This window comes from Eupeodes corollae, chromosome 1, assembly GCF_945859685.1.
Source record: "Eupeodes corollae chromosome 1, idEupCoro1.1, whole genome shotgun sequence".
Classification (NCBI taxonomy): Eukaryota; Metazoa; Arthropoda; class Insecta; order Diptera; family Syrphidae; genus Eupeodes; species Eupeodes corollae.
The window spans coordinates 115,350,849-115,486,349 of NC_079147.1; the positions used below are offsets into that span (position 1 = coordinate 115,350,849).

A 135,501-nucleotide genomic window follows, 5' to 3' on the forward strand; every position below is an offset into this window, starting at 1 on the left:
TGATCATTACAATAAAGTACATTTTCGAATGGAAGTTTAATTGCTTTTTTCATATACTTAATTGGTTTTATTAATATCTTTTTGCAAATATCAGTTCCTGTTGTAGGAATTGTTATAATATAAAGTAAAATTGACTTATTCGAGGCGATTCTTATGTCTGAGAATTCTAATGCCTCTTCTAAATTTATGAATGGAATTTTATTATTTTCGAATCGTTCTTTTACAATTTTTATTTCTGTGTTAGAAAGGATGAAAGAGTTTACAATTTTGTTTTTGGCCCAAAGTAGGGCGTATTCTATATTAAGTAATTCTTCTTTTATGATATCTAATTTATATTTTACATCTAAGATAAGTTCATTTTTTGGAATTTGGTTTATTTTAGCAATTTCTATTAAATTATTTGTTATGTTGCTTATTTCATTTACTCTTTTGGCCAAGGCATTGTTTATTATAATTTGTTTCTCATTGTTCTTTAGAATTTTGTGGGTATGGGCTTTAAGGATTTGGAAGTCGTCGTGGTCTGGGCTTCCGGCGAGCCATTTCCATGCGCTTCCGATAAAGTTAAGGGATCTGGGATTTCTGGTTTTTGGCTTGAGGGTAACGAGGATTTTGGAAATTTGGGATATCTGATGGGATATATATGGGAGATTTGTATCGGTTTCGTCAATGTGACGTTTGATGTCGGTTTGGATGTTGTTTAATAATTCCTGATACATGTTTAAATCTATAACATGTATAATCTTAAATGTACCAATTTGGATTTTTGCCGTGCCCATGTGGGTTGTAATGATTTTTGCATTGGAGTAGTCCAATATTTGAACTTCTCCGAATCCTTGTAGGATGGGAAATCTGTAAGAGGTTAATTTCTTATGTTATTTTTATGTATTATTTTTCCTGATTTTGTAAGAATTGTAGTTGATCTATTTTCTTTGACAGTTTCTTTCTTAAACCTAGGGGAAAGTTTAGTTCCTAACCTTCTATTGATTTTGACGTAAATAGTTTCACCAGGTGAATATTCCTTTACTTCTTGTCTGGATTTGTTATGATTTTCCAAGTCTTTATGCTGTTTAATTCTTAATTTCTCAATATTTTCCTGTCTAGCTGCTTCATATTGATCTGGATTTGTGCTGACGATTCTGCCGAAGAAGGTTTCTATTGGCCTTTTATTTGTTACTGAGTGAATAGAGTAATTGTATTCATATACTGCGCAGTCTAGAAGTTGGTCGAATGTCATGCGGTGGCGTGTAGCCTTTAAGCATCTCATAATTTCTGATAGTGTCGAGTGGAATCTTTCCACTTGACCGTTAACTGAACTGCTATATGGGGGGGTTGTAAAAATTTCGATTCCCAATTGATCTTTCAACATGAAGTAAATTGTTGCTGAGTGAAACGATTTTTCGTTATCAAAGATTACTTGTTTTGGAACGCCGAAGGAAAATATGAGCTTCCTCAATGGTTCCATTACATCATGAATTGCTCTAGACTTTATGATTTGTGTTTGCGCATATTTTGAAAATTTGTCTATTCCGGTAAGGATTAGTTTTGAGTCTGTTGAGTAGATGTCGAAATGGACTATTTGACCGGGAAACTGTGGGATTGGGGTTTCTTGAATTTTGGGTTTATTCGGATGGCGTTCGTATTTCTGTTCCTTGCAAATCCTACATTGTTTAATTATCTCAGAAATACGAGCGTTCATTTTTGGGAAGTAAAATTTATATAAAAGCTGGATTTTATTTTCTTTGCAGCTCCTGTGAGCTCTGTTGTGTTCTTTCAGAATTTCTTCACATTGATCGGTAAGGTTTGTGAGATCGGTGACCTTGGTTTGGGTGAACCGTATTCTGAAAGACTGATAATGGAGTGGGTAAAATTCTTGAACTTTTCCCATAATAGATTCTTGGGTATAAAGTCCGTTGATAACACTTGGGTTTAGGACCTTTTTAAGTATTGAGATTAATTGGTCCGTCGAGTAACTTGGTTGAGTGAAAATATGCCGATGGTAGGTTGGAAACGGAATCTTGAATTCATATTTTGTATTTTCGCCGATAAGAAGTAGGATTTGGTTTTTGAAAACGTTGATAGGACTTTCCACGCTTGGAATAAGATTGTGAGCTGAGCTTTGATCACTGTGTTGGGAGGCGGTTAGAGAGTTAATTTGAGAAGCTTGTGGAACGCGGGAAAGTGCGTCAGCAACGACGTTGCTTTTACCTGGCTTGTATTTAATTTCGTAATCGTACTCCTCGAGAATGGATTTCCAACGCTTCATCTTCGCGTTATTATTTTTGTTGCTCATTGCATATGTGAGGGGCTGGTGATCTGTAAATATTTTAACGTGGGCTGTCCCATATAAATAATTCCTAAAGCTGTTGAGTGCCCAGATTATGGCGAGCATCTCTTTTTCGTTTACCGCGAAGTGTTCTTCTGACTTGCTTAAGGCTCGTGAGATGAACATGACGGGTCTCTCGTTTTGAGAAAGCACTGCACCGATTGCATATTCCGATGCATCAGTCGTGAGTTCAAAACTTTTTTTGAAATCGGGATAAGCGAGGAGTAAGTCTTTGGATATAAGGGATTTCTTGAGCTTGTTGAAAGCTTCCATTGCTTCAGTTGATAAGGAAATTGGGGTCTTGTTTGACTTATTCTTAGAAATACGACCTTCTTCACCACGAAGCATTGTTGTTAATGGCTTCGCCAATTTCGCATAGTCTCTTACAAACCGTCTGTAGTATCCAGACAGTCCTAAAAATGACCTTAGCTCTTTAAGTGTTTTGGGAATGGGAAAGTCTACTATAGCTTGAACTTTATTTGGATTTGTTGTTAAACCGTTGTGCGATACAATAAAGCCTAAAAACTCTACTTCTTTTTTAAAGAAGTGGCATTTATCAATTTGTATCTTCATGTTTGCTTCACAAAGGGTTTGTAGGATTTTGTCTACATGCAACGCGTGTTCTTGTTCATTTTCGCTAAATATAATTATGTCGTCGATGTAGACATAACATATTTTGCCGATATATTTGTGTAATATATCGTCAACTGCACGTTGAAATATCGATGGGGCATTTTTCAGCCCAAAAGGGAGTCTAGTAAACTCATATTTTCCTCCATTTATGGAGAATGCGGTTTTCTCCCTGTCAGAAGGTTTGAGAGGGATTTGGTGAAACCCGCTTTTTAAATCCAAAACGGAAAAATATTTACTTTTTCCTAGCTGGGCAAGAACCTCGTTGATCTCTGGGATCGGATATCTATCAGAGATGGTTACGGAATTTAATTTCCTATAATCTATCACAAGCCTGAATTGTTTTTCTCCCGAAGAATTTGACTTCTTTGGGACGATCCACACAGGGGAATTGTATGGAGAGCGTGATGGTACAACAATATTATTGTCAAGAAGCTCTTTGACTTGTTTTGTGACTTCATCTCTGAGTGAGGCCGGGTAGGGATAGAATTTTGAATACACCGGAGTATCTGTATTCGTTCGGATTTCACCTATAACTGCTGTTGAGTAGGTAAGTTTTTCATTTGGTTGGGACAGTAAGGATGGAAATTTTCGGACTATATTTTCTATGGACTCTACTTGAGATTTCGTCATATGATCTGTATTTATATTGATTGCGTTTACGGAATGGGATTCTAATTGTTTAATCCTTACTTTTACCTTATCCATGATTGTCATGAGATTTATTTTTGTATAAATGACGGCATTCAAATCCTTAAGCGTATCATTGCCTAATATGCCATGGAACGATTTCAAAGTAGGAAGAAGGAAAAATTTTAATTTTTTATCTGTTTGGCCGAAGAGATTCAGAAAGGTATGATGTGTCACTCGCACATCTCCAGCAATGGATTTTGCTAAAAATTCTTTTTCATTTGGGATAGGTGATCTTATTAAATTGCTTTGTATATAGTTTTTACTGGATCCTGTATCAATGAGAAAATTAAAAATATGCCCATTCTTCGTTTTACAGGAAAAATATGGTAGCGAAGAGGGCTTTAATCTAAAAAATTTATGTCGCTAAATTCCATATCATTTGACTCTTCATAATTTTGCGATAAAACATATTGAGTTAAATCCGGATCGTGTTTTATTTCTTCTAAATTATTTGTATCGTAGAAAGCGTATACATCATTTGGTGAAATATAGTTACTTGGTTGTAAAACAGGGTCACTAACGATCTCATCGTTAGGGCAGGGGCTGGTTGAAGGCTCTGGGTTGTTAATGTCTATGTGAAAGTTCCTTTGTATTTTGTGTGGAACTTGGTTCTGGAAAGATGTATTTTGCTGTCTTTTTCCCGCATATTTAGGAGGTTGCGGTCGATTTTGGTAATTCACATGAGCGGATCCTATTGTCGATGTTTCCATCGGTTCAGGCTTGGGTTGTGGCTTAGGTGCCATAGGACGGGGTGGCGGGTGATTATACTGATGGTAATTTTGATTAGGACGAGGTGGGGTGGGATATAAATTTTGTTGTGGTAAGTGAGCAATTTCAGGATAAAAATTTTGTTTCACTGGTAGTTGACGGATTTGAGGTCTCATTAGTGGTATATTCCTCTGTGGTTGCTGAGGTACAGGATGTTGCCACGCCTTGTTTTGAAATGTATTATGTATCTGATTTGCATGAGTTGCTCGGAATGTTTGATTCTCGAGTTTAAGGCATAAATTTAATGCCTGTGGCAAGTCCGTTGGCTCACGGATGCCCAACAGTCTTGGTAAATCGCCGTTTAGGCCACGCACAAAGGTATCTAGAGCTTTATCTCTATACGTACGTGTAAGTAGGGAAAGCGATTCTGGACCTACGTCCATGCAGGATATTTTATTGAGTATGAGGGATAGGTGATTGTAAACTATTTGGTAAAATTGTTGGGTTGTTTTATTCCCTTGTACAAGTGAAGTCATCTGGTACTCGAGAGTAGCGAGGTCTCTCTGATCTGCGTAATGCAGAGCTAGACATTTACAGATTGCTTTCCAATCTAAAGGTGTATTGTAGGCTTCCAACACAGCGTCGGCATTTCCTGTTATTTTGTTTCGGATAACATTAAGGAGGCCGTAATATTTAGGTGAACCTGCTGTAGGTTCATATATCGTGAGAATGCGTTCAACGCTCTTACGCCATGAACTAAACTCACCCTCTTTGCCTGAGAATTCTCTCAGACTTCGAACGATATCCGGTATTTTATCGAGTTCGGATAAGTTGTTTCGATATTCAGGATTAATGGCTTGGTCCCTTACAATTTGTTCGGAATCTCCTCTAAGGACGTTCCTTACAATATTTGTTACGACGGCAGTGAGGTCAGCTGCTGTCACTATAGGTCGCTGGTTAATTACAGGGGGAGGTGGTTGTTGGTTAATTTGTTGAGGTTGTTGATTTATTTGAGGAGCTTGGACTAGGGGTGGGTTTTCAAGTATTGGGGGTCTTGCGAGGTTATTATTATTAGCCATTATGATAGATTTTTGTGTTAAAAAATTTTTCTTATTCAATACAGGGAAATTTGATTTTTTGTATTGTTTTGATTAACTTGAATTCTATTACTAATCTATTAGATTTGATTTAATTTTTCTTTCTTAAATTTAATTTTTGCAATTTTACTATATTTTTTTTCAATCTAGTATCGTTTTAATTTTCTATTTAATTTTCTTTTTATGTTCTTACACTATTATACTAATTATTAATTAATATTTTTTTTCTTAAAATACGTACAAAACTGCAACAAATAACTGCTTTAGCATGTTGCTTTCCTGGAACGGCTGACGGAATCTCGTCTCCTGTTTGCTGGTGCAGCTACTTAGGGGCCCTTAATTTTTTTCCAGGGGAGTTTTAACTTCTTCGATACAGTCACTTTAAGCTCAGATGTGATTTTTGAGCTTGATCACGACACTTTTTATTTAAAAGTTTGAGTACGAAGCTTTTTTATTTGAGCTTGAGCACAACACTTTTTATTTATGGCCGGTTACGAAACTATTTTTTATGCTCGAGTACGACACTTTTTTTCTTTTTTCCTTTTATGCTCGGACACGACACTTTTTTTCTTTTTTCCTTTTATGCTCGGACACGACACTTTTTTTCTTTTATGCTCGGGTACGACACGTTTTTTTTTCTTTTATGCTCGGGTACGACACGTTTCTTTTCTTATGCTCGGGTACTTTTATTTATGCTCGGGTACTTTATGCTCGGGCACTTTTTATTTATGCGCGGGTACTTTATGCTCGGGCACTTTTTATTTATGCGCGGGTACTTTATGCTCGGGCGCTTTTTATTTATGCGCGGGTACTTTATGCTCGGGTACTTTTATTTATGCTTGGGTACTTTATGCTCGGGCGCCAGTTATGTTATTTCTCGCTTTAGAAATAAAAAAAAACACAATTTCAATTTCTAGTGCGACGTGTCGCGTTTATTGATCAAAGAAGACTCAACTTAAAATTATCTTACACTGATATTTATAATGATATAATGTCTTCCTAAGCATACCCATTCAAGTTGTCGGTGTGGAACTTGTATTTCCATATTCCTGGAAATATAATGCTGGTGGAAATTGTATTTTCATATTTCTGGAAATATAATGCTGAACAGAACGACGACCGTGGGAGTGCAAGTCAGCATTAAGCAAGTGCAGCTTATGGGAACATTTATTGTTTGGCCTTGATTTCGTTTGTTGGCCTGGGCATGTGGTGTTATTGGATATTTCAATATTCGTTGTGTTAACATATAGCAACACTTTGGTCCCTCGAGAGAGGACTTTACCACTCAATTGCTTTCTTAGTCCAAAGAAACAGCGGTTAGCAAGAGTTATTCTGCGTTTGATCTCAGCGCTGGTGTTGTTTTCTGCGTTTACAGCGGAGCCTAGGTAGACGAAATCCTTGACTACCTCAAAGTTACGTCTGGCGATTGTGACGTTTTAACTAAAACGTCGGTGTTGTATATCCTTTCTAGACGACAGCATGTACTTTGTTTTGCCCTCATTAACCGTTAAACCCATTTTCGCCACCTCACACAAGCCCCATTGACATCACGCTGAGTTCTTCCGATTATGTCAATGTCATCGGCATATGTTAGTATTTGGACAGACTTTTGAAAGATAGTGCTTCTTTTGTTGCCGTGTGAGCTCTGCACTATTCTTTCGAGCACGATGTTAAAGAAATCGCATGACAGCGCATCACCTTGTCTAAAACCTTTTTTGACATCAAAAGGTTCTGTTAAGTTGTTTTCAACCTTTATGGAGCAGCGTGAATTCTACATGGTCATCCTGCACAAACGGACGAGTTTGGCAGGGATGCCAAAACTAGACATGGCTCTATACAGCTCGTCCCTGTAGATATTGTCATATGCGGCCTTGAAATCGATAAAAAGATGGTGGGTGTCGATTTGGTGTTCTTGTGTTTTTTCCAGGATCTGCCGTAATGTGAATATTTGATCAACTGTGGACTTTCCTGGTCTAAAACCATACTGATAAGGACCTATCAGGTTGTTGACGATGGGCTTTAGACGTTCATATATTACGGCAGAGAAGATTTTATAGGCGATGTTAAAAGGAATTATTCCTGCAGTTTAGAGGATCTCCTTTTTTTAGGATCGGGCAAATAATACTGAGGTTCCATTCATCGGGCATGCTTTTTTCCGACCATATCTTACAGATAAGTTGGTGCATGCTCCTAACCAACTTATCTGCAGCTGCTTTAAGGAGCTCGGCATTCAAGCCATCCGCTCCAGCGGCTTTATAAGACTTCAACTTAGATATGGCAATCTTTACTTCATCTAAATCGGGAGGACGGGATTGTCGGCTTTCGTCGTTTATATTGAATGGATCATCCTGCCTGACAGCGGAATTCAGTTCTTTGTCGCCGTTATACAGTCTGCAGAAGTGGTCCTTCCATATCCTCAGCATTGAATGCGGTTCCACTATGATGTTTCCACTTTCGTCTTTGCAGCCTTCGGTTCTAGATTTATGTACCTGTGAATTTCGTTTCACCTGTTCATAAAACTTTCGAACCTCATTCCTGTTTTTATACCTCTCAACATATTCGACCGCACGCTTCTCATGCCCTCTCTTTTTTCTTCTGAGAAGTCGTCGTTCCTCTCGCCTCTTCTGCTTATAGAGCTCACGAGCAGCTCTCGTCCTTTTATGCAGCGCCGCTTTGCGTGAATGTTGTTTGGCTGCATTTGCCTGCCGGCATTCCTCATCAAACCAGGGGTTCCTTGTTGGTGGCTGTTTGAAACCCAGCACATCAGAGGCGGCTTCTCTGATTGCATCTTGGCAATGTTGCCACTGGTTTTCGATATATTGTATTGGTGGCAGAGAACTTCAAGAGAGGTTACTTGTAACTCGGTCGGAAAAGGATTTGGCGATCTCTGGCAATTGTAGCCGTTCGACGTTGTATCTTTTCCCAGCACCTCCCTGTTTTGCTTTGGGTCTGGAAATCCGAAGTGCTACCTTGGCTACAACGAGGTAGTGGTCCGAGTCGATGTTAGCTCCTCGGAAAGTTCGTACATCCATAATGCTGGAAGCTTGTCTGGCGTCGATCGCAATATGGTCAATCTGGTTGACGGTAGATTTATCTGGAGAAGTCCAAGTTAATTTGTGGATGTTGAGGTGTGGAAAACGTGTACTGGCTACCATGACGTTTCGCCCCGCAGTAAAATCTATGAGCCTGAATCCATTGTCGGAAGTGTTTTCGTGCAGGCTGTTGTTCCCGATTATTTCACCAAAGATGTCTTCCCTTCCTAGCTTGGCATTAAAATCGGCCAGGACTATTTTAATATCGTAGCTAGGGCAATGCTAATATGTATTGTCTAAGAACTCGAAGAACATATCTTTGGTGTTGTCGTCTTTCTCTTCTGTGGGGTCGTGCCCGCATATGAGGCTAATGTTGCCAAATTTAGCCTTGATGCGTATGGTCATGAGGCGCTTATTGATGCACCTATAGCTAAAGACTTCTTGCCTAAGTCTGGCTCCAATAACGAATCCGCATCCAAATAAACGCTGTTGGTTTTCGTGGTAGCAGTCACCATAGTAAATATCGCAGTTTTTCATCCTCTTTTTGCCCGGCCCATCCCATCGTATTTCCTGGATGGCGGTGATATCTGTTCTAGGGCCTCCGCTAATTCTTTGGCCGCACGTGGTCTGTTAAGGGACCTAACATTCCTTGTGCATATCCGAAGTTCGTAGTCCTTTATTCGTTTACGTTGGTTGTCAACAGTAAATCCGTCCGTATCCCAGGCTTGTTGGTGCTTCGCAGCTATGAAAGCTTTTACGTGGCCAGGAAGTCACCCCGACGCACAACCTCCAACCTGGAGGGCCAGATCCTAAGTATAACTCCAAGGATGGGGAGCCTGATAAAACCGCTCCGTACGGGCCTGGGCTCCGAATAAGTCGAAGAAGCCCTATAAGGTGTTCACTTAGTAGTTCAACCTTACCGGAACTGTAGACGCCACCGTTGATTCCATCTCGGGAATTCCTCCGCTGCCATCTGGATAAGGAGAGGTGTCTTAGTGGAAACACCTCTCCCCACCTCTCTCGTTTGCTGGCCCCAACAACTTTCCACTGGGGTTGGAACCCAATCTCCAGTTGAGGTACTAGGCACCCAATGTTCACCACGTGGAGGTGAGAGTAAGAGTTGATAGACAGAGGTTGGTTTTAAGAATAACCTGTGGACGCTCGTGTCCTCTTGAATGCACATGTCTACCATTTGAACATCGAATAGACAGTTTTTTTACAGAAAAAAAAATACTAAAACTTCTTATTTTTTTCACAAATTTGAGATATTGTCTTTAAATTAATTTGTAATTTAAAAAAAAAATATTGTTTTACATTGAGTAAAATTTTGGGAAAAATCGAAGTAAAGTTTTTTATAAAAAATATAAACCTAAAAAAATTCGTAAAAATTGATCTTTTTAAGTTTAAAAATAGCTCTATATGTGTTACTGTCGCTTCTAAATATTTTGTTTTCTGTCTTAAGTCCACCTAAAAGAAGGGGAGGTTAATAGACCACCCCTCCTGTATGATTTTCTTCTTGTCTTATTTTAAATCTACCTGCCAACTTATACCAATCACACACTATATTTAAGACAACACGTTTCAAATTCCCGCTTGAATCAAAATAACTAGAAATTTGGGCCCACTGTACGCCGCAGACGACGTGTTACCTCGAAATAGGTCCTGGTCTGATGAGAAAAAAGAATCATTTATACTTAGTGCACAAATTATTTTGCACTTAAGCACGAAAGTTTTACCATTTAATGCAAAGGAAATCACGAATTCATTTTGGTTATTTTGACTTTGGTTAAATTTAATTTTATTTGCCTTTTAGTGACAGAGTCAATTGGGTAGAACAACTCACTTAAATGGCAAACACAGCGCAATGGCCTAAGTATAAGCTTAAGCTGGCCTTCGTTTGTTTATTATCTACTGTAGTATATATTTAAATTATATACATACACACAATTAGTCTTAAATCCCTATTCATGAATTTCTTCAAATTTTCTGTTGACTCAACGAAGCCAAAGCTGAAACCGTTGACACATTTTAGTTCAGGGCAAAGCAGCAGCATCGCAAACCCGAAATCTATGTGTCTATACCTATGCGAATTTGAGATCCAAATCACGTAGTTCTAGGTCTTTGCTGTCCTCATTATCCTAGAGTACTCATCTAAATATATATGTATATTCGTGCGTGTACATGAGGCTGCAAATCAACCCAACCCCACAATCCTAATCCCCATACCGACAGAGGACAGGAATGTCGCGAAGCTTTGCTATCCTATATACATAAGTCTAAGTCTTTGTCGACATAGCTCGTAGTCAGCGTTGTCATCTTCGTTTTCGATGGTCGTGTTTTTCTGAAATGTGTTCATTACACCCTCGACATCATCTTTTTGGCATTATAATTTCATGAAACTTGGTTGGCATGGCAGCAGAACTTTTAATATCTAATTTAAGTGATCCCAGTGGATTCGTAAAATTGTTCATCATCATCTGGTTTTCTCAAGCCTATTCCATTAAGGTTTTTCCGGGTTTGGAACACGAAGCATGGGTGACTCTTGGGGTGACAACGAAGACGCCTTCGACAAGCGCATATCTCCAACATACAACTGACTGGAACTGATGTGGTTTGTTGCCTCAATTAGGCAAAACTTTTGAATAAACTTTTGGTTTAAGTAGGTAAATAATAATTTACTAGTTTAGTTATGTATTGAATCAGGTTCTGTTCTTGTTCGATGTTAGGTATCCTTGTTTTCGTTTTTGTTATGTTATGTATTTCATTTTATTTAGCTATCTTGAATTATTTAACTTTGGAATATAATGTTAGTACATGTAGTATCTACCTAGTTTATTGCAATGTGACATCGGTATAGCACGTGCGAAATGTTAATATAAGACAATTTTGTATATTTACACTTAAGCTTATATTAAGAATTTGAAAAGTCTTTAATTAAAGGCAAATAGGAAAAATGGTATACATATGTGTTTTGCCAAAAACTGAAACAGGAAAACCCTAAATGTTTGTATGGCTGTACTATAAGGTATTTTATGTAATGTAGGTTGCAGTTATTCGGCATATTCACAAAATATATATTTATATCTTCCAATTGAGCCTTAAAAATCATTAATCTTAGTTATGTATGTTGTTAACGTAAGATATTGTTCTTAGAAAGATCTAATCTGTATTTCCTTATAAAAAAAAAAAAAACAAATTTTCATGAAATGCTACTAAAATTGGAAAAATCAATTGTTGACTAAAGCTCTCGTTAACCAAACTAGATTTTAAAATCAAACGCAAAAAATTGTTGGTAATTTTTAGTTAATCTTTAAGAAAAAATCAACTGACAACATTTTTTAAAAAACACGAATACCTACAAAAACGACAAAAAACTGATACGAAATGGTTTTGGACCAAAGTATTTGGAGAACATAGAAAGGTATTGACTTCAAATTATTTATCTTACACATTTATCTCTTTTTTATTTAAATTTTTAGTCAAATCAAATTAGTACATTTTATAAAAAACTTTAAAAACTATTTATACCAATATGTTCGAGAATCGCTTAAGGCGAGTTCATGAAATAATATAATAAAAATCAGTTCGATATTTCATGTCCCTAGGACATGAATTACAAATAGTACTTATACCTTCGATTTTAAAACTTTAGTAGCTTAAAAAGAATATGGGCACCTACTTTCCAAGCTTTAGGATAGTGTTAGTTATTAATTTTGTGGGATGAAATACCAAACTACTCAAAGATCGTATGATTTTTGTTTGCCCTATTTTAAATTCGTTCCATGTTATGTATCACTGTATTAAGTAAGGAGAATTTATTTATTCTTCCATCAATTGTCACCAAGGGATTAATACCATACCAGAAAAATACATAAGACTTCGAAAACACATTCAACTCCAATCGAAGCCTTGCAAGCTGGTTGTGGTTGCAGCTTACTTTAAAAATTTAAATCTTAGTTTAGTCTACCTAAATAAATGGCACTACAACCCATTATACACGAAAAGTTTTTTTTTTCAAATATTTGTAAAAAAAATACTAAAAACGGACTTTTTTTGACTATTTTTCATCTTGCCATAGTTATTAATATCACGATTAAAGGCACTTTGAAGTATGTAGGAAAAAGGTGGAGCTATAACCCGTGGATCGTGACTTGGAATGTCATTGGACTTAAGAAAACAAGGTTAAGGACAAGATTTTCTTTTATTTATTTCCCATAGGAAGTTATTGTAATGGGTCCGATTTGTGAAATTGAAAATTTTGACATTTCTCGACCATTCAAGGTCACTAGAGTCGGAATGAAAGATTTTTAGAAAGATGTTTGTGCGTTCGTGTGTACGTACGTTCGTCGTCCGTACATCCATACGTCCGATCGTTCGCGACGTTTTTTTCGTCGTCCATAGCTCAAGAACCAGAAGAGATATCGAGTTCAAACACATTTGTTATACAGATCATAAGAAAGATGCAGGCTCTCAAGAGCGTGGGTGGTATTTTTACCAAATCAGTTTAAAAAAAGTTGAACAGCAAACTTTTTAACACGCTTCCTTATGACATCGACTAGGGTTCGGAATATTTGGAGGGACTCACTGCAATAGAACGTTTGTTAGGCTGATGGTAAAAAGAGTGAAAAATCGATTGGAAACAAGAGAAAATTCCTCTGGTTAAAAAGAAAATTAAGCACCGTGCTGAACCGTCTACTGAAATTTCAATTCTCTATACATGATTGAATATCGACTTATCAGTTTCGAAAAAAAAACAGAAAAATGAACAGAAGTTAATGAAAGTTTCAAAATCTGTTCAACGTTTAAAATAACTAGCTTGCATGTTACAAACATGTTTTTTGCCATATCCCATTACAAGCGCAGATCATGAACAAATACAATGGTCGACAAGGTTTTCTTCCTGGCAATGAAATTGCTCTTTGGATTTAAATGGCTTAAATTCAAATGCGAGTTCATAATAATTGTATTAGGTACGTAATGTTTTTAAGATATTACTTTATAAAATAAAAAAAATAAGAGGCTGAGATGCGACCCACACTAATAACTTCCCATCCCGTCTGTCTATTGGTCTTGCTTAAAAGTCTTCTAGATTTTCATGTTGGCTTAAAAAAGTTGTTAGTTGAATTATTCTTACAAATTTAAAAATTACCAACAATACGAGTATTTTCCATATAAAGAAATAGTTTAGTTTGAAAATCTAGCTTTGTTAATTAGATTTTTAGTCGAAACATTTTTTTTACCAATTTTAGTAGCATTTCTCAAATTTTAACTAATTGGATGAATTAAATTAAAATTGAGAGATATGAAGAACCGAGCATCAATTTTTACCAAATTTGCGTATTTTTTTGTACATTTTATTTTTTTATAAAAAAACGGACTGTTGAATTTTTATTTAAAAAAAAAACAACTAAATATCATATTTTCTGTGAAATAAAAAGAGTTGAAGACAATATTTTTAATTTTTTAAAGCTTTTTAAATCGTAAATAAAATTTGTATCAAGTTTTATTATAGTTTTTTCGTAAGTTTTTATTTTTTGTCAAAAAATAGATTTTCCTCAAAATTTTACGAGTGTTGAAAACAATATTTTTTAAAAGATGAAAGTAGTTTAATTCGAATATCTCAAGATATTTGAGTCTAAAATCAATTTTACCAACTTTTATTAATTTTTTTTTGTTTAGGTTTTTATGTTTTGTAAGAAAAATGTCAATTCGATTTTTTTCAAAATTTTTCCAAATGTTGAAAACAATATTTTTTGTAAGTTAAAATTAGCTAAAAGCCATAATCTCAAAGTTTTAAAAAGATATTCGAGTCGAAACCAATTTGTACCAACTTTTGTTTTTTTTTTAAGTTTTTATTTTTTGTAAAAAAACTGTCAATTCGATTTTTCTCAGCATTTTTCGAAATGTTGAAAACAATATTTCTTATAAGTGAAAATAAGTTAAAAGCCATAATCACAAATTTTTGAAAGTTATTTGAGTCGAAATTCAATTTTAACCAACTTTGAGCAATATTTTTATTTTTTATAAAAAAAAAAAAACTGTTAATTCTACTTTTCGCAAAATTTCACCAGATGTTAAAAACTTTATTTTTCGTAACACAAAATTGAGATAAAATGATGTTGTGCTCGTAAAATGTTTGAGGTGAAATTTGTTGTTTCATTTTTTTTATTTATAAAAAAACCGTTAATAGTTTTTTTTTTTCAAAAATATACTTGTTTGGTATCACGTCACAATATATTATATAAAATTTAATTCAAGTCTCTAGCATTTTTAGTACGTAAGATATTTAGGGTTAACCAAAATGTTCACCTTTTCTTTAAATTTAAGAGCCCTTTCTTCATCTTTCTGCTTTTTATCTGTAGAACAAAATTTATTTGAAGTCGATATCTCTTCTGGTTCTTGAGCTATGGACAACGAAACAAACGTCGCGAAACACTCATGCACAGACATCTTTCTAAAAATCTTTTATTTCGACTCTAGGGACCTTGAAACGTCGACAAATGCCAAATTTTCAATTTGACAAATCGTACTCATTACAATAACTTCCTATGGGAAGTTAAAAACACACGTAAAGAAGGCTTTTTGAGGATTTCTAAATTTATGAAATAATGTTTTTTCAGTAAAATCCGTGATGGTTTTTCAAATCTTTAAACCTTTTTTTCAATCTTCTGTTAAATGATTATATAATTTCATATTAAATTTAAAAAAAAAAATCTTTATAAGTTGAAAGATTTCACTATCTTACAAAAACCAAAAAACGCTTACCCATTTATTGTAAAAGGGTTTTCAACAGAAAATAGTAAAACGACAAACAAACATCAAAACTATGAATTTATCAAATTGAAGGTTTTCTCAAAACTTCATAGAGAGCCAAGCAAAGACTCAAAACTAATTAAAATTTCCAGAATCTTGTCAAAAGATACTAAAATGCTTTAAATTGTATCGATGTAGAAGAAAGAAATTGATACTTAGCAAAATCATCACAAAATTTATTGTGAAGACATATTTTGAGTTTTATACCTTAGCTTTAAAAAACCCGTTTTTGGTTGTATTTAGCATATTTAAAGGAAGCAGAATTTAAAAACCTTATGTGATAGAAAAATATAAAGGCAAGAATAGATTTTAGGAAATCTTAATTATTTAAAAAAAAGTATTGTTTTGTTTGTGGGAGGGAAAAAAAACGTAATTCTGTCGACCAGTGATATTAATGAGTACACCAAGATAATTACTATCAAGCTTATAAGTTTTAAGGTAAAAACAACATGCCACATTTTCGTTACAAGATGGATAAAATATACAACATGTATATAATAAAAAAACAAGGTATTCTTAAAAACTTAAAAAGATATCCTTACTCGAATGTTAAAAAAAATGGACTCATACGCCATCCACAACAACAAGGGTTATTTTCTGAATGTTTACCAAAACTCTAATGAGCTCTGAACTATAAACGTGCACTCAAAATATAAAAAAAACATACACAAAGGTTTAAATGAATTCCTCAGGTAAGTAAACCACTCTATAACCACATCGAAACACCATCATCGCTTGGCCACAAATCCGACCATACAACATCTATGGGCAATCTGCAAGGAAACTATTCAAGGTTCCTACAAACCACTACTCAAAACATACCGACTGGGCTTCAACATTATATACATACAACGTTTACGTTTTGTTTCTTTTTTGCTGTGTAAAATGAAGGCGAATTTAACAGTAAAAAAAAAAAGAAGTGAAAAGCAGAGGAGAAGAGAAAATTCTCCTGAAATACACAATGATGCGATTACGGTGCAACGCTCATGTGGGCAAGAGGGTAAGGTCCTTTAGAACTGTTGTGCGGTGTTGAATAGAAGATGGCGGTGGTTCGCTTCCCGACGAACGATGGCGATGTATGTAGGTATAGAAGGGTAGGTATAGTTGGTGTGTCAAATACTGAAAACACTTTGTTACTTTACTATTCAAAATGATTCCTGGGGCTTATAGTGTGTGTAACCGCGGTCCTGTGGTAATGCGGAGTCTGCAGGTCCCTGAAACCAGTATTCGTCTTCGTCTCCCCTTTTCTAAGTTTGCATCTATACTTTGATGCAAATTTTATGGAAATTGTTTTAGTTGAATAGAAAGAGTGTGCATTAGAGAGCACTTTTACAGAACCCAACTATCCTCGCAGATTCCTTTTACAATTCAGGACTTGGTCCAGTGTTGTTGCATCGATATCGTTTGTGTGTGTGTATGTGTGTAAATATCAGATATTGGGATTTGGGAAGCTAGAAAGGAACGAGGCGTTGGCGTACGTACATACAAATCTCCATAACAACCCACTCCTGGGTCTCATCACCTAGCATCGCATCGGTCGTAATTTGCCCAAGGACATACTACACTGAACCAGACGTGATTTAAAGTATTGAACAAAAAATATACTAAGAACCTAGATTGAAGAACACGAAGGTAAAAATGTTTTTTGTGGGTTTTATTACCTATAAGGATTTAGAAGCATATATAGGTTAGGTAGGTACTCATAGACAATGTACATATATCTTAACGTTGATAAATTGGTTATAGCTCAGTAACCAAATTAAGTTCACGTTTTCGTGCACAAATTACATGTAAATTTTATGATTTCTTGTAATTCCAGATTTTTAATTTTTTTATTCTATCACAGATTTTGTATTTCATTAAAGCTTTGGCTTTGTATTGAACTGGTTTAAAATGTAAATTGGCAAAATGAATTCAGAATTTCGATTTATCTTTTGAGACTTGTAAGTATCAGTTATTTTTTTTTAAATGTTACATTTTTAAAGTTGGGTGTTTAACAGCGAACTTCGATGACAAATGAAAGTTCAAATGTTAAGAGTTTTGAACTTTTTGATTTTATATTGTTTGCATTTTATTGTTTGAATATTATGCTCAGAGGCTAATCCTTTGTTGGTAATACGTTAACTTCAAGTTATTTTTAGGTACATAACAACGATTTAAATCAAAAATTTTACTATTTTTTTTATATTTGAAGCTTAGTTTTAAGAAAAAAGGCTTTGACTTTAGTTTAACACATATTTATTTTCTTTTGTTTATTTGCTTAATTTACAAAAGTATATCCTTGCACCATAATTTTGTTAGAGTGATATCCACGTTAAAATTTACAATTTTAAAATCGTATTTAAACAAACTCCATTTATGCATGCGAATATATCTTATGAATTGAATTAGATAAAAGTCTTAGATGAAGTAGTTCTATCTCAAAATCGTTGCTGTTAGGAAATCCTTTATATATAAAATGAAACAAACTTCACATTATCCAACTGATATGATGGTTATATTAAAAGCATTTATGTATTTCCAGGTCCAAAACATAAAGTTTAAAAACATTCAAACAGCGTTGGTATTTATATTCAGGTTGCTTACTTTTATAAAGGTGATCGCATTTGCATGTAATGCAGCCACAGAATTCTAAAGCAGCGATTAAACTATATATACAGCATATATACACTGCAGACGCCCCATCGTCCTTTCTGAACTTCCACTGAATTTTAATTTCCTTAGGATTAAACCCAAAGGCATAGCAAAAATCCAAGACAATCACCAGCAAAGAACACAAAGTGGGACAAGAATGGCAGAGGCAACAAAGTTTAAAATTGGAAAAAGTTTTCTCTTTTCGACGCTTGAATGAAACTTAAATGCATTTCGCTCGCTTAAGTGTATACTATGGATATAAATTTAAATAAACGCGCGCGCTAGATATTTAAATATAATCTATTCTTTTATTATATTTTTGGTGACCATCTGCTTTGTCTAAAATTCAAACATTTTACAAAAAGAGACTTCTTATGCTTCTTGTTAATTAGAAATCTTAATTATTTGACGCGAATAAGATATTCCTCGAAAATTCGATGATTTAAATCTAATATCTTGTTGAAACCCCCATTTCTGTCAAGCGTATTTTAATTCGCTGCTAGATTGTCTGATGCTGTAATAGTGTTGATATGGCACAGTGTGAACACTAGATAAGCGAGAGAGAGTTCGAAAGGAGAAGTTGGTGCACATCGGTTTTGAATGACTAGAAAAGACAGATTGTAGTAAGGTATTCCACATTCGCCTAGTACGGTTAAAGAACTAATCTCTGTTTCTGACAGCAGAAGTTGGACTCGAGGGTATGGTGATGAGCATTCCTAGAAGCGCAAGTATTAGGCTTAAACTGTTTAAGGGAATGAAAGCAGCTGACTATTTCACTAGAGTATAAATCGTTAAAATAACCGTAAAAGAGAATGAGACAAGAAATTTTGTGACGATGTTCTGGCGACGTAAATGATCCTATGATGGTATTATCACCAATCAATCTAAATGCTCTACGTCCAACTGTCCAAGAGGCTTAAGTAAGTTGCAGGAGCAATAGCCCAGGTATGGGAGTTATACTCAAGCTTTTTACGTATATAAGTCTTGTAGATAACAGCCAGATCAGAGGAGGAAATAAACATCTTGCGCCATTTTTGGCGACATCGCGTATATGATCGTTCCACAAGAGGTGGTTGGTGGTACACATACCGAGAATATCGAGATGTTCAGTCTCTTTGATGCAAGTGCCATCCATAGTAGATGGCAAGGGGGTATATCTCGCTTTAACGATACAAGACAACATTGGGCTTTCGAAGCATTAAATTCCACTCAATTTTGTATTCCCCATTAAACAAAATTGTTTACGTCGGAATTTAATAAGCTTATCATATATATGAAAAGCTAAGAATCGAATCGTCAGGGAAAAAATGTATTGAATTAGAAGTTGTTGACATGAGATCATTAATAAAAATGGGAAAGAGTTTGGAGATAGAACAGATCCCTGTGGCATACCAGTATTTATGTTTTGGTTTTCATACTCTAACCCATCCAATACTATTTGTATCTGAAAGGAAATAAGTAATTTAATTACTAATCCAATGAAAAAGGGATCAATAAAAATCCAAAAGACGATAAGAGACCCTGATGCCAAACCCTATCAAATGCTTTTAAAAAATTAAGTGCAGTAATCTTAATTTCTCCAAAACAATGTAGGGATTTGCTCAACTGTTCGGTGAGTTGAACCATAAAATCAAAAGTAGACGTAAAGCAGCTAAAGCCGCATTTCTTGAGCTGATAATTAATCAGCGTTCCCATTTCCTTGAAAAGAAGGCTTGTGATTGCTATTGGATGTAAAGTAAATGTAAAGTAAGAATGATGGAAAAGCTTACGCAATGGTTTTACCAGCGTTGAAGAACAATTCTTCAGCACAATAGGAAGAATACTATCTGGGCTAGTGAATTTTTGTATGTCAATGTCTTTAAGTACTCTTTCAACTGCATGAGATCTAAAGAAGATTCGTCAAAAAAATCATTTACGCGGTCAATGACAATCTGTGGCAGTGTCGAATCAAACTGTGCTCCAAGCAAAATGGCTTTATCAATTGAATTTACATAGAGAGTGTCATTGGTGTACAAGCGTTTGAACGTTAATAATTATTGATACCGTACCAGTTGGTACTCTCTAAGGAGCTCTTTCTTTTTCTGGAGGGTTTTGACACGAGAATTTTGTAGACATAACACAATGGTCAAATGTGCCTAGATTAGATAGAACACTTATAGTGTACTAATCAGGGTCAGACGTAAAAAGCAAGTTAAAAGTGTTTTCTGCTCGACTTTCCACATCCGAGTGGGTTCGTTGACCAACTGAGTTAGGTAGTCCAACTCAGCCAAGACGTAGTACCAAATTATTATAACCTCGGAAAAAATTCAATAAGTGAAGATGTATGTTTATCATGAATGGTGATAATGTTAAAACTAAGCGGTGATAACGCAATATACACGTCTATAAACTATGTTAAATAGTATTTTTTTATTCAGCGCAAACATGCGTCTTTTTATTCTATTTAGAAATCTGTTGCATTTAGCAATTTTTGCATGAAGTAGTAACAAGCATCCACATATTTAATTTTATAAACTTTTATATTTACGACAAAATTTTTAAAGTATAAAATATGGACTTAAAAGCAACAGAAAACTGCATTGAAAAACCTTGCTTTTACAACTTTGTTTTAACAGAAATAAGGTGGAAATTCAACTTTTCCTATATTTGCAGTTGTACAAGTATGACTTTACAAAATAGGATGTGTATGGTCACCTTTAGGAATTGCATATACTAGAATAATAATAATTATACTACGCACAGCACCATCTCTCCTACTTTCATATTTTCTTCGCTATACGACATTTTTATAACCCCTTCTCCATACACTAGCATTCTACTATAGTCCCTTCATTGAATGATCTCTTTTTTTTTAATTTTGCGGAAACGAATGACAACGGAAAAAGGCGCCCAAGGACAACGTTAGCGGTTTCCGAAACAAAAATAAATAAATAAGAAATATAAAAAGGCTTTACAAGAAAAAATAAACAAAAATACTTAGAGACTCCCATGGCAGAAGTTGGACATAAAGTGTCCGCCAGAGGCAGGTGGTTGAAGGTTCTTCGGCATTCTTTATAGTTTTGCTGACTTTTTTAACGTTGTGCAGCGAACAAAAACAAATATCAAGTCGGAAGATGGTATTAAGGACGAATTTTTTTCTTCTGCTGTTCGCTTGTTTTTCTGAGAGGTTTTTGTTTTTCACTATTTGGCATAAGTCAAGAAAGAAATTAAGACATTTGGGCTCTGAATAAAAAATAAAAAATAAGTCTTGAAAACTGCACCCAAAGAAAAATTGTTTAAGTAGGCAATAAATTTCCGTGAGAGAAGTTTTTTCTTCAATGAGCTGCTGCAAATAGCCAGAAGTTCTTTTATTCTGTCGAGGGTGGAGTGAGGAATTTAATAAATGCATTCATTAGGTGTTTGCCTAATGCACTTTGAAAGAAACGGAATAATGAAAGAAAGTTTGGTATTATGATCAGTGATGATTACTTTTTAAAGTTTCACTTCCAGCTGAGATTTACTTAATAATTGTATTTTTGAATTTTGCATGCCAATAGTTTGATATCTAATAAAATGATACATGCATGGCTTTTATTATTAATTTATTAAAAATAAATAAATTGGGTGGCGCAACAGTCCGTTTGAGAACTCGGGCCTAGGGACTGATAACTCTCAACCATTCCTGTGTGCGAGTACTGTTGTCAAGGAAGGAAGGGACCTACAGTTTTAAGCCGAATCCGAACGGCAAATTTGAGAAAGCACTTTTTAATGACAAGAATTACTCTCGGAGAATTTATCAAATTCTCGCAAGAAGCAGTACCCGTTAGGTTTTTGCACCAGATTAATTATACAAACGTTATTTGATTCGGTAACATTAGCCTTATATTCAAACACGTCCCACATTAAAGTATGACAACACGAGCTCTTAAACAAAGCATATGAGGAGTGTCCTAGCTACGACATTAAAATTGTCCTGGGCGATTTGAATGCCAAGCTGGGAAGTAAAAACATCTTTGGTGGAATAACTGGGAAAACAGTCGGTACGACAACACTTCGGATAACGGATTCAAGCTCATCTATTTTGTTCCGGGCGAAACGTCATCTTATCCAGTACGCGTTTTATACACCTCAACATCCACAAAGGAACATCTTATTACGGATGTTCGAACTTTCGGAGGATCTTACATCGACTCAGACCACTACTTCATAGTAGTTAGCAGAACTTCGGGTTTCTAAACCCAAGGCAAAACAGGGAGATGCTGGGAGAAAATACAACTTCGAACGGCTGCAATCGCAAGAGATGCCAAATAAAAAAAATAACCTCCGAGTAAAAAATAACCTCTTTCGAAGCTTTTGCTACAACACGAGAACAGTGGCAACATTGCCAAGACGTAATGCTCGTGAGCAGAAGAAGAAAGAGGATAACCGCCTTATCAGAAGGATAAAGTAACATGTGAAGGGTGCGGTAGAAGATGTTGAGAGGTTCAAAAGCAGACATTAAGTTCGAAAGTTTTATGAGCAGGTGAAACAAAATTCACATGTGCATATACCTCAAACGGAGGGCTGCATTGACGAAAGTGGAAACATCATAGTAGAACCGCAGTCAATGCTAAGGATATAGAAGAACCGATTCCGCAGACTTCATTTGGAGGCGATGAACCGAAATTCGCTGTCAGGCAAAATGATTTATTCAATATAGACGACGCAAGCAAACAATCCCGTCTTCCCGATTTAGGCGAAGTAAAGATCTAAGCTGAAGTCTAACAAAGTTGCTGCAGCAGATGGTTTTAGATCAGGAAAGTCTACAGTCGATCACATTACGGCAGATCCTGGTATAGAGCCATTTCTAGTTTTGGTATCCCTGGCAAACTAGTCCATTTGTATATCATGACCATGGAGAATTCGCGATGCTCCATAAAAGTTGGAAACAATTTTACAGAACCTTTCAATGTAAAAAAAGGCTTATGCGTAGTCATGTAATTTCTTTCACATCTTCCTTGAAAGAATAGTACAGAGTTCCCAAGTCAACACTACAGGCACTATCTTACAAAAGTCTGTTAAAATATTGGCATACTCAGCGTGTTGTCTACGGGGCTTTTCTGAGTATTGAGGCAGAGGCGAGATAAATTGGTTTAATGGTTAATGCAGGCAAAACAAAGTCTCGGTCTCTGTCAAAACGTCACCATCACCTAGGCTCCGAACAAAGAAAACAACACCAGCGAAGAAAGCACCTTGGGTAGTTTCGAGAGAAAAATTCTTCGCTTGATCTACGGTTCCGTATGTATAAAAAGTGAGTGAAGGTAATCGGCCTAGTTCACACAGGACTGTAGCGCAACCTTAAGTAAGTAAGAAGGTAATCGCAGACTTCGATAGAGCGTGCTTTGTTGGTTCCTTGTTTAGTGTTATAGTATAAGATAGTTAAATAAAAAATAAATTAAGTGGCGCAACAGTCCGTAGAGAATCAGGGCCTTGTGACTTACAACTCTTTTTACTTTAACTTACTTTTTTTTCTATTTCTTTTCGTGCCACCATGCCTATTCTACTTAAAACTGAACCCTAAAACTATAATACGAGTATGTAAGCCGGCCAAGGATTAAAACCCCATCCCGACTACCCACTATCAAGTGCCGATTGAAGCCACCAAAACTGGTTCTCCTGCTTCACCCTATCAGTTGGGTCCCGTTCGGACACAGTCCTACTGAACCGAAGGAGCTCTGCTCCGCTTTGTGCCATGATGTCCCGATTGTATACAGGAGTCGCCTATCCACGGTTCGTCGTCTGACGTGGTAGATTAGCGAAATTGCCAATCTATCCTGTATCTGACCGCATCTATCTAAAAAGAGGAATGCCTCAGCTCAGGTGGAATGAAGCCGCTCGAGCGTGCACTTTCAAAATACTCGTCGATCGGATAGAACTCCCCGAAAAATAAATTGTTGGTCTAGAGTCAAGCCGACTGCTAATAAACAGCCATTTCGTCAAAGCGAAGGCTCCTCTAGCTCTGGTCAGAGCACCATTTATATGTCTGTAGAAATATATATACTGATCTAACGAGATACCGAGGTACTTCACTACACTTTTGCTCGCTAATGGCTGCCGGTGAAGATCAACGATGGCCATCTTGCCCCAATTCTTGCACGTATCCCTCGTGGCCCTAGGCAACGTAGTCCGGATCAGAATTGTCTCCGACTCCTGGCCATTTATTTTCAGTTTCCAGTCGTCGCAATGTCGCTGAATTTTGTCGAATACACGCTGCAAGAGAATTCTTATAAACTCAACCTTTCGGGCCATTCTGTACGCAATAAGATCGTTGGCGTACGCAGTTGCTTTTGTAAGACTACCTATCAGATCGCTGGTGTAGATGCTGAAGAGAATCGGCGAATTCACCGCTCCCTGTTAAAGACCATTTTTAGTTAAGAATGAGTTGTTGAAAACAAACTTTCTACCGGTAAGCATATCATAAAGTATATACAACAATGGCTTGCAAATGCCAAGCCTGCTCAGTTTTAGGTAAAGACTCTCTAACCATACGGTGTCAAAGGCCTTTTCCAAAAAACCAGAACAGCTACTGTGCATTGTTGTTTTGCTTTATTCCATTGGATATCAGAAACGAGTTAAGACTCAGCATGAATTGTGTCATGACCCGCCTTGAACCCGAACTGTTTATCCGAAATTATTTTGTTGTCCGCAGCCCACTTAGTAAGAGCCCTATTAATTATTTTTTCGAAAACTTTGCTGATGCTCGAAAGAAGACTTATCGACCGAAGATTTGACGGGTTACAGTCCAACGCACTAACCATCATGCCACAGGTACTTCTAAGTATAAGATAGTTATTACATATTTTAGTACGCTCCCATATTATATATTATATTTGATAATATGAACATATAAAGCACATTTATAATGTATATGCTTACAATAATATTAGCCTACAGCAACTTTCTTGGCTGTCAGTCAATCAGCAATTTCAAACTATCTCTGAATAGAACGAAAAGTTCAAGTATCTTATTTCATTCCATTATTACTTCTAATTGTTTGAAACAATTAGTTATACAAATGAGAAAATAAAAGGTTAAAAACCAAATGCAAACAAATAAATTTGTTCCACATTAACCGTAACATTCTTCTCACACGGAAAAATTAAATCAAAAAAAAACATTACAACATACATTTTTCCCAAAAGTTTACGATCCATTCTCGCACCACTCCCTCTTCCTTTGCTTTCGCATGATAGTATATAATATATAAGGATAAGATGACCAAGAACACAAGAAAATTCCATTAAAACTTTTACATACAACCTAAAAATAACTTTTGTTCCTTGCAAAGTTCTTATAACCAAATAGAATATTTCTTAAAGTTCATGCAATATCCTTCTACTAACCAGCTGATTTCTTTTTCTACTAGTATACTCACTATTTTTGGACAACATTGTCAGCAACATTGAAAGAGCTCGGTTACTTTTCTTCACAACGTGATAGTTCTTCATAATATCCTGCTCATATATCCACCACGCATTGTAAGTCACACATAGTTCTTTAAAAATTTGTATGCGCTCCATCAACTTTCACTGAAAACTCAGCACAACCAGCACCAAAGTGAAGCTATAGAAGCCTAAGTGATGCAAGGTTATGGCATTGTACCTTATATTAGCCTAGACCTTAAGTAGGTATTTAACTACTATTAGAGGACTACCTACTACCTTAGACAAAGAAACTGTATCTTCATCGTCGTAAACATACTGAGACACGTAATGGGGACACGAAATGAACTATGAGCTTAAGTTTATGTCTATACCTCAGCATCAAAACGATTTATATTTACGAAGTAGAAGATTTTTTTAGGATTCTTGACCTTTAAGCTAAAACATGGTGGTCATTTTATTGACCTAATGCTATTATTTCACAGAAAGATTAATAGTAAGCGACATAAAGTCATGACCTGTAAATATCCTGGTCTGTCCGGCTCATGCATATTAAAAAAGTGAACATTTTTATTTGAAGGAATAGAAAAATTATTTGATTGCCTTAAAATGTCTTCCAATAAGAAATACAAAATTAATTATAAACAAAGTCTAACCACGACACATACATTAGATCTTAGGTTATAAAAATACTACTTACACTAACAAAATACATTTAAGAAGTAACATAGCTAAAAAAACATTGGTTTGAACCTCTGTCTTCAGTTTCGCACTTCAAGTTGGTTGAGATCCTCTCTCTCTGCGTGCGCCACCTGAGTAGCTGCCTTCCTCTACTGCGCTGTTCCTCGGAATTGAATTCGAAGACCTACAGGCTCTACATGACCCAGCCATCTAAGTTGGACATTATTTCTTTTAAATAGGTCATTCTCGTTGTGCAGCCCGTACAGTTTCAATTCTCCATCTTTCGATAGGGGACCAAAAATCACCCAAGGAATTTTTCTCTTGAAGAAATCTAAGATGTTCTGAACTTTTTTTTGAGAGAGTCCAGGCCTCAGCGTCAGCACCATAAATGTGAACCGGGATGATGAGTGTCTTATAAATACATATATAGTGATTTTAGATCAATATCATCAGCGTATCCGACCTTGACGAAGTGAAGATAGCTATATCTAAACTTAAGTCAAACAAAGCTGCTGGAGCTGACGGCATCACCGCCGAACTATTCAAAGCAGCAGGCGATGACTTGGTAGGGAGCATACACCAACTCATCTGCAAAATTTGGTCGGAAGAAAGCATGCCCGATGAGTGGAATCTCAGCATAGTGTGCCCGATACATAAAAAAGGAGACCCTCTAAACTGCGCCAACTACAGAGGCATCAGTCTCCTTAACATTGCGTATAAGATCCTCTCTGCCGTATTATGTGAACGTCTGAAGCCATTTGTCAACTACCTGATTGGTCCTTATCAGTGTGGCTTCAGACCAGGAAAGTCCACTATCGACCAAATATTCACACTACGGCAGATCTTGGAAAAAACCCAGGAGCTTCAAATCGATACCCACCATCTCTTTATCGATTTTAAAGCCGCGTATGACAGCATCTATAGGGAAGAGCTCTACCGAGCAATGTCTAGTTTTGGCATCCCTGTCAAACTTATCCGTTTGTGCAGAATGACGATGGAGAATGCACGCTGCTCTATCAAGGTCGGAAAAGATCTTACCGATGCATTTGATGTCAAAAAAGGTTTTAGACAAGGCGATGCACTGTCATGCGACTTCTTCAACATCGTTCTGGAAAGAATTGTGCAAAACTCAACCGTCAACACTAGAGGCACAATCTTCCAAAGATCCATCCAATTACTCGGATACGCAGATGATATTGACATAATTGGAAGATCAAAGCGTGATGTCAGTGGAGCGTTTTTGAGCATTGCGACGGAAGCGAAGAAGATGGGTTTAGTGGTCAATGAGGGCAAGACCAAGTATATGCTGTCATCAAAAAAGGACACTGAACGACGACGTCTTGGACAAAACGTCACCATGGACAGCTATAACTTTGAGGTAGTTAAGGACTTTGTCTACCTAGGCACCGCTATAAACACAGACAACGACACCAGCGCTGAAATCAAACGAAGAATAACTCTTGCAAATCGCTGCTTCTTTGGACTTAGAAGGCAATTGAGAAGTAAAGTCCTCTCTCGAGCATGTAAAATCACCATCTATAAGACACTCATCATCCCGGTTCTCATTTATAGCGCTGAGGCCTGGACCCTGTCAAAGAAAGATGAGAGCGTCTTAGGATGCTTCGAGAGAAAAATTCTTCGGGCGATTTTTGGTCCCGTACGCATAGACGGAGAATGGAGGAGAAGATATAACGACGAGCTGTACGGGCTGTACAGCGACACTGACCTAGTTAGCAGAATCAAAGTCCAACGGCTTAGATGGCTAGGTCATGTAGAGCGGATGGACATCAACGCTCCAGCCCGGAAGGTCTTCGAATCCAATCCCGAGGGACGGCGCAGTAGAGGAAGACCGCGACTCAGGTGGCGCACCCAGGTGGGAGAGGACCTCAACCAACTTGGCGTGCGAAACTGGAGACAGCTAGCTAGGGACCGAGCTGGCTGGAGACGCTTGTTGGTTGAGGCCCAGGTCCGCCCCGGACTGTAGCGCCACCTTAAGTAAGTAAGTAAGTAAGTATCATCAGCGTATCCGAGTAATTGGATGGACCTTTGAAAGATTGTGCCTCTACATCGTTGTCGGTTGAGGTTTGCACAATTCTTCCCAGAACGATGTTGAAGAAGTCACATGACAGGAGTGCATCGCTTTTTCTTAAATTTTGTTTACATCAAATACATCGGTGAAATCTTTTATAACCTCGATAAAACAGGGTGCATTCTCCATCGTCAAAATAATACAAAAATTAAAAAAACATGATACAAATATTTATATGGCGCAGATTTTACTTTTACTGTAAGGAAAAGTGTTTCTTGAGTAGATTTTTAAGATTCTAAATGTCCTCAATTTTTGTTTATTTTAAATCTGTGTTGTCATATACCAAGAATTGTCATTCGGACGATTAACATGTTTAGCGAGATTGTAAGGTGTGTTAAGATGAGGTTTTTCGTATGTGAGAGAAAATGTACGAAGGCTGAAGTTCAGAAAGTAGGAAACAGCAAAAATAACGTTCAATAGGAGATCAGATTATCAAATGAAATACCACGCATACATGTTTTGAAAAGGGGACAATATGGTAATTTATGCATCTAGTACTATCCCACATTAAGTTCTTACTTTTTAGATTTAGTTTTAGCATTACACTTGTTTAAGGTGATGTTGTGTTGGCCACAAATTCTTTGGAGTCTCGAAATAATCTACTCTAGCACCATCTTGTTTAATTTTTGGGAACTGAGAAGGGTCAATGGTGCCGTTGAAATAATAATACACTTAGGTTTTGGAAGAGTTCAGAAAAAGTCAGTTACTCTTTGCGAAATTTGAATTATTATGTGAGTCATTGTGATATATATTATATTATGGGAAATTGGATTGAGAATCGGGCTCTGTGTAATGTCCCTTGTTGTAAGGAGAAAGTTTGATAGATTAGATTGCCAATTAACATCTTGTTTCCTACCTTGAATATAAGTGTTGAACAGTTGAACTTCAGAATTTGAAAATTTGTACAACCTTGATAATTTTCCACAATTATTCGAATGGTCAATTGTGTCAAAGGCCTTTAAAAAGTTCATAAGCTACAGGAGAGTCTGTTAATTATAGCTTTAGCGAAAATGTGTGTTATCTCTAAGATCGGACCTTTGACTATTAAGAAAGTAGGGAAATATTCTTAAATCATTAGTACCTGAACTTTTCTCAGCTAAGTTTTTTCCTCATCCACTGATTAGTACGTTTAAAGAATGTGTAACATTCGGTACAAGTATTCTATAATTGCCGGCCGCCCAGAGATGGATTCAGTTTACCAGAAAGCACTGTTGTTTCAAGTCTCGGTTCGATAATTTTCGGAGCAAACCAAGATTTGTAATAATTCTTTCTTGTACTTTTACGCACAGAAACGTTTGCATTAAGAAAAGATAAAGTTGGAATGTTAATGAATTCGATTTGATCAGAAGGATAAGGTAAAAACTAAATGTGGTATCAATATTTAAAACAAAAAATTTGTATCTAGGACATTGTATTAAATATTTTTGAAGTCTCTATGTTCAAAACTCATATCTTTAAGAAAACATTATTTATCAATGTACGTATTTTTGTCCATACGAAACTTTTAAGGTTTTAAATCTTAATCATAATCTTCAGAATCGAAACTATTAACAAAACTAATAGGAATGAGACTCATTTGACGATGGATAACATTTACAATCTGGCATCAATCGTTCATCCGAAGTTGGCACAAAAAAATAAGGTGTATGCATTTTTTGTCGATCTGAAAGCTGCATTTGATAAATTCTCAAGAAAATTGCTTATCTACTAACTACACACAATAGGAGTTTCGACAAAAATTTGTAAACTCGATAGAAGACATTATACTCTTACACACAATAAGCTGTTTGGGCGTGAGAAGTATAACCGATTAATATACATAGGTATACTCAAAACTATCATGCAAATACAAAAAACCATGCACAATTAAAAATAAGTTATCATGAACAAAATTAAAAGACACGTCTTGTCTTGGAGAAATCTTTATTACAAGTGATCTTTTCTTATTCAAAAATGTACAGTTCTTTCAAAGAGAGTACATAACATATTGATACGTACTTATTATATACAACATAAATCATTCGATTTTATAGTAGCAGTAATATATAAAGGATTTATATGAGAACGTTGTGTACATAAATAATATAAATTGTGTACTAAAAATTAGAAATGTGTACAGGGTGATCGGTTTTCATTATTCCTAGATTATCTCTTACAGAAGAGATCTCCGAATATTTTGAAACACTTTTTCGAGTCAAATAGGGAAACTTAAAATCTTATTTGAAAATGTTAACTTTTAGATTGATTTGATCCAAAATGCAATGATCTATTGCGGTTGTTAAAATCAGAGGGTCAACAAGAAAACCTACAAAGGGTATTAAGTTGGAAATAAAATAATAGGAGTGAGACGAGACGATGCTTACAATTTTTACGATTTTAAAGAGCCCGATACTAGACTAGCAAAAGTCTAGTCGGGGTTCGTCTCGAAGTCATCACTTATTTCAATGAATCGTTCACTAACCATACATATTAATACAAATTTATAATTTTTTTTTACAATTACCTACCTACATATGTGAGTATAAAGTATGACCATACTTTATAAATAATTTTATTATGACAAAATTTAGGCTTGAAAAGCACTTGAAACAAGTTTTAAAAATTCAATTACATATTTTGTTTTACACTTTGGGTTTAATTTATATTATTTAAAAATATACATACATATGGGCATATATAAACATCACATTACACGTACATATGTATATGTAGGTACATAAGCCAATATTGATATTGATGACTATCATCAATATTCATCCACCGAACATCCTGATTCTGATTTCTAATGCTTTCAATAATGTCTTTCGTTTAAAAAAAAATATTTTCAACAAAAGCCTTAGCACAAGAAAGCAAATAAATCAACTTAAAAAGAAATAAAAATAACAAATATACATATACATACATATATACAAAACCTTTCAAAGAAACTCAAGCCGAAAAAGGCAGATGGCAGAGCAAAAATAATAACAATAATATTCTTTTTATCACGAAAGAGTATTGTATTGTGTTTTAAATGTCACCGCAAATGGCATCATAGATCAAAAGATACACAAACCGCCTTCACAAAATGCTAGCGTCCCGTAGAAATCCATGTCTGCTGCCACCGCGCCGCGCCGCCGCCGCCGCCGGCCGCACCAAATGAGTTCAGTCCCATCGTCGTCGTCGTCGCTCGTTCGCTTTATGTGATATCATTCCCAGCTTCCTTTTCCACGTTTCCTTCCACATTATAGAGTATCCTTTTTTCGTCCAGTGCGCCATATTATTGTTATTATTATTATAATTTTTCTCTTATTACACAAAGAAAAAATGTTTTCAAAAACAAACGCAAAAAGGGGTAAGATTATGATTTGAGACAAAAAATATGATAAAATTGCCGGCAAAGATATTTTAAGAGGGTGACTTCATGAGAGCTTTCATAAGTTTGTTCCATAATCATCAGACCAGCAAAAATATTCCAGTTACCACTTTGCTATTTTATAATATATCCCAACAGCTTTCCGGGTTAAATGATTCAGTTTAAATTTAAAGCATTCTAAAGGCTCATATATGAATACGAGTATATTCAAATGCAAGCAGTTATAGGAAATGAATAACGATCTTAGAGACACTCGCATGTACCTATTTTTCAATATTCTCTATCGTAAATTAATTCGGAATTATGTCCAAAACTAATATCATTCCAAAATTGAAGAGTTTTGAATCGGGACTACAAATACCGAATCGACCGTCTGATGCTAAGCGTAAAAAATCCGATCACTGCGAACTCAAGGCTTCAATTTCTGCCACTATGAAGTAATTAAAACAAGTAAAAATGACATTTGTACAAGAAATGATTTTAAAAATTCATAACATTTACTTGTCTTGTAGTTTTATAAGGTATAAGTGAGTAAGGTCATGACCTGTATACTCAGAATGGTACGGCATACCATATGTGTATAGTTTTAAGTACTTATTTTTGATCTTTGGGAACTCCAAATCCTTTTAATTTTAAATATTTGTAACGGCGAAATATGTACCTTTTCACCGGTAGTAAAAGTTTCCGGGCATTCCATAAGGGGATGGTGGGTCTCATTTTTTTCAAGTTTCTGCTCAAACAGATCCCTTTCCTGCAATAATATGGTTCCTTTCGTTGTTCCAAACAGTTTGTGCGTGCGTGGGTCCTATTGGTGCGCTTTCCGTCTTCTCGGTCTTAATTCGGTACCGCACATTCATCATTATACCACGGATTATTTTTGTCTAGGTGGTTGGTAGCCTACTGCTACTTCCTTAATAATGTTAAGATAATGGTTCCACTTGTTATTGTATGGAAAAGAGTTCCCTAGTAAATTGCAAACTATACTATCTAAGGCTTGGAATAAAAAAAAAACATATCGTTAATTTAAACGCGTATATGTATGTATCTAATCTAAAATCAATTTACAGCGCAGATTGAAAGCTTATCAATTTTCCACGAATTTATCAGAAACTCATGACAGTATTCAAAAAGTATGACAATGACAACAACGAATTTTAAAGTGCTTAACTGATCCTAAAATGACAAGTATTTTGCAAAAATTAGTTTAAAAAGGAAAATCTATAAAATCGGATTTAAAAGTTGGATATTATAAACTAAATCGGAAAAGTTGATTCGTTTTTTCTTACATTTCTGTAAAGAAACGCAATTTTTAATTACATTCAGGTAACAATCACAGCTACTTCTTCTTGGTTGGCTGTGTTTATTTAAAAAAAAAAAATGTTGATCAAAAAAGAGCACATAACGGAAAAATTGGCCGATTGCACCTCTACAATTCAACTACATTTAAAACTTATGGAAAGAACAACATTTTATATTTGAAATTGAAATTGGAAGCTTAAAACCATTGATCTACTAGATATGGACGTCTAGTAGCCAGCTTCGTTGACGTCATCTATTCCTGAAATTAATCTTGATTGTTCACATACCCGTGCATTTATCCAGAAAAGGGCCTTATAGCTGAAGATGATTATTCGATGAAAATAAAAGAAAGTTTATTTTCATCGAATTTTGTGCAGCAAACACACTACGCGAACTTGACTGATTCGAATTCTTCTGCAACAATGGCAATGTTTTCGGTAGATCTTTTTGATTCAGTAGACTCAAATTAATCGGAAGGCCCGCTGTTTTATCCATAAAATATAGAATGCTGTCTTAACAGAACATACATACATAACATAAGTAATAGGTACTATTTTTCGTCAAACCTTGTCATATTATTTGCCAGTCTAACGTTCCTTACACACAATGTGATAATATGGCTGGGTTGCGACCCACACTGATAACTTTCAATTTCGTCTGTCGATTTTTCTTGCTTAAAAGTCTGTAGGTTTTCGTGTTAGCTTAAAAAAGTTGTCAGTTGAATTATTCTTGAAAATTTTAAAATTACAAACAATATTTTTCATGTAAAGTAATAGTTTAGTTTGAAAATCTTTACAAATTGGATGAATGAAATTAATTTGAGAGATATCAAGAACCGAACATCAATGTTCACCAAATTTGCGTATTTTTTTGTAGATTTTATTTTTTTATGGAAAAACAGACTGTTGGATTTTTATAAAAAAAAACTAGTGAATATCGAAAAAAATATTACCTATATATTACAAAGTTTAAAGATAATATATTTAATTTTTGAAAAGCTATTTGAGTCGAAAGTAAATTTTTACCAAGTTTGAGTATTGTTTTTTAGGCTTTTATTTTTTGTAAAAATAATGTCAATTAGATTTTTTTTCAAAATTTTACTGAATATTTTTTAAAAGATAAAAGTAGTTTAAAGCCAATAGTTTAAAGTTTTGAAAAGATATTTGAGTCAAGAATTTATTTTTACGAACTTTTAGTAATGTTTGTTTAAGGCTTTTATTTTTTGTAAAAAAAAACTGTCAATTAGATTTTTCTTAAAATTTGTCCGAATGCTGAAAACAGTATTTCTTTCTTAGAAGCCATATTCTCAAATGTTTGAAAAGAGATTTGAGTCGAAATACAATTTTTACCAACTTTTGTTAATTTTTTTTTAGGTTTTTAGTTTTTTGTAAAAAAAAACTATTAATTCGATTTTTCTCAAAATTTGTCCGTATGTTGAAAACAATATTTCTTATAAGATAGAATAAGTTTAAAGCCAAAATATATAGTTTTTGAAAAGATATATGAGTCAATATTCATTCATGCATCAATTTTTTAAAAATTTGTTTAAGAAAAAGTCATTTTGTCAAAATTGCCCCAGGTCATAGGGGACCTTTGACTTTACGCGGGCAACATTTGACAATTGCAGTTTTATCTCATAGTCGTATGCATAAAAAGGATTAGCGGGTCTATTTCGCCCAGTGTTTGAATGAGAAGAAAAGTCAAAAATTGTTTTAACGATTTATTTTAACAATATAAAAACATAAATTAATAATTCATTTTCTCATATTTTTGGGCTTACGTAGCGGAAGTTCAGAATTTCGTTTTAAAAATCCGTAAAGCCAATCGTCTCCTGCTTTTTTTGAAATTTTCCAAGTTGGTGGACAGCTAATATTGCTAGACTTAATAATTTCATACCCAAATTTCTTGAAAGCATCGCCGTATGCCTGAAAAGAGCATTTTTTCACATATTCTACCAGTTCTTTTTCTAGCAGCTTTGTAAGGGTTTTGCGCGGCGTATATTTCGATTGAAAAGTAAAACCTTCGTCGGGGCTACTATCATTAACAAATGTTAAATGTACCCCTACTATTAGCCAAATGTGCCCCCTTTGCAAAGTCAAAGGTGCCCAAAACATTTGTAATGTTTTTTTACACGGTTAAAAATCTGGGGGTGTTTTTTAATACCGCCTCAGTATTACAGCTGTATACAATACTCAAAAAATTAGTTTTCAATATTTTCAATTTATTAAATTTTTTCTATAATAATTCTGTATTAAATTTGAGTATTTCTTTTATTAAAATGCTCATTTTAATACTAGCCTTCTTATCTTTAATTTCAAAATATTTAAATTTAATTCCAATATTCTACAATCTAACCCGATCTTTATTAAAACCTTAATTCAACCTAGAACTTATTACAAATAAACTATAGTTGACTTAAAATATAATACCTACTCTGATTGCATTTTAATAATAAGGCATATTTTATTCAAATATTATTACTTTTTTTTACTATAATTTAATGTTAAACAAACGGCATAAGTATATCATTAGTTTCAAAATTTAATGATTAAATTTGATTAATTTGAAACAGAATTACTTTTAAGTATTTAAAAATTTTTCAGTATTATGTTTCAATATTTCGATATTACATTTTTGGACATAATAAAATCATACATACGAATTACTTTTCAATCCGTGAGTACTACATTTTAACTTTAATGTATTACTATAACTCGCTGAGCGCGTTAGTCTCCTATATACTTATGTATATTGCTTACATTTCCATGTATTGCATTTAAATATTCAAGTATTGTTTTTAAACCTTTTAATACTTAGTTCTACCCCTGTAGTATTGCTTTCAAATATTGTCGGATTACTTCTTAACCCATGAGCATTAAATTTTAATTTTTTGGTATTACTTTTCAAACCAAAAGATATTATTTTATCGCCCTGTTGCTGTTAGTTTGTTTGCGTGCGTCACCGTCGTCGGCAGTCATGGAATTTATGTTAGACAATTTACTCGGAGTGATAATAAAATTTAAAAATTTGGAAAATAATACCATAAAATACAAACAAATTAAAAACCTGAGTAGTAAAAGTGACTCAGTAATATGTAATGAGGATATTATTCTTTCAAGTAAGTAATATTAATTAATTGTAAGTGATTCATTATTAAAGTGCGATTTTTTCACGATTATTAGTTTTGGAAGGCGAGGATATTGAAGCGGACTTTGTTTTGAGAGATCGGGACGACGACGAGATTCCACTTAACATTCTAAGTGAAATAGTGAGGCAGTATTCGAATTGTGCCTGCTTTTGTGTAAAGATTTGTCCCGTTATCCAAAAGGTGTTTGATTCTGTCGGAGACTTGAGAAAGCAGGACGCAGCTGGAGGCAGCAGTGTTGTTATATACAAGGAAGTAAGTTACTTTTTTTGATAAAAAATATGAGTGTTCTTCACATCCTTAATTCAAAGGGCTTGGAATCCTATATAAGAGCGAGCCAATCGGCATTTATATTAGAAGAATACTCCCGTAGCAACAGCCTCAAGGATTCTTCTCGAAGGACGTTAGTCACATTAGGAACCGAATACTTACGGTCAATGTGTGGAAATTATCCTTCCAAAGAGGCGAAACTTGCTTGTGCAAAAGCAATCATTGCAATCTTTCCGTGCTACAGAATTGAAGATAGCAAAATTGGAGGCTGTGTAAGTACATCTTTTTTATGTGTACATTTATGTATTAAAAATTTTCAAAATTGAAAACAATGCTTGCTTCTTATGCTTAAAATATAAAAAACAAAGTTTTGAAAATCTAGTTAATATGTTCACTGTCATTAAGACAAACGATAAAATTTGCTTAAAGTATGATGATATTGTTTTTAAGAAACCATTCGAGTGTTACGAAATAAATAACAAAATGTTCATATTGCAACCTTATTTTTATTAATGCCTTTATGTATTTTTTTTTCTATAATTTTAAAAATGTTTTTAAAATAGTTTAAGTCTTCATAAAAAATAAAATGTTTCTTCTAATCTCAAAATATAACAACATGGTTTTTTATTCATAAAAGTTTTATTTTAAAGCAGGTGAATGGGTTAAGAATACCTATGATAAAGCTCAGTAAGTAATTTTGCTTTCATTAAAACACTTTGAATTTGCATTGTTAAAACTAATATTAAAAAAGTGTCTTCTCATTCTACTCAAAAATTAATAAATGTTATGTTATGAATGTAATGCTTTTGTATTACATTTAATAACTTTTTATACTAAAAACGAATTTATTTTTGTGTTAAAATCCAATACAATTAACATTATATAATAATCTTTCAATATTTAAAACTAATTTAATTTTTGGTTAAAATTAAACATCATTTGTATTAAAATTTAATTTTTTTAAATTCAAAACAAATCTTATTTTGTGTTGAAATGTAATACAATTTAAATTATATTATATCCGTCCAATATTATAAATTAATCAAAATCTGCATTAAAATTTAATACATTCGGTGTTGATTTAAATTATTTTTATATTCAAATCAAATATATATTAAAATTAAAATGCAATAGTTTGTATTATATTCTAATATTTTTGGATTTATAACAAATAAAATAAATATTGAATTTCAGGAGAAAATATTAGATTTTAATACAAAATGTATTTACTTCTAATACAAGTTTATAAGAATCATAGACACAATTTTAATAAAAAAGATTTGTTTTCAATACTTTTGGCTTCGAAGTTAATCTTAATATATGTTAAAATTTAATACTATGGACATAGTATGTAATGAGAAAAATTATTTAATTTCAATAAAACATTTATTAATTTTTCAATTTTAATATATGAAACATATTTAATTCTAATTTTTTTTTAGCGTTGTCATATATACAACCCTAAAAATATTAAAATTAACGCCAGAATTTTCAACCGTGTATATAAATGTTTTGATTTAACAAAATTGGCTTTAACAATGCTATCGTAATATTATTTCACAATAACAAAAACTTTTTTATTTTGTTCACAAATCTCTTGCAAACCTGTAGTCAAAAATTACTTCAAAAATCCCGAAATCACAAAAACACGTGTTACCTTAAGACGAGTTGAAGCAAAACTGCTGAAGTTCATAACATTTCTTTATATTAATTGAGGTTTCCTTCACCATCACAACTTTTCTTCTTAAAGGATGTGTTCACACAGAAAATCACAAAGCCAAATGTGCCCCGGCGTCAAATGTGCTCCAGTTTACCCTAACGTGTTTTGTATGTTTTTATTTAAAAAAAAAATGTCAATTTGATTTTTCTCTAAATTTTACCAGATGTTAAAAACGTTATTGTTCGTTGCACAAAATTGTTTTTGGAGATACAATCATTTTGTAAAAAAAAACCGTTAATTGGAATTGTTAGATTTTTATAAAAAAAATTACTGGAACCTCTGTCTTAAATTTTTGAAAAGATATTTAAGCCGAAATTTTTACGAACTTTTATTAACTTTTACGGTTTTTATTTTTTGTAAAAAAAAAACTTCTTTTGATTTTTCTCAAAATTTTACTAAATGTTGAAAACAATATTTTTCATAAGATAAAATTAGTTTAAAGTTTTGAAAAGATGTTTAGATCGAAGATCAAATTTTACCAACTTTTTTTAATTTGTATTTAGGTTTTTAATTGTTTGTAAAAAAAAACTGTCAATTCGATTTTTTTCAGAATTTTACTGAATATTGACAAAAAAATTTTTTAATAGATAATTTTCTTGAAAGCCCTTTCTGCATCTTTCTGCACTCGTACACACGCACGCAAAATCTTTTATTTCCACTCTAGGGACCTTGAAACGTCGAGAGATGTAAACATTTTCAATTCGACAAATTGGACCCATTACAATATCTTCCTATATGAAGTTAATAATGTTTCTAAAGCGATGTACATACATATGAAAAGGGGAGATGCTGCCAACCTCCCAACTCCATCCGCTTGGGCTGGGCACATTATAGGATTTGGGGCAAGTGTTGAGGTGAGTCGCAAACCACATTGTTGAAAGAGCAATAAATGAATTTGGCTTTATCTCACTTTCTTTGAATGTTATAAGACCAACTGTTAAAAATTATCCTTATTACAAATTACAAAAGTGAAATAATTGTTAAAATTGGGCTTTATTTTTATGGCGCCAACAATATTCAAACCGTATTACGATGTTTCTGGTAATTTATAAGTTTTCGAGCTCAATTCGTTAAACATATACATATATAATATTTAAACTTTAAAAGTTACTATAAATCTTACATATCCCTACATTAATTTTTTCTTTCCTGGTTTTCTACCCCCCAAATTCAAGCAGTTCTTTATATGTCAAGATATCCTACTCTAGAGTTATATGTAAGCATAGATACCAAGCATTTGTGTTTAGTATGCTTTCGTCAACTGCAAATTAAAACAGAAGTCAACAGGGACTTAAATTAAATCTGATGTCAAAGTCTCTTTGGAGTGATTAAAGAAGATTATATATAGCCGTATGTGGTTCGATTTTTTGAATGTACATAATATGCATAGAGAAATTCCAATGAGGATGTGGGTATAAGGATAACTTGTGCGTCCTCTTTCGCTGATGACAGAGACGGTGCGGAATTTCAATTCGAAGCCGTGTGGAGAATGGTTCACCTGTTGCTCCCTCACTGTTTGGCTTTCGTGAGAGGAAAGGAAAAACATTTCACTCGTTGAGATGCTGTTGCTGACTTCTGCTGCTAAATTTGCATGTTATTACGTAGTTTTGTGAACCTAAAAGGATGGGGTAATGCCAGCTCCTTCCGACATAATGGCATCGCACACTATGAAGATATGACTACGTAGAAGAGGACAACGCGAACGTGTAATTATTCAAAAATTAAAATTAAATTACTTTTTGTTCAGATATTACTGAAGTGGCATTTATTAAAAATTCACCAGTGTTATTGCTATCGAAACAAACGTGCTTGTATTTAAAACAATACAAACAAAAAACAATATTATTTTATATAAAATCCTTGCACGATACGGAAAGGGATCGTCATATCGTTCACATTTAATTATATTAACAAACAATCAAGACATAGCCATCTATATCTATATCCATACAACTTAAAGTTTCAACAGCATAATGTGACTGCTTCTCGACTGAGTGTTTAATCTGAGGCGTGACGACGCGACAATCTGTAACGGTTACACATTTGCCTAGTTTAGATTTTCTAATGCGGTTTTCCATGCAAGTAAATTCAGATTTTCTTTTAAAATTGATTTTTTCGTAGCGCATGGAACAAGACTGGATATTTTTATTTGTGTATTATTCTTTAACGTGCTAACAAAGTGCAGTTGTTCTGTCACATTCCTAGCTAAACATTTTTTTAAAATTGTTTAAGTATTGTCAAAAAAAAGGGTAAATCTTCCGAAAAATCCCATCTATATATATTTCAATTTGTTTTGCCCGATGGAATGCAAAAAAAAGGAGAAATTGACAGATCTGGATCAAGAATAAATTGATTTATTTTACCCATGGAGAACCCCAAAAGATTTCTAAGAATTTTTTCTGACGGTTCTGTCTATTTTTTCTATCCTTTTTCAAAAAATTAAATATTCGTGAATATATGCAAGTTTATATTGTTAACAATCGTTAATTACTATTGCCGTTGCTAAATATCAAGATTGTTAAGATTTGTAACAACATGACGTCATCACTGAGCTTATTGTTGAAGTTTCAAATAGTTACGATTTGTAACAATGCACAGCTCAGATCGAAAGCTGATTGAAAGCGTTAGATTTTCAAAACGACACTTTTTGGGTTGTAATACCCGTGGCGTGATAGTTAGGGCGTAGATCTAATTTTCGGGGCATTATATCCGAACAACCAATATTTTTAAAGTGCATTCTTGACCGGATTCATTTCAAGAGGAGAGAGAGGTTGAAAGGAGGTGTCGGTGGACATTGGATTAGAATTTCCGAATATTGCAATGGCTGGGAACAACAGAGTGTGGTAAGGCATTCTACATTCGCGTAGTACGGCTAAAGAACGAATCTCTGCACTTGACAGTACGACTGAAGTTGGGCTCGAGGGTATACTGATGAGCGTTCCTAGAAGCGCGAGTATTACGGTTGAATTGTTTAAGGGGTAGGAATGCAGCTGGCTATTTCACTTGAGTATAAACCGTGAAAATAACGGTAAAAAAGCGTGATACAAGAAACTTTACGACGATGCGAAACAATGTATTGGATTAAAAGTTGCAGACAGGAGATCATTAATAAAAATGATAAAGAGTATTGGAGATAGAACAGAGCCCTGTCGCACACCAGCATTTATTTTATGGTTTTCAGACTTAAACCCATCCAATACTACTTGTATTGAACGATCCGAAAGGTAATGACTAATCCAATAAGGCAGGGATTCGTGAAAACAGAAAGCACACATTTTCGATAAGAAGGCCTGATGCATCAAATGCTTTTGAAATATCAAGTGCAATAATCTTACATTCTCCGAAACAATGTAAAGATTTGCTCCACTGTTCAGTGAGATGAACCATGAGATCAGCAGTGGACCTATTGTTGCGAAAGCCGTACTGCCGGTCATTAAGAAGGTTAAGATCTTTGAGGTATTTCTTGAGCTGATAATGTATCAGCGTTTTCATGACCTTGGAAAGAAAGGACGTAAGTGCAAGCGGTCGGTAATTAGAGGGTGATAAGGATTCTCCTTTTTTGGGAATAGTCTGGAAAAATGCTATTTGCCATATGCTCGGGACGATACCTGAGTAGGACAGATGAAAAAGCTTACGGAGTGGTTTTGCCTGCGTTGAAGAACACCTCTTCAGAACAATAGCGGGGATACCATCCGGACCAGCAGATTTATGTATGTTGCGATGTTTTAGGAACCTCGCCACAGTACGAGTGCCAAAAAAGATTGGCCCCATAGAATCATTAACGCGTTCAATGACAGGCGGAGTCATAACACTCTCTGCCAGTGTTGAATTAGCGGTTGGATTAGCTTTCTCAAGGGAGCTAACAAATAGAGTTTCATTAACAAGAAGCGTGGGAACCGAAGTTAAAGGAGAAATTCTTTATGGTTTTTACGAATGACCAACAATTTGTACTGCCTTTGAGACATTGCAGGCTTTCCAGGCTTGCTTGAACTTATTCCGGTTTTCCTCAGTTGGGTTGTCTTTAAAACAACAGAAACTTACATTCTTGACCCTTATAACTTCTTTACAGCTTGCATCGAACCATGGGGTTTCCTTAAGTTTGATGCTTTTAACCCTATTCGGGTTAAAAAATCTGATTCCCAACAGAATCAAACTTGTGATCATATCTGCGCTGGCATCAACGTCACTATCGAGGAAGCATAGCGACCAGTTAAAGATCCTGATATTATTGAGACCGTCCCAGTTGACTTTCTCGAATTGCCAAACGGTTCTCTTAGGAGCTCTATCTTTTACTGAAAGCTTATGACACGAGAAATTTTCTGATATGACAGAATGGTCAGATACGCCTAGAGGAGATAGAGCACTAAATTGCACTAACCAGGGTAAGAGGTAAGAAACAAGTCAAGAAGTTTTCTGCTCGACCTACAACGTCTGTTATTCGCGTGGGCTCGTTCACCAGCTGATTTAAGTGGTTCAACTAGGCAAAAAGCCCAGCACACACTCCTTCGGATGTTGTCTGGCCCGAATGTTGTAGCCATTAAGAATTGTTTACATTGAAATCGCCCGTAACAACGATTTCCGTGCAAGGATAGTAAGAAACAATTCCTTGGATGGAATTAGACAAAGCATCAAATTCACGAGAAGTTGATACTCTGTCAAATTAGGGCAATCGATAAAGGAAGCAATAGTGAATGATTTGCTTATATATGAAAAATTTAAACCAAATAAAATTAAAGAAAAAATTGATGCAAAGACCGAAATCCTCAACTACTCGGGTTTCACTTTGTGCCAATACATCTGGCCTGTTTAAACCAGCATGGGAGTACGCCAAAAGAAAGCTCGCTCTTAACCCACGAATATTAAAATAGTCTACCCTGAAATTTACAGCCATTACAAATTTAAAAAAATATCGAAAACCAAAAAAAGAAAAAGACCTTAAAAAATATCACTGGCTTGAACCACAGAACCGCCCCTGTTAATGCAAAATAGTAAAATTTTGTTTGTCATCCGTTGTGGGTCTGATACAGGACAGATGGGCATAGTTTGTGTGATCGTTATCCTGTTAAGTTACAATGTAGAACAAATCACAACTTATTACAGTTTCAGAGTAAAATGATTAAAAACGTTTTGAGTTCTAATTTCATTTTAGTTATTGTAATAAACTGTGACTTTTGAGGATTAACTTATAACCCATGTGTAATAGACCATTTGTTGATATTACAAAGGTCCTCATTCAGATAAAGTCCAAGTTTCTCTGTATAATTAACTTGCTGAACCAAGTGCAGTCTAACATCGTTAGCATAAAGATGCAAGGTTAAATGTTTGAAAACATACGGTAAGTCATTAATAAACAGACACAAAAAAAGTCTTAATGCAAGAAGTTTGAAAAAGTTTTATTAGTGACAACCCTCTGGCGTATAGGTCTCATAAAAATGGCTTTCAAGTAACTTTGCTGTAGAGTTTCCAAAACCAAACATATTCAGTTCCAGAATAAAATTTGTTGGTTTACTTTGTCAAATTCAAAAGCCTTCGTGAAAATGAGAAGACAAAGGAACTTAACATATCTTTTACAATAATCCTGTCAATTCTAGGAACAACAATTGTTATCTATACAATATATGTACCCACGTTTTTCGTTAGTTCCTCCCTTTGTTTTTCGTCCTTTTCAAAAAAAAATACTAAAGACTGGAATCATGATAAATTTTAATAAAGCAATTATTTGACCCTAATTATATTTAAATATTTTTTTCTCCAATCATTTGACTGCAATCATTAGAGACTTCATGCATTCTTAGCATTTACTTGAAGTATTTGCATTCTTTTCCATTTTTAAGTAAAATTTAATTACACGCTTAGGAAATTTTGATTTTAATCGATTCGTCTTTGATATCGAAAATCAGTGTCTGCCACCGAAAATTGGTGCGCCAAGTGTATGAGCCACTTAAAAATATTTTGCTCTCCATAAATATGTTGATATTTTGTTAGAATCATTGGTTGTGCTTTGTGCATAAAATTTTTGAGTACTCCTCTCTGAAGCCAAGTAAAGTCAGCCTATATAAGACACTCATCATTCCGGTTCTCATTCTCAAATATTATGTATATGGCGCTGAGGCTTGGACCTTGAAGAACGTTTTAGGATACATTGGGGGAAAAAATCACATTTTTGTTGTGACAGCTTTTTAGACATCAATTTGACTATTACCTTACTTGGGTCAAATTCGATCATTTTAATTGTCATTTATCAACAATCACCATATCCGATTCCAGCCAAGGATTTTTGTTCTGCTATTGCTGACGAAAGTATGGATGTCAGTGGGATCGAACAATTCTCAATATGTGCCCGTTATGTTGATACAGATTTTTTATGATTTATACCAGGTGAAGACGTATAACTGGAAAAGGGCTTACAAGTACGTTGCTGACTTCAATGAAGGATGTGGGCCTGAATCTAGCTAATATGAGAGGGCAAGGTAATTGTCAATAAATTGATTATAACTGTTTCTTAAAGGCCCGTAAAGCTAGAAACACCACAATCGAATCTAGAAATTCTAATGATGGGGTGATTTAGGGCTTTTTTTGTGCTAATTTAGTGTTCTAATCTCGACTGGGTTCAAATATCCCTTCCCTCTCAAACTTGTGGTGTTGACGTCAAGCTGGAAACACCAAATCTTTGGGTTCATAGTTTCAAAAAACTTATGATGATTGAATTTAGGGCTCTTTTTGGACTCCTAAGTTAGCGAAACTCCAAATTACTATCTCCACCACTTATCCCCTAAAATGAGTCGCAAAGTTGAAGTGTTTGGAGACTTTTTAAACCAAACAAAATTTTAAAAACTAATGATGGGGTCATTAAGTGCTATTTTTGGGCTCCTTAGTTGGCGGAACTCCAAATTGTTTTTTTTAAGTCCATATCTCCAAACTTAAGTCGTAAGGCTTAAACTTTTGAAGACTTTCTCAGCCAAACACAATTTTCAAAATCTAATGATAGGGTAATTTAGGGCTCTTTTTGTGCTAATTTAGTGCTCTTATCCCGAGTTGGTTCAAAAATCCCTTTTCATCATTATAATTTCGAAATTCGATTGTTTTTTTTCCAGCTTTGCGGACCTGTTTCTATATATATATATATATATATTTATATATGTATAACATGATCTTTTTTTTAACATTTGCTATGATGTGGCGCGTGCAATGAGTGGAAGATTCAATGGCTGTGCTGCCAATGTCAGAGAATTATATCTACAAGCGATTTACACCATTGTGCTAACCATAATAACACACGTTTGTAATACATATTCCACCAATACGAAATTGCATTGCAACCATCAAAGAGGTTGTTAATTTGTTAGAATTTCAAACAAAGCAGCAGACTAAATACACGCTTTTAAAATTTTGCGAAACGCGTAGATTTGAGCATTTAGACTCCCTTAGTTTGTTTTATGACGTTTACGAGCAAATTGAAAAGTGACGGAGTCAAACCTCACATTTTATTAACAGCAATACAAAATGCTCAGTGTATTGTTTCGTTAACAGTGATATAGCTAATTTTTAGCCTTTTTAAGAATCTTAGTGAGTTTCTCCAAAAAATTGTTGAAATGCGACATAATTCCGAAAGAGGATTTGGTAGGATATTTACAGAAGCTAAAACGAGACAATTATGCGGGTGGTCCCGAAGAAAAATTTCGTCGGTCTTTCTATGTTATTTGTTTGAACCATTTGTTAGTTCAGTTAAAATATCGGTTCCTCGACCATCGTGAATTAGTTGCGAAAATTCAAAATTTTTCCAGAAAAATGTTACAAACTCGATGAAGAAAACATGAAAAGAACTGTTGAAGTATTTGCTCATGAATGGCCAGATGATATAAGAGGATTTTTGGATGATTTTCTAGCTGAAATGAGAATGTGTCGCAGGTAAAAATTGTATTCTTATTTCTTAAAAATTCTTTATAGTTGTCAATGTTAAATATACTATTGTTGCAGACATTGCTTGAGTAAGTCAAATGAAAAACTTTATAGCTACGGTAGACGGTCATTCTCGTGTCTGTGACTAAAGACTTATCTGCGAAGCAAAACCTGCGAGGAGCGGCTGAACGGGTTCATGTTACTTAAAATCTTTAAACAAATAGACATCGATTATAAGGATGTAATAAACATTATGGCAAAAGTACCAACGCGCTTGGATTTCACTTTATAAATATTCTACATAGCTATCTAACCAAAACTGTGTAATTATAAGTATTAGAATTTATATAAAATAGTGCCAAAAACGAAAAAAAATAACTTGAAATTTAAAATAACAAAAACAATATCTATACTATATTTTAATTTTTACTTTGCAGGAGTTTGAAACCATTTCTTTTGTGTTGATTATTGCTTTCGAAGTACAAAAATTAATATTTGAATATAATGTTTTAGGAACTTACAAATTATTGCAAAGATAATTGCACTTTTTTTCTTCCTACGGGCATCAGCTACCTTCCGCATCGATCACAAAATAACAATCGAAAACAAACAAATGTAAAAACGTTTCGATCTCAATCGACATTCCAGTATAAAATATTACATTATTATATCGCCGGCTGAATTGAAGCGTCGAAAAATAATCCATAAATATTTAATTAATTATAGACAGCATTTTTTGGGTTTTTAATTAATGTTTGTATTTAAATTTTATTTTAAAAATGATTTAGAAAAAAATAAATAATAAATAAGTGATCTGGAAAGTGTTACTTCTATTTATACTTTTCCAGCTGATTGCACTTTTATCCATGGATATGGGGCACATAAGCAGGAAAAATGCCCGGAAGATCTTTTTTTGGAATAAAGTATTATGTTTTAGTTTACATAAATCTTCCTAAAAAATGTCTTGCTTCAAAACATAGCATCATGTAGTCAATTAATAAGCTCAGTTTATACGTCCATAATATGTATGTACATACACTGCCAATCACTAGGATGAGGCCACATATTTTTCAACCGATTTTCGGTCCGATACCTGTTGGAATTTGTTTAACCCGGAAAATCTTACTACATGAGAGTAGGTACATATTTTCTTAAAACAAAGTGAAACAATTATAGGGTTAATTAGAAAAGACCGTTGGAATTTCCCTACATTAATGAATGAGCTACTGATATTTCGTTGTAGAAGTTCAGATAAGCAATTTTTTTTTAAAATTTGGGTTACAATATTTAAGAACGTTTTACAAATAACTATTTTTATTAAATTTCAACTACAAATGGGTTCCGGAAAGACTTTAACAGTAGCAGAAAGAGGACAAATCGATGCTTTCAAGGAAATGGGACTCTCAAGCCGAAAAATAGCAAGGAAGCTGAACAGAAGTAAGACAGTTGTAAACAACTACATATCTTGCTGATCCTCAAAACTATGGAAAAAACCAAAAAGTACGCACAGACCAAGCAACAACATCCCGAGAAAAGCGGTTAATTTTACGTATTGCTTCAAATTCTACTCAATCAGCTACTAAAATAAGGTCCAAAAGCGGAGTATCAGCCAGTATTTCAACAGTCCGAATTATAATAAGAAAAGATGGTACTATCCAGAGAAGAAAATTCAAAAAGAAACCTGTTCTAAAGCAAGTACACAAGGAGCTGCGAATGAACTTTGCAACAGAACATGTCTCTTGGAGCAGTCAATGGAAACGCGTCGTCTTTTCGGATGAAAAAAGTTTAGCCTTGACGGCCCCGATGGTTACAACTTTTATTTCCATGATTTAAGAAAAGAGGAACTAATTTTGGGAAGACATCATAGCCGTACTTCTGGTGTTATGGTGTGGGGAGCTATCACCTACTATGGCAAAATCGAATTGGAGTTTCTCTCTCTAACAATGAACGGAAACAGCTACAAATACTTGTTGGAACGCTCATTTCCGAAATTGAAAAATATTTTTGGACCTCTGCCTTGGATTTTCCAACAAGACAATGCCCCATCCACACTTCCAGGGTTGTCAAAAGCTGGATTTTATCAGAAAACGTAGAGCTTTTGCCATGGCCACCCTATTTACCGGACTTGAACATAATCGAAAACTTATGGGCATGGCTATCTCGAAAAGTTTATGAAGGCGGTAGACAATTTGAAGACAAGGACTCCTTAATTGAAGCTATCCGTGATGCCTGGGACGAGATTTCACTTGACTATTTAAAAAAACTTTATGATTCCATTCCAAACCGTCTAATAGAGGTCATATCGAAAAATGGGGGGCATACTCATTATTAATTGAGAAAAACTTAATAAATAAATGTTTGAAAACCAAAAACTGTAAACATTTCTTTCATTTTTTTGATATTTTATAAGATTTTTTATGTGGCCTCATCCAACTGACGCACTTTTTCATACTGTTTTTAAGTAGCTCTTTAATTAATGTAGGGAAATTCCAACTGTTTTTTCTATTTAACCCCTTAATTTTATTACTTTTTTTAAAGAAAATATCTACCTACTCAAATGTAGTAAATTTTTATTGGTACGAAATTTCCAGCAGGTATAAAGAACGAAAATCGGTTGAAAAATATGTGGCCTCATCCTAGTGATTGGCAGTGTATGTACATATATTTGATGAAATTCCCACTTTTAAATTATTTAATACTTTAAATACTTAGCGTTAGTTAAAATTAATTCATTTCATCAAAGTTAATGTTTATATTATGTTCATACAAAAATCTAAGCTTACCCTTTGGTGTACCTTGTAAACATTACCTGTACATCATCTGCTAAAAAAATAGATGAACACAAAAATTTAAAAAACTTCGTCAACTTTGCTGCTGAGATGTGCTTAGTTCATAACATCACCTTATCAAAGAAAAAAACATGATTGTTGTTGTGTTAAGTTTGGTCCGCCTGCATTCACAAAAATATTTGCAAAATCTTTCATAGTTTTAAAATTCTGCATGCAAGGATCTTAAGCGTTTTTTATTCATAGATAACTTTAATTGCGAAAGCTACGAGGCACGTGGACGGATTAATGATAACCAGAAATACATTTGTTTTAATTTTTGTTTTCAAGCAGCAGACGTTGATGCTCAAAAATTGTATAAATAAACAAAAACAAGATAAATGTGTCAAAACGGTAGCAATAAGACATCTAAAAGCAGTCGTCAATAAATTCGAGTAGCGTTTTACAAATATAGTAAAACAAAATTGCAACATCCATATTAAAAAACTCGGCTCTTTGGTCGTTTTATGTTATCCTTTTTTTAAAATAATGATAAAGAAATATTATTACAGCAATTACCAACCAGGTTTACATATATGTATATGTATAATGTTTCCAATTTTTGTGTTATACCAAAATTGTTGTACCCTAAGAATCAGTAGGACAACAGCGGTCAATCAATTTTGTATTTAAGATAGTTTAAGTCTCCAAAAATAGCGTTACCAATTTCAATGTTTTTATTCGAATCAAATAATCAATTTCAGTTTCATATTCGTACATAACCTATGTATGGAATTATAAGATTATATTTTTCCTGCAGGTAAAAAACACAAATAATCTATTTGTATTTTAAAAACGAAAAAAAAATCTTAACATAAATGATATTTAGCAAATAAATTATTTCACCACTACAATACTTATAATAATATTAAACTTAATTTAATACCAAATTGCATTTTGTTCATTGTTTAAGGCTCAACTGATGCGGTTTCTTAGATAAAATTTAACCAACTGAATGCAGACTTCTGCATCTTCTGCACTGTCATGTCCGGCTTCTATTAACACAAAACAAAATAAAAAATTAAAGCAATTGTATTTAATTTCATAAGTACAAACAATACCATCTTCTTGAATGATCCGCTTAAGATTCTCAATGCATAAAGTTTTCAGTGCTCTTTTCTTAGGTGGACCCATTTTGTGCGGGTACAAAACTGAAGTATCGACAACAACACTATGGATTAACTTTAGTGCTTTTAGATCACTTTCCAGACTATGGCCAATTAGAACCGTTTTTGAATGAAACATCGATAAAAGAATACCTTGAACATCCCGCAAGGTTCGTGTTTCGTTTGCCATCATATTTTCTGTTATACCTGAATATCTAAACGAAAAAAAAATAAGTTAATAAGGTTTTGTTAGGTTATGAAGGAACAAATCACTCGTTGCTCACATTGTATTGTAGTCTACAATTTTATTGTCGGGTTTAACTAAGGCATCATAGACGGTTCGAGCATTAATATCAACCACAGTCACACGAGTAAGTTCAATTCCATGAGTTGTATAACACATTTCACAATCTAAAGCGTAGATATCTTTCTTAGTGGACACAAAGTCTTCGCCTTTGTCTATTGTGGTCACGTAACCCTTGAGACTATCTACATTTATTTCTTCTGAAACATGGTAGTTAGCGTAAGAGCAACCTGGTGTACCAGCTGGTTGTTGGCAGCATCTGTGTTGATTATCAGCAAAACCTATAACACGAATATTGTATCTTAGAATTTTTGTATGTACATATAATATTTATGATTATAAACTTACCTCTTCTATAGCCTGTACTTTTTGGGTGGTAATTACACTCATCTACAGCTGGTGAATCATACATTGACAAATCAAATACTTTGGAGCAGCGCCGACAGTATCTTTCATTCTCATTATGACGACGAATCTGTGTTCTTGTATTTGAGATTATTGCTGAACCATTTAGTAAACCAGGTCTGGGATAACCATTTGATACAAGCTGTTCCTCTGTGAGTCGAAGCTCATAGATCATATCGTAAGCCTTATCCCCTTTTAATAAATTAGAACAGTATTTTAGTATAATAAAAAGTGGAATCCATAGGCAATTTTATTTGTCAAATTATTAAACATGCAAAATAAATAAAAATGCCATTGGTTTCTACAATATAGCAAGACATTTATGATCATAAGTAAAAAATATATTACCTGGTAATCTATCAAAGGGTTCTCCACTTAGTGACGATTCCTTTCTACTAATAAAAATAAAAACAACATTGTATTAAAATTAAAACTATTTACCATTAAGAGGTTTCTATTTCAAATTTAAGAACATAAAATCGTTTATGTGCTTCTTGTTTTATTACATTTTTATATTTAATTTCTACTTCAATTTTGCTACTACTACTACTATCCTGTGATAATCTTGTAGGTTAAAAAATATTTTACAATTTTACCCTTTACAGTGTAAACGGTGTTATAACGATCAATCAAAAGCAGTTAAAATAAAATCATAGTATTAAAATAAATAAATTCTATAGCAGTAGCTACACATCCTTACTTCAGAATGTAGAATCAAAAAATAATCTTAGGGATGAAAATATGGACTTCCCGTGAGCCAATCTTAAGATTCCTTAAAAGCTACTATATTGATCCTAAGGAACTTTGGCGTGGTCTAGTCTTTGTTTGTCTCACTAGACTCTTGTAAAAGAATTCATCCATCTCCATTGAAAAGGGTATTTGTTATTAAATTTACCAAACCCTTACCACTTCTTTATGTACAACTTAACAACAGTTTTCACATTTGTTATTTGCGTTATATGACACTTCCCAGTGAGACTTTCATTCAAACCATCACTAAAGGGTGGTGATGGATGTTAACGTTTGACCCTTAGAACGATAGTTTTAGTTTTATATGATGGTGTCGCATAAATTGTATTCATTCGAAAAAAGAATTTATTAATGTTAATTTTTTGCGTGCCACAGTAAGGGCCCCTTTACTCTTTTGATGATAACTTTTTGGAGTCAATGATCTCCCGTTTATGCAAAACTGCTTGCAATATTCATTTTTCAAGTAGGTCTATAAGGCAAAACTTTTTAGTTCACTGCATTCACAAATATTTGAAGCTCGAGTAATCATTTTTGTACCGTCTTTTTTCATGGAAAAGTATGATTTCTCTGTTTTGTGTGTGATGGATTTAAAAATGATGTTGTTATTTAAAAAATGTTAATCATTTTTGATTTATGGTTATAACCTAAGATTTTCAAGAGTTTTAGAGCCAATTTTTTTAATCCTGTAATAAAATTTTAAATAGTCTACGCGGTCATGTCCGATATGCAAAAGAACACAAAAGAACTTCAATGAAGATGAATCGATTGAGAACGAACATAATTACGAATATGGAATCTCTCCACTGCACGCTAGAATCATAAGCATGGAGTTTATGTTGAAGCTTGCGTAAACTTTTCGATAAGAAGGAGGCGGAAAAAGAAAGAAAACAAGAGATCCAAAGGTGTTTTCGCGATGAGCTTGGCCTTGGATGTGGATAAACCAAAGCAAGGTTTTGGAAACACTAATGACGGAAACACTTCAAGAAGATTTTTTGAACAGTCAGATGCAACCGCTCGAATAACTGGAGTCAATGGAGAAGAAGAAGTTTCTTTAAGAACTGGACATCTTCCAACAAAGTTTAAGACTTTTGATATATCACCAAAGTACATTATGTACTCTTTAAAACTAAAAAAAAAAAAATTTCCCACTGTTTCATTCGAATTAGTCCTTTTTTTTACTCTTCTGTTTATTCACTCAGATTACTTAAAAAATTGATTTTGAAGATTGCATATTAAAATACCGCTATGTTTATCACCTTTGCTAAAATTTCTTATTTTAACACCAATTTCTTAAACACACTGTGAACTGTTTTTTTTTTAAAGTCACACTTTTTATAACCTTGGAAATTTCCTTCAAGATAAAAAAATGTAAGCAATATCTTTATTCGTTTAGGAGATAGATTTTTGCAACCAAAAAAGTCAACATGGGCCACTGTGGGGCGTCGATAGCCCTTTATGTCTAGACACTCCCTAATTAACATTGAAATGGATCTGGTAAATATTTCAAATTCTGTGGACATTATCTTTTTCTTCCGAACAGATTTTAGTGGTTCGTTCAGGTACTGCTTTGTTAAGCGTACAAATGTTGGCAACGCGGAGACAACTACTTTATGGGTTTCTTCTCTAGAAAGTATGGGGAACTGGAGGAGAACCCAATTCCTGAACAATATTGCGCTTTTCAGTGGTTTTTAAAACGAGATAATTTCGCGTGAACTCATTAGATTGGCAATTATTGCGCACCATTTAATATCAAATGAATGTTTTGACCAATAAGGTCTTGAAATTTTGTAACTGAACTTATGGCACGATTACGTACATGGAATCATGCCGAGTTAAGAGTTATATCTCAAAGGATTTTACTACATTTTATACGGCAAAGTCACAGTGACAGCTTTAGAAATAGAAGATAGGATTTAAAAAGAGAAGTTACGCAAAAAAAATGAACCTCATTACTTGATAGTGTGGCTGTATCTAAATTTGCATTTATGAAGCTGTCATTTTTTTCTACCTCTTAGGAATTGTTCTAGCAAAAAAAATGAGTTTTAATAATGTTAAGCATGAATACTTACATTTTCTTCGCAACGCTCCATGAAGTACTTTTAGCCAACTTTCCAGCTAAAATAACTTCATGGGATACAACTTTATTATTGTCCGGTGCTTTGTTTCCCGCTTCTGAAATGGTACAAATATAAAACTATACTTCTATTCTTTTTAATCTTCAAAAAGCTATAATGTACCTATTGACTCTTTTCTTAATTTATTTATTGTTAACATAGCGCTATTTTTGTATATAACTGGAGTACTACACTTTTTGAAGACTGCAAGTTCTTCTGACTGGGCCTAAAGCAGAACAAAATCATAACAAATACAAAATGCCAAACATTGACTTCTTTAAACTTACGCGATCCCAGGCATCAGCTGTATTTGGATATATTGCAGAACAGTGTTTTACCATAATCTCATAGTATTGCATTCTTATATTGTAGGAAATTTTAGTCGATGAAGCTTCAAGTACTGGTGGTTTTGGTGGAACAACCTTAATAGGAAAAAAAAACAGTTTTTCCAGTTTACAAGTTCATAGCAGGTTGGCTATCGTTTTATGCCAAACTTACTTTGGTTGCATTTGTAGAAATATGTGCAACGCGACCGGTTGCTTTTGGTGCCGTTTGAGATGGCGTGAATGCACGCATTCGTTCAGCTTTTAGTTCTTCAACTTTTTTCCTAGCTCTTTCGAGCGCTAGAATGTTGGCAACTGGTGCTATTGTACGACCTGTGTATTATAAAATGGTATGTAGAAAATTTGTTTATTTTATTAAAGTTAAAGCATATCTCTTACCTGTGGGTTTTGATGGTTGTAGGTAACTTTTTGGTATTATCGGTGTCAATTCTTTTTCTTGAATTTTGCGTAAAGCTTCATTTGCCTCGCGTACTTTTTCTTCGGCTTCTTTAATAGCGGCAGCTTTTTCTTCTTGCATTTTCCTAACTTGCTCTTGACGGTTGTAGACGGACTGTAAAACAATTTCAATAATGAAAAAGTGTAAGAGTGGCTAAAATGACAGTTTTTAATTTTACTTTAAACAATAAACAACAGGGAAAAAAGCTACATACATTTGTTTCCTATAAAATGTTATTTGCGTCAAAAAAATATATGTATGTTTTCAGTTCAGTAAATCAAAAATTATCAAATTGGGGGTTTCCCCTTCTATCTATCCAGGCCTCATTGATAAAATAAAAGCTACAGTAGATCCCACGACTAATCGGACAATTAAATATACATTTTCGAATTAAATTTTCTCCAAGAAAATGTAAATAGAGTGAAGAAATGTATAACCATTTTATATGACATTAAAACATCAAAAGGAACTCTTCAATTTAACACCTCACACATAATGGGACACTAAATTCTTATTACTTAGTTGAGTATCATTTCGATTTAATGGCTTCTTCAAAGCGTAATTGTTCTTGAAAGTCTTTTTTAAGGTCTTCAATGTTTCTAAAGTTCTTTTGAACAAGATAGATAGATAATTCGATTTATTAACATTTGTTAGTACAGTAAAATAGTTAAGGCTTGGCTATGACGTCTGCCGATTGACTTCTGTTTAAAAAATTAACCATGTTTATCTAATTGAAGTTTTTTTTTGTTTGAATTTGCATTTAGAATATATGTATGTACGTTAATAAATTACTGTTTAAAAATGATTACTTTATAATTTGATTGCGGTAAGACACTGCACATCGAAAATAATTGATTTACGTTTCCTTCACAGTTGAGCAGGGCAACTATTTCTTCAAGTGACTTTGCATTGCTGGAATTGGACAATTTCCGATGAAATGGATAACATCTTCTCTATGTACCGAGGATGTAGCTTCATTAATAGCGTCGGCTCTCAGTTTTTCATATAAATTTCCAATGAGATTCCGGAGGTCTACAGTAGGCAGCATGGTCTTCTACTATCTTATACCACAGATTTTTCTTCTCAATTGTTTTCAATGCTAGAATTTTTTTGAGTCTTTCATCGGGCATATTAAAAACTTTTTTGACATACCTAATCAATATGACATTTAATAGTTTTGATGAATAGCGGTGGTAATCCTGTCTCAATTGAGATTACATAGCCACTGCAACAAAGACTTTATATTTAACACTATGTGATATTGACTGGTTTGAGAAGCATTTCTTCCATGTTGCAGATATTGCACTTTTAGATTTAATCAGCTTGAATTGATGGTTATGGTAAATCGTAGATATTTGTAGGCTTTAACAATCTTGATTTGTTTTCTGTCATAGTGCTATTTCTTATTCCTATATCATCACCTTGGATTTGCTCAAATTAACTTTCAGATTCCATAACCGGCAAAACACATCTAGTCGGTTAATCATCAACTGCATGGTTTCGGGCGAGTAAGCAAACAATCATCTAAAAAAAGCAAGGCTTTGATGAGTGTCCCGATATTTCAATTCTACCAGGAAGAAAATCAATCAGGTCCTCTATGAACAAGACGAGGTCCAAATTCATCCCAAATACATATACACGATTGTATTCAGGTCAGGTTACTTTATCTGTGTTTTAAGTACCGAAGGGCAGTTATAAATATAATAACTGCGACCTTCCAGCACAAAATATGCCCTTTGGGTAGATGTCGTGGTAAAAGTTGAAATTGTTTTTTATTCCGAGCTCACTGGCACTAGACCACCAATGTTGTTTTAAAACATTGATACATTAGATACATTTTGCCTTCCACAAAATTATAGTTCCAAACACCAGAACTTGCAACACATCCTGATACCATGACCGACCCACCGCCATGCTTAACAGTATTTCGATTATGCTGATGAGAAGATTCTTCATTTACTTTCCGACTTACTTACAATCTTCCATCTTAACCCTTAAAGTTAACTTTTCTTTCATCCGTGAAAAAAACCTTATTTATAATATTGTCATATGTCTAAGGGTTAGTCGGCAATTCAAAAATATGTAATTCCACCTTATTCGAAGAAGACGTATCATCTGCTCATTAACAAACTTAGGTCTTTCATTTATTTATTTTTTAACTCATGTACAGCTTTTTATACGGCCATTTCGGTCATTACTTTGATGGTGATGCTTTTTCTTATGATTGTTTTGTTTTATTCACTTTTTTACTCCCGGTGTATTTCAAACAATCTTTAGAGATTAAAAAGATAAGAAGGGTTGATTAATCTAAAAAGAAGCTTCTCTCCAGCTTTCATACTTTTAATTTTCTGCCCACATTATGATTCATATTTTTTTTTAAATGGAATTTAAAATTAAGACTATGGAATGACTAAGTTGCGAAACTTTTGCTATTTCTCAGACTGATTTACCTTCATGTCAAAAGAAAAAAAAAACAATTTTCGAATTTGCAAAGATGTTTGTTTGCTTTTTGGTGTCGTGACGTGAAGCAGAAAACTACTTTAAACGTAAGTAAAAGTCTTCCGTAATACAACGTTAATAATAACATTGTCATTTGACTTGAAAAGTACCTTTACAGAGAAACTACAGCGCAAAAACATTGAGTGCCCGATTAGTCGAGGGAACCACTGTATCTTTTTCGTTTTTCAATGTTTTATGTGCCTGTTTACACGAGCGCAAAAAAGAATTAATTCACGAAAGAGAAAGGATAATTTTTAGAAAGAAGGAAAGGGATGGAAAAAATGCCAAGTTTCGTCTTTTTCTCAATTTCAGATAAGAGTTTTGCGCATTGTATATATACAGAGGTAGTCAAAAGTATTTACACAACAAGCTTTTTTGTGCACATTCAATTGAAAAAGGTTTTTCTTGTTGTTGTTGTTTTTGCAGTCCAACAAAATGCTATTTTCTTTTAAGCCTTGTATATTCCTTGGCGACCGAAGTCTATTTCGTAAGGATACCGGTACATTGGACAGAAAACAAAGCAAATGAACTGATGATTAGCGGTAATCAAAAGTATTTACACACATTTTTATTGCGTCAAAAGTATTTACACAAACTTTAAATTAATTATTATGCTCCAGATTAATGATAATTCTTAAATTTTGAAGTTTAGCTTAACATATTATTTTTAGATATGAAATTAATAATTGGTTATCTTACTTTGGCATCAATAACTGCCTGCTATCTAGCTGGAATTGATCCAACCAAATTGCTCGCAAATTCAACTGTTAATTTGGACCAAATTTCGGTTATTTCAGCAATTAAGTCATTGCGTTTTCGGTTTTTATCAATTGTCCTCTGACGTTTGACGAAAGCCTAAACATTTTCAATAATGTTTAGAAGAACAACTTGATTGACTGTCTTGTAGTCAACCATGCTTTATGACATGGAGAATTGTCGTGTTGTAAAATCCAGTCGATAGTTGGGAAAAGCCTATTGCCGGATACAAAGGCATGGTCATTTAAGATTGTTGTATACCCAGACTGCTTAAGAGAAAACTCAATTCGTACCAAATCTCCGAAACAGTAGTAAGATAAACATGCCCAAAACATCATCGTGCCACCTCCCAATCTGTTCAGCGGCTGAACTGCATCTTCCCTCTTTTCACGTTGTAAATGCATAAAGTGTATACTAAACGAGCCCTGGAATTGAAATGCAGCCTCATTCGTCCACAAAACATTATACCAAAACTGTGGAGGCTTTTGGATGTACTCCAAGGAAATTGAGAGGTGTTTCGCTTTGTTGTTTTCAGAAATATCGATCACTTTGCCCAGAACGTCCGGCGCAGTGTAGCATCACTGGCTTTTTTCCAATAAGCTGATTCGATGCTACTACAACCTTAACGGGACTTACTGTGGGATTTTATATGATTGGGCCTATCAGTTTTCTGCATTCTCTTTGAGTCATGACCGGTTTTCTCCCAGTTCTCTTTCAATTGTCCAAGCAATTGTTCGTCTCCTTCTTTTTAACTAAATTATAATCAGTTTTTCTAGGAATTTTATAAATTTTAACTTAACTCCAAAGCCTAAATCCCACATTTAAACTTGGTAACGATCTCCGATCGAGTTTCAATGGATAATTCCTTTCTTTTCAGTATTTTATTTATAAAATTTTAAACTTTAAAGCACATTTAGTTTGTTATGAAGGAAGTTCGACTGGTCTGACTCAAACTAAATGGAAAAATAAATGCTAATTTGCATTGTGTAAATACTTTTGACGCAATAAAAATGTGTATAAATACTTTTGACTACCGCTAATCATCACTTCATTTGCTTTGTTTTCTGCTCCATATACCGTTATCCTTACCAAATAGACTTTGGTCGCTAAGACATACATAAGGCTTAAAACAACATAGCATTTTGTTGCACTGCAACAACAACAATAAGAAAAAGCTTTTCCAATTGAATGTGCACTAAAAAAGTTTGTTGTGTAAATACTTTTGACTACCTCTGCATTTACTTTATAAATATATATACTTTTATTTTATAAAGTGCCTGGTTACACGAGTGCAAAAAAGAATTACTTTTGTGGATACACGCAGAAAAAAATTAATTGTTTTGCGTTAAAAATCATGTTTCTCCACAATTTTTTTTCCTTTTGTCAGACTTTTCATGTTTCAATTTCTTGAATTTCTTGCATACCGACTTAATTTTGTTTCTTGTGTGTTTTCAAAAAAGTAATTAATTTTTGCACTCGTGTATCCAGGCACTGTCGTCATTGATTTAGAAAAAAAAAACTTTCAAAAGATTAAGGACCAACAAGTATTGTGTTTTTCATTCTTGATTAGGTCAGAAAAATTAACATAACCATACCTATCTTCTTAAATCAAATCAAATCACGAGTTTCAATTAAGTATTCCGAATTCTTGATGTGCGGCTGATGAAGAAGCAGCCCTTCTCTTAAAAGTATATGCGAAATGAGCTCAGGAATAGACTAATGGCCTTTTTTGCAAGTATTGGTATGATAACCGAATTGTTCCACGGTTAAAAGTTACTGAATATTTTGAGAAAAAAATTACTTTAAAAAGTATCAATAAGTCAACAAAAAACATGAACCTATTCGGTGGTTTTAGTTTCTTCTAGAGAAGTTCTAGACCAAAGATCCTACTGTATAATATTAAAACTTACCTTCATTGCATTTTGCATGTGACTTGGCTTTCTAGGTGCAACCTGGATCAACGGCTTCATATTCATAGAGTTCTCACGTGCTACCCTCTTCTTTTGCTGAAGCAATCCTGGATATTTTTCCTCATCTTCTTCATCTAGAGAAACTTTTCGTTTCGATGGTATTGGTGGTTCTGGCGATCCAGACTTGTGCATAGAAGCGAATTGTTGCTCTACCTGATCATAGATCATCTCGCATTCCTTTCGGATGTCTTCTTCGGAAGTGGGAAAAAGTTGTTCAAGATTTTCCAATCCCAAATCATCAAAGTGATCATTAATAGGTGTTGCAGAAGATGCTGAAGATTGTTCGATAGCAGGTGCTTCTGTTAGTTTTGTAAGAGTATCTTTTGGTTTGGAAGTGGATGAATGGTGTTTTTTCGATGTTGAAGTCGATAATGAAGATGAATGATGATTACTTATTTTTTTACTTCGATCCTTTTCAGTGGAGGGAGTGGTGGAAGAAGAGGATTTATGCTTATGGTGTGATGATGACGATGACGAATGTCGGTGTCCATTTGATGTTGACGATGGTTTCTTTGTGTGCTCTTTTTTTTCGCTGGTCTTTTTGTCTTTCTCTGTGGTTTTGTCTTTGGCCGAACGAATCTCATCGTGTTCTTTCTTATCATGTTCCTTTTTGTTCTTTTCTGGCTTATCTTTGCTGCAACGGCGCTCTTTGGATGAGGATGATGAGGTGTGTTTTTTACTACTTTCCCGCTCCTTGCTACTTTTTTTGTGTTTGTGGCGAGATGATGAGGAAGAAGTCCCATTTTCACGATGTGATCGATCATTATTTACTTTAGGAACTTCTTTCACTACAATTTGTTCGTCACTCTTATCTTCTTCTTCTTCTTTTTCAATTTTAATCTTAACCTCGTCTTCAGGTTCGACTTTAATATTAATAGCTTCAACGGGTTCAGTTTTAATAACCACTAAATTAGTTTCATCAGCTTGCTTTGGCGATTCCTTCGCTTCAACATTTAATTTATCTTCTTTTGCATCTGGAATCGCATCCTCATCTAATTGGTCATCAATAATCCCCGAGAGCTCTTCCAGCTCTTCATCGCAATCATTCAAATCAATATTAGCAATATCTGCTGCTGTGGTCTGCAGCGATTCGGAAGGAACATAAACTGGGGCGTTACTTTCGATTATGACCTTACTCGCGGAAGAGGACTTCTTTTTAACATTGATTCCCGGTTCGTTTGGAGTATATTCTAATTTTTTTTTCTTCTGTGCAGGCTCAGTAAGCGTCAGAAGTTTGGGTTGCTTAGAAGAAGCTGTGTACTCAGGTGGCTTTGTTGAATCTGTTGTTGGATCGTCTATAGGAGTAATTATGCAAAATTACAATTCTTATGAAATAAATTCTGTTTTATCTTTGTTGTTTCTTACCTTTGCGAACATGTTTAAAGTGACAGTAAGGTCGTAAACATGAGACGCCTTCGCCGCCGTGATAGAATGGACAAATTATGGTTTTGAAAAGACCTGTTGACGGCAGCATTTTATTTAACTCTATTGCAAATAATTGATAAACTATTTTAATAAGTATTTTATCTAACAAGGCATTTAATATTTTTGTATCAAGTTATTTTTGCAATAAAAAAAAAACTAAAAATCCTGCGGGAAAACAAGGCCCTCCATTCTTAATATATTTCTTTTAAGTTGCTGATTGCTGAAATAACATGTCAAAATATATAAATAAGGAAAGGCACTGCCAGAAGCAACATCCTTGGGTTTGTTTAGATGTCTGAGACATATAAACAGTTAAAGTTAATGGGGAATATTCATAGTTATATTTTAAACCCGAGTCTATTTGAACTTGAGTATAAATTTAACATCACCTTTTATATTAGTCGCCTTTTATAAGAAAACTTTTACTTATTGTGGTAAGGATACCGTACAGAAGCAAACATTACATTTGGTGAATGTACCGAGTGACAAATCTAAGCGCTGGCACTGTTTAGACTTTGAAACACGCAGATATTAGAACAAAAATTGAAAAAGTAAAATCAAAAAGTTAAAGCTAAGTTTCCGAAATCTAGACCAATGAAATCGAGATCTCAATTGTAAACCGAATAAATTGTGATTTTATTTTGTTCTTTTAGTAAAATGTATTTAAAATGTTAGTGTGTTTTTCTTTGGTTGTGTTGATGTTACATTACAGATAGATAGAGATGAACGTTTCTTTGCGAAAGGCAGTTTTAAAAAATCAGCCGAAAAAAGGTAATGAAATTTTTTTGTATCGAAATGTCATAGGGAAGATATTTTTAGTATGAAGAAATTGGGAATGAAGTCCGTTTCAAAAATCTAAAGTAAAGCCTCATTGTATATTGTAAATTACTTTTGTTTTTAAGCTATTTGTCTTTCTTGTCCCTCTTGTCGACTTCAAATAAGACTGACTTAGTTTAGTTGAATTCTAATTACTTGAGAATCACAACTTTTTCAACGTCGAAAAAAATTAAATCGATATTTATAAAAGGCAATTCTAGAACTCGAAATTTCATTTTGAATTGATTTTAATTTCAGTTCGTAGTGTCAATTGTAAATTTATATATATCTGCATCTATACTCATGAAGCAGAATGGAGCGGGATAGATGAATGCCAAAAAACGAAAGTGTGAAATATTGAGATGATGCATTTCATCTCATATCTGCATTATTGCACTAAACAAAAACTGCACTTGTGGTCTATATTTTTAATCCCATTTTTTTTGCATGCTTCAAAGTGCAAAAAAGTGTATTCCCCATCTCATTGTCACAACTGCCAAAGAAATCGCGGTTTTTTTATGGGGGTTGCATCTAGTAGCTACGACAAGAATTGGTATTACTGTTTTTTTACTTAGCTCTTGTATACAAAACTTCTAACGCCGTCTTGAGGCCACAAACAGCTCCAAGATGATACTACAGAACAAAGCTTTCAGTAACTTTTAGTGAACCGCAAATCAATTGAATAGGGCACATAGCTTAAAGTAGCATATATATTTAACAACTGCACTCTGCAAAAATTATGGGGTGGCTTTCCATTACCGCAGTACGAATTTCCTTCTGATTTTTGAAAGTTAGGTGGGGGTCTCAATAGAACATGTTTTAAATACTAAGGCGAGCAAACACCTTTAAGTCATAAAAAAAATATTTTCTTTTTCGGGCTCAAACCTACTTTTTGTATTTCGTTTCTTGAGCCTAAAACAAGTATGTTATGTGAAGAAGCAAACTTTGAAAATTAATTCAAAATAGAAATAAATGTTTCCTCGCTCTAAAATTGCTTTAGTTATTATATATTTGCACATAACTATCACATAAAAAAACGCGATTCGAAATTCGAGCTGTGGTAATGGAAAGTTGAGCCGATTTATTTTATTTTTTCGATTTATACAAATATTGTATATCATAAATATTTGTCGCTTGAGAAAAAACTTAATTTGAGCCTCTCGTAATATTTTAGTTTTTTCAAAACGTTAATTGATGTTCAAAAATGTAAACAGACCTATTTATTTTGTATTTGAACTATATACACAGTGACAAAGATAATTCTTCTTGGCATCACTGCAAACAACCGCTGTAATGTTTGGCTGTCATTATCTGAAATCTGACGTTTTGATATTGATATTCATTTTTAAGCTGATTAAAAAGTTTGTTAAAAAATTAAAAATTATTATCAAAATCAAACAAATATCCATAATAAAATGACCACTGTCCAAGATCGTTTAAATTCCAATCGTCTAGTTCTCGACAAATGGTCGAAACGCGAACAACTTTGCCTAGCGTCTGCAGTGTCTTTCAGTGGCGATCAAAATTGGATGACCGTCAGCCGTTCGCTCAAACTTTTATGTGGAGCCAGTCATCCACCTGACTGGTTTTCACAAAAACATTGTGCTGTAAAATACGGCGAGTTGTTGGAAAATGTTGAAACACCCAAGCGTAAAAAACGCACAACATCAGATAATGCCGCAGCTCCAAGTGTTGCCGAAACCCCCACTGACTCAATATTGCGGCGTCTTACGGAGGAGCGTATCCAAGAATTGAAATCCGAAATTAGGGAACAACAAGAAACATACGCAAAATTATACACAGATGTAGTTCATCTGCAAACAGGGAACTCTAACGAGGAGCAAATTCGAGCTATGTGGATGGAAATAGAGCGTGAACAAGAGCAGGAACGAAAGGCAAGGGCTCGCAAGCAAATGTGTGGACATGATGCTCAAAGAAATTGGCCTCCTGGTCAGCAATTTCAACTTCAACAACAACAACAACAGCTGAACACGCCAATGAAGCAAGAGCAAGATATGGACATCGACGAAACATGCAAACCTCAAGGAACATCACCCCTGCTTTCGTCGCTTTTGAAGTCAAGTTCACCGGCTCCAACAGTTGCAACAACTGCACCCACCAGTACGGTGAGAGTAAGTGCTCCCACAATCACTAATCTCCTGACAGGAAATGTCAGTACGACTGTTACTACCACATCCTCACTATCGCATTCTCCTGGTTTTCAAAGTTCTCCACATTCCAAGCCCCTCACTGGTCCCGCACCAGGAAACCAAACTCCTAGCCAAGCCGCACTAAGTCCTTCTCAATCAGCTCCTACTCTATCTATGCTTCTGGAAAAGAATAAACCACACCCTAAGGAATTTCCTCAACAAAACAAAACTGCTGTGGCTAATTTATTTGATGAAATAAAGTCATCCCCTGTCGATGCATCGCCCGATGTTAACAGCGAAACAGAAAAACCTCTGGAGGAAGATGAAACAATGGCAGATGGAACATTTACGCCCACCAAAGAGGAAGAACAACAATTAATGGAGGTCTTCAAAAATCTAATGCCTGATAATATCGATGAATTGGCCGACATACTCACCAACAACCATGGAATCTTAAACCCAGCTATTCTTGAAGAGGAATCTATCCTTGAGGGAGTAGAGTCATTAATGGACGAAGCTCAAGAAGTGGATGATCAGCTAGATGTAAAAGCAGAAGAAGGCGATCTAATAGAAGTCCCGGAATACCAACAGAACGAGAAAAGCGATAACCCTAAAGAAAGAATAAATATTCAAGATGTAAAAGATTTTAAAGAGGAAGTAACTCTCATTGAATCTGATCTTCATATATCTAAACCCAATGAAGACGCCAAAGAAGATATTCCAGCGACAAAGGAAAATGAGGGAAAATCAGATGCTTTGGACAAAATTGAAACCATATCGAGCGATGATTCGAGTGATAATGTTCCCCTTTCAATACGCACCACTTCTAAAGAAGAAAACAAAACGTCTCCAATTGTTTCAGAAAATAGAGACGATGTATTAGCAGGACCCAAGCAAGATATTCCCGCCGACGTAGCTTTAGTGGTAATTGATGAAGAAGAAAGCCAACCGGAGTCAGAAGTTATCCCAGTAAAGAGCCAGGAAGAACAGAAACAGGATAGTGTAGTTCCAGATCCACGTGGCGATGACGAAGATGTGGAAAACAACAAAATCGATCAATCACAGAGTGTGGATAACAGAAAAGGCTCACTTAGTGATAGTTCAGATGTTATCATCATTCCAACAGATGACGAGTCTAACGAAGGCAAAGCGGACGTTAAGCCCATTCAAAATAACGATAGCTCTGGTATTCAAGGTAAATTATTCTATTACTCTTATAAAGTTATTCTTGTGTGGCTACACACTTTAAAGGAAGCTATGTTAAATGTTGTCCTATCACGAATTTTAACTTAATCAGAAACTTTTACGAATCCTGAAAATACTATAGCTTCTTCCAAATAAACGACGGAATTCGTGATTGGGCTGAATATTCTATTTATATTAACAAGAAATTAACCTTTTTTTGCTTACAGTGGACAAAGGAAAAGTGATGCAGTCAATTCCTCAAACCAACGACGAAATTGAGACCTCTCAAGAAGCGATAACGTCTATTTGTCTACCAGACACAGACGATGAGGCAACCAATTTCGAAACGCCATCAACAGCTTTTAAAGATGACAAGTCGAATAATTCAAAACAACAGATACAACCCAAGAAACTCGAACCCCAAGTTGAAAACCGAATTGAAGAAGAAGCGAAGCCAGCCCTGACAGCAGTGCGTAAACTTCGAGATCGTGATCGTTCAGAGAGTCCATTGGTTGAAGACGATACCAGCGACAATTCCACGACACAGCGGCTACGACGAAGATACTCCTCAACCCCAGTAATTGACAGTGTTCCTAATTCACCGGTCTCCGGTGATGATCGAGAATTCAAAGTATGGAAAAAATCCCTGATGACGGTCTATAATAATTTACTAACCAACAAAAACGCGACAATATTCCTGCGTCCCATCACAGACGAGCAGAATCCTTTGTTCAAACAGGTTTGTCGGCGTCCAATGGACCTTCAAATCATCAAACGTCACATAGAAAATGGAACGATTAAAAATGTTACCGATTTTCAAAGGGATGTATTTCTGATGTGTCACAATGTTATCATTGCTTTTAAAAAGAACTCAACTTACGCCAGCATGGCTAAAGATCTTATGGCAGACTTTGTTCAGATCAAAGATCAGATTATTGATGCAAAGCTAGAAAAAATGTTTTCTTCGTCGACATCTTCGTCTTCACCATATACCCCGGGTGTAAAAGTTCGCGGAAGTTCGAGGAAGAGTCAAAGACTACCCTAAAGCAAAACTACATGATTTTAGTTGTAACTGTTATCTTTGACCATCTAACAAAATAGATTTAAGAGTCGAAAGAATACTTTCGTCAGAATTAAATGTTAAATAAGGTTTAGAAATATATTATAATAAGTTTAACATTTTCGTCGTTGATCACTTTTTGTCTATAATTTTAGCATTTTTCATTTTCAGCCACTATCATGTGATAGGGAACGTAGTCCAGGAGCAGATAATGAAGACACTAAATTTATTCACGCTTGCTTAGCTATGTGGAAGATGTCGACAGCTCCAAGCGAGCTGTACTAGAAGCGGTTACAGCTATAATTGAATAAGCGACACGCGTAAATATATGCTATCAACAAGCAAAGTCTCATCTGTCCATCGCCTTGGACAAAACGTCACTCTTGGTAGCAGTAATTCCGAGCTAGTCAAGGAGTTCACCTACCTCGGAAGAAATATAATTCCATGAACGACACCTTATCCAACGAAGAATTACCCCAGCAAATTGCTGCTTTTCCGTTTTGATCAAACAAATTTGTTAAAAAGTCCTTTCTTGAACGTCAAAGTGCACGCTGTACAAAACTCAAATTTTACCCGCTCTTACCTTTGGCGCCGAGTGCTAGACGATAAGTTAAAAAGGATTATTGATACTGGGCACTTACGGGAGAAAAAACCTTTAGTGGATATTTGATTCAATATCCGATTTACAATCACGTTAAATACATTAGTGTTTAATAACTTCTTTTAAAATTTAAGTTATGGAATTCCGAGTACAAGGTATGTAGATAATTTATGTGTATTTTTTAGTATGAAATAAGTCAGGTTTTTATGTGAAAACCGTTACTCAATTGAGGTGTAATATGATTTTTGTGTTTTTTTAATCACTTTCTAAAGTGCATAACTTCTGTGCCCCCTAATTGCCCTAACAAAAGTTACATATTTATGTAGGTTATATTATCACCTTTCAAGAAATATCAGTCATTTTTTGGAAAAATATGCTAAAGGTAAAACAATCGAACTTTAATTGGGCTAAGAAATGTGTTTTTATTAACTTTTAGAATCCACAAGTCTTTACACGGCTTGATGTATGTAACATTTGGCGTGAGGTGAGGAAGGGTGAAGATGCGTCTAAGCATAAAGAAACTATAAAGATGTTTTTAGAAGTCTATAACTTAGAAATTTGTGATGATCTAGTTAGAAAGATTAATGTTCTATGCATAGTGATATGTTCATAACATTGTATGTCCCCCTTCAACTTTTTACACAGTTAAATCCTGTAGACCTGTGCGTTTTCAACTTAAAAAGGAAACTGAAGAATTGAGCAGAGAAGAACAAAAATACATTCAAGATCAAATCGAGAAATTGTCGAGTACTATTGTTACTGCTTTTGATCGTAACATATTGGTAAAACATGACCTTAAACTAACAATGGTGGATGGAAAGGTATTTAATGCCTTGACGCATACCTCATCACAATAGATCTGCTACATTTGTGCAGCCAAACCGTCTGCCATGAACGATATTGAAAATTCCTTGAAAAGAAACATAAATATCGAAAGTTTGGACTTTGGTATATCACCAATACATGCGTGGATACGTTTTTTTAATGTTTTATCCATTTAGCGTATAGGCTCGAATTCAAAAAATGGCGAACTGGCAAAGTTGAAAAATCTCTTTATGAAAGAAAGAAACAACGCATTTAGAAAGAGTTCAGGGAAAAAACTGGTCTCATTATTGACAAGCCTAAGCAAGGTGGGGGTACCCGAACGATGGAAATACGGCCCGGAGAATTTTTGCAAACCCTTGCCTTTCCTCGGAGATAATTGGAGTGAAACAATCGTTAATAGAGAGATACGCAGTTATTCTAAAAACTTTGACCTGTTGCTTTGCCATAAACGCAAGTACTTTTGAAAAGTATACTATAGAAACAGCTAAGGAAATTGTTATTGAATATCCATGGTATCATATGCCAGCTTCTGTACATAAGGTACTTATTCATGGGGGACAAATTGTCCAACACGCAATTCAATTTTGCCCAGAGGGCAGTTAACTGAAGAAGCTGCTGAGGCTAAAAATAAAGAGGTGAAAACGTTTAGGGAAAAAAATACGCGGAAAATTTCAAGAGTTGCCACCAACACTGAATTGATAAATAGATTGTCCCTTTCTTCCGACCCACTTCTTTCAAAAGCTCGTGTTCTTGAAAAAACTGAAAAATCAAGTTTACCCAAAGACGTTTTAGACTTATTGTACTAATTACTTTAATACAAATATTTAAAAAGCAAAAATAACAACTTTATTTATATATATTCAGTGTTATTTGTCACTAAATATGTGCTTATTAATTTTGACCGCTCTTCCCATATAACCGAAACCACTTTGCGACGTTTTTTGGGTCGAATAGAGGCGGTTAAAACTATGTGAGAATAAAATGCAATTTTTTGAAGAACAAAAATTGTAGGTATATATTTGTATAAAAAACAAAAGTAAAGCGTTGATAAAAAGTAACTCCCGAGACCACAGTTTACAAAAATTTATTTCAGGATGCTTCCTGTTCTTTTACACTTCCGTCTTTCATTCCGAAATATGCTTTCTTAGCCATCTTTACAAAAAGTCCTGTCTCAACAACTCCTGGAATTTGGAGAAGTTCCCGGTTTACCGAATCCCAATCGTACTTAGTGTCATCATCAAACTGCCAGTCTAAAACGAAGTTAGCATTGTCAGTGACACAAGGGCCGGCTTTAGCCACTGCCATTCGCAAATTTAAGCAACCACCAAAACTTGATTCAATTCGATTTTTAATAGGGACATATGCCATTGGAATAACTTCAATTGGAATTCCTTTTCTGTACTGTTCACCTAGTTTTGTGGAATTTTTTGTATAATCAGCGATTATTATCAGTTTATCAGCACAAGATGCAACAACCTTCTCTTGCAGCATACAACCACCACCGCCTTTAATGAGTACCATATCTGAATCAACTTCGTCGGCTCCATCAATAGCACAATCCAAATGTGGATTTCTATCTAAATCGCCCAGGACTAATCCATTCTCAACAATTAGTTGACGTGCCTGGAAACTTGTTGGAATACAAACCACGTGGAGACCTTCGTTTTTTACCCTTTGAGATAGTCGCTCAACAGCGAAAACTACCGTGCTTCCACTTCCTATTCCGATGGCGGTGTTGGAATTCACCCATTCATCCACTGCTTTGAAGGCTGCTATTTTCTTAGCTTCGTTGAGAGACATTTTAGTTGAATACGATTTCGAAAAAGAACGAGTAAAAACAATTATCCACTGAAAGTATTACAGGCATAAATGTTAGCTAATATACCCAAACATATTAATTAAAAAAAAAAAACAAATTTAGCTTACCTTTTGAGCTTGTTGGTACATAAATATAAATTATAAAAGCAAGTTAAAGTTAAACTTGGAGGAGTTAACGTTTATTTTATATTTTGTACATAAAAATAGAAAGAAATAAACTTCAACCGAAACGTCAAACGCGGTAGTGACATCAGCGTTGCCACATTATTACAAATATATATGGCCAGTTTATAATTCTAATGCTAGCAATACCCGGCAGAGCAAAACATCCAAATGAAAATGATCCAATCCAAAATCGACCGTGTGTGGAAATTATGGCTCGGTTTGGCTCTGTCGATACATTTGGATTTTCAGAAAATCAAAAATCAACGAGCCAAGGTTTGACCCTGTTTTTTGTTTGTGGCAATCAACAAACCAAGTGGTTGTACCTTTTTTTAAGTAGATAATTATTCAGATACACATACAGTGCAGCTCACTTGAATCATTGTATATATATTTGTATATACATAAATATATATATTTTTATTTAAATAAAAGAAAAAGGTGGTGTCAAAGCAAGTGTATCTACATTTAAGCGTTTTATTTTTAATGCAACACACTTAAAAAGATTAAAGCTTAAGAAAAAAGCTTTACCCGTCCCTTAAATAGCAACGCCTCAGTTTCTGTCGGGCTAACATGACATGGAGTAAGGAATGGTATCGTGTTGTTTTCTCTGACGAAAAGAAATTTAATTTAGAGAGGTCTGATGATGAATTTAACTTTTACTTCTATGATTTGCGGGAAGAGGAACATCAATTGAATCGTTTACACAGCCGAGTGGGTGGTGTTATAGTTTGGGGAGCCATTACTTAATATGGAACTTTGGAGTTGCAGTTTCTGACTCCTCGTATGAATGCGCAATCATACATTAAAGTTCTCGAGAAGGTTTTTCCTTCGATTACGGAATTGTTTGGTGACTTTTCATGGAAATTGCAGCAGGATAACGCACCTATCCACTATGCTAGAGTGGTAAAACAATTTCTATAGCGCCAAAATGTCTCATTGTTAGATTGGCCACCATACAATGGCGGATACAGGGGGGGGGGGGTGTCGTAGGGGTCATGACCCCCCCTGGGAGATAATTTGTTTGCTTTTTCCTATAGGAATTCCCTTCAATTCAACACCAATCGTATTGCGTTAATGGATATGAGCCCCTTTTATCTTTGTTATTAAAAGTAATACTTTTAACTGGGGATTGGACCAAGAACATAATATGAATGGGAAATTCAGCCTGTTCCAAAAACGCAGCACAAATTCATCAACTTTTGCCCAACTGACGATCCAGGGGAGATCATATGAGCCATAAAGCTTATAAAGTTAAGTTGTATAAATAAAGATTTCCTCTATAGATTTATTAGTATTTTGACGACATTCACCTAAAAGTGGTTTGCTGTCAAAAACAACTAAAATTTTTGCTTTCACTCAATTTAGAATTTGAAAAAACTTTAGTAATGCTTTGAATTATTTTCATGAAAATTGTTTCTAAGAAAAAGAGCAAATATTAAGGTTCTTAAGAAGAAACCTTGAATAAGAGATCATCAATTTTTTATTAAGTTGCCTTTAAATTCCTTAAACTAGCCTTCAATTTTATTACAACATTTTTTTGACATACATAAAAAGTGAACATTTAAGTGATTTTTACTTGTGACATACAGGAACTAAATGGTATGTTTTGCATTATTAAACAATTTCGAACAAGAGCTATTATTCAAATTTGAAAAAAGTGGGTACCCCGATTCCGTCCGTCTGTCTGTCTTTCCTGGCTCCTACACTCGAAACAATTATGTTGATTTAAATTAAGGTTTTCAGCCGATTAGCGTAAGGCTTTTTTTTTCATTTTATTAATACGAAAAAAAAACAGCAGTTCCCATACATTTTTGTTGGTTAAAACATGTGATTTTTCTAAAACTTTCTTTAAATTTTGTGTAATTGGCTTCTTTCTACAAGAAAAACATATTGCTCAAAAACCTTTATTTTGTTTTTAAGTTTTCTCAAGAACTAATGGGCCGATTTCAATAATCTTCTCTTTCTGTGCAAGCTCTTTTTTATGATCAAATGATCAAATTGATGATGATTTTTTATGATCAAAAATGTAAAAAATATTAATTTTGTGTGACAAAATTTAAGTGTAAAATATACATGTATTTATAAGCTCTTTATTTAGTGCTGACCAAAAATATTTTTAAGACAAAATTAAAAATTTAAAATGATTTTCGAAAAAAATAAGTTAATCTAAATTTTTTGAAAAATAAAATGGCATTTAATTTTTGAGAAAAACTTATTTTGCAGGTACATTTCTAAATCTTAAAATATAGGAAATATTTTTAAACAGACTTTTTGGAAGAAATTAGCAAGCTCTTGCGACCCAGTCGTGTATTTTATTTATTTCAAAATTGGTTTTCTGTTGAATACAAAAGATCTTAAAAGATTTAAAAAAATTAAATAACTCAACTTTTGAAGTGAATTTGCTTTGGAACTAATATTTAAATACAAATTTCAATAGTATAAATGTCCCAAAAACTGCAAAAGTGACACTAATGGCTAATTGAAAACATAATAAACGGGTCATATCTATTGATATACAAGCTTTAAATCTGTTGATATTGGAAGTGAAAAGAGATTCTGAAACGTGTAATTTGTGAGTGACGCACAAACGTTTCTTCCAAACATTTTTCTCTCTAAAATTGTCAAGTTTTGTTGAATACTTTAAGATCAAAATACGAGTAAGCAGACTGATAGCGATAGTAATAATAGACTCCTGAAAATAGAGTTCGAAAAAACTTTGTCAAAAAAGCCTGACATTTCTTCATATCAGATCCTCTCTCATTTTCTGGATTTTTTGAATTTTTTAGCGTTCTTAGCACAAATAGAAATGGATACAAGAAACGAATATTTTATTTTTGGAAAAAAGCAACGTTTCAAAACAATTTCTTACATTTTTGCGTGAAATGCAGCAAAAACCTTCTAAACTATTGTGTTTTAACTCTTAAATATGGCATATTTAGAAAACTTTTGGATTCTGGGAATGCTTTCATATGTAGGGACTGGGAGTCAGGCAAAGTAGGTAGTTAGACCATACTTTGCTGGGAAACAGTGTTTTAAAATAATTTGATAACTAAAATTATCATTTTAGCAATTGAAATGTGTTAAAGTTGGGTTAATAATTAGCCTCCTTTACAAAACATTAAAAACATTTTTAAGCGGAGAGTAAAAACTCATCTAAGTGTGTGAAAATAACCCCTGTAAATATACGTTCTACTTTTTCCCTTTTTTTACAGAACTTAATAAACTTGATTCATTTGTATTACTTCTTTTTAAGACATTGGGCTTCAAACTCGAATTAAAGCGAGGGGTGCTATTCAAGTGAGCTTATAAATATATATATTTGTTTTTGCTCAAATGGAAAAATATAAAAAGTAATCAATCGGTCAATGTGGATGTGGCTCGGTTGTGTATACCGGGCAAATTTGGACAGTGTCTAATTGGAGCGAGTCTAAAAGGCTCTGAGGTAATCGGATCGGTCGTGCACACAATTCACAATTCACAATTCTTTAGCTTTGCATTTATTTTCATTCTTTGTGGATTATGCGATAGAAAATTCTAAAGAAATGAGAAATTTTGTCTTAGAATACTAAAACCTCTGAGATCTTAGAAAAATAAAAACTGGCCGATGGTGGTTTCATTATTTTAGTTTTATAGTTAAGCTTACTTCTACAATGCACATTGGTTTCGTTCAGTTTCATGTTGGAAAAGGGATAGTTCAATTCTTAGATACCTTATTAAACGAGTTGGATATAACAAACAATTAGATTTCAAAGTCCAATTTACTTTAAATAAAACATTCAACGGATAATTTGAATAGTTCAACGGATTTTTACCAAGAAAGATACAAATTTGAAACCAATGTTCAGTTTAGATCAAATTCAACCATATGTTAAATCAGCTGTTCAGTCAGATAGCCACATATACCAGACATTTTTGTATTTCTTTTTTGATAGCTCAGCTGTTTTGGACCAGTTGTTATTTCACACGTTAAACACTAACAAAAAGGTTTTCAGATAGCAGGTCTATTGGAGATTGAACGCAACTATTAAGAAATGCTATCTTATTTATTTCTATAGCTTTATAAAAGCTTACATACTTAATTAACAGAGCAAAAATAAATCAATCTGATATTTTAAATAATTAAACAAATAAATTCAGAACAAAAATGTATTGAATCAACAATTGTTATCTTAATGCATGTCTTTTATTAAAGTTAAACATAGCATTAAAGAAAAGAGAGTAAAGTTTTAATTTGTTTAAAGTTAAGAAATGCGAGCATCAATAGATATCCTTACTGTGTAAAGAATAGAGTTCCTTAGGCATACGGGGCTATGTTGTATCTTAGATACAATGTATGATAAATTTGTTATTTTTCTGTTAAAAGTAGGAAACTGAAGTCAAGAATTCAGGAATTATGTGTCTGCTTAGTTCTGAATAAAAAGAAGTTTTGTATATTGTATAAAATGTACAAACAGCATGTTGTATAGATTCAAGATGCAGCCAAAGACGTGTCATATTTATTAATGCCATATATTTATAAATTTTATTTTATTATCTAAATGGCAATTACAATACATTTAATAACCAAATGCAAAAATGGGCATAGTTATAGTTTTCGCCAACACAATTAGAATTCTTAAAGGAGAAGGTTATTGGATTTCATTAAAGTACCGAAGGGTTCCTTAACTTTTTCAAAAAACCTGGAGTGGAATCGGCTAAGCTGATAAGTGATTGTCACATTTTTAATACTTACTTAATTAAGGTGGCGCTACAGTCCTGTGTGAACTAGGGCCTCACCCAACAAACTTCTCCATCTAGCTCGGTCCCTAGCTAGATGTCTCCAGTTTCACGCTCCTAGTTGGGTGAGCTCACTTCCCACTTGTGCGCGCCTCCTGATCCGCGGTCTTCCTTTACTGCACTGTCCTGTGGGTTTGGATTTGAAGACTTTCCGAACCGTGGCATTGGTTTCCATGCGCTCTACGTGACCCAGCCATCTTAGTCGTTGGACTTTTACCCTTCTGGCTAAGTCTCCGTCGCTGTAAAGCTCGTACAGCTCGTTGTTCCATCTTCTCCTCCACTCCACTTCGATGCATACGGGACCGTAGATCACACGATCACACGAGGTGTACCTAGACGGCAGTGCAGGAATTCCCGAGATGGAATGAACGGTGGCGTCTACAGTCCAGTAAGGTTGAACTACTTACGACTTATTCGGAGCCCAGGCATATAAGGAGCGGTTTATCCTGCTCCACGTCCTTGGAGTTATACTAAGGATCTGGCCCTCCAGGTTGGGAATTGTGCCGTCATCGGGGTGACTTCCTGGCCACGTAAAAACATCATAGTTGCAAAGCACCACATTTTTAATAGCAAGATTAATTATCACTGAGCTTTCCTTCTGTGAAAGTTTGAAAGTACATATAAATACAAATTATACAATAAAAGAATAACGTTTTTGACATCTTGTAAAATTTTGAGAAAAAACGAAGTAAATGTTTTTTACAAACAATATAAACCTTTTCAACAGTACTAAAAGTTGGTAAAATTTGATTTTTGACTCTAATATCTTTAAAAAAATTAAGGATATTGGCCAAGAGTTTTTAGTAATTTTTAGTAATTTCCCAAGCTTAAAAGATGATTTACATAATTTTAATAGATTTTAAAATCTTACAACAATTTGCTAAAGCTTAAATCAGGGAATGCCTATTTTACCTTTTGACAATTTGCTAAATCCATATTATATTTGTAAATTTTTTCGTATAAGAGCAGTGGATGTAATTTTCCATTCTACAGTTGGGAATTCCTATTAGTAGTTCCGTTTAAGCGTATTTGCCTTGTCATTAACTATCACTTTTTAGCTAAATATTTAGCGAATTGCTAACTAATAAATTGTTAAACGCCATTGACCTTAAACTATTTGTAAACTATAAAAAAATTATCAGTTACGCAATTTTTTTTAAAACTCCTTTTTGTATCTTTTGATGTTAAAAAGTTTATTTGATGTTGATATCGATTTTTCTGTCTAAATCAGGTGGAAATATATCAAAAACATAATTCCGCATGAGTAATTTGTTCTTAAAACGAAGTAAATCCCACCAAGAAAACAATAACGACTTTCTTTATTTTTTCAAAAATAACTTTTTTTAGGAACATCGGTTCAAGGTGATTCTGGTCTCATTTTATTCAAATAAAAATTACTATGTGTAATCTACAGTGGATTTCTGTTTATATAAACAAGTGTTCATTTCCATACTTTCGTGTACAACTTAGTTTATTACGAAAACATAAAGACTTTTCTAACTTTAGGTATGTATACATCCCTGATTGGATAAGAAAAACATATTCAGAAAGTTTGTGAAACTCGGTTTTAATTGGCATTATAAATTATACTCATCTTTAATATAAGTTATTATATTCATTTTTGTACCCCTTACGGAAAAAGACTTTTCTGGAATTAATTGGCTGTATAGGTCTCTCGTTTTGAAGCAAAAGTTCGCTCATATCATCATGAAGGCCCCAAAATTGTTCAAGCTAAAACATAGCAATATATGCGATTTTATAGTACGTATACATAAATAATTATTAAAACTTAATTATAAAAACTCACGTGTTTATATTGAATTGGTCGAACATCTGGGAAAACATACCAAATAACTGCTTCAGGACAAGGTGGAGTAGTCAATGAACCTGTACCAAAAACAACCAGTTTTCAGTTACCCAGAGCCAAAACCCATAGCGAATCCTTACCATTATACATAAAGAAATCCTCAGTGTTTAAATGAACCAAAAAGTTCTCCATTGTCATAAGTTCAAGATTGATGTGAGATTCGAATTCTGACAAATGTGGTAATGATTCGAAAAAACCATCCAGATAAGTTGTTCCAATAGTACCATCCTTAAATAAAATTTCATATCTCTTTAAAAAAAAGCCATGCTAGATAGTCTATTCTCTCTCTCAATACCTGAACTCCTTGAAAAAGAACAGCTAAAACCACAATTCCCAATGGATCTGACCTTGCTTCTTCTAATGTGTTATAGGGAATTTTTTTGTGAACAACATGCAATTCTAGATCATATCTATTGCCGTCAATTGAATGTTCAGATCCTGGCTGTCCAGGTGAGCCCCAGTGAAAATGTAAGCCTTTCAATTTGTACACAGCGTCAAGTCCCCCACCGTATACATAAGGGGCATTATAAGTGTGCATATGCGGAATATCGATTTGAACTAAAGTAAAAATGGAAAAGATAATATTATTTAAATAAATAAAGTGTTTACAAAATTTTAGAGCTTAAATACATTTTTTCTGGCAAATTAAAAAAAAAAGTGAAAAACTGGTTGGCCCAAATATCTCAGGAGTTAATAATTCTAATGATTTCAATAAAATTGCATTAGCATGAACTTGAAAAAAAATCAACAAACATTTTTTTATAATATATTTAAACTAGAAATGATATTAACTCTAAACTAATTGTATTCTTCGGAAAATATCGTTCTTTGACTATTTCTTTTACAAAAAATAAATGAAGTGTGAACGCTTTATGTAAATTTTTTATATTTACCAGTGTGGCCATTGTTCACAGCTTTTACGTGAGCACCCATAGGAACATCATAGTTAATGAATCCAAGAGGAGGGAGATCGATTTGCCAAGCCTATTTCATACATGTAGAAGAAATTTCAAAAATTAGTTATTTTATATATTTTGAAATAAACCTGGAAATAAATTGTTTTCATGTTTTGGTAAAGCTACAAATTAATTTTTTTGAGACATTAGCCTTTAGGATTAGTTGTTAATAATTGTATTAAACTCAAAAATAAATGTTGGATGTAAGCTCCATATGCAATATGTTTGTAAAATAAAAAGGGCTGATATGGAAGTCAAATTTGGTATACAAGTTGTTAGCTAAGCGCAGCATTCTTGTAAAAGCTTCAAAAAGGCCATAATTTGTATGGTGATAAATAGGGGGGAAGAGAGGGACCTTTCTGACGTTCCTTGAATTAGTATAAATAGGAATCTATTCTAGAAGAAATAGCGACTCTATAGTACCTGCCAAAAACTGGCGTAGAAAAATGAATATCAGCAAATTTGTGTTTTTGGAAGGTTTGCAGATTAATAAGATTTGAAAGCGATCTTCATAAAGCGGTATGAATTGAAATCGAAGAAAACTGCGTTGTACAGATTCAATTCTTTGAGAGTAATTGTTTCGACTAGACTAGCGTATTCAAGCAGATGTCTAACAAAGGTGCTGTATAGAGATTTAGTGACTTAGGGATTTGAGAATTTTTTAGAGCAGCGTTTGATGGAGCCAAAGGATGAGTTGGCCTTGTTAATAATATAATCAAAATAGGCTCGAAGATTTAAATAGTGTTGAAAAATACTCCAAGGTCGCAAATAGAACAGACAGAATGAATGGTAACATCGTGCAGACTGTAAGTTCGGTAGAGGGATGATACAATCGCTTACTAGTAAATGTTATGAATTAACATTTAGCTACATTGAGTTCTAAGAAATTTTTGGAACACCATGTCTGAAATGAGCCAAGATCATTTGGAAGTAAGACAGAATCAGATGGAGTAGAAATAACCTATTTTATTTTCATGTCATCAACAGTTTAATTACCAATGACATTAATAACGTCGTTGATAGTTAAAACAAATAACAAAGGACCAAGGTGGCTCCCTTGAGGGATTCCTGAGTTTGCATAAATGAGATCGAAGATTGAGAAAGCTCTTTACCGATGGTTCTCAAGTTACGATCTGAGCCATGAATTAAAAAAGGGTGGGAAATCAAGTGCTTTAATTTTAAGATAAATAATTTGGTGACTGATTTTATCAAAGTCTGTAATGATAACGTCCACTTTATGTTCTTTCTCTAATTTGATAAGAGTTTTTGACCGGAATTCAATAAAATTGCTTACAGTGGATCTGCCTTTTAAGAAGCCATGTTGTTGGGAAGAAATAATAGGTCTACAACGACAATAAGGAGAATCGTACAGAATGCTTTCGAAAAGCTTGGCTCGGGCCTGTAGTTCATTACAAAATGTCTTGCTTCTTTTTTATGAAGGGTACAAATAATTAAATCTTTATAAAGATTTGGGAAGATTGCTTGAGAAATGGAAGAACGAAACAGTACTGAAAGAGGTTTACATATAGGGAAGTAGCACACTTTTCGAATAATATTGCATTGCAAACCATCCGGACCAGGAGAGAAATTATTTTGGAGTAGACTTAATTATTAATATGGGAAAGGGACGTGCATGACGAACCTTTTAAGTAATCAAAATAATATAGCCGGGTTCTTCAAGGTGATTGTTGTACGATTGACTGAAGAATGAAGCAACGTTTTTTGAACGTTTTTTCCTTGGTTAAATAAATAAATTACAGTCATGAAGTACCAGGGCCTAGTGACTTAAAATTCTCAACCCTTCCTGTGTGCGAGTAATGTTGTCAGAGATGGAAGGGACCTACAGTTTATATGCCGAATCCAAACAGCTAAATTGAGAAAGCACTTTTTCATGACAAGAATTTCTCTTGGAGGATTTGTCAATTCCTCGCAAGAGGAAGTACCCATAGAAAAGTTAGGTGGCACAGGCAGGGATTGAATCCAAGACCCCTTGCATGATAGTCCAACGCACTAACCATCACGCTACGGGTACTAGCTGAATTAACATTTAGCTACATTAAGTTCTAAGAAATTTTTGGAACACCATGTCTGAAATGAGCCAAGATCATTTGGAAGTAAGACAGAATCAGATGGAGTAGAAATAACCTATTTTATTTTCATGTCATCAACAGTTTAATTACCAATGACATTAATAACGTCGTTGATAGTTAAAACAAATAACAAAGGACCAAGGTGGCTCCCTTGAGGGATTCCTGAGTTTGCATAAATGAGATCGAAGATTGAGAAAGCTCTTTACCGATGGTTCTCAAGTTACGATCTGAGCCATGAATTAAAAAAGGGTGGGAAATCAAGTGCTTTAATTTTAAGATAAATAATTTGGTGACTGATTTTATCAAAGTCTGTAATGATAACGTCCACTTTATGTTCTTTCTCTAATTTGATAAGAGTTTTTGACCGGAATTCAATAAAATTGCTTACAGTGGATCTGCCTTTTAAGAAGCCATGTTGTTGGGAAGAAATAATAGGTCTACAACGACAATAAGGAGAATCGTACAGAATGCTTTCGAAAAGCTTGGCTCGGGCCTGTAGTTCATTACAAAATGTCTTGCTTCTTTTTTATGAAGGGTACAAATAATTAAATCTTTATAAAGATTTGGGAAGATTGCTTGAGAAATGGAAGAACGAAACAGTACTGAAAGAGGTTTACATATAGGGAAGTAGCACACTTTTCGAATAATATTGCATTGCAAACCATCCGGACCAGGAGAGAAATTATTTTGGAGTAGACTTAATTATTAATATGGGAAAGGGACGTGCATGACGAACCTTTTAAGTAATCAAAATAATATAGCCGGGTTCTTCAAGGTGATTGTTGTACGATTGACTGAAGAATGAAGCAAAAAGGTTTGTAATAGTTTTAGGGTCGATAGATGTATCAATTGATCGACCAAACTGCATTTGAACGTTTTTTCCTTGGTTAAATAAATAAATTACAGTCATGAAGTACCAGGGCCTAGTGACTTAAAATTCTCAACCCTTCCTGTGTGCGAGTAATGTTGTCAGAGATGGAAGGGACCTACAGTTTATATGCCGAATCCAAACAGCTAAATTGAGAAAGCACTTTTTCATGACAAGAATTTCTCTTGGAGGATTTGTCAATTCCTCGCAAGAGGAAGTACCCATAGAAAAGTTAGGTGGCACAGGCAGGGATTGAATCCAAGACCCCTTGCATGATAGTCCAACGCACTAACCATCACGCTACGGGTACTAGCGTGATGTTTAATAAGGATAATATACAAAATTTCGTGCACTTTCATTTTGTTTCGGTACACAATTGTGTGTTATACCATAGCCCAAATATTTAATTGGTTTTTGCCAGCCAAAAGTTTAATAATTCGGATATTTATTTATTTGTCAAATGTATACCTCAGAATATTTAATTGCTATTGGTGATTGCTTTTCTCCACTGCACTCTGGATACATCTTCTTCCAGTCACTAGGGATTTTGTAGTTAAAATGATCACCTGAAACAAAGAAAATATAAATAGGTAAATGAATTGAAAATTTTTTTTTAACAACTCTTTAAAAGATCTTATACAAATAAGATGGAATTTACGACTATTTTCAATTAATTGATTTGTTTTTTTGAAGTTGAAACTTATTATTATTGGTGAATAGCTATCAATGGACGAGTATTCATATATTGTCTAAACTTACCCACGGCTTTGCCTGTGTCTAAAAAGAAAATCAAAATGTAACATAGAGACATTCCAGGGGCAAGTGTACTTAAGATGATACATTTTTCAAAATCAAAAGCAATAAAGAGGAACTAAAAGTAACGTTGTTTTATAGTGTTAAAGTGATCAATGTTAAATATATTTCAAAAAATCGTTTTAGTCAAATTTAATATTTTATAAAGTTAACTTATTAATTTTATATCGTTTTGTACATTATATTAAATGAAAGAAAGAACCGATTCTCGGCAAACGATACCCGCAATAACCCAACATATAGATGTCAATGGGAAAAGTAGGGCTTTTCTAGATTTACCCACGCTATACTTTTAAGTGCTTGAAGTTAACCCCGATTTTTTATTTTTGGATGTTTTTCCGGTTTCTTCCGCACTGTTCCCAAGTTTTTTTTTTTTGAAAAATATGCAGTTTTCGTGACAGCAATTACCCTTGCATTATTTGTCAATTCCTCGATAGAGGAAAAAACTTTTAGGTGACACAGGCAGGGATTGAATCCAAGACCTATTGCATGAAAGTCCTACGCAATAACCGTCATGCCTCGGGTTCTACATAATAGCTAGAAACATTTTCTAAAAACAAAACCCATTGCCAATTCAATTTATACATATAAGGAGTATATAAAGTACTATTATGTTAGGGTTATTGTTTAAATGTATCTGATATTCACAATTCTGTAGTCTTTGCTAAACACACGTGTATATAACATGTTTACCTGTTATTTGAATACAAAAAAAACTAAATTGAAAAGGAATTAAGTAAAGCAAGTTTCCCATTTTCGTTTTCCTTTTTCTAACGCTATTATTGACACACAAACTATTTAAACTGATATTGTTTTCTATAAACCGCGTAAACATTTAAATTATTTGAAATACTAAACAAAATAAAAAAATGAACTATTCACAATAAGCTTAAAGGTTGAACTAATTTTTAAAGCTATTGCATAATTTGAAAGTCGGTTTGCCAAACTTGATTTGATCATTAAGTTAGCTTTGGAGTTTACGCCAAATTCAATTGCTCTCTTTACCTATAGCACACTTGCATCGGGATACAGAACAACACGCAACATAGTACATATAACGTGGAATGCAGTAATATAATGCACTTAAATATAATTTTATTTTTAAAAGGAACATTACTTCTGATAAAGCTATGCATTAATAGGGAATGTTTTCCAAAATTGCCTAAAAGTTATATTACGATTGGCAAAATTTTGTCTTATTACCCGTGTTTTGTTGGAAATAGTATATTAGGAATTTACACGAATAACAAAAACAATATCAATAGAATGAATACTAGCGATAAAAGTTAGAGTAGAATCTTACAAGGGAATGGTTTTTGACATTTATACGAGTCTCGAATGGATCTTATGTTATTATGTTCTCAAATGTAAGTACGATTAATATTGCATTTGTATCTCGATGGCTGTGTTCGTTGAGTAGTTGTGCATTTTAAATCATGTGTTTTTTCATTGGGGAACAAAATCAATCTATTAGTGTTGATATTATTTAGTTTTGTTAGTGAAAATTGACTAACTGGACTTATTTTGCAAGAAAAAACAATAGAAAAGATAATTAGGTTTTTCTATGTTCCCAACAAAGGTTTACCTTAGCTTAGATTAAATAAATCTTCATGGTGTTTCCAACGCACAAGAAGATTCAAAAATGATTAAGTTTGACAGCACTTTCTAAAATGCAAATGTTGTTTCGATGTTCAGTACCACTTAATAATATGCTACCTACTCGATGTGCAGTTTTTTTTTTAATTTGATTAAATCAAAACTATATGCAAATAAACAGACCATAGCGCATTATCTGTGCACCCAACCCCTTCGCATAGGTTTTTCGAGGCGAATCAAGCTCATTTCAACTCGATTCAGGTATATAAGGAATTAAGGCTCAACACCACATGTTAATGTAGTAGTCTACGAACAAACCCCCTATTTGGAGTAGTTCTTAAATGAACTTCTTTTTATAGAATCTCAATTTCCAGATGTTTGCTTAACATTTCTTTTTAAATTGTCCATGTTATTAGTTTTAGTTAGTTTTTTATGCTAAGTTAATTTTAACTTTTAATTTTTACAAAACTTTCTTCTATTTGTGTGTTTTTTTAATATTATTCTGACAGATCTTCTTTTTCTTCTTTAAATAGTACTTTTTTAAATAAAAATGACTCGAATCTAGCATTAGTTTTAACAAAATCATTTTTAAGTTGAACTAATGTATATCGTTAAATAGAAGATTAAAAAAAAAGTAGTAATTCTCATTACAAATAACAAATATATTGCATAAGAGAATCATATATAAAGTTTTTTTTAAAAAATTCTGCTGATTGGTGATATTGATGCCATGAAATAAAGCCAAGTAAAATAAGACCAACTTTTAAAAATCGACCTTATATTAACGCAGCATCTTGAATTAAATTTTAGCATAGTGTCATAGAGATCACTTAGTATCTTTTTTAATTTACTGTACCGCTAACCATCAAAATATAGGGTATAATTTGATTTGCACAAACAAATCATGATTTGCTTTTGTTTTTACTTTCATGAAAACACATTCTCCAGTGACAACAGGAAAGACACAACAGGTTTAAGTTTGGAAATAATGTATCTTTTAAGCCAACAATCAATAACAACGATTGAATTATGCGAACTTGCTACATTACTTCGTTCAATGATTAAAAAGGGCAAAACAAGGAGTTTTTTCCCAGCCGTGTTATTTTTGCTAGATCATGTCATTTAATAGCCTTATACTTTTTTTGCGCTACATCAAAGATAAGGTCTATACCAAACCAATGTATATAATTCGTGAAGTTATCATTAAGCCGCAAATGTTAGGTCATGAAATATATTCTTAAAAGAATATCGTATTTAGCATTGTAAATACCTTACCTATCTTTAATAATGGGCAGATCTTCTAGGAGTATTGACACCAGTCCCCCAACAAGTGCGTGGAGAAGTAATGCGATACATCTTCCAAATAAAAACAAAGCAGCTGGACTTGATATGGTATTCCCGCAGAATTCCTAAAAGCAGACCATGAGGCAGCTTCCCGCATTTTGCTTAAACTCGTGCAAAAAAGAGTGAAACTTACCCAAGGGACTGCAAGGATGTAGTTATTGTAAAGTTACCAAAAAAAGAAAACCTCAAAAACTGTAATAACTGGCGCGGTATCACAGTTCTGTCCGTTTTTCCGAAGTTAATGGCAACTATTATTCTCGAGAGGATTAAATCTACCCTCAATAGGCACCAAGCGGGGTTTCGTAGTGGCCGATCGTGCGTCGACCACATCAACACCTTGCGAATCATACTCGAACAATCATCTGAGTACCAATCACCGCTGTACCTAATGTTTGTAGATTTTTAAAAGAAGGCGTTTGATCGGGTTAACCGTGAATGCATCTGAAGATCACTTATTGCGCGAGGAATCCCTGAGAAAATCGTCGCTGTTATCAAAGAATCGTACAACAACGCAAAGTGTTTTGTGTTGCACAATGGACAGCTTTCCGACTACTTCGATGTGCGTCACGGAGTGAGACAAGGAGATGTCTTGTCACAAATTCTGTTTTTGCTGGCGATTGACGGTGTGATGACTGCCACGGTGGGTACAAATGAAAGACACGGTATCCAATGGAGTCTGTTTCGCAAGCTTAGCCACATAGATTATGCTGATGATAAATGTGTCATGGCAATCAGTGCTGTTACATGCTACTGAAACATGGAAATGGTCTGCCAACATCTCGAGCAGATTACAAGCTTTCGTTAACCGTTGTCCACTCCATTCTGAAGACCCGGGGGCCGCAAACCATATCTAACGTTGAGCTATGGAATAGGACCGGACAGAAAAACTTAAAACTGAAATGGCGCTGGATAGGCCATATACTGAGGAAACCTGACGACAATATAGCAAAACAATCCGTCCAATGGAATCACCAGGGAAATAGACGGGTTGGAAGACCAAAGTTTTAAAGGAGGCTCGGTCTCAAGGTATTCAATCGTGGTCACAGCTGAGGTCAGTTGCGGTGAATCGGGATAGGTGAAAGGATCTTGTTGCTGCCCTTTGCTCCAGGAGGAGTTAAAGCGCTGCTGTTTACTTGCAGCCGGACAACATATATCTTTTGTAATAAAAAAAACATTCATTAATTTCATTTAATCTTATTAGTTGGTTTTGTTATTATTAAACATTTTAAAAGATTAAACAAAAAAAATCCCACTTTACGTACGTTTATAGGTTATTTCTAATCTGTCATGTGCTCGAAAATACACATAGTCCAGAAATAATAGAAACTCATTTAAAAAAAAGTTGGAAAACATTATGTTTTTACATAATTTTTAATTACATTACATTAAAACTAGAAAGATACTCATTTTTTTAAATTCATTTTAAGCAATTCATTCTTAAAACTATCTTAAAGCTAGACAAAAATTCATAAAACTAGCCTAATCTAGCCGTACGGACATTCTAAATAAACTACAATAATTAATATCGGCCCTAAGAATACACAATTATATATGTATATATATGCATACAGGTATGTACGTACGAACATAAAAAAAATTAAGGAGAAAAAGTTTCAGGTCGACCGGTCTAAATCATTTCACATCATTTCGACATGGGTTTTCATACTACATTATTGACACCACAGAAGAGAGCTATGTTTTAATTGTTATTTATGCTTTATACATGCATGCCGCGATTAATTATTTAATATAATATCATTAACAATAAGCTTAATTTAAAATTGAAATATTTGTGATAACTTCCAGGGTGATATTTATGTCTTCAACTATTACTATTATTTTTCGAAGACTAATAAACAATGAAGTAATGTGCACACACTTTTCATACTTAATAACATGTTTTACGCTTTAAACCACTCCTGGAGAAAAAACATTTACTAACTTCAGCCATAACCAAAAGTAGCTCTGGTGAAAATATATGTATGCTTTTGATAACTTAAAGATTAATGAAATTGCAACGAATAATTTCATTCTGTATTTAGCCTTGTCTTTGAACTTGAGGTATACGGCTATGAGATACTAACTTTTAGATAAAGTTGACTCTCTAGTGCGTGTTTTCCCATTTGAGACATTACATTATGTAAGTAAAGGAAATAATAACAAATTATGTAAATTCTACGACTTCATTACTTTGTTTCAAAAAAAGACATACGTACATACATACGTAAGCTCATCTTGTTAAATAACAGACATGGGAGTTATAGTAAATCTTATAAAAAGAATACATTACATTATTTGTTTTGAGATTCGTGCTAGCACCTGCGATGTTATCTTAACGATATAAATGTAATTTGTATGAAAAAGTTTAAGTGAATTAGAACTAGGGCTTAGTGACGTATACGACTCTCAACCATTTCTGTGTGCGGGTAATGTTGTCAGGAATGGAGGGGAACTACAGTTTTAAGCCGAATCCAACCGGTAAACTAGAGAACGCACTTTTTATGACAAGAATTACTCTTGGAGGTTTTGCCAATTCATCGCAAGAGGCAGTACCCGTGAAAAAAAACTTTAGATGGCATAGGCAGGGATTAAACTCAAGACCTCTGGCATGACAGTCCTATGCACTAACCATCACCCCACAGGTACTACATTATTGGTAATTAAGTAGTGCAATTAATAAGTGCTTAATTTTATGCAATTTGATTACGTACAAATTTTTAATAAATATGGTATAAATAGTTTCAGGTATGTCAATTTAAAAAAAAAAAAAAATAAAGTATAGGGTAAAATGTATGCATTATAAAATTGTTTTAATAAATGTAGGGCTTATTCTATAGAGGAAATTTAGGTTTACAAACAATTCCTCATTGAAATGTTTGTTTGTAAATATAATTTAACATGTTGTGTACATTGCTTCAAAATCCTTGAAGCGGAAAAAATCCTCTGTCCGGTCCAGATAGTTTTAAATGATAAAAAAAAAATAAAGTAACATCCTAAGCTAGCGTCATTAAGATTTTCACTTTTTCTCAATCTTTTTTGACAATCTACACATAAAAAGTACTTCTAATAGCAACTACTTGAATGAGTTGGAACTTTGTGCACCAGTCACCCAATAAGCAACTTTTAAATGGAATTAATCGAATTATGGTAAAAAAAACGAAAAAAATGTTTGTTTTTCCAGGTTTTGGTTTTAATTATAACAAGTTTGAAATTTATGTTCAAATCTTATTAACTTCCTACAGGAAGTATGTCTGTACGTTGTGGAAGCTTTTTTCGTCGTGGGTGGTATTTTTGCCATAGCAAAAAAAGGTGAACATTTTGGCTAACCCAAAATATCTCATGAACCTATAACGATAAAGACTTGAATTGAATTTTATTTTATATGTTGTAACGTGATACAAAACAAGTATATTTTTGAAAAAAAAAATAATTGTCATCTCGAATATTTTACGAACAGAAAATGATTTTATCTCCAAAATAAATGTATGTAACGAAGAATACCGTTTTCAACATATCTAAAAATTTGAGAATAATCGAATTGACAGCTTTAAAAAAAAAAACCTAAAAAAATTACTAAAATTTGGTAAAAATTGATTTTTGACTCAAATATCTTTACATTATTAAAAATAATGCATGTCAACATTCAGTAAGACAAAATTCAAAAAATAAAAACCTAAAAAAAGCAATAAAAAATTTACTTTCAACTTTTTCAACTTTTCAAAAATTAAAAATATTGGCTTACTAATGTTATCTCACAGAAAATATTGCAGTAGGCTTTAAGTAAGTTTTTTATAAAAATCCAGCAGTCAGTTTTTCCATGTAAAAATTCAAATCTACAAAAAATAGTACGCAAATACTACTAGTATTGGTAAAAATTGGTTTTTGACTAAAAATCTCGTTAACAACAAAAGATTTTGAAATCAAACTATTTTATCATATGCAATATATTATCGTTAGTTTTTAAATATTTTAGAATAATTTTATTGACAACTTTTTTAACAAAACACGAAAACTTCCAAACCTTTTAAGCAGACGGGATGTGAAGTTATCAGTGGGTAGCATCCCAGCTTCTTCTTTTTTTTTAAATATATTGACTAGCACTAGCATAGTTTAACCAGATAACACAATAGATAAAAAAAACGTAGTCTTTGTAATTAACTTTAAATCAGTAATAAAGTCGTAACATTAAAATTGTTATATTACTTCCTTAACTTATGTAATGTCTTAAACGAGAAAAACACGCACAAGAGAGCAAGTTTATGCTAAGGTACGCAAAGTTTGGATTGTTAAACTTGTCTGTCCTCCTATGTATTCCGCGAATAGAAAAGTAATTCAAAAGCCCCATAACCATTGTATAAAGTTACTGCGAGTTCAAAGGCAAATCTGTATAAGAAAATGTTATCTGTTGGTGGTGACTTGTTTTTGTATATAGGGGGACTCTAATGAATGACTAGATTTGTGCACTTTCATTCATCTTCAATCTTAGTATTTTTTTCCCCACAGCTACTTTTTGCTTACGCTAAAGTATAGTAATTGGTGTATCTCGCGTCCGAGGTGGTCAAGTTAGTTTAAAAAGTTCGAACGAGGTAGACGGTGGTGTTGTTAGTCTAAGAAATGTGTGCGTATTCATCATTTTTAGGAAGTTTTTTATTACTTGGTGTTTTAAAATATCAAACGCACAATAGTTTGAATAGTACGATACACAAAACGTATGTTTTAACTGATCTTATTTTCATAAATGTCTTTTAATTTTTTAGTTGAAAAAAGCATAACAACCTTACAACAAATTTATAAAAAATCCTCTCCTTCGCTTGTGGTGAAAAACGGAAACAGTGAAACAACATTTTTGAATGCATTGAGTATAAAGGACATAAATAACGCACTTAAAGTTGTCACAAATGATTCAATTCAACTTAATAAAGTGATACCGAAACTGTTTAATGTTAATGATACAAATCCAGTTTATGTCTTCAGTCTACCACAAGAAACAAAATATAATTTTCTCACTATGCACAGGGATGGGTTTAACGATCCTATATTTCCAAATTTAACAACTTCCTATGTTCAATTGATGAGAAATAAAGAAAAAATAAGTGAATACCTAAATTCCAACAATAGAAACCACCTTAATGATAATGATATTTTGGATGAGAGCATAAATTCGAATTTAGTGAAAGAAGATGAATCAACCTTGGCTCTAAACTTACAAACTGAGCGAAGTTTTATTGATTTTTTAAACAACGTCAATAAGAAAGATAATGAAGCATCTAATGATTGGAGTTTGCTGGGACTGCATGGATGGCAAGGAAGTCTTTCAAGGAATAGTGATGAGAAACTGTCTTATTTAAAGGAGTAAGTTTTATCTAAATATCGTTGGCTTAAGCTGCAATACTTTGGAATATTTACGTGAATTTGAAACTAGGAATAGTCACTTTTGAATATTGAAGGTATTGATTTAAATAAATTATACTAAAATTAAAAATCAAATTAAGAATTTGTTTACCAAAACGAGATCGACAAAAGTCAGGTTATTGTAAAATAATAATTCATTTTGTTAAAATTTATAAATAAATTTACCTATTGACTTAGAATAAGGCCCCAACACTTTGGATTAGAAGGGATTGGTTGGCTATGTGCACAATTATAAAGATCTTTTTTCAATACATTATGGGAAACTTTGTGGAACCAAATTTTAGTACAGGTGCATTTACCATATGTTATTGCAATGATATCAATATGAACAAAGCTTATCAGGCTATAAAATTAGTTTTCAAAAAAAAAATCAAATGGGGTGGCGCAACAGTCCGTTGTGAACCAGGGCCTAGTGACTTACAACTCTCAACCATTCCTGTGTGCGAGTACTGTTGTCAGGAATGGAAGGGACCTACAATTTAAGGCCGAATCCGAACGGCTAATTTGAGAAAGCACTTTTTCATGACAAGAATTACTCTTGAAGGATTTGTCAATTCCTCGCAAGAGGCAGTACCCGTGAAAATTATTTTTTTAAATTAAGGTGGCACAGGCAGGGATTGAACCCAAGACCCCTTGCATGCCAGTCCAACGCACTAACCATCATGCCACGGGTACTACATAAAATTAGTTTTATTGCCTATAAATTTCGATGCTAAGTTCTAGTGCACCCATAAAATATTTTTTTTTTTTTAACTTTTATTTCTATTTTCACACAATTATTTTACATTATTGTGCTTTGACTCATTGCATCACCATAATGTTTTGCAACAATGAATTATTGCAATCCCAGCAATTAAAGTATGGTATTTTTATTTATTGCAATATCCCCCAAAAAGTGTAGCATTTCCGTAATTTTCCTAGAGCCTTATTGTAACATTAACAAGCATTGAAATATTACCCAAATTATTGAAAAATTGTTTATAATTTCCGCTACAATTCTTTATAGGCATAGATCCCGTTCACTTTTTTCTAAGTGTAAATAAATTAACGAAATAAAAATGTGTGTTCAAATATTAGGGCAAACATATTTATTTTTGTCTCTCATGATTTTTGGAAAAAAAACACTTATTCTAAAACGAATCTTATAAATATTTTGTTTTACATGAAACGAGCAGCAAACCACATCTTAAGAAGGAAGCTTATTGGGATCTACCAGGAAAAATGGAAGTATTGGCAAACAGTCTCTTAAACGGGATGAAAAATAACAAATTTATGCAAATGGTTGAAAATCTACCTTCACGATCAAAGTATCCTATAACAAATCAACATGCTCTACATTCAGACTCAGATGTATATATTGGGAGAGTAAATGATCCATTTGGACACTCAACAAAATGGAATGAAAAGTAAGTGAATCATTGAAGGAAAAAGTTAGAGTTACGGAATCCCTAAAAATTGGTTTTTAAATTAGTAGTTCTAAATTCCGCTTCCTCAAAACCCTGCTGTTTAAAAATCCCGACCTTTTTAAATAAACTTTTAAGGAGCGGGAAACTTACCTCCGTTTTAAATGTTGTAATGTGTTTTGACACTGTCTTCCTTGCCCATTAAAAAGAAATACAATGAAAAATATGTACATTAAATCATTTATCCTACTTTGTCTATAGAGATAAACTTCCAACGATCAGTACCAAATTTTTTTAATGTCTGATTTATTTATAAATGAAATTAAGTCACTTTAGCTCCACTCTTCAGGACAACTAAACCATGGAATAAAAACTTTCAAATTGTAAAAATGTCGGCAGAAATTACGTTAAAAAATACATTTTGTCAAAATTTTCCTTTTTGAACGTAAATATATTTAATCTTAAATTCAGACTCTTTAAAAGATTTCGAAGAATCTTTGCTTACTGTGTTTATAATTTACCAGAACAATGGTGAAGTGGTTATTGTTATTGCAGTAAAATCAAAAAAATGGCTTTTAATATAGCTACTTTTGTTCTGTACATTGGGCCAAAATGCCGCTGGACCCAATATAATGGAGTGCCGTATCATTGAGTGCACCACAGTAGCAACACTTCTGAATAAAATTTCAAATATTTACTTGTTTTTTTACTTCACATAGGAAGTTATTGTAATGGGTCCGATTTGTCATATTACAAATTTTGACATTTCTCGACATTTTAAGGTCCCTAGAGTCAAAATAAAAGATTTTTAGAAAGATGTCTGTATGTGCGTGTGTACGTACGTTTTTAACATATGGTAAAATTTTGAGAAAATCGGATTGACAGTTTTTTTTACAAAACTTTAAACTACTTTTATCTATTTAAAAATATTGTTTTCAATATTAAATAAAATTTTGAGAAAAATCGAATTGACAGTTTTTTTTTACAAAAAATAGATACTTAAAAGAAAATTTAACAAAAGTTGGTAAAAATTGATTTTCGACTCAAATATCTTTTCAAAAACTTGAGACTATGGCTTCCAACTAATTTTAACTTATAAAAAATATTGTTTTCAATATTTGGAAAAATCTTGAGAAAAATCGGATTGAGAGTTTTTTTTACAAAAAACAAAAATCTAAACAAAAAAATTAATAAAGGTTGGTAAAAGTTATTTTCCCACTCAAATATATTTTTAAAACTTTGAAATATTAGCTTTAAACTACTTTTATCTTTTAAAAAAAGATTGTTTTCAATATTTAAATTTATTTCACTCATTCAATTTGTAAAAATTTAAGAAATTGGTAAAAAAATGTTTCGACTAAAAATCTATTTAACAAAACTAGATATTTAAATTATACTATTTCTTTGTATGAACAATATTGTTGATTATTTTAAAATTTGTAAGAATAATTCAACTAACAACTTTTTTAACATAACCCGAAAACCTACAAACCTTTTAAGCAAGACAAATCGACAGACAAGATGGGAAGTTATCAGTGTGGGTCGCATCCCAGCCTCTTTTTTTTGTTTGTTTTCCTATGATAATATCATCAAATCCACATTTCATTTTCAGTTGTTCCAAAATTCAAAACACAAATAGCTTATAACATAATTGATTCCAAATGTTTTAGTTTTATTAGTAGTGTAATGGGACCAAACCTTTTATGAAAGCTTTTTCTATTACACCTATAATAAATAATAATCATAAACTGTGTCAACTTTTTAGGAACTCTTCATCACATACTGTTATGGCAGACCGTAAGAAAAGAGGAGTAATCGAGCTCTATTCAATGATTAAGTGCTCAACAGGATGTGATCCAATTATTTTTAAAGGCTACGGTTGTTATTGTGGATTTTTGGGTGATGGATATCCAGTGGATGGGATCGACCGATGTTGCAAGGTGCATGATAAGTGCTATGAATACAGCAACTGTATACCATATTTAGAATATTTTGTTCCATACCTTTGGAAATGCTACCGAGGAAAACCACTTTGCGCAATCGATCATGGTGAGTGGGGAGGACCTCATTCGTGTGCGGCGCGACTTTGTCAATGCGATTTGCATTTATCTAGATGTCTTAGGCGTTTCGTTTGTCCCCATCGAAGAGGTATATGCCGAACATCGAAGACGAGAATGCTCCAAAATATTTTACTTAACTTCTGAAAAAATTAATTCTTAGCTTAAAGAAAACTGTCTTGTGATTTTTAAAATGTGATTTTGACGTAACGTTGTTATCGTTGTGTTCAAGAAATTAAAAAAAGTGCTGGGCATAATTTATATTTATTTTATGTTTTTTTTACTATAGAAATAATAAGCAACAAATTAAAATACAAAAATAAATCTAAGTTTTTTCCTATTAAATTATACATATATTATTTATAAAAACAAAAAACTATAAATTTCCATAATATATTTTCGCTATGTATGTTTTTCATCACGACACTAAAAGCCTTCGGTATTCGCAACAATTTTTTAATTAAGATGTTATTATGGGTGTTATTATTATTATGGCTTCACCTGACTTTTACGAGTTCAGCCATAGGAATTCAATGGTCGCATTCACAAAGCTAGTGGTTACGTAGTCAAAATTCAACTAGCTTTGTGAATGCAAAATTTTACTACAAAGCTAGTTAATCTTGAACTGCCATATTATTGACAAATGCAAATATTTAAAATGAGAAACAATTTTGATTTGATATTTTTAACTTATCTTTTGTGTTTTTAAATTCAATAAAATCAAATTTTAGACCCAATTTGAATGATTCATATTTGTATTTTAATATTGAATAATTTATTTTATTTTGAATTCGTGTTACTCTACCGAGCAACTGATTGTGAAACGTCAAAATCATTTTCCTATAACTTTGTAGCCGAATTTTTTACACTACGTCGCAGGGGAAATTTCAACTACTTTTGTAGTTAGATCTAGCCAATCAGAATCCCTTGACTACGTAGTCACTGGCTTTTTGAATGCTACCAATGCATTCTATCACAATGGAGCTTAGACCTCACGTTTCGTTTGGCAATCGTAAGGAAAAGAACGTAATCTAACATGACTCCAAACGGAAGCTCTAGTTCAATTATCTGAACATTTGCTTTGTCTGACAGCTCAACAGTTTTCCTCATAATTGCACATTACAAAAGTGGCTTTCACAATTTAGATACCCGTGGCTTGAAGGAAAATATATGCGTAGGATTGCCAAGCCAAAGGTACATCTAAAGTTTTTTCTAGGGTACTGCCTCTAGCGCGAAATTGACAAATCCTCCAAGAGTAATTCTTGTCATGAAAAGTGCTTTATCATTTAGTCGTTTGGATTAGGCTTAAAACTTTAGGTTCCTTCCATCCCTGACAATATTACTCACACACGAGAATGGTTGAGAACTGTAAGTCACTAGTCCCTAGTTTTCAACATACTGGTTCGCCACCAACAATGGGATTCCAATTAAGAAAGAAAATAAATAAATTTAGTAGCGCAACAATCCGTTGAGAACTAGTTCCTAGTGACTTACAAATCTCAGCTAATAAATTTTATTCTTAAATCTTTTATTTTTTGTAAAACAAAATATACTTAAGTACAAATGGATCTATTACTAAAAAACAAATTTAGGCAGCTCGAAATCTAGTTCTGCTTCTTCAATTTGTATGTGGGAAGGAATGGAACATAATATGTCCATTTCCATCTGAAATTGCAACAAAAGAATTTTTTTTAAATAATTATATAGATATTAATATAGTGTCGTGAGAATATTACTTCTTTAGTAAACTCATTCCATAGGGGAAATCATAGTCAGGTGAGTGTTCTGTCTTTTCTTCATCACCACCTAGTGGCATTTCATTGGCCCATTGAATCAAACCACGCTCTTCGGGTGTACCTAAATAATAATAAATTAAGATAAAACTGTTTTGATTGAAATTGTAATAAATCAAACCTGGAATTATATTGTCTAAGAAACATCCCAACAGACCACCCACCAAAATGGTTGTTCCAAGCAAAACGGACAGAGTTGAATCCAATGTATCATTACCAGTTTTGATAACCCCCGGATGTTGTTGAATCCAACGACATAACACCATTGGGAAGAACATTGAAAGACCAAGGATATATAAATTTCGTGCCGATCTTAGATCTACATATTGCAAAGTAGAAAGTCCAAATGCAGTAATCATGCCGAACATCACACAAAAAATTCCTCCCACAACCGGATCAGGTATCATAATAAAAACTGCTCCAAATTTCCCAATTATACCCTGAAGGAGCATTATGACTGCAGCCCATTGAATAACTCTACGACTTCCAACCTAGATATATAGGTTACAAAGTTCATAACATGGGATATAAACAAACCTTGAAATAATACCTTCGTGACTCCAATAGCACCGACGTTTTCACCAAATGTATTGGTTCCATTGCCAGCGCCCCACAGACCAGCTAACATGGTACCAAGACCTTCTGTACCAATTCCTCTGTTTATAGCATGCAATGGAGGTGAGTCGGCTCCTAAAATATTAAAAATTGCATTATTATAGAAACTTGAAATTCATTAAGTGCACAAAAAATAGTTGTAAAAATACTGAGTTCAAATTCATTTTGATCATCAAAAAGGCTAAGGTTTACGAAGTTCTTTGTATTTATTCAATTTGGTTGTATTATTGATATGAAAGTTAATTTTAATTCTTGAAAATTAAGATATAAATTTAAAACTTATGGTTAATTGAAAACAACTCTGGGCTAGGTGGCACAATTTTTAGATTTCACTGAAACTAATAATATTTAACCGCAAAATAAAACAAATTTCTTTCCTTCCGGCTTAGATGCATTATATTTAAATACATCAAATCTAATCTAATCATGCTCTGGAACCAGAACTAAAAAGAAATTCGTTCTACGGATAGCAACAAAAAGTTTGATATCTTTCTTCAAAATTAATCTTTGTTTGTCCCAAAATTTGGTGTGTGTCAGAATTTTAGTTACGACTGAAACTATGCTCATTTTTTTCTATCGTATATAGTACGAAAATTCTCCGACGGGATCTATGATAAAGCTGTAGAGGTCTTATTAGCGGTTACATGGAATAAGATCGAGTTTAGTACAAAATCAACTCAGTTATGTACATAGTTCTACATTTTTGAACATTACAACTTAAAATAAAAGAATTGGGTTGTTTTTTTTACAAAAAATAAAAACCTAAAACTTGGTAAAAATTAATTTTCAACTAAAATATCTTTTACAAATTTAAAATATTAACTTCAAACTAATATTATTTTCAAGAAAATATTGTATTCGACATTCAATAATATTTTTATAAAAATCCGACAGTTAATTTTTCTTCATAAAAATTTAAATGATTTCATTTTGTGCTTGATTTTCTTAGAAACTTCCAATCTGTATTTGTCCAAGCAGCCCCGTGGAGAGGGGGAAAAGGGATGAAACGCCTCCGGGCCCAGAATTTTCTAGTGGCCCGTAGAATTGAAAGCAATGAGGACAGTGTTTTTTTTTTCAATAAACTCTACATTCATCATCAACATTCCTATTCCCACTTCTTTTTAGGGGCCCGAGCCCCGAACAATTAAAATCATTCATGCTTTCGCAGTCGGTTATCTACCATAATCAATCAGTCAAAAGCTTGCCTTGTTTGATTCAACGTACATTTCAAATTCATTTTATTTTGAAAATTGTGCCCCAAGTCATATTTTAAACAAAAATCCGAATGCCGTGTATTCACCATGTGCAATTCACAGCCTTAACTTTTGTGGAGTCGATTCAACTGAATTTTGTACTGACGCAATCACATTTTTTGGTGTTGTTCAAAACTGTTTCAACTTGTTTAGCAGCAGTGCCCAACATTATGAACTTCTTAAAAAAAATGTGCCCGGATCCCTTTACAAACTTTCCGATATAAGATGGTCAGCTAGAATTGAGGCAGTGAAACCATTTGCAAATCATCTGAAAAACTTTAGAACATCATTAAAAGCCTTAAGTGATATTAATTTAACTGCTGAAGCTCGAAGAGATGTAAACGGCGTTTTAAAATATATGCTCAAATGATGTCGTCGATTAGGTGCAAGGTTCTTAGCGATTTAAATGAAAGAAGTATCATTCTTCAAGCCAGAAACATGACTATTAACGTTGAAATTCGAAATCTCGACAACTTGATCTTAGATTTGAACTTCATTCGAAACGGATGTTATTAAATTTTATCTTAATGCAAAGCATTTGCTACTTGATTTGGGGGATTTTCCAGAATCGTTTCCATCTAACCGAAAAAGGCAATTAAAGAGACATTTTGGAGAAAATCGAGAAGCCGGAGAGCAAATTCAAACAGACGTAGAAATACATTTTAAGAAAAACAACTTTTGATTCAATTTTATCTGGAATTTCTCGTCGGTATACGATACAAAATTTGTATGCTGCATTTTCATTTTTATGGCAGTTTTCAACAATGGACTAAAATGAGATTAAAAACTCCGCTATAAGGTTCATCTAAAAGTATAACTCGCATGTGTCCAAGAGTTAAAAGAAGAAATAATTCATCTGAAACACATTTGTGAAGCAAACCTTCAGCTCTAAGCTTTTTGTTCCTAGAACTTGGAGACGATTTTCCCCAACATTTGTGTTGCTCTCCTTGTGTTTTTCACTATACTGACAACTTTTTTAACAAAACACGAAAACCTGCATACATATATTGTTATGATCATTTTATTAAAGTTTTAAGAAAAACAAATCGATAGACGGGAGTGGGTCGCATCGCAGCCACTTTTTTAAATTGATATGGTAAAAAAACAAGGTCTAGGGACCTTAAACCGTAGAGAAATGTCAACATTTTTAATTCGTCAAATCAGACCCATTACAATAGCTTCCTATGCGAATTTAAAAATACTACACCAAATCGGTTAATATACTGATTTTTGACTCGAATATCTGAAGAATAAGTGACGGTATTCAATTTAGAACTATTTGATACACCCTAACAAATGTTGTTGTTGACATAAGGTAATTTTCTGGGAAAAATCGAATCAGCATTATTTTTTAAGAAATAAAAACCTTAACAAGTGTTAAAAATTGGTAAAAATTGATAAAAATTGGGTTTTGCATAAAATACCTGGGGAACAAAAGGGAAATCAAATCCAATTGAAAACTTTTGTAACAAAAAAAAAAACCTCCAAAACAACTTAGAACTTACAAATGTTTTCCCCTTAAGATTTCGAGAATAAAGAAAAATATGGAATTACACCTCTTTTTATTTTACACAAAATGTTGTTATTAATATTAAGGTGAACATTTAAAAATATCGACGGGCACGAATGGTAAGCTAAATTCTGTTTCGGTGTTATTTCTTTCTGACAAAATGAAATAAGGCCTATAATTGATGAAAACCGGCAACACAGCTTCATTTCCCTTTTGCCTAAAGCAAGTATGACTAAATAAAGAGTTTTTAAGCCACAAATTTGGTGCAAAACTGTGTCACAAGTCATAAACGTCATTTATCATTGAATTTTGTTTTCGAGGATTTTTTGAGAATTTTTGGTGTATTCTTCTAGTTTCCAAATTGGTGTGAATCATTTAATTAGGTTTGGGCTTACTTGAGATGTAAGCGAAGTAACTAACGTCACGAAGACTTATAAAGTAATGTACTTTATCACATATTTTCTGTTCAGGAATCGATGCGTAAAGCGATTCTAAGCAGTAATAAATTATATTTCTACAGCATGATCAGATAAATATTTCCTACATCTTAATCGGTTATCAGCCTATATATCTTCATAGCAAACGTGTTAATAATCTTTTTGGCATTTAAATATCTATAATGACATGCGAAAGTTTGTACATTGTACATACCAACGAACAATTTGTTATTTGACTTTATTTTTATGGGGCTGTTACTTTTATTTGTTTGGTTCGTCTATAAATTTATAGAGTAAATATAAAATACAATTATTTTGCTATGCATGCCGTAAGAAATTGAAGTGTTATTCAACCTAAACTTCATTTGTTGGATAGCACATGTAAAAAAAAAATAAAACAAAAATAAAACAAAAGAAACACACACAATAAATTATTCTGCATTAAAACGGTGGTTTGTTGTAACGTTAAAAAAACTTCAGTACATTTGAAATAATAGTATTTGTAGCACTACAAAATTCCAACAAAATAATAATGTTTGTAGAATTACATAATTCAAGCGAATTGTAGTTGCAATACATTTTCATTGGAAAAACTAGAAGTTGCTGTTTTTTAATGCAATTATAGTACTAGTATAAAATCGATGCACAGATATTGTGCAACAGTCAATTGAGAACTATTGTCCAGTAATTTACAACTCTCAACCATTTCTGTTTGCGAATAATGTTGACAGAAACGGATGGGACCTACAATTTTAAAGCTGAATCCGAATGGCATATTTAAGAAAGCAGGTTTCATGACAAGAGGCAGTACCCGTAAAAAAAATGTATGTATCACAAGCAGGGATTGAACCGAAGACTTCTGGTCCTACGACCTATAACCGTCGCACCACGGGTACTTTTTAGCTTTATAGGTATAAGATAAAACGACGACGTTAGTACAAAATGAAATTTTTAATTTTTTGGAAAAGTTATTGAAAAATCTCTTACACGGTCACTTTTAAAATGTTCATGTGGAACTTGCTGCAGGTATGTTTTTTGCGTAGGTACGTTATGTTCCAGTTTTATTTCTTGTGATATTTTATTTAGCATTTACCATTTAATAGTTTTATTTTAACAACCTTAATTATGTACTCTTAATATGTGCACTTGAGCAATTTATGTACTGTAATGTAATTTTTTACTTACCACTCATTTGTGAAACTGTTGGATAGTAGCTAATGGACTCCACTGTACACGCAAGGACACCAGCCATCATTCCCAAGACGCCTTGAACACAAACAATCAACAACAAATAAAGAATAGCAAACAAAATTATGTTTTACCTGAAAGCGTAACGGTAGGAATTCCAAACTGTCCAGGATAAGGAACATAAAACCAAGAAGCATCTGCAAGAACTTTGATACGTACATCTGTCCTTGCAGGATGTCCTTCTTCAAAAACACCTGTTAGCGTAAGAACACCACATAAGCCCCACATAATGGCTATTGTTAGAAGAACCTTTAATGTTTAGGTTATAAAAATAATACATGGCTTCACATCGATATATTCACTCCGTTAACTTACAGGAAACAGCTTAAAAAGGTGAAACTGACGAACTTCAAGACCAGAACCCTTTCTGTATGCCACAATAGGAACACTTATATTGACCATTATTTGGGAGAATAACGTTAACATACCTGTTGTTCTTTATATTAAAGTATTATTAGAGACAACATTCATTTTAATATGTATTTAAAGTATATAAGTACCCCACTGCAATACCCCAATGTTTTGACGCTGAAGAGGCTGCATGTTCAAACAACGTTAGGCCCACTAACGAAACCGTAGGGACGATTGTCAGAGGTGTGACATATTTGAGTATTTTCCCCACCAATCCCGTGTAACCAATAAATACTTGAAGTAATGCCGATATTGCGATTGCACCTGACAGTTCTCGCATGCGTACCTGCCACAATTCTTGCTTATCATCATCATCCATTTGTTTGAATTCATCAGCAGGTGGGCACTTCCATTGAGGCAAGGATAAGATAGCCAATGTTGGTACAAGGAAAGAAATTGTTCCACCTTGGACAATGGGTAAGCGGACACCCCAAGTCGCCTGAAACATTGTCACAATGCCTGTCACAAATATCATCGTCGAAATTATAACACCTCGATTTGGATCTTCATCAGACATGCATAAGGCAGGTGTCAGGATAAATGGAATCGATACTATAGCACCAATCATTGTGAGGTAGTGTTGAAAGGCTAGAAAAATACTCAAATACCATGGTGGATTGTCGTTTATTCCATATAGAAGCTTTGGGGGCTCGGGTGTTGTTCGGTGATGAACCGTATCGGTGTTAGATTTGTGGTGGTTCCCATCGATCTTAAAATACAATAAATTAATTTATCGGAAAATAACATTACACAATTTATTTTATTTCACGCAAAATATGGCAACTAATAAATTATCACATAATAAATTAAAATCAACAATACTTTCAATGAATTTAATGTCTTCTATTCAAATGCGCAATAATGAGATGAACCTTTCAATCATTTTATTATAATTAATTATAGTTAAGGGAAACTTGATTTTAGTTCTTATTATTACGTAACCAAAATGTATTGCTATCTACAGTGGTGAAACAATGGAGAAGGGTAGGCCATGTAAGTCACGATATATATAATCGATTGAAATAAACTAACTCAATTCAAATCCTAAAAAAAATTGAAATGAGATAATTTTCAAACAAATTAATAAGAAAAACGCACAAGGATAAAATGATTGCTAATAATATGAGATTAGATTATAAGATTAGATCATCAAAAATTTCATATATTTTATTTTTGGTATTCTTCTCTTTAAATATTTTTCGGGCTTCGTTAGGACAACTCTATGCCACCGGCTCAGGAAGAGGAGGTTAGAATAGAACCCGTAGATATTAAGAAACGAATACGATTTTGTTTTTTTTTTTAAATCAACGGACAACAACCTAATGTTTCTTTTTAAATTTGATGCAATAAATCATCCCCCCACATCAAACTTTATTGCTAGATCAAACTTTAGAATCCGATTTGATGACGTTAAAAAGTTTGATTGTAAATATGTATTCCATCAATTAGTGTATGGTTGATTCTAATAATAGACAGACAAATATATTTCAATAATAAGTAATTGAAGTTAATTGGATTGCAATGTGCGAACCCTTATGCCAGTAATTGAAAATGAAAATATAATAATTAGAGATTAACATATATATAAGAAATATAAACAAAGAAACAGTAGTGCTTTTCAACACTTTAATTAATTCATATTTAAAGACATATTCTAAACCCAAGATATGTTTTGGGATATTTAGATAAGTTACAAAAATCAATAGCGAAGCCCCAAAAAGATTAAGAATAGTACTGATATCTGATGTATTCCTAGTTTAACGAATTTTTTCCAATTTTGCTTTCTATTTTTTTTATGAAAAAACTGACTATTGGATTTTTATAAAAAATTTACTTAATTTCGAAAACAATATTTTCTGTAAGATGAAATTAGTTTGAGTCCAATAGTTTTAATTTTTGAAAAGATGTTTAAGTCGGAAATCAATTTTAACCAAGTTTTAGTTATGTTTTTTATACTTTGTCATTTCCATCTTTCCCAAAAATTTTACTGAATGTTGAAAACCATATATTTTATAAGATACAATTAGTTTAAACGCAATATCGTAAATTTTAACTTCCCATGAAGTTATTGTAATGGGTCCAATTTGTCAAATTGAAAATTTTGACATTTCTCGACGGTTCAAGGTCCCTAGAGTCGAAATAAAAGATTTTTAGAAAGATGGCTGTGCATGCGTGTGTAGCTCATGAACGTCCATAGCTCATGAACCAGAAGACATATCGACTTCTACAGATAATAATGCAGAAAGATGCAGAAAGCGCTCTCAAGAAAATTGCGTGGGTGGTTTTTTTACCATAGCAGTTTGAAAAAAAGGTGAACATTTTGGTTAACCCTAAATATCTAACGAAGTAATGAAGCTAGAGACTTGAATTAAATTTTATATTATACACTGTAACATAATAAAAAACCAATATATTTTTGGAAAAAAAAAACAATTAACTGTTCTTTTTATAAATCAAAAAAAAAAAAAAAAAAAAACAGAAAAAAAAATCTGTCACCTCAAAAATTTTACGAATAGAAAATTATTTCATCTCCAAACAATTTTGTGCAACGAAATTTTGAGAAAATTCTAATCTTGAGAAAATTCTAATCGACAGTTTTTTTTTACAAAAAATAAAAACCTAAAAAAAACAATACTTAAAGTTGATAAAAATTGAATTTCGCATCAAATATCTGTTCAAAAAATTTTAGATAATTTTCAACTAATTTGAACATAGAAAAAATATTGTTTTGAACATTTGGATAAATTTTGACAAAAATCGAATTGGCAGTTTTTCTTACAAAACACAAAAACTTAAAAGAAAATTGAACAAAAGTTCGTAAAAATTGATTTTCGACACAAATTTCTTTTAAAAAATTTGAGATTATTACTTCAAATTAATTTTAACTTATAAGAAATATTGTTTTCAACATTCTGAAAAATTTTGAGAAAAATAGAATCGACAGTTTTTTTTACAAAAACTAAAAACATTAACAAATTAATTAATAAAAGTTGGTAAAAATTGATTTTCTATCCAATATAAACAAATAAAACCATAACGAAAAAAAAACAATACTAAACTTTGTAGAAATGTATTTACGACTCAAAAAGCTTTTAAAAATTAAAAATATTGTCCTTAAACTTTTTTATTTCACAGAAAATATTGTTTTCAATGTTCAGTAGTTTTTTTTATAAAAATCCAACAGTCTGTTTTTTCATAAAAAAAAATAAAATGTACGCAAATTTGGTAAAAATTGATGTTCGGTTCTTTATATCTCTTAAATTAATTTCATTCATCCAATTTGCAAAAAATTAAGAAATGTTCGGTTCTTGATATCTCTCAAATTAATTTCATTCATCCAATTTGCAAAAAATTAAGAAATGCCTCTTGTTTTCAATTAAAAATCTATTTAACAAAACTAGATTTTCAGACTAAACTATTTCTTTATGTGAAAAATTGTTGGTAATTTTAAAATTTCAAAGAATAATTCAACTGACAACTTTTTTAACCCAAGACGAAAACTTACAAACTTTTATCAGTGTGGGTCGCACCCCAGCCTCTTTTTTTTTAAAAAAGTCGAAGATTAATTTCTATCAACTTTTAGTAATGTTTTTTTAGGTTTCTATATATATAAGTTGCTAGACTTATTGGTTCGTGAGATATGTTTGGTTAACCAGAATTTTCACTTTTTTCTTAAATTGCTATGGTAAAAAACCATCCACTTAATTTTCTTGAGAGTCCTTTCTGCATTATGTATTATCTGTATAAGAAAATTTATTTGAAGTTTATATCTCTATTGGTTCTTAAGATATGATCGACGTACACACCGAGTTAAATCTCGAGAGCAACTCTCGGGAAACTGTTCATTTGAGAGCCAATTTTTAGAAGTTTTGCTATCGCGAGCTCTCTGCTTTAAAATTGAGAGTTTTCTTGCTGAGAGTACTCTCATAATCGTGTCCACTTGATAGATTTCTTCTGCTAGCATATTATCGGACAATATTTTTTAATTTTAAAAGAGCTATTTGAGTCGAAAGTAAATTTTTACCAAGTTTTGTTTTTTTAGGTTTTTATTTTTTGCAAAAAAACTGTTAAATAGATTTTTCTCAAAATGTTACCGAATGTTGAAAACAGTATTTTTTATATTTATTTATTATTTATAAAAAAACTATCAATTCGATTTATTTCAAAATTTGTTAAAAGAAATATGTTAAAAACGTTATTCTTCTTTGCATAAAATTGTTTTGTATATAGAATCATTTTTTAATCGTACAATTTTAAACCGTTAATTGTTTTTTTTTATAAAATATATGTACTTGTTTGGAATCACGTTAAAATTTATAAAATAAAATTTAATTCAAGTCTCAAGCGTTTTTGGTTCGTGAGATATTTGGGGTTAACCAACATTTCTGTAGTCGATATCTTTACTAGTTTTTGAGCTATGGACGACGAAAAAACATCGGACGTACGAACGAACGTACACACGCACGCACAGTCATCGTTCTTAAAATCTTTTATTTCGACTCAAGGGATCTTAAAAAGTCGAGAAATGTCAAAAATTTTAATTTTACAAATCGCACCCATTACAATAACTTAAAAATGTGTATTCAAATCAAATTTATATGCAAAAAAAAGTCAAAGTTTGCACTGCTTTGACATGTTTACTCTCGACAGCTACTCGCAGAATACGAACTGTGTTGGTATTCCGCGAGCTTATCTCGGATAGTGGTAAACACATGTGTCCACTTTCAAAAAGATCGAATGTCGAGAGTAATTAGTCAACTCTCCGCGAGCTACTCCCCAGACTATGACCACTTACGAGATCGCTCTCGAGAGCAGCTTGAGAGCGACTTGCAGCACGTTTACATTCAAATGGAAACCCACCTTTAGACAATACTTTGGAGACTCTCGATAATAAACTTTTTTTTATATTTAACTAATTGTATTACCTTTCTATTGTTAATCAACTATTCTTTCTTTTTCATTTAATTTATCATAAAGTAATTTTGCATTTTGTTTGTATTAGTTTTTGAATCTTTCTTTGGCAATGTTAATCAGTTTTTTTTTACTGAACATCATGAACATTTTTAAATAGTATGTTAATACTGAAACTTGCGCTATCTTAAAAGATATTGTATCTTATTGTGTAAGATAATTCGATCAAAATAAACAAACAAATATTTATATAATTTTATATATAAAGACAAAATTACTATAAACTGTATCTTCTTATTCTTCTTTATTTTTTGTTAACAAAGATTGTAAGTTAAAAAATAAACCAGAACTCAGATAATTTGGTCTTTAATAGAATAAAGGATCCATTTCAAATAATTTTTTAAATTCTACATGGGTATATATTATGTATTCACAAACTTCAGAAATAATTATATACCCATCATGTATAGTTTGCCATAGCTGGATATATAGTCTATACATTTTATTTACTTCAACAACAACATGATATGTTTTGTTTAAATAAACGGTATATTTTGTATTAAAATCGTAATCATAAATTTTAATTTATTGCTTAAAGGCATATTAATAAAAGATTTCATCACTTATTACTACATACCAGTTCAGATTTATGATAACTATACTAAAAAATTGAGCCATTAAATATAATTACGATGATTTGCAATGCAAAAAGCTCAGTTACTTATTTATTTGTTTTTTTTTTTCACCACGTTAACGCCCTCATTGCTTTTGAAGTTAATTGGTTAACATAATTGTTTGTCGAGAATAAATTTAAGGAAGTAAAGGTTTTTAAATTATTACCTTTATAAGTTATTTCTTTCTTGACTGCGGAGGGTTTAAAAAATTCGAAGTAGTTTTTGACTACAAAATTTGAGTTCTTTTAAATGTCTTTGTTTTAAAACGATTTTGTGAATTCGATAATGAAAACTAAACATGCAGACATGCAAAGTTTGTATGAACAATATAACAATTACAAATGTACATTCTCTAAAGAGAGATTTTACAGTATGCCTACAGTGTTGGACAGAGAACTATCAGTTAATACTTCGGTTTAGTAAAAATCCTATTACTAGTTGACAAAAAATTTTTAAAAACTTTTCATACTCTCACTAACTATGCTGTATAAACCTCTGATCTTTGGAAATTTGCAGTTATTTACACATAATTATGTATTACTCCATAAAATTAGATCGCCATTATAAATAAAAAATAAATTATATTGCGTTACAGTATTTTGAGAATTTGGGCCTAGTGACTTACGACTTTTAACCATTCCTGTGTGCGTGTAATCTTTTTAGGGATGGAAGTGGCAGTTTTAAGCCGAATCCGAACGGCTATTTTGAGAAAGCACTTTTCATGACAAGAATTACTCTTGGAAAATTTGTCAATTCCTCGCAATAGGCAGTACCAGTGCAAACAACTTTAGATGGCACAGGCAGAGATTGAACCCAAGACCTCTCGCATGACAGTCCAACGCACACACCATCATGCCACGGGTATTAAAGTTTATTTGGCCGGAGAACCAACACAATTTGTTGAAATTGTGTGTAAATTGTAAAATAACTGTAATATTGTAAAGAAAGTTTTTCTAGAGGTTGTAAAGTACAATTTTAAATATTATTTCTCTAGATGGGCCGACAACAGTCTTGAACACTTATCTCAGAAAAATCATCAAAGCCATGAAAAAACAAATCAAGAAATTCCAAACCTAGTGAGACGGTCAAGAAATTTAGTCTACAATGCCAATAGATTTATGAAACTCATGACACGTCCAATGACATCCGAAGAAACCCGCCACCAAAAAAGACAATTTCTGCTAATGATAGAATACTGGCTGCTTATGCAAAAAGAATCCGTTTGTGACATAAGCTGAAATTCCAGATAAAGTGCATAAACACCATGAATATCATTAGGCAGCAGAACAATCCATAGAAGAATGTGCCGTGAAATGAGGCCAAGTGAAATAAGACCAACTTTTAAAACTTGCACTTTACAAAAATGCAATAATACCAATTTTCAGCAGTTGGTCATATTGTACTCTGTCAAAGTAAAATAAGGTTAAACTATTATGAGGTGTGTTAGGGGGCAGCATTCCCTTGCCTGGGCATAGGATTTGGGCCAGGTTGAGGTTGGGCCGGGGTTGAGTGTATACAAAGTTTCTTTGCATTAATGACAAACCACAAGTTGACCAAATTTGGCTTTATTCCACTTTGTTTAAGTTTAATAAAACCAAGTGTTGAAAAATGGCTTTATTACACTTTGTAAAAGTGAAATAAGGCCAATTCTTGCAATTTGGCCTCAATTCTTTTGATATATTTTATCTAGACTAACGTTCGCTACAGAATACGCTATTATTTTGGAGTCCATGTTTAACCGTTTGGGCTCCGATGGAAAACGTTTTTTTGTTGCTATTTTCTTCAATTATCATTATTTTTTATTAAGTTTGCTCAACATTAAATACAAAAAATTTCAATTAATTACGTTTCAAAAACAAGCAAAAATAATAATCTGGCTTATTTGGAATCTTATTTTGTATTAATTCTCTGTCCAGCACTGTACAGAATTAATTTGGGTATATCCGGTGATGGGACTTTGAAAAATTAAAGTTGTGGTAAATAGCCCAAAAAAAGGTGATAGAAAGGTGGTAAAAAAACAAAACAAAATCAGTCCATTCAAATTAGTGTTATAATCACATATCTTGCTCACAACCGATAAAATAATTATTTTATTTAAGAACCATCTTTGAATTGGTATTGCGCTACTATGTGGTAAACAATAAAGTTATAACATGTACAATGACAAGTTTTCGAAAATTAGATCCCTCTTTCAATTTCTTAAGAAAAATCCGCTGTTGTATAATGTCATCATTCTTGAAACTTTCTATTATTTTAAACTCGCTTATGAGTTTTCTCCACTCAACATTAAGCAGTTCAATGTTTGCAGCGTCTCCCGGAAAATATGAGTCTTGGCATTGTTCCAGCAATTACTTTTTCCGGATCCAAATATTTGAATACATTAACTTTTTCGTTACTAAAAGTAAATCGTAGTTGAATTTGTACACATAACTCAACATAATAGCTGCAAATAACTTTTCCTAATTCCATGATTTTATTTTAAGCAATTTCATTTTCTAGTATACATATATTCTTCAAAATGTAACCCAAAATACATTTGAGAGTATGGCAACTAGTTTTCTGGATTTTTAACATCGGTATTTATGTCAATATTTTCCTGTTTTGTGAAATTTTTAATTAAGTTCAACTTAAAAGATTTCATACTTTTGACTAAGTGGTGGATTGGTGTTATCTCAGATTGTAATATTCTGTTCAAGTCGTTAATTATTTTTAAATTTAAGACAATAAAACTCAAATAATGTTTTGTATTTTCTAGAAAATTGAAAATTCTGGTAGCCTTAGGATAATGCTCTTCAAATAAACTTAAAATGAAAAAATAAAATAAAATAAGGAGTTCCACTGCTCTAAATACTATATTTCTGAGTTTGACAAACTTTTTAAATTTGATGTTAATCGACACCAAGTGCCTTCTGAAAGTTTATTAAATCTTTTTGTTTTTTTGATCTATGACAGTTGTAAAAATATATGTCCCACAAAGATTTTCCAATATGTCTATACAGCAATACAATGATATAATAGTCAAATTATTTTGGTTGTAGATTTCGGGTTGGAGGTGGTAGAATTTCAGAAACAAAAAAATTTGGTAGAAATACCACTTAAGTGGTAGAAGTCACTAATATCGAAACACTTCTTCTATTCTCAACACTTATAATCAAAGGCATAGGTTATATTTGTCAATATATGTATATATTTTTCCATAAATGGATGAAGTTTCAGCTACCCATGTTCGTTCTACACGATCACAAAAAAAATATTTTGAATGAAATAAATTTAACAAATTCATTCCTTATAATTTTAGAGGCATTGACGAGGTGTTCCCCGATTGGAATTTCTGATGTTGATTGTAGATAAGTCATTTAAAAAATGTGCATTAATTATATTTTATGTGTTCAATGTTTTACTTATAACAATGTACTGACTAGAACAATTACTCAATTGATCAATTTACATTTTTGGAAAGTTTATAATAAATATAATGGTGTATGATTTTGCCGACTATACAATTTTCATTTGTAATTAATTGAGTGTAAATGGTTAACAAGAAGATGAATTGATTAAGGATCATTAATATTTATGAGTTGAGATAATATCAATTATTTTTTATTACATTTTTATAAAAGAAAAACAAACAAATTGTAAATAATAATCAATTATTCGTTTTTGATATAAAAAGGGTCGTGTAGAAATTAGATATGGCTGTTTTCATATAGTTTGTATAATTTAGTGTGGGTAAATTTAAAATTATCGAATTCATTAACATACATTTATTTTATATTTTAAATATACATATGATCGTGTACTATACGTTTCGTAATTCTAACACGCGAAGCTGCTTATTATCTATAGCTAATGCTATAGTCCGGAGTCGACCTATACATACCTGGGCCCCAACCGAACAAGCAAATTTAGCTTCTTAAAGCTATTTCGGTTCTACGCTGAATATACATTATCCTTAGACGAAATCATTTAAGCTTCTGAAAATTCAATGGTCTATCTTAATAAAAGATTTTTAGAGAGATGTCTAAGGGTGCGTGTGTACGTATGTATGTGCGTAGTTCCGTCCGTTCGGGAAACTTTTTTCGTCTTCCATATTTTAAGAACCAGTGGAGATATCGCCATCAAATAAATGTTGTTATACAGTTAATAATGCAGAAGGGATTCTCAAAATTTGAGTTGGCGGTTTTTGTATCATATCAATTTTAAAAAAGTGACAATTTTGGTTAACCCACAATATCTCACGAACCAATAACGATAGCGACTTTAATTGAATTTTATATTATATATCGTGAAGTGATACCAAATTAATAAAATTTTGAAAAAAAATTCAACTAATGGTTTTTTTATAAATCAAAAAATTGAAAAGTAATAATTGTCACCTCAAATATTTTACAAACAAAAAAACGATCTATCGCCAAAATAGTTTTCAGACATTCAGAATTTTTTTTATAAAAATCCGATAGTCAGTTTTTTTTTTCAAAAAAATTAAGATCTATAAAAAATAGTACACAAAATTGATTTGATAATGAATTAATTTTCGGTTCTCGATATCTCGTGTATAAAAAAGAAATGGACTGAAAATCTCGTTAACAAAAATAGATCTTGAAATCAATTTTTCAGTTATTTTCCAAGAAAAATTCAACTGACATCTTTTTTTAACAAAACACGAAAGCCTACAAAAACAACACAAAGAAACTGATACGAAATGGGTTTCGACTCAAGTAGAAATAAGAAAAAATATTGACTTCAAATTATTTATCTGACACAAAATATTGTTATGAGTTAAAGTTTTAAACAAATTGACAGATAGACAGACCAATCAAGTATTTAAAGTTCTAAAAAAGTAAAAGTGACTTTTACATACATATGCATGTATGTATGTAGTTATTAATTTATAATTTACGTTGTTTATACATGCATCCATATGTGAAATGTTCATTCATATAGGAAGATTTAAAGATCGCGAAAAATCAATTAGGTAAGTGTGCTGACCTTCAAAACTGTAAGAGCAATGCAACAACAATAATTTTGTTAGTAATTATGAACACATGTTTAAAAACGAAAATTATAATTAGAGTAAAATAAAATAAAGCGTCCAAAAAGAAATAACAAAAAGCCATGATTTGCAAATGACACAAATAAAAATAAAATAAAAAAAATTAACTATTTAGTCGTACTTCTGTTTGATTGATCTTCATAACTTAAGAATTCATAAGGAAAGACAGATTTCAAAAACTCACAGGATTTGTCGAGGAGACACTATTGAGTTCCATTGTTTCAACAGGATATTTCAAATTTAATTATGACACTTAAAAAGGACTCTCAGCAGTAAATTTGCAACATATATGAACTTAAATTAAACACAAAAGTTGAACACAAAATCGAAATGTCATGCCCGTGGTCCTCTCAGTCACGGCGTCAAAATTTCTTCTGAGAGTTGTACAGATTTCCGAATTCGACTACCCACAGCACGTGCTTTCACCAGACTACCGAGCAAACATTCATTATTCTTTATTGCTCTTGTCTTGTCGATATTTCCCTTCTATGATCTCTTTACATCACAAGGCGGGTGAGAAAAACTACTGTCAGAACTCGAAGCGTATAGCTTGTTTCCTATCGAACTATAAGTTATTTCTTGGCAAAAAAGACCATCGATTACAATAGGAAAAGTTTGTGGTAATCTAAGTACTTGATTTGCCATTGTTTTGATTATTATTTAAATACATCAGACCTAACATACACAGCGAACTAAGTATATTAGGGTGGTTCGTATTTTAATGATCACACTAAACAAATTAAAATGGCTAATTAATTACTTTTTGTATCTAATCCTTCGTGTTCATATTTGAAATGAGAAATTATTAGGTGGCTATTTGATAATACTTTTACAAATTTTGTTTAGATCTAGCAAAAAATATAATTTTATTGGAAGTTTTGAATTATGATCATTCTCATAATTTTGTTATCGTAAGTTGTTATCAATTATTTCACATTTTTTAAATTACCCTCAGGTTATAAAAACTGTTCAAAGTATAATACTTTATGTATTTAATTGTATATATATCCAGCACATAATTGTATCTTTTATCTTTTTTACGCGCGGTGAAGCTTTACGTTTTAAGGAAATATTCCTTTTTATAGTCGATGTGCACTCAAAAAAAGGATGTTTCCACTACACCAATAACAACAGTTCAAATGCACTAGGTACGTACAAAATAATTCTTTTCTTGTTATGCACTTCCACTGCTGCAAGCCAACGTCAGCTCCACATTGCGATCTGACAGAAAAGCTAACTTGAGTGCATTCAAATATGTTGCACCGCTGCTTCGCCGTGTGTAGTGTGATGGGCCTACGAAAGTGGATAGCTTAGCTATCGCACAACGCATAAAAATGTGTCGATACCTCGTTGTTCTCAGGAATAAGGACTGTCTTACGTCACATTATGGCTTATTTTGCATTTGGATCAACAAATAAAGTAAAGCTCGCATAACAACTGAATTCAGCTGACTACTATTTGGTGCGCTCTTTAGTCCGGAGGTGTGATTTAGCCTTACTTCTTCGAAAACGACAATGGAACGACCACCACCGTCAATTCGGAACTCTATGAGCACATGATGACCGACTTTTTTTGCCTGCTTTTGAACAATACGATTTGAAAAATATGTGGTTTCCACGAGACGGTGGGCAGGTTCAGACGACATGAGGGACTTAAAAGTAAGGCAAGTTTCTAGTATCCGATTGGCCAAAAAATTACATTCCAATTAAGGCAACTTTAATGGAAAGTTTACTGGAAAGTTAGCCAAGAAAAATCTCCCTAACTAACAAGTCAAGTCTACTTCTATAAAAATGACAGTTGATAATGTTTTTTCACTGAACTGAAAATTATTTTTTATTACTCCATGATATCATTTTGGAAAATAAACAACTAATATTTCCTTACAATACAAAATACAAATCGTGATGGACTTGTAGCTTGCCTAAGTAGTCTTTTGTAGACAGTAATTTGTTGGTACTTTTTGTACTATAAACCGAACGTAGAGGTTTGAGAAGTAAAGTTCTAAATTTGAAATTCATGACACTTAAAAAACAAACTAGTGGCCTTGGTCAAAATTTACGTTCAAAAAATGAAGTTGACTGCAAATGAAGTCCCTTATGTTGTATGAACCTGGCCGGTGCCACATGCCTCACAACTCGACCGAATATGGCTTTGTTGCTAGAGACAATTCCTGGACGCGTAATTTCTCGTCGTGGCGATATCAACTGGCCACCAAGATAATGCGATTTGACACCGCTGGACTTTTTTTTGTGGGGCTACGCGAAAAACCGTGTTTATGCAGATAAATCCATCAGCCCTTTCATGAATTCCATCGTAATCGAAAATTTTTACGAATCCCGAAAAACTGTATCATGAAATCCGTTCGTAATGCAAAATTGTATGAGATTTTCCACTACGAACGGATTTCATGATACAGTTTTTCGGGATTCGTATAAATGTCCGATTACGATGGAATTCATGATAGGGCTGATTAACTCTTGAGCACTTAAAAACCAATATTCGTCAAGTAGTGATTGAGATACTGCCCAATATATGTCAAAAAATGGTCGAAAACTACCTCAAAAGATTCGATGCTTGCAACAATTCGTGTGGTAATGTCAACGTTCAAACTTTATAATAAAGTCTTTTCAGTAAACTTGTAACAGTACATATATGTTACAAGTTTACTGAATTTACTTAGAAATTGACTAAATATTTACAAATTCGCAAGTTTAAACAGGACACTTGTACAAATTTTTTAATTTATATTTTTCATAATTTGCAAATGACTTTTTCGATATAATCTCCACTTCCTACCGCTTATTCAATAGAAATCCTTATCGCGCAAAAATTGATGATTTTTTATTGTAAACAACCTGCGAATTAGTAATCACACACTGCGTGTTTATGTTCGAATTACACGCTAATCTGTTGTCACAAATTTGTGTCATATACTCGTAACTAAACTGCTGAACTATTTAATATGCTTCTCTTAATTATCAAAAAAATTATATAACTTATTTATAAAAATACCTTAGATAAAAACCTCAGGTTTTTATTATTCAATGTCACGACATATTAATATTAAAGTATAACAAAAATAAAATAAATAAATAGTGATAAATAAGTAAATTATTTTCTTTCCGATGGACCACTCTTATGTATATATGTATGTAAATACTTATATGCAGTTTGTTGTAGATATAAATAAATTAACAGCATTCGACAAATTGCAATTTAATTATTTATTTTTGAGAGTAGATAGTTGAGATGGTTTCAACTTGTCTTCCCAAATAGCTTTACATACAAAAGAGATGAGACAAACAGAATTGAGCGAAAATTTTAATTTAAACAAAATGTATGTACTATTGTATTCATGTACATATGACAAGTTACTTTATCAACCTTATGATTAGTTTAAACTGAAAAATATTATTAACTTCCCATAGGAAGTTATTGTAATCGGTCGAATAAGAAATATTGACGTTTTGTCGACATTCAAAGGTTCCTAGAATCTTAATAAAAGATTTTTAGAGAGATGCCTGTGTAGGCGTCCGTGCTTGCGTACGTTCGGGAAAGGGCTCTCAAACATTTTTTTTTTTTTAATTTTGGTTAACCCAAACTATCTCACAAACCAATTACGCTAGCGACTTATAAAATTAAATTTTTTATTATATATTGTGACGTGATAACAAACTACTGAAAGTTTGAAAAAATTCAATTAACGGTTTTTGTATATAAAAAAAAAATAAAATGCACGACTGGGTCGCACGAACTTGCTCTTGTATGCAAATGGTCTGTTTAAAAAAATATCTATATGAGATTTAAAAATATACATACCTGTATAATACGTTTGTCTTCAAAGATATAAATGCCATATGATTTGTCAAAAAACCGAGTGATTCATCCCAAGACACAACTCATCCTAGGACATTCATCCCGAAAATGAAAAATACTTGTAAGCATACTTAACTAAACAATTGTTTGCGTATTCAACTAGTTCGTTCAAAGCTTTTTCCTTTGGAAAGTTTTATTTAATAATTTCATATTAAAAGAAGCAGGATGGAAAAGAAATTATCTGAAAATAAGAAAGGGGCAGAACATGTAGGTATGTTTCAATTGTGTAGTTAGGTGGGTGTCTAAAACGGATATAGAATAGTTCATTTGCTTTATGCAGATAGATAGATAAAGACATGTTTATGATGATAATGAAGGAATGTTTTTGGTGGTAGAAGGTTCTTACTACAATCCAACCACATTCCCTTTTTCTTACAAGCTTTCAGCTTAAACATGGAGTTATTACGATCAGTTTAATTAGTTTGCTAAAGTTAAAAAAACAAGCATACGAACAGGTACAAGAAATTGCTATTTATGTGTTTTTTACAGTCAGGCTCTTGTGCGTTTTGGATTTTAGTTACAAAGTGTCACATAAGCAAAGCAGTAATTGTAGAGGTTGTAGGTAATACCTATATTGGTATAATGTATATACGTAGAACAAGTGATTCTAATAGAAAATACATATACTCTTTCTGGCCCGTTTCTTTAACTTCTATTAAGTATTTATTCTTTTATATAGGCGAAGGCAAGTAAAATATGTGTGAAACAACCTTTGTCTTAAAGAATAATATTTTTAAATCATAAATACAATGGTACCAATGTAGTGGCGCTAGACGGCCTTTATAGGTATTTACAATAGTTATAGTTATAAAAATAGATAAATGTGTACCAAATGCATTAATCTGGATAAAAGATAGGAATATAATTAAAATTTTGTCAAAATAATGCGCTCATGCACAGGATTTGATTTGGTGAGATGGAAGGGGGTTACATTTAACACAGCTAAAGAAATTAAAAAAAAAAAACTTTTTTAAGATTCAAAATTTTTACTTAAAAATAAGTTTGTCTTCAAAAATTTTAATGCCATTTTATAAATCAAAAACCCTTGATTTAATTTTTTTTTTTTGAAAATCGTTAGAGAGGTATTTTTTTAATTAATTTTGTGTATATAAAATTTTTCAATTTTGTTCTAAAAATAGTTTTGATATGGAGTTGTTAAGTGATTTTAAATATACGCATTTGAATTTCGTAAAAAAATGTTGACCTGTTTTTGAGATATACAGTTTTGAAAAATACAAATTCAATATTTTTTTAAAAATCCAAACAATAAAAAATTGCACTTTTGATGATCAAATTTTGTTAAAGCAATAAAAATTATTGAAATCAATACATAAGTTGCTGTGAAAATTTAAAAACAAAATAACGGTTCTATGTGCGTTACCTTTTCTAAGCAATACAAAAATATGTTTTTCTTATTAAAATAAGCCAAGTTAAAAAATAAAATTTTAGAGAAAATTTTAAAAATTCGATCGGTTTGTTTTTGAGAAAATTTTAATATTCGTTTTTTGACCAAACAAAGTTTATGGGGTCCACTGTTAGTTTTGACCTTCAAAAAATGAAAAAAAAAGCTTAACGCGAATTTGCTCAAAACCTTATCTTCCAAATTTGACTTCGACCCAATGGTTTAGGCTGTAGGAGCGTGGACAGACAGACAAAACAGTCCGGACGGAATCGTGGGACCTACTTTTTTCGACTTCTCATGTTTGATTAAGATCTCGGGTTCGAAATTTTGCACAAATTCAAGACTTGCCATATAGCTCCTATATGTCGCAAGTAAAAAACTGAACAAAAATAAATTTCACCTCGAATATTTTACAAACAACATAATTTTATTCCCAAAATAATTGTATGCAAGGAAGAATAACGTTTTTTACATCTGGTAAAATTTTGAGAAGAATTGACAGTTTTTGTTATAAAAAATAAAAACCTAAAAAAACGTTACTAAAAGTTGATAAAAGTGATTTTCGGCTCAAACATCTTTTTTAAAATTTAAGATATTGGCTTCAAACTTATTTTATCTTGTAGAAAATATTGTTTTTAATATTCAGTAAAATTTTTACAAAAAATAGAACAATAAGTTTTATCACACAAATTAAAATCTAGAAGAAATAGTACGTAAAATGGATAAAAAACGATATTCGATTCTCGATACAAATGAAGGTATTGACTTCAAAATGATTTCATTCTGTGCTAAATTTGATAAGAAAAATCCAATCTGTATTTATTTATAAAAGAAATAAAAACTAATGCCACTAAAATTGGTACCGTAACATGGGCTTACTTTGCCCGGCGATGGTAACTTTGCGCCACTGACGAAAAGAGTTAGTTTCTTGATTTTTGTTTTGGGGTTACTTTGCCCCTGGAGCCAACAGTACCTACTTCACGCAGCCACTTGATGTGGCACTTTTCCGGCCATTAAAAATAGCTTGGGGAAAAGTGTTGGCAGAATGGAAGGGCAATTCCGACGGGCGTCGTACAAACATTCAAAAGGAAAACTTTCCACCATTATTATCTAAAATGATGAAAATAATTTGGTATAACGCTGAATCTGATCTGATTTTAAGAAATTCGGAATATTTCCTCTGAATGTGGAAGAAGTTTTAAGCCGCATTCCAAGAAATACCTAATAATTGGTTTTCGACTAAAAACTTCGTTAGCAAAAATAGGTTTTAAAATCAAACTATTTCATTATATAGAAAATATTGTTGGTAATTAAGTTCAATTTACAACACGAAAACCTACTAAAACAACAACAAACTGATAAGGAATGATTTTCGACTCAAGAATTTTTAAAAAAAGAGGCTGGGATGCGACCAGCACTGATAACTTCAAATCCCGTCTGTCGATTTGTCTTGTTTAAAAGTTCGTCTATATGTACTCGTATCAATTTTTACCAAATTTTGCGTACCATTTTTCGTAGATTTTATTTTTTTATGAAAAAACGGACTGTTGGATTTTTATATAAACATAACTGAATATCGAACAATATTTTCTGTGAAATAAAATAAGTTTGAAGCCAATATTTTTAATTTTTGAAAAGCTATTTGAGTCGAAAGTAAATTTTTTTACCAAGTTTTAGAGTTTTATTTTTTGTAAAAAATACTGTCAATTCGATTTTTTTCAAAATTGTATCGAATGTTGAAAACAATATTTCTTATAAGACAAAATTAGCTTGAAGCCAATATTTCAAATTTTTGTAAAGATATTTAAGTCGAAAATCAATTTTTACCAACTTTTGTTAAGTTTTTTTTAGGTTTTTAATTTTTGTAAAAAAATGTCAATTCGATTTTTCTCAACATTTGTCAGAATGTTGAAAACAATATTTCTTATAAGAAGTTTGAAGCCTAAATTTCAAGTTTTTGAAAAGATATTTGAATCGATATTCAATTTTTACCAACTTCGAGTAATATTTCTTTTAAATTTTTATTTTTTATAAAAAAAAACTGTCAATTCGATTTTTCTAAAAATTTGATCATATGTTAAAAACATTATTCTTCGTTGCACAAAATTATTTTGGAGATGAAATCATATTTCAGTCGTAAAATTTTGGAGGTGACAAATTTTGTTCAGTTTTTTTGATTTATAAAAAAAAACGTTAAATGGTTTTTTTTCAAAAATATACTTCTTTAATATCACGTTACAATATATTATATAAAACTTAATTCAAGTCTCTAGCGTTTTGGTTCGTAAGATATTTAGGGTTAACCAAAATGTTTACCTTTTTTCAAACTGCTATGGTAAAAAAAACCACCCACGCAATTTTCTTGAGAGTCCTTTCTTCATCTTTCTGCCTTTTTATCTGTACAACAAAATTTATTTGAAGTCGATATCTCTTCTGGTTCATAAGCTATGGACGACGAAAAAAACGGACGTACGGATGTACGAACGTACGTACACGCACGCACAGACATCTTTCTAAAAATCTTTTATTTCGACTCTAGGGACCTTGAAACGTCGAGAAATATAAAAAATTTCAATTTGACAAATCGGACCCATTACAATAACTTCCTATGGTAAGTTAATAAGGAAAGATTTTGACTTTAAATTTATTTATCTCACACAGAATATTGTTATGAATATTATAAAAGTTTAACAAATACTTTCCACAAATGGTTATAATTGTACTATTGTTAATAATACATAAAATAAACACCTATTTATATTTTACAAATATTTTACAAGTGGATAATATAATTTGTATGCAAAAAAAGGACAGTCGCTTGCTTTAAGTTTAAGCATTTTAGGGTGTGTTCCTGAGGTCATGTTTCTGTGCAAAGCAAATATTATATTTCTGTTCATACTTCATAAGATTTGTAATTAAAATTAATTGTGTTATTATTAAATACATAATAAAAATGACAGTGGATAAATGTATGATCAAGGTTTGGACCTCGAATATAAGTCGTAAACTGTTGGGGCTTTATGCAGTTCATAGCAAAACGTGATGAGGAGTTTTTTTACCTTACAATTTAATATCGGTCAAATTGAGTTTAGAACTATACCTTACTAGCGTTACCACTTTACTTTAATTGAAGTAGATCTACTTCTTTTTTTCAAATAAATTAAAAATCTACTTCCTGCTTGGCACCACCATCAAAATATTTAAATCTACTTCATTTTTAAGTTAAGGTTTTCGATCTACTTCAATTATAATAAAAATAGAATGAATCTAGTCCTCTTTTCTCCTTATCACTCTTGTGTGTAGTCTTATAACATTCCAGAGAATTAAAAATCGCTTGAGTATTTGCATTTGCGGTGAGGTTCCGTTGTATGTAATGTATTCTAGTTTAACCCTTTTGCATTTTTACTTTCGACATAAAGGACCTGTATTTCAAGTTTTGCATTCGTAAACAAATTCGAGATTTTAATCAAACATGACATTACGATGGTAGAGAAGTCGAAAAAAAGTGGGTCCCCCGATTTTTTCGGTTTGTCTGTATGTCTTTCCTGTTTTTTTGTTTACTTTCAAACTAAAAATAACAGTAGTCCCAATACAAATTTGTACAGTCAAAAATCGATAGTTCGAATTTTTCAAAAACAAACCGATGGTTTTTTTTAAATTCTTGCTAAAATTTGTGTTCTTAGATTGGCTTCTTTCAATATAAAAAAATATTTGTATATTGCACCAGAGGGGTACCTCAGATAAAACCGTTATTTTGTTTTTAAGTTTTTCAAGAACTAAACTATTTTGAATTAAAAATAAAAATATTACCTTTTTTCGAAATTTGATATCTTGGAAATGGGTCATCATTTTTTACAAAATTGAAATGCAAGATGAACCAGTCGTGCATTTTATTTCTTTTCTGTTTGTTAATGTTATTCGTGTTAAGTTGTGCTCTAGTGTTATTTTGAATTTGATTTTGTGTTTTCAATATGAAAATGTGGTTTTCAATATGAAAAGACATTTTCAAGTTGTCCAAAAACAAAGGTAAAAGGTTTGTTGATGTACTGAAATTGTGTTACGATTACAATAACTATTTCTTGTAGAACTCGTCCTTTGCAATCAAAATATCCTAGTCATTTCATTTAACCAACACGAGCCCAATCTTTGCGTTTTCGTTACCAACAACCAAGAATTAATTTAAGAAATGTCACATTAACATATTGAATTATATGATATGAAGGCTTAAATAATTCTATTTTTTTTTTTTTTTGTGAAATAATGTAATTTAAAAATATGTGGAATAATATGAAAAAGTTAATTTTTGAAATCTACTTACATTTTCCCAATCGACTTCACTTTTTTCCTAAAAACTACTTCCACTTTATTTAGAATTGGTAACGCTGTACCTTAGTAGATCAATATTTGGATAGCGTAAACGTTTTACACGAAAGTCACAATAATGTAAAGATTGATATTTAATTTATTTGAGGCATATACCTACATTTTTATTTTTAGAATTAATCCTTCTAATGACAATACAAATAATCAAATAAACGTCACTGATTTTATATGGTAGATCATTCTAGACAACTTAACCATTCCAATTACTTCCAGTTTATTTTGTTTTAGGCCATATTCTGTTTTGCTAATTGTGGATTAAATTGGCTGTTGTATTTTTGAACTATTCGAGGGATGCCACGAACTTCGTCTACAGTCTTAGGTTTTTCAACTTTCGGACATAAGAGTTCTTCCTGGCGAGCTCGTTCTCGCGCTTCGCGTTTGAGTCTTTCCCTTCTTAACCTATCTATAAGTTCTTTCTTATGAGACTCTTCCTCATCGATTTTTTTCTGGTTGTCGACGTGTTTATCATCTTTCTTGTTTTTTATTTTCATCTTTTTTTCCTTTTTATGTTTTTTTAACTTTTTTGATTTGTGTAGTTTTTTTAATGCAGTTTCATTTATAAGTGGATCCGTTTCCGAATCTGCTTTTGCAATTTTATTGAATTTCTCTTCTGGCAATAGTTTCTTTATCAAAGTGAGTGGATCATGAAGGTATTTTGTTTTTAAATCCTTTTCAACTACTTCAATTTCACCGACTTCTGTTCGTTTTGGTGGGTTTTCGTACCAGCTACGAAGTTTTAACGCCTCATTGGTATCCTGACCTAAATATGTAAGATATCCTATTTGTTTCTCATACTTTTCTCGTTCTTCTTTCTTTTCTTTTTCGTGCTCCTTATTTACAGTTTTAATATGTGACTGAAAATCTGAGAAAAGATCAACATGCCCATCGGGTGTGGTAATTGTTCCTGTTGCACCATAGTCGGGTTTTGATGTAGAGTCACAGTTGGTTACTGGGTTTGCTTTGGATCTTAACACATTTAATCGGGCTTCACTCTCCTATTGATTGCATTTATATTATTGCAGGTGTTTTCACACATTTTTTTTAAAGAATATTTTTAATACTAACCGCATATTCCTGTTTTTGAATACGTTCACGCTCCTTTTCAGCAGCCTCAGCTTCATCTCGTCTCACTCGAGCGATATTATCCTTGGTACGGACATGCCATCTTTAAGAGAAAATATGTTATATCGATTCTGAAAAGAAAACACAATTTTCTTGCCTTTTTTTTGGTAAAATGTTCATATTGCCGCACGCATAAACCTGTGTTGTTATGAATAAATAAAAATAATCAAAATATTTTATTTGTTTTGGTTTTATTTTGGACTTTGAAGTAGAAGAAAAAGTTAACAGATTTGGTTGTCAAATTAAGATATGTTTAGGAAAGTGCGACTCTTCAAAAAGGTTCACATAAATTCAGTCTCCGTGCGCCCCATATATGCAATTTCATACTGATTACTAGTAACTTTTCTTAACTCACGCAACTTAATTGTCAGAAACTTAAATTGCTTTTTTATCGCGAGCTCATCAATTTTTTGCTGAACATTTTATTTTTCAAAATAAAAGTATGACATAGCTTAAAGCGTTGTTGAAAATCCACACTATTCACTGATATAGGATAGTAATAGTGATTACCAATTGGATGATCGTAATCTTGTACACTTTGTACAGTGATCGACGATTTGGATCGGTTAGATTTGCATTTAACTAAAAACCACATTCAATGCGCAAAATGTTTTGAAATTTTTGTTTAGGAGTGCCAATAGTAAGTGGCGTAAAGTTGTAGTTGTCATTGGTTAATGGTCATTGAAAGCGAAATACGTTACTGTTAAATTAAGCCATAAGTTTTTACTAAAAAAATAGTTTACTTAAACCATAATGTACCAAAATTACATGCTCCATGAGATAACAATATTTGTATATGAAATATTTTGCTCTCTAACTTTAAATGCTTGATTGCAATCAGAAATTTTTCAATGACAGCTATAACCGACCTGAGAAAATATTCCAATAATTAGTTTCAAAGATGAATACCAATAAAAACTATAACTGGCCTTAAAAAGTTTTTGTTGATTTGTTCGGAATTGCTAAATAGACAAACGTACGCAACGTTACTTTTCGCTTACTTACGCCACCCCTAAAATTTTGTTGATAAAATGAAGCTAGCCTGTTCCCTAATTTCACAAGCTCTGTACACAATATAGATAAAGTAGATAACTACAAAAACAATTGTAAACATCAAATAATTTTGTGTTTTTATCGCAGCAGCCGTACCTATTAGATTTTCTTAAAATGTCTCTTAGAGGCCATTTAGTTAAGTGTGCTTTTATATTTAAGCTGCCTTTAAATGACTAAACTTAAATTCTTATCCATCGTTTTTCCACTAGTACTTAACCAAACGATGTTGTTTTTTGTAACGTTCAAGAAACAACAAATCTATGATGTTTTTTGACAGATTAAATTTTGTAAAAAATCAAATTTTCACACAAACAAATAACAAAATCGACACTCTGGAACCCGCTTTTAAAGAAAAATGTCCGAGAATTGGAAGTCTTCCCACAAAGTGCACGAAGTTATTTAAAAACAAAACATAAAATTAAAAAATGCATTTATTTCTTTGGCCAAAATAGTATTAAAATAATTGAAGATAAACGTGTGGACACAAATACTTCTAAGACAAACCAGGTAGTTTGAAAAGAAATTCTGCACGTATGTCATCATAATATTCTTTTGAGAATCTGTACCTTCGTCGAAAAGAAACTTTTTCTTCTCAAAGGTGTTTTAAAGTTGCGATGGTTTCAAAAATTAAGTTTAGATGGGGTTGTAGATTTTGTATACAAAGGTTCCGTTTTGGCATCAGGGTTATTAAACGTGCACACTACACAAATACTCCTTCCCATTCCCTTATTTCATCAGCATGAATATTTTTTGACAGCTACTGCTACCAACATTTCGCAACCAAACTGCAATGTTTACATCTTTGCATTTCAAAAGTCTCATCGACCTATCTCATTCTTTCTAAATTGTACAAAAGAGATAAAACTACGACGTCAAAAATTTTCATCTTGTCAATTTTCTATTCTGATGGCGGACGTAAAACTGTTAAAAACTTGAATCCGCTGCAAAGTTTAATTAAATTTTTTACCCCCGAAATGGCTGGCGACCAGCGAATTCTTAAGCAAGATGGTTGTCTTAATATTGCAACCGAATCCTGCAATATAACATATCATCCAAATTTGAACGTTATAATTGTTTTTGATACAAAGAACCAAGTGAAGATTCTAGATGTGCATTCTGGTGTAATTTTACAGGCTTACACATTGTCTGGTGGTAAATACATACAAAATATTTTACAATATAAAATAAATATATATCAATTTTCAAGAAATCTTAGTTCCTAGCTTATTGCGCAAAAATTTCGTAAAAACTTCAGTGTCCTAATAAAAGTTAGTGTTTTAATTGGGTGTAGCTGAAGCACTACGCAAAAATCGCAATAGACTCGCGAAATTCCAATCTGCGCATTAATTTGTGGGAAAAAATAATGGCCTCTATGTCCAATAAGTATTCTTAACATTTTGTTTTTCTTTTTTTTTTGCTCATAGATATCAGCGGAAATGTATGCGGCAAGTATATGCCACTGCAAGAAAAAGTTCTGTTTTGGGATGGCAAGCGTCTGGGGCTCCGTGGCGACTACAATGGGGTTCTGCTCCTGGACACCATAATGCAGTCGCCAGTGGTACAAAATGACGACATGATCAAACTAGAACTTCTCCTTTCCGAGGCAAAGATATTCGAAGAGAGTCTCCGCAAATTGGAGGAAGAAGGGCTTGAATGCCCTACAGATGTGAGCAACGAATTAATGGAGAAAATTCGTGATGCTCATACAAATTCTAAAAAAGGCATCAAAGCACAAAGGGTATGTTTAATTAAAATAATTTTTTTTCATTTAATTTTGAGAACACTTTAAAATCATTTATTTTATAAGAATTTTGTTTTCATTTGTTGACAAGGTTTAGGTTCATAAATAATTAAGATAGCAAAAGATGTACTTTTAGTTTGGGGTACTGGATTGTTGAATTTTAGTTTTGGCGATATGAACATTTTTATTAATAAATAGAAACTTCAGGATACATTTTAATAAACAAAAGTTTTCTGATAAATCAAAAAAGGATACATTTTGTATTTGAAGATAAACTATGCAAAAAGTCTTTTAACTATTAAGCAATTTCAAACGATGTAAAGTTGTCAGAAAAAAATCTAACATTTTAATTGTTGTTGATATGATTGTTTACTTTTGATATATTTTACATTTAAAATCAAAATAGTAGCATGTAATAACATTCGCATTGATTTAAATAAAACCATTTTTAAATAAACTAGTAAAAGTTTATCTACTTGACCAAATCTTTGCAGTCGAAAGGCAACAGAAGTTTTTAAGGGACATTTAATATAATCGGTATTTTTTGAAATATCCGCCAATTTTGCCCTTGACTGAATTGAATTATATTAGCACTAAACATAAGTGTTAATATTTATATTTATTCCCTTCTGTTCTTTTACAGTTAAGTTTTTTTAATTATCCTAAAGTTATACTAACATCATCGATACTTGTAGGACATATGTTATGGTTTTGGTTTAATACCCTTTGGCAAGAGCACTAACAAACCGTCAGTTTTTATAGTTGATTTTTTTAGTTGTTGAGCTTTTTTACTAATTATAAATCTAAGTGATTTCCCAAACTGGGTTTGATTAATCAAGATAGGTATAAGAAGAAATTTGTTTCAAACAAAAATATTTAACCATTGTCGAAATTATTTAACTGGCAAAAAAGAAACAACATTTACACTTAGTCCAAAAAGTCTCCTTACAGCTTTTTTTTTTTTTTTTTGAAAAAATATACTAGGAATAAAAAACCAAAGTGGTAACATTGAAAAAAGTTAGCTTCCAACTCCACATTTTTACCAAATTAAAACAAATTGTGATTGTGGTTTTCAAAAATCTATTTTTAATATATTGTTATAGTAAATATTTTATCTCGAATCAACAAAAAGAAAGCTGCTGTACGGCGACTTTTGGACTATGTGTACAATTACTTTAAAACTTTAATAAACCACAACTTTGAAAATTACTCAAAAATACGCCAAACAATTTTGTATATCAATAAATACATACCTTTGATCCAATTTTTAAAAATATTTTTAACATGCAATGAAGATTATTTTTAAAAATATATGTGTTATGTTTACCTTCATAGTCTGTTTTTTTTTTTTTTTCTTTATTCATAGTGGAATACAATCTGCTTGGAGTTACCTTATTCAAGTCTCAAAATGGTAGCGAACAGTGCTGTAGTTCATTTAAAGCGACTTGAACTGCACATTCCAGCACTAGCTATATCCTCGGCAATAAATGAACGTTTAACCGACTTACTAGTGGGTTCAAGACTCATAGAAATTGGTTGTAACAATGGTACCATCCAAAGGGTGCTTATGTACTCGGAAGCGGTTCGTCGACAGACTTTTGAAAAGTGGCCCCACATGGACTACAACTGGGCTTTACCCGATCAAATGGCTCAAGCCGGTTTTTACCATCAACCTAGTACATCTGGAGAAGATAGAGCCATGTGTTTTACTTGCAATGTCTGTTTGGTGTGTTGGGAAAAAACTGATGAGCCCTGGAGCGAACATGAAAGACATTCCCCAACATGTCCATTTGTCAAGGGCGAATACACCCAAAATGTACCTCTGGCTGTTACATATGCGACTAATCCAGCTGCTTTGACGAATGGTTTCGATGTCATCTCAAATAGTGACCATGCGCATGTTCTCTGCACTAGCTCGTCGATTTCTGGAGAAATTATTGTTTGGAGCATTGAGAAAAATCTAAAAGAAATGCACACTTGTAACCTTTCGACATTAATGAAAAATATTTGTCCTGATGGTTATGATGAGGCAAAGATAACAGCAATGTGTGTTCTCCCAAACAAATTGTTAAAGAACTCGAACAACAAAATGCCTATGACAAACTCTGTAAAATCAAGCGTCATAGGATCTAAACTGATCCTCGGATTGTGTGTTAAAAAAGCAACTGGAGTTGTTCTACTCCTGACGGTGGTTGACATTTGTGAGTCGGACCCGAAAATTATTTGCGATAACGGCCAGGACCAAAAATGCTTAGAAAATGTTTGCAACAAATATGATCGTGATGATGATAATAAAACATTGCTGGAAAAATACGAAGATAGCTTCGATAGCAATGGTTTTATGCCCGACATAGCCACAATAAAATTTAAAATATCCGACAAGGGTGATGATTTTGATGAATACCTGGATGATGAGATTATAAAAATGGACTCTAACATATGTGACATACAACTGCCACCCCACATTCTCTCTGACCATAAAGTTGTCGATGATGAGATAGACAACAATAACATGAAAACTGCCGAACAAATGGCTCAAATGACAAAAAAACCTAAAAAAGAAGACATAAACTGTTATGTGAGGAGCTCTGTGAATGTCACACCGCTAATAGCTGGTCACTTTGAAGTTGCAGAAATCACTCCAACCAATCGTAGTTGCAATCAGCTGTTAGTAAAACTTATTCGTACTCAAGATGTGACTGAAGATTCAATGGAAGTTGACGATGAAGACGACTGGGTTAGCGGTCAAATGCTGCTTTTCTCATGCGACTTTAACGGAATGATTTCGAATGACTACACTGAATCCGTAACATTCAACCGACATAAATGTCCACATCAAATTTGTATATTGCCAGCTTGTGAGAGCTCCGATAGAAAAGTCCAAGGTGTTGATTTTGATGGAGGAGCGATTTGTGTAGTGTGTGCAGATGGTAGTATGCAATTACGCTCCCTGCAAGACTTTAAACTCATCACAAATATTGAAGTCCCCAATGAGCAATTCGTCTCGGCAGCGTATTGTAAGACATTGGATAGGCTTTGTGGGTGTACTAAAAGTGGTTCGCTAATATTCTATTCCTTACACGACACCGATAATGAATCTGGGGACGAAACGGTAGACGACGAAAATGCCAACTTTTGTTGCAATACAGATTTTTCACTTGGAAGTGGAGGTGTTGGCGATGGAGATTTATCCGAAACGGATGGTCGGAATGGCGCTCGGGCATCTGGAGCTGGTCGTAAATTACAAAGCGAAACAGCATCAATTGGTACGGCACCGGGTCCTAGTACAAGTGAAACTCAAACTTCTACATCGTCGAATTTGATTGCACACAAAAGTGATTTATCACTTGAAGATTTGCGCACCTTATGCGATCTAACGCAGTTTGATGAAATGCTTACACCCTACACGGCTGAAGTACCAAGTTGTTGGAATGAACTCGTTCAAGCGCAGAAGCAAAGGAAACAACCACAACATTTGCGGCCAGGTGATGATACTCACTTGACCAAAACGTGGCGACTTCATAATGATGCGTAAGTATGAGTGTTTAAAAAAAAGTACCTTTTCGATTAATGAAATTGTCCATATTTCCAGGACAACTTGGGATGAGCATATCATTGAAGTGAATCTAGTACAACCCGTTTCACTTGGTCATATTGATTTGAAGTTCTCCCTCTACCAACCATGTCCAAATCCTGCTGCTATCCAGGTGACTCTTTTAAAACAGAACACTAGCGGATTTGGGTATCGCATGAAGGGACAACATTCTGTAAATATGGGCTACAAGCAATCAGCTGCTGTTGATGAAAACATTGAATTTCCATTGAATAATGATGGTAAGACTGAAAAGTATTATAACAAAGAGATTGATTTCAAATTCAACTTACTTTAGGAGTTCATGAAAATCCAGTTTTAACAGAAGAATACTTACAAACACACAATGCTGAAATATTAGCTGGACCCATTGAATTATCATCTTGCATGGATTTATGTGATCAAGGAGGAAATGTTACTTTGACCAGCCCAAAACTTTTCAAGACTAGAGCACGAAATTTTCTATTACATATTAAAACTATGGGTGACCCCGCTAAGGAGGGACAAGGAAAAACAAGAGGTAAGTGCGAATAATTCGTAGAAGGAATAAAGCGTTTGATTCGTTTGTTTTGTTAGTTGCTTTATTTTAGAATTGTGAATTGTTATAAAAATTATAAGTAGAGACAAGTAAGATGAGTTGGTTGCGATTGAGTTCTTAAAATTGACTGAAACGATTGATTTTTCATTTACCATCACTTTTTTTTATAAGGCATTCAATGTGCGCGCTGATTGAAACAAAACTTTAATATTTTCGTTCTTCCATACAATTAAGCTATTGGCTGGAGCTTTAAAAATATTAAGCCTTTTCATAAATATTTTCACCTAAACTTAAACTATAACATAAATATCAGTAAGTAAAACATAACTTATGTGATACATAAAGTACCCCATATAATATTTATGTTACACATTGGTTGCTTGGGGTTTTTTTGCGACGGGTAAAATGCATGTCAGTTGACTGTTTCAAGAAAATTTTGAGTGTATCGAAAGCAATTGGTTAAATTGCACCCGATTATATAAAATATGCTGAAACATCACCTGACATTTTAAGAACAAATATATATTTTTTTAAATAGCAAAACCCAAATGTTATTGGAGTCATTTACGGCACTCACATCAAAATTCAGTCTCAAATCATGATTTAAGATTGATTGTTGATATGATGATGTCATGTCATCTTTAAAATAAATGCAGGATACAAAACATTTTGGAGACACAGACAAGTACAAACAAAATTTGGTTTGGTGGAGGAACTATGTTCTGAAAAGAGTAGCATATTGCAACTTGGCGATATAAATCTTGTTTTTTATCAATTCAGAATATTGTTCTGAAATGTTCAGACGACGCGACAAGACTTCTTCAAGAAGTCCATCCAATACATTGTTTCGTTGACGATAGTACTATGAGCTTTTCATATTCGTTTTCAGTTTCACATCCTTCTTCTTCGGATGTGGAACTGCAACGACAAAGTATGATGCTTCGAAAACGCAATGCTGTCTTGTATCGTTAAAGCGAGATATACCCCCATTGCCTTTATCCATGGATAGCACTTGCATCAATGAGACTGAACACCTCGATATTCTCGGTATGTGTGTCACCAACTACCTCTTGTGGAATGATCACATACGCGATGTTGCCAAAAATGCCGCAAGGTGTTTGGGTTTCCTTAGGCGATGCAAGAAATATTTCACCCCTTCTGATCTGGCTGTTATCTAGAAGACTTATATACGTCCAAAGCTTGAGTATAACTCCTACCTTCTGCAACTTATTTAAGCCTTTTGGATTATATTGAACGTAGAGCATTTAAATTGATAGATAATAATATCATCGTAAGTTCAATTACTTCGCTTGAACATCGTCGTAAGGTCTCTTGTCTGACCCTTTTTTTTTTATTGTTAACTCCCATTAAACAATTCAACCGAAATACTCGTGATTATAGGAATGCTCATCAGTATACCCTCGAGCCCAACTTCGGAAGTACTGTCAAATACAGAAATTCGTTCTTTAGCCGTACTACGCGAATGCCTTACCACACCTAGTCATTGCAATATTCAGGAATTCAAACCCAATGTGCACCGATATCTCCTTTTAAACCCTCTCTCCTCTTCCTAGTGCTCACACTGTGCCTCTATATAATAAGGGAAGTAATATCCCCTTGAGTGTGTGGTTATTATAAAAAAAAATCATCATGAATTTTCTAGTCGGTGTCTACGAATTTACATTGTCATTAATTGTTGTTTTGAGTTGAGTTTTTAATATCATTGCAATATAAAATAAATATAATACAATAGGAAGTAAGTATTCTACACTATTGTTAAAAAGTTTATTATTGTATTTACCTTTTCATTAAGTGCGATAACCTTGTTGTCACCATCAAATTGATTATCCAAACTATAGAGATTTTCGCCTTAAAATACAGAAATAAAATTTCATTTATAATAATTTTACATCTCAATAAACTGACTTAAAGTTATGTCGAATTCAAAAGTAGTTGTTGAACGTAAATGTATTCGTGCAATCAACCGTAAAATTAAGTATCATATAGAACTTAGTTATATATCAGATTCATGTTTTGTATCACCAAATGGGTCCAAGTGTTCAAAAGAAAAAGAATTCCATTATTGAAACATTATTTAGATTTCGGTATCATTACAATAGACATGCTTTTCTTTTATTTTCCTGTTTTACCATGTGTTTTTTTTATACTTGTGGTTTAAACGAAGAAATAAAACGCATATAATTTAATATTATATCAAAGAATTTAGCTTTATTATAAAAATAAGGGTTTGCTTTTATGTCTTAAAAATGATTAATTGTATGTAAAGAAGGTGTTGGTAGAGGTTTGTACTCATTCCGCCTTCCCAATCACTGTAGCGTGTTCCAGGCGGAACTTTTGGCGATAAACGAAGTCTTGCCCTGGCTTAAATAAAACGTGATATCAACATCTGATATCCGTATTTTCTCAGCTATTCAGGCTGGTATCAAAACTCTGGACTCTGTCTCTACAACCTCTATAACATTTCATAACGGTCGATCATCTCTTATGGAGATGGCACAACAGTTTAATATTCACCTTTGCTGGGTGCCGGGGCATTGAGAGATTCCAGGTAACTATAAGGCAGATAAACTCGCAAGGAACGGTACAGCACATACTGGCATACCAATCGCTACTTGTAAACTGTTGCTAATGCAAAACGCTGTGAGAAGGGCAGGCACCAGGTAGAACAACATCACCACGTGTCAAGTCACAAAAAACATCTGACCAACACTGGATTTAAAACGTTCAAGGTGCTTGCTATCTTTAAGCAGATCGCATATAATAGGTGTCGCTCGATAATAGGTGTCATAACCCGACACTGTCTAATAGGAAAGCACGTCACGCGACTAGGCGTTTTCTCAAATGACTTGCAGAAGCTGTATGGACGAGGAAGAGGAGGAAACAGTTCTTTACCTTCTCTGTACATGCCCTGCTCTGGCTCGAAAACGCAAGAATTACCTAGGAGAATTCTTCTTTAACTGTCTAAACGATCCAAAACATAATATCAACATAATCAGCCTCTCACGTTTTGTAAGGGACTCAAACTGGTTCCATTGAGCTTAGGAGGAAGCCTCAATAGTAATTCATGTACAAACGAAAATGATGGTGTTCTTTCAAATATATGATAACATATCGTTTATCTATTATCTTATATGCTTTATGTAGTTTTTTGGGACAGTCTCCACAAGACCGTATCTATAAAAATAAAATGTTGCAATTAATGAAACAGAAATCAATCGGAAAATGCAATTTATTTCTCTTGGTCTATTTGTTAAGACTTTTTTTATTATGTGATGATATTTAGTTTGGCATTTAATGATTTTTGTTTCTGTACTGATTATATACATTTATTTTATTGTATTACAATTTATTAATTGCTACTAAAATTTGTTTATATTTTCGTTTTTAAACCTGTATGTGTTATGTCAATGATCAATCAATGTATCTTTATGTCCCTTGTGTTTAATCTACTATCACTAACCAGTCCATCATTTGTTTATGTGCGTTCATCTTTACTTTTTTTTTGATTTGATACCCAAACAAAAAAACCTTTTTGCTAAAAATTTTCAGTTCCGGTTAGAAAAAAAGGTGTCATGCGATTCCTGATTTCATCATATGCAAACAGTACATCACAAAACTTCACTAACGCTACATTTTCTCAGAAAACTTCTTCAACCACCAAACAATCACGAAATGAATTTTACATAGGTATGCCAAAATCTATCATTATTTTCTCTTCTTTTTTTAATCAAAAACATCTCATTGCTTCTCTACATTTATTTTTTATAAATTTAAGTTTTCAATTACGTTATAACTTTGTGTGTATGCTTTTAGAAAACGGTCCAAACAATCCCAGAAAGCATGAGTTCAATTTCTTTTGTTTACAATTTTCTTTTAGGTTGATTTTATTTTTGTTGGACTTTAAAAAATTTCTTTTTCATGTGTCTCACTAATTCAGGTTGCGACTGGCTGCATGAGATCTCAATAACTGTGAGGGGTACAAAATCACACTCTCGCATACCAAATGAACGACTTCAAAGGATTGCCATGCTGGAAAGTAATAACGCGCTAGAAAACTTACTAAAAACACTTGCATGCAGTACATCAACGGTGCTGGAAAAAAATCTAGCAATCGACATTCTACTATGGATATGCACGATTAGACTCAATCGATTTAGAACGCCAAAATCAGAGCGTTATAAATCTGGGGACTCAAGTAGCGTCAAGAGCAGCTCATCATCAGTAGTATTTACAGATAATTCTGCAGCGGACATGCAATCTCAACAGCTTGAATGTCTCGCTATTATTGAGAAGTATCTGAAAGATCTTTTATTGAACTGCATCATTAAGAGCAACAGGACTCTGGCACATAAATGTGTTAAGCTTGTTTTAATTTTAACAGAGTAAATTTTATATAAATAATAAATTTTGTAACTTTTAATTATGTGTAAATTATTTTACAGAGGCGTTCGAAATCTTCCAACAGAATTGCAGACTAAAATCAAATTCGATGTTTCACTGAAAAACGCCATAACAGCTACGCTACCGGATTTAATCTCGTCCAAGTACTCAAGTGTAGTTCGGTGGTTTATATTGTTGACATGTTCTACTTCAACTGCTGATTCACACAACTCAATATCGGAGATTTGTGTAAAACTTTTAATGGATATTACTAATGAAATAGAAAAGCGGTGGGACCCATACTGTTCTTTGTTGGGGACAAGGTTTTATTTAAAAATAATTATTAATAGGTACATTGTACTTTAAAATTGTCTATATTTAATGTTTCAGATTTGGTCTGTATGGTTTTCCATTTGAACCAGAATTATTTGACGTTGATTTGCCAAACATGAGCAAAAATAATACAAGTTCGCCAAATACATTAGTGAATATTATTCGATCAAATGCTGGATTATTACAGTCACAGGGAATGGATTTTAAAAAACTTAGTTCAATAGGTAAATTAAACGTTATAAAACATTTTGTATTAGTTTTGCTTATGGCAACTTTTTTTAGATGGCGTTGAATTTCGTTCTTTTCCACATTTAATCAAGTGCAAGGGTGTAAGCAATCAATTACGTGGTTTGTTAGAGGTGGAGCAATTACACTATATTTGCTCTGCGACTTCAGAAGCTACACGAATCGATAACATGGATAGTTCCTCTACAAGTAGCGCTTCAAACATAAACATGGAAGAAATTATTATTCCTACAATGTCAAATAATATGGATGGACAAAAAGATCCCGAAAATGGAAAAGTAAGACGATCTCACTAGTAATACAAACAAAAAATACGTAAAGTTTAACTATTGCAGCTAAACGACATTGTTAACAATGTAAAAAATATTCTTGCTGACAAACTTAAGATGTGCGCAATCATCGGTAAAGACGAACTTAAAGCAAATGGAATTGGTAATATTTATAAAACATAGACAATTTTTTTTGTTTTAAATTGTATTCTTTTAATTCAAGCTGAACCTTTAGAGTCTTCAACACAAGCCAAGAAGGGGGGAGACAAATCATTCAAATACAAGCATCTTCCAAAGTTTAAGGCTATATGTCAATACATTGAATGTTGTGATGAAAATTCAAGTCAACCTGATAGTGATCCAGAAGTTAAATTATCGAACAAAATCATTCAACGTTATTTAAATGAACAAAACATGGAAGAGAATACAAATGTCTTTCCGTGGCATAAAATTCTTTCACCACCACCAAAGCAAATGGTTGTCATAGATAGAATGCATTCAGGGGCTAGACGTTTTGTTGTGCTAGACTTTGGATCACCTATTCTTTTAACTGATGTTGTAATTCCATCGTGCGATGAGCTAGCTTCCCTTCACATCGACATTTGGTGTTTCGAAGAAGAAGCTGATAGTGTACGTTTAGTTGTGACACAAGATATAGGTTCTAAGACATTGGTGTTAAGTGATCTGCAGCCGCCACCGATTTGTCGCTACATGAAAATAACTATAACTGGACGTTATGGGATGTCAAATACAAAATGTAAAATTCCTTTGGGATCTTTTTACGGACATACCGTTGTTCTAGACAGCGATGGTTACGGCGATCCTTGTAAGACTTGTATTTATTAGATACCTTCCTGAAATTATTACTGAAGACTATTGCTTTTGTTTACTTTTATAGTACTTCAATATATGAAACACCCACCGAGTAATATACAGACACAGATCAAAGCACTCAAATCGTTGTATGAAGATGTACATTGCCGTTACAGCTTATCAAGTTGTAAGCTCATGGAAATGCTTGCACCTGTTCTTAATTGCGAACTTTCCAATGTGGCGCATATGCAAGCATTTATTAACAAGCAGCGAGAAGACGATGGTACTTTGGATAGCAGCAAAATTGTAGCAACATATGAGGTAACCTTTAAATTTTTACTGAAACAATTACTTTTTGTTTAGTGTATTTTTTTAAGGCATCAAACGTCGACATTTAAAAGCATTTAAGAAATTGTTATCAACTCAATGATACCATTTAAATAGAATTTGTTGTTGCAATCGAAAAAAAGCTAAATAATTAATGTGAACCGACTTACACGAACATTGTTAATGTTAATCCGATCTATTTAAAAAGTGGACTAGGTTTCTCTAGAAAACATACTACTTTTCAACAGCAAACAATCGTCCGCTAACACATTCATTCGGCTTAAAGCCTTTTCACGCTCCTGTACTATTCTGAACTTGTACTCTAAATGATAACGTCGACTACGCAACCGCCATCCACATTCCACAATTCAATAAAAACTTCGAAGTGTCAATCCCTTTACTGTTTTATAGATTCATCTTAGACAGATGACGGGATCAGTGTATTACGAAAGATTAAATTTATGTCTCATATCGTCTTCCTAATAACGGAAGCGTGTTCCATTCAGAACTTCTGGCCCTCTCTTGGCTCAAAGAAAACGTCATACTGAATACCGGTATACGTATCTTCTCAGATAGTCAAGCTGTCATAAAATCATTGGACTCTGTCCCCATCAAACAGCCCGAAATTGGCGATCATTTCTTGTGGAGATGACAGAAGAGTAGTGCGGGATCATAGAGACATATCAAGAAACTGCAAGCTGACGATATTGTAAAAAATGGACAAATTTTACTTTGACCCTTTCATCTACTTGGAACTTAAGCTAAAGCATAAAAAAACAGGCAACAGATGGACTTATATCAACATTTGGGTGTCAACTAAACTAACTAATTTCTTTTGGTCGATTGCACATTAGCTCCTTTATAGCTGTCCTTGCAGGACACTGCCTAATATGTAAGACATAATTTAGTTCAACTAAATGCTGTTTCGGGATAGGCCACTTCTAAATAATGTTGTTAATTTGTTTTCTTGATATAA

General features: G+C 33.1%; 9 protein-coding genes across 16 annotated transcripts in view; 4 read left to right on the top strand and 5 right to left on the bottom strand.

The window, feature by feature from the left end:
- Positions 1 to 34,894: 34,894 nt before the first annotated feature.
- Positions 34,895 to 36,585, top strand: LOC129940416 (uncharacterized). The gene is made up of 3 exons (XM_056048734.1): positions 34,895 to 35,872; positions 35,937 to 36,154; positions 36,211 to 36,585. Exons 1-3 carry the CDS (start codon positions 35,731 to 35,733, stop codon positions 36,493 to 36,495), a joined length of 645 nt encoding a protein of 214 aa, XP_055904709.1. The 5' UTR covers positions 34,895 to 35,730; the 3' UTR covers positions 36,496 to 36,585.
- Positions 36,586 to 49,267: 12,682 nt separating this feature from the next.
- Positions 49,268 to 60,930, bottom strand: LOC129941124 (RNA exonuclease 1 homolog). 2 transcript variants are annotated; one of them, XM_056049676.1, is made up of 12 exons: positions 60,663 to 60,930; positions 59,238 to 60,592; positions 54,015 to 54,186; positions 53,791 to 53,948; positions 53,580 to 53,714; positions 53,416 to 53,518; positions 53,248 to 53,350; positions 50,777 to 50,820; positions 50,372 to 50,620; positions 50,004 to 50,304; positions 49,675 to 49,934; positions 49,268 to 49,608 (listed from the first exon to the last, which is right to left on the bottom strand). In XM_056049676.1, the coding sequence occupies exons 1-12, from the start codon at positions 60,769 to 60,771 to the stop codon at positions 49,529 to 49,531; spliced, it is 3,069 nt and encodes a 1,022-aa protein (XP_055905651.1). In that variant the 5' UTR covers positions 60,772 to 60,930; the 3' UTR covers positions 49,268 to 49,528. The 2 variants fall into 2 exon arrangements, with proteins under 2 accessions (XP_055905651.1, XP_055905650.1); XM_056049675.1 differs by having other exon boundaries at positions 50,777 to 50,823.
- Positions 60,931 to 62,850: 1,920 nt separating this feature from the next.
- Positions 62,851 to 66,050, top strand: LOC129941140 (bromodomain-containing protein 8). The gene is made up of 2 exons (XM_056049698.1): positions 62,851 to 64,883; positions 65,101 to 66,050. The coding sequence occupies exons 1-2, from the start codon at positions 62,954 to 62,956 to the stop codon at positions 65,916 to 65,918; spliced, it is 2,748 nt and encodes a 915-aa protein (XP_055905673.1). The 5' UTR covers positions 62,851 to 62,953; the 3' UTR covers positions 65,919 to 66,050.
- Positions 66,051 to 68,182: 2,132 nt separating this feature from the next.
- On the bottom strand, positions 68,183 to 69,444 carry LOC129938959 (ribose-5-phosphate isomerase). The gene is made up of 2 exons (XM_056046803.1): positions 69,286 to 69,444; positions 68,183 to 69,207 (listed from the first exon to the last, which is right to left on the bottom strand). The coding sequence occupies exons 1-2, from the start codon at positions 69,304 to 69,306 to the stop codon at positions 68,449 to 68,451; spliced, it is 780 nt and encodes a 259-aa protein (XP_055902778.1). The 5' UTR covers positions 69,307 to 69,444; the 3' UTR covers positions 68,183 to 68,448.
- A 6,221-nt stretch (positions 69,445 to 75,665) lies between these two features.
- LOC129940156 (carbonic anhydrase 14-like) lies at positions 75,666 to 87,919 on the bottom strand. Of its 2 annotated transcripts, none has more exons than XM_056048408.1 (7): positions 87,674 to 87,919; positions 80,368 to 80,465; positions 76,879 to 76,969; positions 76,281 to 76,543; positions 76,066 to 76,213; positions 75,926 to 76,005; positions 75,666 to 75,849 (listed from the first exon to the last, which is right to left on the bottom strand). In XM_056048408.1, exons 2-7 carry the CDS (start codon positions 80,422 to 80,424, stop codon positions 75,715 to 75,717), a joined length of 774 nt encoding a protein of 257 aa, XP_055904383.1. In that variant the 5' UTR covers positions 80,425 to 80,465; positions 87,674 to 87,919; the 3' UTR covers positions 75,666 to 75,714. The 2 variants fall into 2 exon arrangements, with proteins under 2 accessions (XP_055904383.1, XP_055904382.1); XM_056048407.1 differs by lacking the exon at positions 87,674 to 87,919 and adding an exon at positions 81,406 to 81,595.
- A 314-nt stretch (positions 87,920 to 88,233) lies between these two features.
- Positions 88,234 to 93,977, top strand: LOC129938791 (uncharacterized). Its single transcript, XM_056046547.1, has 4 exons — positions 88,234 to 88,345; positions 88,410 to 89,004; positions 90,240 to 90,470; positions 92,233 to 93,977. The coding sequence occupies exons 1-4, from the start codon at positions 88,267 to 88,269 to the stop codon at positions 92,669 to 92,671; spliced, it is 1,344 nt and encodes a 447-aa protein (XP_055902522.1). The 5' UTR covers positions 88,234 to 88,266; the 3' UTR covers positions 92,672 to 93,977.
- A 54-nt stretch (positions 93,978 to 94,031) lies between these two features.
- On the bottom strand, positions 94,032 to 110,940 carry LOC129938790 (solute carrier family 23 member 1). 2 transcript variants are annotated; one of them, XM_056046546.1, is made up of 9 exons: positions 110,551 to 110,940; positions 99,881 to 100,500; positions 99,696 to 99,816; positions 99,455 to 99,629; positions 99,318 to 99,398; positions 94,868 to 95,007; positions 94,439 to 94,808; positions 94,261 to 94,381; positions 94,032 to 94,189 (listed from the first exon to the last, which is right to left on the bottom strand). In XM_056046546.1, the coding sequence occupies exons 1-9, from the start codon at positions 110,569 to 110,571 to the stop codon at positions 94,129 to 94,131; spliced, it is 1,710 nt and encodes a 569-aa protein (XP_055902521.1). In that variant the 5' UTR covers positions 110,572 to 110,940; the 3' UTR covers positions 94,032 to 94,128. The 2 variants fall into 2 exon arrangements, with proteins under 2 accessions (XP_055902521.1, XP_055902520.1); XM_056046545.1 differs by having other exon boundaries at positions 110,614 to 110,937.
- Positions 110,941 to 119,689: 8,749 nt separating this feature from the next.
- On the bottom strand, positions 119,690 to 121,461 carry LOC129939467 (leukocyte receptor cluster member 1 homolog). Of its 2 annotated transcripts, XR_008780543.1 has the most exons (4): positions 121,310 to 121,461; positions 121,156 to 121,255; positions 120,191 to 121,085; positions 119,690 to 120,095 (listed from the first exon to the last, which is right to left on the bottom strand). XR_008780543.1 is itself a non-coding variant. In XM_056047490.1 (3 exons), exons 1-3 carry the CDS (start codon positions 121,330 to 121,332, stop codon positions 120,315 to 120,317), a joined length of 894 nt encoding a protein of 297 aa, XP_055903465.1. In that variant the 5' UTR covers positions 121,333 to 121,461; the 3' UTR covers positions 120,158 to 120,314. The 2 variants fall into 2 exon arrangements, 1 of the variants encoding a protein (XP_055903465.1); XM_056047490.1 differs by lacking the exon at positions 119,690 to 120,095 and having other exon boundaries at positions 120,158 to 121,085.
- Positions 121,462 to 123,163: 1,702 nt separating this feature from the next.
- Positions 123,164 to 135,501, top strand: part of LOC129942191 (baculoviral IAP repeat-containing protein 6) — a 26,317-nt gene continuing 13,979 nt past the window's right edge. For all 4 annotated transcript variants that reach the window (XM_056051038.1, XM_056051041.1, XM_056051039.1 and 1 more), the window contains exons 1-12: positions 123,164 to 123,417; positions 123,690 to 124,003; positions 125,373 to 127,537; positions 127,599 to 127,840; positions 127,897 to 128,118; positions 132,095 to 132,539; positions 132,600 to 132,860; positions 132,928 to 133,094; positions 133,153 to 133,394; positions 133,452 to 133,548; positions 133,609 to 134,211; positions 134,284 to 134,519. In XM_056051038.1, the coding sequence (XP_055907013.1) occupies positions 123,240 to 123,417; positions 123,690 to 124,003; positions 125,373 to 127,537; positions 127,599 to 127,840; positions 127,897 to 128,118; positions 132,095 to 132,539; positions 132,600 to 132,860; positions 132,928 to 133,094; positions 133,153 to 133,394; positions 133,452 to 133,548; positions 133,609 to 134,211; positions 134,284 to 134,519 (5,172 nt within the window). In that variant the 5' untranslated portion in view covers positions 123,164 to 123,239. The remainder of the gene's footprint in view (positions 123,418 to 123,689; positions 124,004 to 125,372; positions 127,538 to 127,598; positions 127,841 to 127,896; positions 128,119 to 132,094; positions 132,540 to 132,599; positions 132,861 to 132,927; positions 133,095 to 133,152; positions 133,395 to 133,451; positions 133,549 to 133,608; positions 134,212 to 134,283; positions 134,520 to 135,501) is intronic.

What these genes read in the sequence shown, in the direction of transcription:
- LOC129938791 (XM_056046547.1), top strand. Translation starts at nt 88,267, where the DNA reads ATGTGTGCGTATTCATCATTTTTAGGAAGTTTTTTATTACTTGGTGTT. An exon ending in AACGCACAATAGTTTGAATA is followed by an intron (nt 88,346 to 88,409) that starts GTACGATACACA and finishes TTAATTTTTTAG; the next exon opens with TTGAAAAAAGCATAACAACC. An exon ending in AAACTGTCTTATTTAAAGGA is followed by an intron (nt 89,005 to 90,239) that starts GTAAGTTTTATC and finishes TGAAACGAGCAG; the next exon opens with CAAACCACATCTTAAGAAGG.
- LOC129938959 (XM_056046803.1), bottom strand. Translation starts at nt 69,306, where the DNA reads ATGTACCAACAAGCTCAAAAG. An exon ending in TGTACCAACAAGCTCAAAAG is followed by an intron (nt 69,208 to 69,285) that starts GTAAGCTAAATT and finishes TAATACTTTCAG; the next exon opens with TGGATAATTGTTTTTACTCG.
- LOC129941140 (XM_056049698.1), top strand. Translation starts at nt 62,954, where the DNA reads ATGACCACTGTCCAAGATCGTTTAAATTCCAATCGTCTAGTTCTCGAC. An exon ending in CGATAGCTCTGGTATTCAAG is followed by an intron (nt 64,884 to 65,100) that starts GTAAATTATTCT and finishes TTTTGCTTACAG; the next exon opens with TGGACAAAGGAAAAGTGATG.
- LOC129938790 (XM_056046545.1), bottom strand. Translation starts at nt 110,646, where the DNA reads ATGGAACTCAATAGTGTCTCCTCGACAAATCCT. An exon ending in CATTGGGGTATTGCAGTGGG is followed by an intron (nt 99,817 to 99,880) that starts GTACTTATATAC and finishes TTTAATATAAAG; the next exon opens with AACAACAGGTATGTTAACGT. An exon ending in CTTAGACAATATAATTCCAG is followed by an intron (nt 94,382 to 94,438) that starts GTTTGATTTATT and finishes ATTATTATTTAG; the next exon opens with GTACACCCGAAGAGCGTGGT.
- LOC129940416 (XM_056048734.1), top strand. Translation starts at nt 35,731, where the DNA reads ATGGAATTTATGTTAGACAATTTACTCGGAGTGATAATAAAATTTAAA. An exon ending in TGAGGATATTATTCTTTCAA is followed by an intron (nt 35,873 to 35,936) that starts GTAAGTAATATT and finishes CACGATTATTAG; the next exon opens with TTTTGGAAGGCGAGGATATT. An exon ending in GTGTTGTTATATACAAGGAA is followed by an intron (nt 36,155 to 36,210) that starts GTAAGTTACTTT and finishes CTTAATTCAAAG; the next exon opens with GGCTTGGAATCCTATATAAG.
- LOC129940156 (XM_056048407.1), bottom strand. Translation starts at nt 81,547, where the DNA reads ATGTTTACGCGGTTTATAGAAAACAATATCAGTTTAAATAGTTTGTGT. An exon ending in TTTTTGTATTCAAATAACAG is followed by an intron (nt 80,466 to 81,405) that starts GTAAACATGTTA and finishes TCTTTGTTTCAG; the next exon opens with GTGATCATTTTAACTACAAA. An exon ending in TTCTTTTTCAAGGAGTTCAG is followed by an intron (nt 76,214 to 76,280) that starts GTATTGAGAGAG and finishes ATTTTATTTAAG; the next exon opens with GATGGTACTATTGGAACAAC.
- LOC129941124 (XM_056049675.1), bottom strand. Translation starts at nt 60,771, where the DNA reads ATGCTGCCGTCAACAGGTCTTTTCAAAACCATAATTTGTCCATTCTAT. An exon ending in CTTTAAACATGTTCGCAAAG is followed by an intron (nt 60,593 to 60,662) that starts GTAAGAAACAAC and finishes TTACTCCTATAG; the next exon opens with ACGATCCAACAACAGATTCA. An exon ending in ACCCTTTGATAGATTACCAG is followed by an intron (nt 50,621 to 50,776) that starts GTAATATATTTT and finishes ATTTATTAAAAG; the next exon opens with GGGATAAGGCTTACGATATG.
- LOC129939467 (XM_056047490.1), bottom strand. Translation starts at nt 121,332, where the DNA reads ATGAACATTTTACCAAAAAAAAG. An exon ending in AACATTTTACCAAAAAAAAG is followed by an intron (nt 121,256 to 121,309) that starts GCAAGAAAATTG and finishes TTTCTCTTAAAG; the next exon opens with ATGGCATGTCCGTACCAAGG. An exon ending in TTCAAAAACAGGAATATGCG is followed by an intron (nt 121,086 to 121,155) that starts GTTAGTATTAAA and finishes TGCAATCAATAG; the next exon opens with GAGAGTGAAGCCCGATTAAA.